General features: G+C 45.5%; 3 protein-coding genes across 7 annotated transcripts; 1 reads left to right on the plus strand and 2 right to left on the minus strand.

Moving 5' to 3' along the window:
* Nucleotides 1-942: 942 nt before the first annotated feature.
* On the plus strand, nucleotides 943-25,434 carry ITPRIP (inositol 1,4,5-trisphosphate receptor interacting protein). Its single transcript, XM_055249931.2, is given in 3 exon segments — nucleotides 943-5,366; nucleotides 22,952-24,587; nucleotides 24,590-25,434. Coding segments are annotated over 2 exon segments (1,647 nt in total). The 5' UTR covers nucleotides 943-5,366; nucleotides 22,952-22,964; the 3' UTR covers nucleotides 24,614-25,434.
* Nucleotides 25,435-39,773: 14,339 nt separating this feature from the next.
* GSTO2 (glutathione S-transferase omega 2) lies at nucleotides 39,774-70,435 on the minus strand. Of its 4 annotated transcripts, none has more exons than XM_055249967.2 (7): nucleotides 70,289-70,435; nucleotides 64,545-64,809; nucleotides 64,160-64,268; nucleotides 61,342-61,564; nucleotides 59,993-60,094; nucleotides 41,523-41,629; nucleotides 39,774-40,064 (listed from the first exon to the last, which is right to left on the minus strand). In XM_055249967.2, the coding sequence occupies exons 2-7, from the start codon at nucleotides 64,576-64,578 to the stop codon at nucleotides 39,908-39,910; spliced, it is 732 nt and encodes a 243-aa protein (XP_055105942.2). In that variant the 5' UTR covers nucleotides 64,579-64,809; nucleotides 70,289-70,435; the 3' UTR covers nucleotides 39,774-39,907. The 4 variants fall into 4 exon arrangements, with proteins under 4 accessions (XP_055105942.2, XP_055105933.2, XP_055105953.2 ...); XM_055249958.2 differs by having other exon boundaries at nucleotides 70,159-70,369; XM_055249978.2 differs by having other exon boundaries at nucleotides 70,155-70,369.
* A 1,544-nt stretch (nucleotides 70,436-71,979) lies between these two features.
* On the minus strand, nucleotides 71,980-84,938 carry GSTO1 (glutathione S-transferase omega 1). 2 transcript variants are annotated; one of them, XM_055250001.2, is made up of 6 exons: nucleotides 84,564-84,938; nucleotides 84,256-84,364; nucleotides 79,426-79,648; nucleotides 76,139-76,237; nucleotides 73,241-73,347; nucleotides 71,980-72,179 (listed from the first exon to the last, which is right to left on the minus strand). In XM_055250001.2, the coding sequence occupies exons 1-6, from the start codon at nucleotides 84,595-84,597 to the stop codon at nucleotides 72,026-72,028; spliced, it is 726 nt and encodes a 241-aa protein (XP_055105976.1). In that variant the 5' UTR covers nucleotides 84,598-84,938; the 3' UTR covers nucleotides 71,980-72,025. The 2 variants fall into 2 exon arrangements, with proteins under 2 accessions (XP_055105976.1, XP_055105966.1); XM_055249991.2 differs by lacking the exon at nucleotides 76,139-76,237 and having other exon boundaries at nucleotides 84,564-84,712.
* Nucleotides 84,939-106,361: the final 21,423 nt, after the last annotated feature.

A 106,361-nucleotide genomic window follows, 5' to 3' on the forward strand; every position in this document is an offset into this window, starting at 1 on the left:
AGGCTGCGTTTTGTCTACAGTTAAATTTTTCTCCAAGAGACTAAATAGGTGGCCCCAGGAATTCCGCCACTTGTAAAACGCGCCGCAGAAAACACTCCCAGACTTGTAAGGACTTAACCCCTTCCGCTCCGCGGCTTAGAATGACTTTTAAGGGCGTCCTCCCCGCGCCCCTGTCCACTCGCTCCAGTTTACTCCAGTGGCCTGATGCCTCTCTCCCAGTCACTCTCCAGTTCTGCCGTGTCGGGGGAGTTTCTGCGGGCTCACTGGGCAGATCTTCCCGGCGGATCCTGGGCCCAACCACCGACACCCACACGGTCCTCCTTAAGGAACTTCCGCAGCCGCGAGTAGAGGCGGGTGTTTTGTTCTTATAAGGAGGAAAAAGTTTTTGTGACATCCAGGAAATGAGTAACTCTGAAGTCCAGTAGAGCCGGCCGCTGCAGGCCAGAAGGTGGGAGCCAGCGGAGGCATCGCCGCCCGCGACCCTCTAAGTGCCGGGCCGCACGCTCCGCCGCAGCCGCCTGCAAGCAGCGGCGCCCCGGCCTTCGACCCGCGCGTAAACTCTGTGCGGGAGCCGTCCTCCCGCGGCGGGGACCCAAGCCAATCGTAAGTCCCAGGGCAGCGTAGTGTGCTGAACGAAGAAGGGCGCGATGGAGACCGCGAGCTCGGAGGAGCTGTGCCGGAGATGGCTGCCGGCAGAGGGGGCGCAGGAGGGTGTGGGGAGCGCGGGCGCCTGCTCGGCCCCCGGGTGGGGGCTGACTTTGGAGATCCCCTTAAAGCGCGCGTGCCCAGGTGGGCGTATTGTCTCCTCGCGGTCACGCGTCCTGTTCCCGCCGCGTAGGGGGATGCGTCCCGGGCGCTCGCTCCAGCCACGGCTGCGGGCAGCTCCTCCTCGAGGCGGGCGCAGCCTCGGAGCCCAGAGCGGGACCACGTTTTTGTTCCTAGTGCCCAGGTGACCCGTTACTTCTCACATCTGAGCAGAGCGCTACCGCAGAAAGAAAAGCCGGTTCGCCCTGCTAATTTGCTGCCCCCTTTTCCCCGTCCCCTTCCCTCTCTTCCTGTAAGGGAGGAATAGGCGTGAAGTTTGTTTTTTCTCGGTTCATGGTAGTGAAGTTATGGGGCTGCTTCAGGCCGGATAAAGTCCTCGCCGCTTCCTCTTTCGGGACTATTAGTGGATCAGACTTCACGCTGTGCAGACTTGCTCTTGGGCTGCAAATAACTCTCTGCCCCTTCACCCCTAACCCCACCCTCAATCCCATCCCTGTGGGGGGAACCAGGCAGGGGCCTCATTTTGCCTTTTGCCCCTCTGCTGGTGTGAGAAAAGCACCCTTTCACAACTAGTAGAGTACCAGATACTGGTCTCATTTCACAAATAGTAGAGTACCAGATATTGGTCGCAGTCTGGACTCTGGTCTTTTGGATCTAAATCGGGGTCGCGGTCTATTTTTTTGTTCTTTTTTTGGATATAACCCAGGGCTCTTGCCTTTTACAAACCGAGTCTATCTGACTGCCAGCTAAAGTTCATCTGTGGTTGGTGCAGTTTTAGGCCCAGGTTAGCCCTGAAAATAGAGTATCAGAAAAGTGGATTACTGCCTTTCCTTCTTATGAAAACAGAATAGGCTGTGTTTTTGAGTCCTCCCTCCAGCCCACGTGCCTAAGTGGCTTTCATTGCTAATTCCCTGTATGTTCTGCTGCTCCAGGCCATTCTGCCTTCAGATTTTCTCCACTTGTGGGTAACCATGAAGTAGTTATACTGACTCTCTGCTCTCCGTGGGTGCATTCTTCTCATGCTCAGTAAATCTACATTTTACATAAGATAACGTAAGCATGTGAAATTATAGCTATCTGTTTGGCAACAAAAGGAATGCAGTTTTGTTTTCGGTTTTGTTTTTTGCATGACTGAGTTCCCAAGCTTAACTTTTACCCTTGGCATCCTGAGCTTGGGGTCCTTAGGTTGTATTTTCCTTTCACAGCTGTCAGCAGAGACAGGTGGCCATCAACAGTTAGGAAAGAGGCTCCTTGAGTGGCTGGTGCCTGTCTTCCCAGCGCTTTGGGAGGCTGAGGTGGGAGGATTGCTTGAGCCCAGGAGTTCGAGGCTTAGAGCTGGGATCATTTGGTTGGAGCTAGGATGGTGCCACTGCACTCCATCCGGGTGACAAAGTTGAGACCCTGTCTTTAACCTACCCCCCAATGCCCTGCTGCCCCCCCCCCCAAAAAAAAATAACTGGGCAGGAGAAAGTGCTTTCAGAGTCCAAGACTCAGGTTCCATGTTTGGAGTTGAGAGTCCGCCCCAGTAGGGTTGAGGTGGCATGGCAGCCTGTGGGGCTTTAATGGAGAATCTGCTTGGAAGGGGCGGGTGCTCCAAGTGTTCTGGGAGCTGAGAAGCAGGACTTTATTATGGATGACACCAGGCCATCCTGGACCCTTCTTTCATCCAGTCTTGCTGGGGAGGGGTACAGAGCCACGAGGATGCTGAGAACTGTTCATGATAACCTCCAGGGCTGCTGCTAGCCTATTCAGTCCTTCGCATGAATTGGAATAAGATACTCCATCTTGGCAAGAGGATGGGACTTGATGCCTCTTAGAAATACTGGCCTTACTTGAGTGGACATAGCCAAGCCATGTAGCTGGGCAAGTGGCATGTGAGCTGGATTTATCCTCACCCCTTAGCCAGGTGCCTTGAGCAGTACACTGCCTGGTCCACCATTCACAGCAGCCCTGATAAACAACCACTATTGAGGGCTTAACATTCACCAGGCTTTTTTTTTTTTTTTTTTCCTAAAAGTACTTAGCCTGTATTAACTCATTTAATCCTCACAGTAGCCATATGAGTTAGGTATTGTTAACTCCATTTTACAGATGAGGAAACTGAGGCACAGGGATATTAAGTGTTCCGGAGCCTAGAAGGTGAGTCTTAATCACTGGGCATTCATAGACCAAGAAACAACTTAAGCTTAAAAAGCTAGTTTAATTGGGAACCCTCGTGGGAAAGGCGGAAGAACAGTTGCCTTTTTCTTGCTTTGTCAAAGGAGGAAATACCCATTCTCAGTCCAGGTGGAGGAAGGAGGGAAATTCATCTGGCAGGAGGAAGAGGAGGAAAGAAAGAGGCAAGCCGGGCCTTGATGGCTGATGGGGAGCCTGGCCCAAGAATCAAGTGACTTTCCTTAATCTCTGGGCGGTGTGAGGTGGCAGATCCAGTTTGGGGCCTGGCATGAGGGTGATGAGTAAGTGCCCCCAGGTGTGGCTCAGAGGAAAACGGCGGTGGCTGCATGCAGGTCCTGACCTAGGCAGAGAGCGAGTGGAAGGAGGTGAGACAACTGTCCTGACCTTCCAAACCACTAATCCCCATCTGTGGTCTCTTGCTTCCTTGTTGAAGTCCTGTTCACCCACAAATGCCCTTCTCAAGTTCCTCCAAGAACCCGTCCTGAAACTCCATTTCACAGTTCCATATACACGATCACTTAGTTTCCACACCGTACAGCTGAGCACTTAATTAGCTGGAACCGAGCATTTCACTATGTACTGTCGAGAGGCACTTTAAACAAAATAGGCTTCTCATCAGTGAGGAAGTCAAGATGCCTCCTGGGAGGGGCCAGCTGGTGCCCAGCAGATTGCTCAGAGGGTGGTGTTTACCTGGATCATGTCACTTGTCCCAGGGGATGGCTCTTAGCTGTGCCCGCGCTCAGAAACCCGACTTCCATAATTTTCAGAGTGGTTTGGACTCAAGCTACTGATTGACCCTGAGAAAGCTCCCAGAAGAGGGTGTACGAATCAGAATGCTGGTTTATTAATTTGCAAGGAGACTTTGCAAACATCACACAGACTGAATGTCGTCTCTTCCCTGCATCCTAGACAAGCCATACGGGAAACCAAAGACCAGAAGGTGGACTGCGCTTATCAAAGCTGGAGTCAGAACCAGGCAGGAGGAGCATGGGGTGGGGGTGGGGGACAGTGATGTCCAATAGTGCAGGGCTTTGTCTACCTCTGCGGCCCTCTCACCAGCAGAAAGATAGCTGCCAGGTAGACTGGATACTCAGGTCAGCCTGGCTGTGGGCATCTCCTTGGCCAGTGCCTCAAGGGCAGTATTTCCCTGAGAAATCCTGGTAGCATTTCTCCCTTTCCTCTCTCATAGTGTATACTTTTTTATTTTATTTACCTATTTGTTTAGTGCTTTGCAAGCATTAGCTCCCAGAGACATAGATTTGCGTTTGCGTAAATTCGGTAACTACTGTACAATCTCGGGGTTGTAAGGCTAGGCCATGAGAGTAAGTGCTATATGCAAATCAAGAGGATGATCCGGTAACCTGGATGGATCAATAGAAAGCCAAGCATAGAGCAAAGATACATGGTCCCTAATCAGCATGGAGGCTGGGCCAAGGCTGGCCAGTTATTGCGTCCCCTGTGTAGGCCAGGGGGTGAAGCATTCCTAAAGCAGTGCCTGCTTTGGCTGCCTCAGGCAACCTGCCCTCCTCAGCTGGCCTCTTTGGATTTAAAGGGCTCTTTCTGGTCTCTGTCCAGGCCCTTCATGGCTCATCTTTAGTGAGGTGCATCTCCAGGTGCCCAGAGCCAAGGAGGTGTGACTGCATGGGCTTTGAAGTGGGGCAGACTTGAGTTGAGTCCTGGCTCCACCACTCAGTGGTTGGGCGTTCTCAGTAGTTGGGCAGGTGCCTTGATTCTTCAAGTCTCGGTAACATCATCAGTAAAATGGGGATGACCCTCAGGGCTGTGGGGAGGGTTGACCCAGATGATGCACAGAAGGCACTGAGCACCGTGCCTGGCGCAGACTGGAAACCTGGCCAGTGTGCGCTCTTCAGGACAGCAGAGGTCAGTTGGAGGTCTGCATTCTCTGCCGACTTGGGCCCCAACTTCCCCATCAGGTCGCTGCTCCCTCCTCTGAGGTCTGGACAAAGGACAAGGCTGTAGGGACCTAGACTGTCCTAGACGGGGAGGACATCTATCCTCGGTGCTCTTTACAGCAGTTTGTTTGGAGCTGCTCTTCCTGATCTTTTGGCTGACTCTGGCAGAGGGAAAGTCAGATTTGAGGCCTGAGCTCTAACACGCATCCAGAGAGGAAGGAAGGGTGAAGAGCTCTTCTGGGAGAGGAAAGGGGTCATTTGGGAGTGCCCCAGAGGCCTGTAGACCCCTCCTCAACAGTTTAGGACTTGTGATGTTTTCCCACAGAGCGCACATTCCCCCTCTATCCGTTAGGCCCACCCCGTGACATCAGTGAAACGGAAGCACCCTGCAGGTGACATCACTGTTGCTCAGGGCAACACCTCCACACTAAGGCGGACGGGGAGGTGAAAAATCGGCCTCAAGTGTGAGACACACGTTGAAGGGAAGGGACATAGAAGGTGTAACGTTCACAGGTGTGTTTCTCAGAGGCTGGGGAGAGGATGGGCCCAGTTAGCGGCAGGGTGAAGAGAAGAGGGAGGTGCTGCAGTTTCAGATCTGGGCTGTGTCAGTTGGTGGTGGGTCTTTAGGCCTTGGGTCAGAGAGCCCAGTGCTGACAGCTACAGTCTCCTTCAGTTCTCTGAACGGGACTCCTTAGGGGGCCTCCTGCAGCCTGGATCTGTAAGGAGGATTAGGGGAAGGGCAGGCTGGAGCAGTGTTGGGGCCATGAGAAAAGTGACTTTCTATTCTTCAGCCTCCCCACAAAATAAAGTGAGAAATAGGATGCTCACATCCTTATTATGGGGGCTTCATTGATCAAGCAGCCATTGTGCATCTATGTTATGCACGGCCTGTGCCAGGGTTTCAGTGGCCTCGTGGAGCCTTATGATGAAATGCACATGGAGAGGAAGAGTGTATGGAATCTACTGCCCCAAGAGGCAGGACCAACTGGAGATAGGAATCCTGTCTCACAGTTCACCTCACTCAGCTGAGCATTCCCTGTGGAATTCTAGATGGGTTAAACTAAATTCATGGAATGCTTTCAGTTGGATGTGCTTGAGATACACTTGCTAATTTGGGAGTGGAGTCAGAGGGGGTAGCCATGGATGTCCACCTTGTCCCTGGGATGGCACTGTTTACAAGGCTGAGGTCACTCAGCAGTTCTGATGCTCTTAACTTGGTGACCTGTGGTTTCCACCACATCTTACCAGGTGATGCCTGCTGCTCCTCCTAAGTAAGGACTGCCAAATGTCAGCACAGGAGATGAAAGAGGCAGGAAAGGGAGGACTACCTGCCCCGAAGAAAGATGAAAAACTACATGATATTGTAGGTCTCTCTATAGAGGTTTCAGGAATCGCCTTGTCCTTCCACTTGAAGGCGCCTGATTAAAATTTTTGTTTTGTGTAACTAGGCATAACTTCAGGTGCTTTTCTGATGTCCAGCATATCAGTGGCTAAAGTCATTGCCCTAATTCTTGTATGCACCTAGCTTTTTTAGGTTTATAAATGAAAATTAGAGTATCATTAATCTGCAGAATCTACCGTTATGGATATGACATTGTTCATATAAGTAGAATGGCCTTATAAAAAAAAATAGTGGCTTCATTTACTGAGCAAAGCCCCATTCTAGGGGTTTACACATATTTATTTCTCCTCCTCACAACAGCCCTTCAAGGTGGGTGTTATCCTAGGTTTACCGGTGAAAGAACAGACTCAGAGGGACTTGCCCCAAACGGAAAACAACAGAGAAGAGATTCGAATTTAGATTTGCTCTCTCCCAGGGCCTTAGACTCTTTCTGCCACCTCAGGCGTCTGCCTGGACACCGTAGCCCAGAACACATACAGATGGCATAAAGAATCCCACAAAGTTTTAAGTGTTAATACTGAGAAAACAGCAAGCAGACCACCATCTCCAGGCCTGAGACTTCTGGTCCCTTCCTGCTGTGACTCACTCTGATATTAGCAGACCTAGTGAACTTTAGAGACTCCTGCCAAGAGATTCTGTGAGTGTGGCCTGAGCTATCTGAGGATGAAAGGAAGGAAAGGCTTTCCCTTCCAGCACTGTTTTCTTTTCTGTTTAATGGGCACAGTAACAACCAGTTCCTGATAATATTCAGAGCACTTTGCAGTCCTCTGCTGGAAGTCCCTAGGAAAAATACAAAGCCCCACAATTATCAGATGACTCACTTCCAGGTGCATAACACAGTGGGACGCTCGCTGCCTGGGAAGAGGAGCTCAGCTTGGAAGCAACCCTGGGCTGCTACTGCTTTCTCTCCCTTCTAGGTCATTTCCCTGAAGCTGATGCAGGAGTTCCCCCAACTCTCGCCCCCTCCTCCTGTATCAAAGCAGCAGGGAAGGTGTTGTCATTTTTTTGGCCCTGCCCACTGGTGCAAAACCACGTGCTCATAACATACTGTTCTCATGGGAGCCGGCTTCAATAGCCTTTTAGCAGCAGTCAGGGGACCCGTCTGAAGTTTATGAATGTGTCCTTTGTTTGCTGAGACTTTGTTCCAAAGTTCCCAAGAAGGCAGGGGTGCAGCATGCCTGGGCTGGAGGGTAGGAGAGCAGGGACTGCCTGGGTCTACCCCTGTGTGCTGCCCCAAAATGTCCCTAATGTACCCATGCCACTTCCTGACATTTCACCCCAACACATGCCTACCTGCCAGTGTCAAGAGAGCCCTCACTCCCTTTTTCGCAGAGAAGGCTTTCCATTCCTTTTACCTCAGATAGCCCAGGCCACACTCACAGAATCTTGGTAGAAGGAGTCTCATAAGTTCATTAGGTTTTACTCCCTGCTTCATGCCCACATTTTATCTAGATTGTCACCTACCCTTCCCTAAACAGTCCAGGCGAGGAAAGTCCATAGGTACGTGTCTAATGTTTCACAGATACCAGGTCACTGAGCAGCACAGCTTGTGGCTTCATGGGAAGATTATAGGCTTGAAAGTCAGATAGGTTTGGATTCAGATCCTGGCTCTATGATGTTGGTGGGTGGCCTCACCTCTATGCCTCAGTTGCCTTATCTGTAAAATGGAGATAAGCGCCTGCCTCAGAGGTTTGATGTGAGAATGATACATGTAAAGCTTTATTGCACAATGCTTAAGCCTCAATACATGGGATGCAGTAGTTGTAATTTATTAAACCCTCCTATGATGTGTCAGGGCCCTGAGGCTTGTCCAGTTTTTTCCTGAAAGAAGAATTACTTCTCTGCTCCTTCTCTTACCCTGTAATCCTCTGTTCATCGTCCATTTTTACAAGAAGCTTTAGCAGGAAGGGAGGTGTCCACGGCAAGGCAGCTGAGGGTCAGACAAACGTGTCAGGGTTCATTCCTGGGCCATTTTCTAAACGTTGGCAGTGAGTCTACCTGCAGTTAGATGAAGGCCAGTCCAGACCAAACGGGGCTGCAACCATCTCCGTCTCCAGGGCTACGTCTGGAAGGGATTTTGCTGGAAGGGATTTTCCAAGGCACTTACCCTGTTAGCACTTTGCTTTTCTGACTGCAGCGTGCCTCCCAGGAAGAAAGAACATAGAAGTTACTTTATCCAGAGCTTCCCACTTCACTCCAGGAATTTCAAATTCCTGCTCCTGGGAGTAAAGGCAGTGAGGTTCTTTTCCCAATCCTAACTCCATTCATGTATTCAGCAAGCATTCATTATAGCATCTACCCTCTTCCAATGCTGGGTACTCAGAACCTAATAGAAGAGCTGTCAGTGTCAATGATGCCAGATTGGAGGGAGCGAGGGAGGGTGCTGCTGACCTTCCTAGGTCTCCAAACTTCCTCCTCTTCCTCTCTGTCAGCTCCTGGGGCCTTTAGAAGAAGACAAGGAGGTGGAGGAGACAACTTAGTCATGCTCCCCAGGCTTTTTCTGGAGCAGCTGCAGGGATGTTGTTCAGCCACTTCTTCCCAGAGGACTCCTTAACATGCAACCATGACGACTTAACAAATCAAAAAGGAGACCTGACCATAGCACCAATACCAGTGCCAACAGCAGTATCATTTACCAAGCACTGCCAAGTGACTGTGAGATGGTCCACAAGGCCATACATTGGACACTATTGCCATAGCAAGTGGTAGAGCCAGGATTCAAACCCAGGCCATCTGATTCCAGAGTTTGACTCCTTAGCAATGGTTCTCTAAGCCTCTGCAAACTGTTAAGCTCTTCTTAGCTGATGAGCTTTGGGCTGTTTCTTTCTCGGTGACCGTAGGAGTGGAAATGAGCCCACATGAACTTGACACTATCAGTGGCTGCTTGCTGCCCACCTCAGTCTGACTGACACACATATGAGTCATGGGTCCATGCATTCAGCAGGCATTATTTGGACACCTACTGGGTGCCAGCACAGCCTCGGTGGAGCACCCACATCACACCTTACTGCTCCGTCCCTGTGACTAGAAAATGATGTCATAGTAGGGTTGTTTTGTGCAATCCATAGAGAGTGCGACTCTGAGTAGTCATAGGCAATTCTGGGAGCAATTTTGCGAACTGTTCCTAGCCTTACCATGTGGGCCCTCTGCTCTCCAGAGAGGAGGAGGACTGGTTTGCTCTGACTAACTGGTGTGGGAGGGCTGGCAGAGGCCCGGCTCTATTGTTCAGCCCAGATCCTTGCAGCAGAGCACACGCAAAGGCGCTCTTAATTTTTTTACAGCTGGGTTGGCCTCCCCTTTGTCTTTGTGTCTGTTAATGTTCCCCTTTATTGAGATGAAAGGGGTTTTTAGATCTTTGCAGGGAGTGTGTGTGCGTGCGTGTGTGTGTGTGTGTGCGTGCGTGTGTGTGTGTGTGTGTGTGTGTGTGTGTGTGTGTATGCATGCAGGAGGCCCACAGCACTTCCCTTCCTCTCCCCTCCCCGCTCTCCCCAGCCCAGCTGGGGCCCAGGCTTTGTGTCAGGTACCGCCTAAGCCGCAGGGGACTCGGGTAGAAGAACAGTCTGGGATTTCTTTCGCTGTGTGGGGCCCAGAATCTCAGGAAGCCAGGACGTGGGTAAGAGACCAGTGGGGTGGGGAGGCTGAGGTGGGGAACAAGCCTTTCCGAGGTCGTGGACAAGGCCTTGAGGGGTTCATCCTCCCCCATCTCCTAGAGGCAGGATGTCTTTCTAAGCTGGGCTCTCTTTGTTCCCATCCAGGGGTCAAAAGGAAGGTGGCTGCTGGGTGCTGGCTCTTTATCTAATTCCATCCATCCTAGTTTCTCAGTGAAAGGGGGAAAGTGGAAGGGGGCGGGGAGTGGCCAAGGGAGGGCTTTGTTCCCTCCTCGTTTTCCTTTGTGTTTACTCCGGGTTCTGTTCCAGTCCCTTCCCCTTTCCATTGAGTCAAGTGTGTCTGCTGTTGTGCGGAGCTGCGCGCAGCCTCCCCTCCCTGCCCCACTGAGAAAGTGTGGTTTTGCTTGAAAGTTTGTGGCTCTGCTTGGAGGCAGGGGGTGTGTAGATCATGGGGTGGAGAGAGAGAAAGGGGACGACTCTTGGGAACTCTGGCATGTCCTGCCCCAAGGTGGGTGTTCATGTTCTCTCCAAACCAGCACCCCTGTGGGTGAGATGCGGCCACAGGGCTAGGGGAAATTCGGAGGCATACGAGCCCAGACCAAGCCAGTGTAGGACAACGGGAAGTGGTGAGGGCGCATTGCTGTGACTGTGATACACGCATAGAAACCGGAGGTGGGAATCCTGGAGGCCGAGGGAGACCTTCCCCCGCAGGCTGGCTGTGGGAGATGCATCCTTCCTGCAAGTGGTGGGCATTTGTGGGGAACTTTCTTGTGAAAGTGGTGGGCATTTGTGGGGAACTTTCTTGTGAAGGTGGTGCCTCCAGTGCGTGCTGTGAGCTGTGGGCCCCCAGGATAGTGTGTGTCCTTAGCAGGGAGCGCAGGTCTATGCCAGTTGCTCTGGGGAATGCAAAGACAAACAGGACCCTGCCCTTGCCCTGGAGGAGCTCACAGTGAGAAAGGTGATGGGGCAAGACAAAGACAGAGGCAGCTGTGGCGCACACCAGGGTGACATGGGGCCTGGAGCCAGGCTGTTGTGTGACCTTGGGCACATTGCCTCACCTCTCAGCACCTTGGGCTCCTGCCAGGGACGTGAGGCTGATGGCCCCCTACCCCGGGGTTGCTGCATGGGTTAAATGCAATAACTCAAGGATAGAGACACATGGGACCAGCCTCGGTTGGGTGCCTGCTGTGTGCCAGTGCATCTACAGAGCCACCTGACCTACATGAGGTGCCTGGTGCACTCAGTGGGGCCTAATTCATATGTCCCTCTCCCTCCCCTGTTCTTCTGTCCCTTGGAAGAAAGAGGGATTTGTCTTGGGATCCTGGAAGGCTCCTTGGAAGTGGAGTCTGAGATGGGCTTGCTGTGAGGTCAGTAGGGTAGGGTTTTGGCCAGCAGAGAGGTGAAGCATGAATGTTTCCAGGAATTGTGGGGAGGTGCAGGAGGTATCTGGGGGACAGGAGATGATCTGAAGTGCCCGGTCCAGGCAGAGAGAGAACCAAGAGGTCCTCTGAGGCTGGTTGGGCCAGGCCTTGAACATTCTTAAAGTGCTGACTTGTGTCCCATGGAAACAGGACTCCCTTGAAACAGGGAGGAGAGACATGCAGGGCTGGGGAGCTAACTGGGGGTTTTGGGGTGTTAGAGCTCAGATGAGCTGACCAAAGGCCTATGCTGGCCAGCATGTGAGAGAGAGTCCATCTCATGTGGAATCCCCGGGCTTTGGTGCAGAGCAAAGGCCAGGTCAGAGGTGGCTGGGGAGACTGGAGATACCCCAGCAAAGAGGAAGGTCAGCGAGGGGAGCTGGCTGGGAGAGAGGAGGGTGCATCGCGCTTTGAGACTGCAGTAGTCTCCTGGGGTGGCCATAACAAGTTGCCACACACCGGGAGGGCTTAAGACAGCAGGCATTTATTTTCACAGTTCTGGAGACCAGGATCAAGGTATCAGGGCCACACTCCCTCCGGATGCTCTAGAGGAGAGTCCCTCTTTGCCTCTTCCAGCTCCTGTTGGCTCAGATGACCCTCAGCTGTGGCAGCGTCACTCCCATCCCAGCCTCCGTCTCCCATCACCTCTCCTCTGTCTCTCTCTTCTCTGTCACTTCATAAGGATACTTGTCATTGGATTTAAGGCCCACCCGGGTAATCCAGGATGATCTCATCTCAAGTTCTTTAATTTAATCACATCCGCAAAGACCCTTTTAGGTCACATTCATAGGGGCTGGGGATTAGCACGGGGACGTATATTTTGAGGGCTGCCATTCAACCCACACAGTTGAATGGATCTGAGATGCCCTGGAGGGAACGGGTGGGAGACAAGGAGGTGTGGGCCAGAGCCCAGGGGTTGCAGGGGAGCCCCCTCCTCGTCTCTGCTACTGTTTTACTCCTTGTAGTCTCTTCTCACTGTCCTCTCCACAACCCAGCCATAGAGATCAGGCCTTTGTCTGTCTGTCCCAAGATGCTGTGATTTCTGTGATGTCCTGCTGGAGGAGGCGGGCAGAGTGGCTGGACGGAGGGACACTCTGTCCTTCCTGGGAGAGGATGGCTTCCCTGCCTTCTCCATCTGCTCACTGAGGGATGTGCATCAGCCAGTGGAGGAGCAGGAACAGGAAGGATGTGGCTCACCCACCCAGAGTTGGCAGAGTCCAGCTCTGTCCTTCCTGTGCCTCTGCTGGCTGGCAGACCACCCCCATGACCAGTCCTGAGGACAGAATTGGCATTCTGGTGACTTTTTGAAACCGCTCCCTCTTCCAAGAGTGGCCTTGAGAGCACTTAATGCTTTGGACGGGTGTGAGCAGCACCTCCTGTGAGTCCGGCCAGCGTGTCCACGTGCAGACAACAGAGGCTCACTGGGGCAAAAAAGGCAGCTCCTGCCCCGTGTGTACTTCTCCACCGGCTCATGGTAGGGCCACCTCAGGTGGGCACTGGGGTGGAGCTTTCCCCTCTCTGCTGTCTGTCCCGCTGCCCCACCTCACCAGAGTCCAGACTGACCCCTGGGTGCTTCTGAGCCCAGCATCCCACTCAGTCAGTCTGGGCTCTCTCCTGGGTTAGGGAGGGACAATTGGGGCTCCTGGGGCCCATAGGCCTTACTCTAATACCGAGCGCTTCTTAGTGCGGCACCATTAGGCCTTTTTGCTTAGGCGAGCCTCTGCTGTCCTCATGTGCACACGCTGGCTGGACTCAGGGGGTGCCCGGTTCCACCCACCCAAAGCATTAAGCGTCCTCAAGGCCCACTCTAGAAAGAGAGAGGGACTTAAAAAAAGTCACTAGGATGCCAACCCAACAAAGCCTCTTCTCTCTTTTCTTCTAGTCCTTGCAGAGGCCGTGGGGAAGGAAGAAAATCTGCTCTGGCATTTACACTAAGCTCCTACAAGGCCTGGCACAGAGTCAGCCCTCATAAGTGCTGGTTAGGATTATTCCGAGTGTGGCTGCTGGGGCCAACGAGGAGACAAGGGAGTAATCAGGCCTAGGTTTGGGGAGAAAGGTGGAGCCGGTATTTCAGGGAGTCATGGACTCAGAGGAAATAGTGGGTTTGCCGAGTAGTTGCTGATGGGGTAGGAGTAAGGAGAGTCCCGGGTTAGGGGTTACCTTGAGGAACGCATCATGGGGGATTGCAGACCAGAGCCTACGGGCTCTGGGTGTCCACTAACATATTGTATTTCATTTTCTTTTCTTTTCAAGACGGGGTCTCGCTGCATCACCCAAGTTGGAGTGCAGTGGCGCCATTTCAGCTCACTGTGACCTCCGCCCCCCAGGCTCAAGCGATCCTCTCACCTAAGCCTCCTGAGTAGCTGGGACCACAGGCGTGTGCCACCACACCCAGGTGATTTTTATATATTTTTGGTAGAGACGGGGCTTCGCCATGTTGCCAAGGCTGGTCTTGAACTCCTGAGCTCAGGCGATCCATCTGCCTCAGCCTTCCAAAGTGCTGGGAATTACAGGTGTGAGCCACTGCACCCAGTGTTGCTCACATGGTTTTTAAAGAATTTTTGAAATAGCAGCTAACATTTAAAAATGGGGGGATTTTGATAAAGTCCAGATTAGTGGCTTTTCTTTGGGAAAAAAAGATCTTGGCCGGGCGCGGTGGCTCACGCTTGTAATCCCAGCACTTTGGGAGGCCGAGGCGGGCGGATCACGAGGTCAGGAGATCGAGACCACGGTGAAACCCCGTCTCTACTAAAAATACAAAAAAATTAGCCGGGCGTGGTGGCGGGTGCCTGTAGTCCCAGCTACTCGGAGAGGCTGAGGCAGGAGAATGGCGTGAACCCGGGAGGCGGAGCTTGCAGTGAGCCGAGATCGCGCCACTGCACTCCAGCCTGGGCGACAGAGCGAGACTCCATCTCAAAAAAAAAAAAAAAAAAAAAAAAAAAAAAGATCTTGCCATTCCAGGTGCACAGAATGTGTGGTGTGGGGACTCGCCTCTTCAGACGAAGCATGTGCCATCCAGTTGACCAGTGTCCCCTCCTCTCAGCTGTCCACTGCAGCCCCGCTTATTTTCCCTGCGGGCTGGCCCTCCCAGACACTTGATTTGACAACCCGGGTCCTCGAGATAGGTGTCTGGAGAGAGGAAGGGAAGGAGCCCAGTGGCCACGGGGTGGCAGGTCTGGGGAAGGTGGGCTGGCCAACGTGATGGTCCTGCCCAGTGGGAGAGGGGGCAGGTGACTGGACGGGGTCAGGGCTGCAAGGATGCCGAGAAGAAGAGGAAGTACGGCAAGCCCAGAGCCGCAAACGCACCCTTTCCACCCACTTTCTCAATGATCTTTTTGTTGGTCCTCTTCCTTCCTCTTTCCTCACCTGTCCCTCCCTCCCCTTCCAGGGCCCAGCCTCTGGCCCCAGTCTGCTCAGCTGCCCCCCATATTCCCTCTCCTGTCCCCATTTGGAGTGCAAGTGAAGAGGGACCCAGCCAGAGATGCCCTGGTGGGAGGAGCTCTGAGGCCTTGCACTTGCTGGGGCAAGGCCCTTCTCCTCTCTCACTGTCCCGGAAGGATGGGAGCCAATCATGCTGAGCAGTTACACACTCAGAGCCAGTGTTACTGAGCCATTTGTGCTGTGTCCTCTGTCCTGAGTTAGGAAACAAGGAGGCAGTTGGTGGAGACATGTCACTCCCACAGTTCTATCTGCCTCCAGCCACCTCCTCCCAATGTGTGATAAGTCAACTCCTACTTACATGTTGGGAGCCTGCAGTGTGCCCAGCCCCGTGCGTGGTACACCAGGGGCTGCAGGAGAACATTCAGCTTCTTGACCATGCTGGAACTGTAGGTAGGAAGGCAGGGACCGGTGGATGACACAGTAAAGAGCAGGAAGGTGGCCTGACCTGCAGGAGTTCCAGGAAGGGCAAGATAGGCCAGATCTAGGGGCAGGCGCCTGGAGAAGGGCCCTGAGCTGGCCTTGTGCTATGGGAAGCTGGTGTCACTGCAGCATGGGGCGTGAGCTCTGCTAGAGAGAAGCATGGAGTCGAGGGTGAGACGAGTAGGCTGGGCCATGGGAGGAGGGTTTCACGATGGCTGAGACCGCCCGCCCATGGGTTCCAAACTCTAAAACCAAGACTCAGGATAGAACTCATGCTCCTTTCTCATAGTCCTGTTTTTCTAAGGCCTGGGAAGCTCGGGAGACAGCCAACCTGGATAATTTTGGTGGTCACCACTGACAATGATGCTGCAGAGGTGCCCCCAGGCAGGGGAAGAGGCAGGACCCACTCAGTTTTCTATCAGTCCCTTGAGGGGATGGAAGGAGACCAGAGGTAGGGGCAGACTCAGGCTAGGTGCTGCTCACATTCAGTTATGCACTGCAGACTCAGGAATCCTAGAGGCCACCCAGTGACCTTCCCAGAACATCAGTCTCTTCATCTGTAAGAGAATTTTAATGCAACTACCTAAATGAGGTTGTGACAATTAAATGACAAAACATGTGCAGAGTACTTAGCATCCTGCCTGGTATCGGGTACCTGCTTCCTAAATGGCTGGTCATGTAAACATCTTCACCTTTCACCACCCTTCCCCTGTTCTGTGCTGGAATCACTGCCAGGTGCTCCCTGGGAGAGTCCACAGGATGATGCCCAGCCTGCCTCTTCCACTCCACCCACCCTCCAGGCCTAGCATGTCTCCTCTTGAGGCCTCGGTTTCTACCTCTGTAAAATAAAGAAACCTAAATTCAACTCTATATTCTGACTTTCTTAAATGTTTGGCTTGATTTCCCCCCAACAACTGTGTACCTCATAAGCTGGGGCTGAGAAACTGCAGCACAAGGCCAGGATACAGAAGGAGTTCAGCCCAAACTCATGGCAGTTTGGGCCTCCCTTGGCTCCTTCTTTCTTGGAGGACCTAGAACCTAGAGAGTAAAAGGGACCCAAGTCACCCCCAAGCCCTGGGCTAAAAGCGCCCTCCCCTGCCATCAGCCAGTCCTTTATTCCATTTCGTAAAGGAAACCTATCAGCTACTCCTTTTGGCTCTGAACGTGATGCCAGGGCCAGGCCTTCTTTTGCTGTTGTAATTAGCAGAGCTAATTGCATCTGTCAGGCTGTGTGCTGGGCAAGCCCTTGGCAATTTCCAGGATGTGGGCTGCTGTGACACTGCAGGAGCCCCACCCTCCTACCCAGAGGACGCCTGGTTTGGGAAGGGTTGGTTCTCCGACATGAACGGGCATTAGAATGACCTAGAGGGCTTGTTAAGACACAGATACTGGGCCCAGCCCTGGAATTTCTGATCAGTGGGTTTCAGGTTGCCTGTGAAAATTTGCATTTCTAACAAGTTGCCAGGTGGCACTGTTGCTGCTAAGCACATTGAGAACCACTGTCCCAGAGGGAATACCAGGTGGCCAAGAAATGGGTCCTGGGCACCCCTGCTGCCTAAGGCTGTGGTCAGTCAACCCTCAGTGGGAGTAGATGGGCAGTGGGGCAAAAGCGGTGTGATGAACAGGTTGTGGGGCCGGACACAGGCTCCTACTGTTCCTGGTTGGTTGTAGGAATTCTGTCTGGAAGGAGAGGAGGAGGTGAAGATGGAGCCAAGGGGTTGCACACTGACATCTCCCCAACAGGTGAGGGCAGGGAGAGCTCCAGACAAGGAGAGGCCCTCAGAGAACAGGAAGGAAGCTCCCTCCCTCCTCTGCACTTTGCAGCCTGTAGCTCACGTGCCTTTTATGCCCCACATCTCATTCTGTCTGGGGACTCCATACATAGTGGCTGTCTACCTTCCCACGTGGATTGTAATGCTTTTGCTACCAGGGGTCAGGCCATACTCATCACTGCAGGCCCTGAAGCATCCAACATGTTCCTCGAGCTCAGTATGTGCTCCGTACATGTAGCACAGTGGAAAAACTTGAGCTTTGCTGGCAAAGACAGACAGAATGAGCTTGAATCTCAGCCCAGCTATGGCTTTTCTAGTCCTGTGGCTAGAAAATGACTTAGTCTCTTGGGCTTTGGTTAACCCATCTGCAAAACAGGGATGGCACCCACCTCTTAGAAAGTTACAGTGGTCAGTGTGTGCAGTGCCCAGCACATCCTAGTGAGGGCTTGAGAAATGGGAGAGCTATGGGTGTTAGGCAATGCTTTGTGGTGTTTATTGGATTAAGCTATAGTGGGGAGTGCCGCAGGCTCTGGGGGACCCAGGAGTGAGGGACCCCAGTGAAGGAAGGAAGCCTTGGATTTCCCCCAGGGTCTTGGCTTCTGGCCAGCCTCAGAGTAAGGGTCTGAGTAAACCACTGGTCCTGGCCAGCCACCTGCAGCCCTCTGTCCGGGCCACCCAGAAGCTTCCGTCTTCCCTCAGCCCCTATCGCCCCATGACTCCAGCATTGCCAGGCTAAGTTTAGCTGTGAACTGCATGGGCTGCCCCTCTCTGTGGACAAGGGCGGAGGTGGAGAGGAATTCAGCAGGCTTCCTGCCGGCTTCCTGGCAAGCAGACAGAAAAAAGCCCGCCAAGTGACCCAGGTTTATTCTCAAAGCCAAACCCACCAGCTGATGTCTCAGACCACAGGTGTGGGAGAGCCTGGTAGAGGTAGAACTTTGGGCCAAGGCAGAGGTGGACACCCTTGGAACTGGGAGCAGGGGACTCTTTGGGGAGGCATGTGCTGGTATGTGCAAGTACATGCACACATATACACATATCCATGGTTTGTGAGAGGCTCCTCACTACCTGTCCTGTCTCAGAATGTCAGAATGCCCTGCTTCCTTCCCTTTTGTGGACAAGTCAACTCTATACAATATTTGAAGGGATTTATTCTGAACCCATCTGAATGACCAAGGCCTAAGGCATAGTCCCAAGAGATCCTAAAAACATGTGCCGCAGACAGTTGGGTTACAGCTTGATGTTACACATTTTAGGGGGACAGAAGTTACAGGCAGGCCAGGTGCTCACACCTGTAATCCCAGCACTTGTGATCCCAAGCAGATCACTTGAGGTCAGGAGTTCGAGACCAGCCTGGCCAACATGGGGAAAACCTGTCTCTACTGGAAATATAAAAATTAGCCGGGCATGGTGGGGCATGCCTGTAGTCCCAGCTACTCAGGAGGCTGAGGCAGGAGAATTGCTTGAACCTGGGAGGCAGAGGTTGCAGTAAGCTGAGATCCCTCCACTGCACTGTAGCCCAGGCGACAGAGTGAGACTTAGTCTCAAAAAATAAAATAAAATAAAATAAAACAGAAGTTACAGGCAGATATCCATCAATGCATATGTAAGGAATATGTTAGTTTGGTATGGCAAGATGGGACAACTTGAAGTGAGGGCAAGGAGTGGCTTCCTGGTCATAGGTGGATTCAAAGATTTTCTGACTGGCAGTTGGTTTAATGAGTTATCATCTAAAGACCCGGAATCAGTAGAAAGGAGTGTCTGGGATAAGGGGTATGGAGACCACGGTTCTGACTACGTAGATGAAGTCCCAGGAAGCGGGTTTCAGAGAGAGGAGATGGTAAATGTCTGTCAAACCTAAAAAGGTGCCAGACTCTTAGTTCATCTCTCCTGGATCAGGAAGAGGCCTGGAAAGGGAAGGAAATTCTGTACAGAATGTAGATCAGACTCTTAGTTCATCTCTCCTGGATGAGGAGAGAACTGGAAAAGGAAGGAGATTCTGTACAGAATGTAGATTTTCCCAACAATAGGCAGCTTTGCAGGGCCATTTCAAAATATGTCAAGGAATATATTTTGGGGTAAAATACTTTGATTTCTTTCAGGGCCTGCTATCTCATGTGATGCTATATTGGGTTGAAATTCAGTATCTTATTGCTACAGAGTCTGTTTTGTCACTCTTAGGATCCCTGTGCTAATGTTAATGCTGGTCAATTGTGTCTGAATTCCAGAGGGAGGAGGGTATAATAGGGTTTGTCAGCTCCTCCTTCCCATCATTTCATGAACTAGTTTTTAAGGTTTGTTTTGGAATCCCCTTGGCCTGCGGGAGGTTCTTCTGACCCCTGGGGTCCCCAGGGCAGTGTCTCCTATGACTGGGTTTGGGAAGGGGAAGTACCAGAGGCTTCAAACTGAGCCCCATCTAGTGGGCCCTGAGTGGTCACAGCCCTATTATCTGCCTCGGCCTGTCCTATCCCATAGGGTGCTGCACACAGAGCCAGCCTGTGCAGAGTTTAACAAGGAGCCAAATGACAGCTGGGATCCGATCCAGGGAAGCGAGGAGATGGTTTACGTGAGAAAGTGAGTCAGAGGGAACCCCTGACCTGCAGGAGGATCCCAGGCTCTGAAGCCTTCTCCCCTTTGCTGGGGGCCAGGGCGGACTCAGGGGTGTGCCAAGGAAGAGAAATAGCAGCAGAACATCTTGTGCTTTCAGAGCACTTTCGAGTGTGTGTTTACTCCCCATGCCTGGGGCTCAGGCAGGGCTGCTGTGCTCAGCAGGTGAGAAAGCAGAAGCCTGTGGATGCTGAGGAGAAGGAACCTGCCCTGTGCCAGGCACGGTGCTAAGCACCCAAGGTGTATGATCTCACTCGCCCGTCCCAACATCCCTGTGAAGGAGGGAGTGTTATTAATTCCTCCTCACAGGAAAAGCGTGGGAGCGCAGAAGCTGCGCAATCCACCCACAGTCACTCAAGGTTAGAACACAGGTCTGCTGGGTCTACAGCCCAGGCCCCCTTTCCTTGCAGTCCTTCCCCCGGCTGGTGCCCTGTTTCCCTGGTGCTTCTGTTGAGTCTTGTCTGTAATCCTACAATTATCAGTGCTACTATGTGCTGCCTACATCCTGCCGGAGTGCCTTGTAGGGGCGTCTGCGGCGCACTCCACCCTGAACCCCCGCAGGCAGGGTCATCTGCGTATTTCCATCCCGTCACAGTTCCTTTTATAAGAAAACTTGCTCAGGAGCAAGCATGTTGCTGAGTGCTTTACATGCATTATCTTGTTCCAGCTTTATAACAGCAGATATGGTTATTCTCATTTTACAGATGAAGAAACTGAGGTTCTGAGAAGTGATTTGTCCAAAGTCACCTCCAGTAGGTGCGCATCCTGGGTTCTGACCCAGTCTGTCTCCTCTCGAGTCTATCCTCTTTTCCCCTTGCACACAGAGTTGATCCCTTCAGTTGGTTTGCAGTTCTGAACCTTGCTTGTGCCAGTACAAGGACGCTCTTACAAGCTCTTCCTCTGGCAGGAATGAGGATGTACAAGTAGCACCGTGAAGTATGGCGCAGACACAGGGAGGGTTCCCAGCCATAGGGCTTGGCCATGGCCCCACTCCTCTGTTCGTGGCATCCTGCACTGAGTTGACAAGGAACCTGGGTAGGTGGTTGTCTGGGCTATTACTGTGACTGGTCAAGGCCCACTGTGTCCAAAGGCGGCTGCCTGTGATCCAGGAGCCTTGAAGGACCCTAAACCACCCCCCAAATTATCTCCTAACTGGCTGCTGCCTGATACTCTGCTGTGAGTACTCTCCACCTTTAAGTTAACATTCTCAACCATGTTAATCACCCAGCCTCGCAGTTAGTTATGCCTTGGACCCTCCCTGGCAAAACTTTCTGTTGATGTTTCTCTAATGTAGAAACCAGGCTGACCTGTTTCTGCCATTATCCAGCAAGCTGCTCCTTGGCTTGGGGAAGGAAAGCTGGCTCGCTGCCCCCTGCACTTTTTCCTTACCCCACCCACCTTGCAGTGTGACTTCCTCCACTTTATCCTGTCCCCGCTTTCCTCCTCCAGTGGAAACCTGTAAGCGCTTCAGAGCTCACCTCTGAGGCCCACACTGAGAATCCTCAGGGTGGAGGACGGACCTTCTTCACTCCCCAACCCTTTTGGTTCCTGCAGACCTGTCCAGCTGTGTATGGGGTAGAACTGTCTGAGTCACATCTGAGCAGCAAGTTTGTCTAGGCGTGACCAGCAGCCAACTCAGTCCATCTCCATCCTGCCGCTTGCCAGGGACAACCTGCAGAGGTGTCCTTACCTAGGGACAAATCCCTGTTCCTAGGCACCATTAGGACAAGAATTTCATTGTGCAAATTCCAGGTCAGGGGCTCAAGCCAAAGGGAATGGGGCTCAGGCTGGCACAGTAGCTCCTATCAGCTAGTGTTGGCGGGCACTAGGGGATGGTAGGAGAAGCCCTGTGCTCTCAACAATCTCAGGACCTCAACTGATTTGCATTTGGCCATTTGCTTCCTTCATCGAGGTCCCAAGCAAGGAGGGGGGCAGCTCAAGCGTGGGAATAGCAGATTGTTAAGTCCCAGGGTTCCTGCTGAGGAGAGGAGAGGGTGTAACTAAGGCTTGCAGCACAAGACAGTGCCTCTCAGATTTTTATATGGATAGTATTAAAATGTGGATTCCGATTCAGTAGGTGTGGGTGGGGCCGAGATTCTGCATTTCTAACAAGCTCCCAGGAGATACTGCAGCTGCTGGTCCATGAATCACACTTCGAATTGCAAAGATTGTAGGGATTAGCCTTTCTCCAAAAGTCACTTGAGGCTTAAAAATCCACTTATCCTAGGGGAACAGAGTGCCTCCTTTCACAATTAAGTCAGATTTAAAGTTCAGATGCCTGGTGAGAAGAAACTAGTGACTCTTTGCTCTCTGGTCATCATCAAGATTGTCCTAGGGAAAGACAGAAGCCAGGAGAGTGTGTCTGAATTTGGGGTACGGTCTTCCAGGTCAGAAGGAGATGTTTACAGAAGAGGAGGATAAGGGCTCAAATCTATTTCTGAAACAGTTATTGTTCAGTGAATATGTGCTGTGCACTGGTCACTGGGCCATGCAGTTTGCAGGGATCATTGCATCTATCAATGCCATGACCCTGTGAGATACTGTTGCTTTCTCCTTGTGCAGTAAGGAAACCAGGGCTCAGAGAGGTGTGTTAACATGGCCAGGGTCACACAGCTTTTCAGTTGAGAGTGCTGGTTTGGAACCTAGCCCTTTCTCCCTTAACCACTAGGCTTCACTGTATTGCAGGAAGATGACATTCACTTGGGAGAGAAGGGGATATTTTATTCAGGACTATTTTGATTTCAAGTGGTGGAAAGGCCACTCAAACTGACTTAAAAAGGGTTTCTTTATTGACTTGTATGACTAAAGAGCTCAGACAGCAATGCCTTCAAGCAGAGCTGAGTGTGGGGAGGGGGGTTCTGCTTTCCTCTATGTTGGTGTCTTTCTCAGGCGGGCTTCCTTCCCGAGAGCCCACTGCAGGTATAATCCTGTTCCCTCAGCAACCTAGCAACCAAACTAGCAACAGGATGAGCCTTTCTTCCCATTGGGCCCAACACACCCTACATCTGTCTCTCATTGGCCCAAATTGGATCAAATGCTTATCCCAGAACCAATAGCTCTAGCTGTAGCTGGGTGGCAGAATGTCTGATTGTCTTGGGCCTGGGTTTTGAGCCCACCCCAGGAGCTTGGAGGTGGGTATATCCTCGCCCTGGCCACAGGGACTGGTAGGAGAAAAGGGTTAGGGACAGTGGGGTGCTGCTGCCATCCAGGAATGTCTGGGTAGGACAGAAACAGATGTCCATCCCAGGGTAGGCCTTTGGGGCACTTCCATGGCTAGACTGAAGCTCCTGAGGCAGCCGCAGGGAGCTCTCGATGGGTTGGGTGGGAGAACTAAGACCTTAACCAGCCCTGAGGGGCTGAGGTTGGTGCGGGGTCCAGGGACGAAGTGGCATTGAGGGAAGCTTGGTGTGACCATCTGTCTCTCTGTCCCCAGGAGAGCTCCAGCCATGGCCATGGGGCTCTTTCGCGTGTGTCTGGTGGTGGTGACGGCCATCATCAACCACCCGCTGCTGTTCCCGCGGGACAACGCCACGGTCCCCGAGAATGAGGAGGAGATCATCCGCAAGATGCAGGCGCACCAGGAGAAGCTGCAGCTGGAGCAGCTGCGCCTGGAGGAGGAGGTGGCTCGGCTGGCGGCCGAGAAGGAGGCACTGGAGCAGGTGGCAGAGGAGGGCAGGCAGCAGAACGAGACACGCGTGGCCTGGGACCTCTGGAGCACCCTCTGCATGATCCTCTTCCTGATGATCGAGGTGTGGCGGCAGGACCACCAGGAGGGGCCCTCACCTGAGTGCCTGGGCGGTGAGGAGGATGAGCTGCCTGGGCTGGGAGGCGCCGCCTTGCAGGGCCTCACCCTGCCCAACAAGGCCACGCTTGGCCACTTTTATGAGCGCTGCATCCGGGGGGCCACGGCCGATGCAGCCCGTACCCGGGAGTTCCTGGAAGGCTTCGTGGATGACTTGCTGGAAGCCCTGAGGAGCCTCTGCAACCGGGACACCGACATGGAGGTGGAGGACTTCATTGGCGTGGACAGCATGTACGAGAACTGGCAGGTGGACAGGCCACTGCTGTGCCACCTTTTCGTGCCCTTCACACCCCCCGAACCCTACCGCTTCCACCCAGAGCTCTGGTGCTCCGGCCGCTCAGTGCCCCTGGATCGCCAGGGCTACGGCCAGATCAAGGTGGTCCGCGCCGATGGGGACACACTGAGCTGCATCTGCGGCAAGACCAAGCTCGGGGAAGACATGCTGTGTCTCCTGCACGGCAGGAACAGCATGGCGCCTCCCTGCAGCGACATGGAGAACCTGCTGTGTGCCACAGATTCCCTGTACCTGGACAAGATGCAGGTCATGAAGTGGTTCCAGACGGCCCTCACCAGAGCCTGGCACGGCATCGCCCACAAGTACGAGTTCGACCTGGCCTTTGGCCAGCTGGACAGCCCGGGCTCCCTGAAGATCAAGTTCCGTTCAGGGAAGTTCATGCCCTTCAACCTGATTCCTGTGATCCAGTGTGATGACTCGGACCTGTACTTTGTCTCCCACCTTCCCAGGGAGCCCTCTGAGGGCACCCCAACCTCCAGCACAGACTGGCTCCTGTCCTTTGCTGTCTACGAGCGACACTTCCTCAGGACGACACTAAAGGCGCTGCCCGAGGGCGCCTGCCACCTCAGCTGCCTGCAGATAGCCTCCTTCCTGCTCTCCAAGCAGAGCCGCCTGACCGGCCCCAGCGGGCTCAGCAGCTACCACCTGAAGACGGCCCTACTGCACCTCCTACTCCTCCGGCAGGCTGCTGACTGGAAGGCGGGGCAGCTGGATGCTCGTCTGCACGAGTTGCTGTGCTTCCTGGAGAAGAGCTTGCTCGAGAAGAAGCTCCACCACTTCTTCATTGGCAACCGCAAGGTGCCTGAGGCCATGGGACTCCCAGAGGCCGTGCTCAGGGCCGAGCCCCTCAACCTCTTCCGGCCCTTCGTCCTGCAGCGAAGCCTTTACCGTAAGACACTGGACTCCTTCTATGAGATGCTCAAGAATGCCCCAGCGCTCATTAGCGAGTATTCCCTACATGTCCCCTCAGACCACGCCAGCCTACCCCAAAAAGCTGACATCTTGTAGAGCATGTGGGATCCTCGAGCTAGGATGAGGGCATCCCTCACGTTCACACCCCTGGTGGCATCTGCCAGCCCTGTTCTGGGGACAAGGAGGGCTTTCGTGGGAGCTGTGCTCAGCCTGCCAGGAAGCCAAGCCCTACAGTGCAGAGGAAACAGAATTTCAACGGGAGGCTGGTTTGCTTCATACCATTGGGATCTGTTGGCAAAGCTGTTATTTGGGTTTAGGGACTGATCCCTTGCAGTTTACTTCTGGATCACCATGAATGGCCAAGATGGTGGCAGAACACGCTGTGGACCCTGAGTTAGAGACAATGCAACTGTTGGATTGGGTGTAATTCTTTTTGAATCCCAGATCCAGTCTGTACTTGAATATGAGCAGAGGATCTACAAGAATGCTGACAGGCAACCGTGTTAAGACCCAGCACCCCTATTCCCAGGAGCTCCTGGCCTGACCATCTGCAGCCAAAGCACTAACAGGGACAGATGTGGGAATGTCCAACTTTGATCCACATCCTGCACAATAGTGGTCCCACCATGGCTGCCATTTTTTTATACTATTTGGAGAAAAGACCTTGTATAAATTCGAGGCCCGAGTGACTAACGTCTCTGTCACACGGAAATGGGTACTTGGTGGCATACAGAAACACAGCCACTTTTTCAACTACACTTCTCACTCAGGTGCACCTACACTTCTCACTCAGGTGCACCCCCTTCTGCTGTCCTTTCCCCAACGTACTGGGTCCCGAGCGTGGTGGGTGTCATTTGCCACACTGGGTGCCAGCTCAGCGGCCCCCCACATCCCTTCATTCTCTCCAAAGCTGGTCTTTCTGACTATCATTGTGGTAGGGGGAGGACAGATGCTAAAGCTGGAAGCTGACCTGGAGAAAGAGACACACAGGGTGACTGTGGCAAAGGACAGCTGGAAAAGAAACTCTATCACTTCTTCACTGGCAACCGCAAGGTGCCCGAGGCCATGGCACTCCCAGAGGCTGTGCGCAGGGCCAAGCCTCTCAACCTCTTCTGGCCCTGCGTCCTGCAGCAAAGTCTCTACTGTAAGACAGTAGACTCCTTCGATGAGGTGCTCAAAAATGCTACCCGGGGTGGTGGGGTCTGGCTTGCAGTCTGGCCCAGTTCAGAGAAAGTTGCAGAGATCAGGGGCCAAGGATGTCTTAGCCCCAGGTTGTCCTCAGAGTCCCAGTCCTAGGGCAGGGTGTGCATGGAAGCAAGAACTATAGAAACCTAGCTCCAATCTGCAGGCTCTGAGCCCCTAGTTCCTCACTCCAGTGGGGCTCCCTCACTGCACAGAACCCACCCCTTCTGTGTGGGCACTGCTGACCACACAGATGACCCAGACCCAAAGAGCCTGGCAGAAGCTCTGTAGTTGGAGCTGGGCTCCGTCTCCAGGTCTGGTTCAGGGGGATCAGGAAGCCTCTTTTCCACCTGTGGCTTCACTGGCCCTTTGAGATTTCCTATCTCATCATCACTTCAGTTACCCTTGCAGGGGGCCAGGGAGTCAAGAATATACCTGTGTTCTCCCTCCAGGGTTTAAGCCGGCCATACCTTCCAGAGAGCATAACCAACTCGACAGGGGGGCCCAGTTCCCCCACAAACTGAAGGAAGGAGATCCTTCCCCCATCCCCAGGGGTGCTGTCAACCAGCCTCAGAAAGCTTGAGAAGATGGACCCTTTGCCCACTAGGGTTAATTCCTGGTGGGGCAGCTCGGCTGTGATCAGGGCACCCAAACCTATAGGAAGCCTTCCAGTGTGAGCTGGAATTAGACTGAACATGTGCTTGGGCCTGCCTCTCCCTAGACCCAGCTGTGGGGCACTCCAGGGAATGAACCAGCTCAAGTGTGTTCCTAACAGCAGCCTGGAGCTACCCCCAACCCCTCACAGCCCGACCCTCCTCATTCCGTCAGATGCATTTGTAGAATCGGGGCAAATTTCCTTATTTATTTATGGCCCATGCCTTTCCCCCTCTTCATCCTGATCCCGTTTTGCTTTGAAGAGACCCCAGTAACCAAAAAACAGCCTCCAGAAGCCAAAACCATGCCTGGATCTCCCATAGCTTCTCCTTTGCTTCCAGGAGAAAGTTCACTGAAAAAAAAATATCTTCTGGCTTCTTGTGTGTACAGAGACAACAGAACTCAGTGGGGAAACGGGAATCTTTTCTGCACCAAAGCTGCTTCTAAAGCAGAAAGCAGTGGGGCTCTTGGTGTTTCATGCTGCCTTATTTATATTAAAGGAAGAATTAAATCTTGCAAGGAGTAGAAATGGTCACAGTGTTTGTTTTTAACTTCAGGAAATCTGTGAGGCTCCCAGGGCAGAGTTGGGGACAGGGGGGTGGATTTCCTATTGACGAAGCAGAAGCTTTCACTCCCTTTTTATTCTTACACTTTCAGGAAACTTTAAAAAATAACAAAACAGAACATTTCTACCCTGTCTTTGAGGCAACTTGTGTGCTGCCTGCAGAGTTCCAGAAGGGGCGTTTGAAAGCTGGCTGTAGGGTGGATTCCAGCCTAAGACCTTATTTTACAGAGCTGATGTGAGCTGAGAAATATAGGAGCTGGAACTAACAGGAAGCTTTTGGGTTTTACAGAAAGAGATTGTATTTTAAATAGAGGATTTTGAGTCCTCTAGGGCACTTCGGCCTTTCCACTAAGGACAACCCTGCCCTCTTTCCCCAAAGTCTCTTTCCCAAGGATGCTTCACTTTCCCCAGCAACTGCTCACTTGCTTTGCAGAATAACAAGGGTGAAATGAATAGAGCTGGCCCCTAGGCCAAGAGGCTGGTTATGTTGGGGAAGGGCCTTATGTCCTCAAAAGCTCTAGCCCCTCTGCATGCCTGGCTGAAGCACAGCCCCCGTTGAGAACCTGGGGTGGAGCAATGGTTCATCATCAAGGGTGTCATCCGAATCACCCAGAGAACCTGGTCCATTGCCCAGACCCCGCCTTGAACCTACATGGTACTCAGAATCCAGTCTGGAGTGGTCAGGCTCGGCTCGATTTTTAAAGATTTCCCTCAAGTGACTGATGGTACCCCTAGCTGAGGAAAGCTTCTCACTTTCTTTCTTAATGGAAAGTTAAAGAAAACCCAAGCAGACTACTTTCCCTACAGATCTATTGGAAGATAGATAGACCTGGGAAAAGCTAGTGAGCCTGCTTGGAATCTGTGGTCTAAGTGGCATCAGCTACACCACAAGCTTCTCATGAGGGCACCCACATTCACGCAAGTGCCATAAGCCTGAGAGAGAGGGCGGGAAGGCATAAGATGGTGAGCCCTTCTCCCAAGCAGGGCATGAATAGTCCACAAGCATTTGTCAGGAGCCTAACGTGCATGAGACATTGTGGAAGATGGGAAAATGACGAGGACCAAGCCTATTCCCTAGGAGGGGCAGCAGAAGGTGGCCTTCCAAGTACTGACCTATTCCAAGTGTGACCCTGCACTACACATATGGGTATCACCTGGGTGCAGCTTCCTGGGCCGTGTGACAGACTCCAGTGGGATCCTGAGAAGTTAAGTAGAAGAATCTGCACTTCACCAAGTTCCCCACGTAATTCTGGATTTCCAAGAACCACTGGTACCTGGGGTGATTAGGGAAGGCCTCATGGTGGGGCGCTGCCAGATAGAGCCTCTGAAAAATGACCAGGACTGTGGCCAGGAAAGGCATTCCAGCCAGAACCATGGAGTGAGGGTGGGAAGCACCTACTGTATGGCAGGCACCATTCCGCACACACATTTGTTAATGCACACAGTTCCATGTCAGTCCTATGATGCGGGTGCTATTCTTATCCTCCCTACTTTCCAGATAAGGAAACAGGCACTGAAGGGGCAAGTGACTTACCTACTGTCAGAGTGGTAAGTAGCACAGCCCAGATTCCAACCCAGGCATCCTGGTGTATGTGTTGGCATATACTGAGAAGTCATAGCAAATGAGGTTGGAAAGATAAGAGTGGGGCTGAACCATGCAAAGCCTTGAATGCTATTACAAGGTAAATTTGGACCTCACAACAAGCAGAGGTGGGCCATTGGTGGGTTTTGAGTGAGACAGTAACTTGATTCACCCCCAAATTATGGAGTCCTTATCTATGTGATCAGTGCTATCCATGTCCTGTGCTGTAGGGTACATGGCCAGCTTCCAGAGCAGGGTTGGTGGCCGCTGGCAGTGGTTGGTGAATGTCCAGGAAGTCCTAACTCAAGCCTCCCCAAGGCCGTGATTCAGAACATTTTCGTGGTCTGTCTCATCTCCACCTCATGGGACAAAGCTGGAAGGCTGTTTGGTTTGGCCAGCGACCGAAAGCAGAGGGAGCCAAGAGTCACAGAGTGAAGGGCAATGTGTGCCTTCAACAGGGCCCTCCCTCTCCACCCCACTCTGCCTTGCCCCACCCCTGCCCCGGGAGGGGCATCTTTTAGAGTTAACTTTTCTCATTGCCATCCAAAAATAGCTTACTTGTTTTAGTTTGTTGTTTAAAAAATAAATATAAAAGCAATAATACAGTCATAATTTTAAAATTCAAATACTAACAGGAAAATTAAGTAACTAACGGTCCCACTTCTGACTTCTTAGTCCACTCCCCAAAGATACCAATATGAAGTTTTCTGTGTATCTTTCCAAAATTTTTCTGTGTTATGTGTCACGTGTATGTATATATGTATGCATCCTTTTCATCCTTTTTTACATAAATGGCATCATACCAACTAATTCTTCTTGGTTATCTTTTTGAACATTTGGCTCTACCTTATTCTTTAAACTAGCTGCTTACTGGCAGAGTGCAGTAGCTCACGCTTGTAATCCCAGCACTTTGGGAGGCCAAGGCAGGAAAATCGCTTGAGCCCAGGAGTTTGAGAACAGCCTGGGCAACATGGCAAACCTTGTCTCTACAAAAAATACGTAAATTAGCCAGACATGGTGGCGTGTACCTGTAGTCCCAGCTACTCAGAAGGCTGGGGTGGGAGGATCGCTTGTGCCTGGGAGGCAGAGGCTGCAGTGAGCCGTGATCACTCCACTGCACTCCAGCCTGGGTGACAGAGTAAGAACTTGTTTAAAAATATATATATATATATATATATCTGCTTACTATCTCACTGTCTGTATGCACGTACCATAATTTATCCAACTTTCCCTACTGAGGAACACTTAGGTTGTCTCCACTTTTTGCTGTTATAAACAACACTCAAGTGAACGTCTCTGTGCACAAATCCTGTTTTGAAATGATCCTTCCTCTCCCAGTAATCTCCATATTCTGTACTTGCTGTATATGGATTCACCACCAGCATCTTATTGTAAAAATAACCATTGCCTGGGATTTATTCAATCATCAGTGAATAAATTTTGAATCAACAGTGAGGAAAAGGTGTTTGACCAAGTACTGAGCAACAGCATGTGCTCCGCCTGGGTCCGGCTCTATGTGGGGAACAAAAGTATAAGATGGGGGCTCTGTCCCCAAGGAACTGGGTCTCATAGGAAGACTACCAATGGCTGCAAAGTAAGTCAGAGATCAATGAAGTGTGGTAAGTAATTGAAAGTGAAATTGTGTGGCTCTGAAGCCCGCATGAGCGGAATGTGAAAACAGATCAGCTTTGAGTTTCAGCTGTAACCTCTCTTGCTCCCTTACAGATGGGAAACTGTGAAGAACCTCCCCAAAGAAAATCAAATCCACATAATTGTTCTGTCTCTCAAATGCTTGTACTCACTCCATTCATCTGAGCCCAGGTCTGGTTTATTTCCTCCGGCACAGTGTGGGGCCCTACTTTACAGGTGAAAATGGCATTTTCCGCCCTTTGATGTTTCTCTACAGCCCCACAAAGAAACCAGAAAATAAAACTATCAACAACAAATTATCTCTCAGAAAGAGGGAACCACATAAACCTCAGAGATGTTCAAAGACATTTCTTCTTGATGGGAAAAGGTGGGCCTTAAAAGTGTGAAGTGAGAATTGTAGCACAGCGGTGGGTTAGGGAGTTTGGAAGAGTTTCGTCCCATCTGTTTCTTTCAAACCCACAGGTCAGTGATATTTTAGGTTTCTTTTGGAGCAACTTTATTTAAAGTAGAAATAGCAAAGACCCACACCCTGTTTCTTCCCATTAGCTGCCCTTGGCTATCTTCCCAACTGGCCAGAGATGATGCTCATAGCCCCCACAGCCTTGCTGCCACGAAGAAGGCTTTCTTCCTGAAGAAAGGACTGGGCTTTGTTAGACCAAAGGTCTCCTGGGACGATGGCCTTGCATCTCTTCCAAAAGGCATGGCTAGTGCTGAATCAGCCCCACAAGGGTCTGGAAGCTGTAGGTCAGCCCCCAGTTCTCCCAGCCAAGGACAGTGAGTCAGCCCATACATACCCCACGTACTCCCACCCCAGGAATCCGAGCCAAGTGAGACTAGAGCAGGTGCTGTAGGTAGAGCCAGATTCAGGGCCAGGGAGAAGGTCAGTGGTGCTCATCCCTCTGGATATCCACAGCTTTGCCCGGTGCAGTTTCTAAGAAGCCCTCTCCATAGGGACAAAATGCTACAAAGAGGAAACAAATCTATGGAGAGGGCTTCTGGCCAGGCAGGGAAGCTGCACAAGCTCCATACATCCAGAGCAACACAAGATGCCACACTAAGCTGCAAGGTTGCTCAGCCTGAACGTTTAAATCCAGAGAGAAACAAGAGCAGGTCCCCTGCCCTCTCTCCATATACCCTCTCAATATGGAGGCCTATGCAAGGTCCTGCCCACGAGGTTCCAGCCTTCATGACAAAGCTGGTGCTAAGGCCAAAGAGACTGAGAGCCTCACTATAAACAGCACAGGGACTGAGTGTGGGCTCTGTGTTCAATCTCTGCTACGCCATGTCCTAGCTCAGCAAGTCTCACCATTTCTAAGAGCATTGGGTGTGCCTCAGTTTCTTCAACTGTAAAATAGGAATAATACTGCCCACCTCGTAGAGCCATTGAGAAGGTTAAATGAAGGGGCATATGTGATGCAGTTAGCTTCGGGCCTGACAAATAAACTCAACAACAAAAACTGCAGATTCTTCCCCTTGCTCTGAGGAGGGCTCCTTACAGCCCAACTCCTAGTGCCTGGTTCCCCCAGCAGTGTGAGCTGTCCCTCCACATGGGAGTGCCTCCTCCCACATGGGGGTCTGTCTTCCCTGGGGGTACCCTCACACACCTCCCTTAGGGCCAGACGCTGGCCAGGTGCTCAGAAAATGTTTGTGCACCTCACAGGAGGGATCTGGGGCATGCCCCCTGTTTAGGGGAACAGAAAGGGTCTCTCGCCTCTGCCCTTCTGACCCCTCTGTTCTCCTCGTCCCTCTGCAGGACAGCCAGAGCCTAGACCTGCAGTTGCCATAGCAACAACAGAGCCAGAGAGAGTACAAGGCAGGGCATCCCTGTGGCTCCAGAGAAGCAGCTACCTCTTCTAGACAGCAAAGTGGGAAAACAGCTATAATAGCGGCCTCATGATGAGCTCCTGGAAGTGGCCTGGGTTTCTACATTATCCATCCATCCATCCATCCATCCATCCAACCATCCTTCCATTTGCTCAGTCATTCATCACCACTATACACAAGGCACTGTGTCAAGCACCAGGAAAACAAAGTCAAGTGGGACACTATTCCCGCCTTGAGAGAGCTCCCAGTCCAGGAGGGAAAGCAGAAGAGGAAGGCAGCAAGGGCAGGAGGTGAGGTAGTGCTGGTAGTGGGGAGGCCAAGCAGGGCAGAGGTTAAGCGCACAGGCTCCAGAGTCAGCCTCCCGCAAGCAAACCTCAGCTCTGCTCATCACTAGCTATGTAACACCTGGGCAAGCGACTCCACCTCTCAATCTTGGTTTACTGATCTATAAAATGGGAATAATTGGCACTTACCTCATAAGGTTTGGAGGTATTAGTAGTATATGTAAGGCACCTAGCATATAGTAAGTGCTCAATAAACAGAAGATTTACTATTGTTCTGAATCTACCCTGCATTCCCTCCTCCAAAACCCAAGTGTGAAGCCCAAGCTTCTGGTTAGGGCTTCCTGCAGTTTCCTCAGCTAACTCTTCCCCTAGCTTCCAGGATAAGCAGCCCTTGCTGCCACTGTACCTGGGATGTCTGTGTGTCCCCATCTCTCCACCTCCCTGCTGCTATGAGATCACCTGGGACAGTGTCTCAGATAAAGTCCCCAAAGAGGGTCCTTCTATTTAGCAAATAAATGGCCAAAAACCATTAAGTGAAATACTTAAAATACCTCCCGCCCTTACCTTTACACAGCTCCTCATTATTCATCCTGATACCCTCCTCTTATGGCAGAAAGGCACAAAAACATGTAAACACATGCGTGCGTGTGCTGCACGTGCGCACGCGCACGCGCTCACACACACACACACACACACACACACACACACACACACACCCTTTGAGAGATATTCTTCACCTGTGAGCATAACCTGACTGTGCCCAGATTTAGCAACAGCTGTTCCTGCTAACAGTCATCCTCCCACTTCCCTGCCCCAGTTCTGTGATGCTGGAACAGAGGCTGCCCCTCCTCATGGTTCCCTGGGGGGCAGCGCCATCACTAAGCAACCACTACCTCCATTGCTTTGTCCATTTCAGCCCCAGGACAGGACTGGAAATGGCTCTTCATATTGGCTCCTATAGCAGGGAGCTGACTGTTGCTGCTCTACTGCTCCCTCTGGAGGGGGCTGTCTGCTAATGACAAAGTAGGCCGGAGACCCTTGCTGTCCGCAAGGGGATTCGTGGGCATGGTAGGAATCCTTGGGAGGAAATGGCAGGGCAGAGTATTGCACAGTTCTTGTCCCTGGAGCACATGTGTAGCCATCCTGTCTATGCGCAGCATGGTACTGGTGCGCTTTAGTTTTCCATTCAGCATCCAAGCTGCTTGGTAACTGGGCAGGCTTGCAGGCATTTCAAATCCCTCACATTTTAACCCTCAGAAAGAGATAACCTGCTCCAAGGGGAGACAAAGATTCTCTGCTTGACCAAACTTTAGTCAGGCTCTTGAACCTCCTCATAGGTTCATCTGTGTGTGTCCTTGTAAAATTGTTTTAGCAAAGAACCCTGCTAAGTTAGTTTGGCAAAAGAACTCCCCCACCTCAATATCAGATCATCCTTGATATCTGATCAAGTTCCTTGTCCTCCGCCAGCCCTCTGGTGATGTCTGATCATCCTGGCCTGTCTTCAGCAAGAATCCTGTTAGGTCAGTTTAGCTAGAATCCTCCTTATCCCTGACGTTTCCTCTGAGTGATTTTCAATCCACTGACCTCCGCTCTACTCCTGGGCTATAAATACCCACTTGTTCATCCTGTACTCAGAGTTGAGCCCAAACTCCCTCCCCAACTGCAAAAGTCTCATTGCAGCGGCCCCTATACCTATCGTGATGGTTATGAGTAAGTCTTCCTTCACATGCTTTAAACAAGTGTCAGTGAATGATTTTTTTCTTTAACAGAGAGTAGTGAGATTCTGAGTATTCTTCAGAAACACGGAAGAGAATATTTATTTTACATCATCAACAACATTGCAAGATTTCAGAATGCACAGTATTAAACTTGGCCTTGGGGTGAGAGGGAGGAGGAGGGGGAGGGATAAAATCGCAGATTTCAAGGGATCACAGGTTGAGATTAAACCTGCACACAGGAAACAACCAGAAAACAACTCCAAACCGTGAATCAAGCCATGTGCAACGTAGGACATCTAGTTCCACAAAGTGATGGGGGGATGAGCACAGGGTTCAAGTCTGATCATTGGCAGAAGCCTAGTCATAATAGGGTTGCTTGCCATTCACTGAGTTTCACCCAGCTGGTACTAAGCCCTTGCATAGATGAGACCATCATTATTCAACAGCCCTATGAAATAGGTACTTAGCAGTCCCATTTTACAGATAAGAAACTGAGGCTAATAGAGGTGAAGCAACTTACTCAAGAAAGTTAAGTTGCAAAGCCAGAATTTGATCCCAGTGCTAACCTTGAAGCCCTGTTTGTAACCCCTATGGCACACCACTTCTCTTTACATAAAGAATTTTGATCTGAACTTTGCAAGAGAAAAGACTGGTTGGAAAAAAAAAAAAACAGAGGGCTGCTCTGAGGAAGAATAGTGTGTAGAGGAAATGGCATTTTCAAAGGCTCAAGAGCACTAACAGGCCAGATGAGAGCAAAATGTTTGAAAAGATCAAATGTTCAGCCTTCCAGGCACTCAAAGAAGAAGATAAATGGGAAATGGGTCTCCCAGGTGGGCACAGTGTTCGGTGTGTGTGTATGGTGGGGGATGGGAACTGGAGACTACTCATTGAGAACTGCATTGGGCTGGATATTTGGTTATTTGTGAAGACTTCAGACAACAAACTAAGCTAGGCTGATATAAACCACAGGGCAGTCAAGCTTGGTTCTCAACTCAGAGTAACCCAGTCGCCCCTGCATCAAGGCCAATGACTCTGACAAAGGAAATATGGGTAAGGAGACCTGAAGGTGAGAAACCAAGAAACATAACACCTGCCCCCACCACCCCCACCCCCACCAAAGCTCCAAGGAACAATGTGGGAGCCACATGCAAGCAGTTTCTGCAGCACTGGAGGGACTGCTCTGGCTCATACTTTATGATTTAGATTAAATCTACTTTAATACTCAGAGTCATTCTGTCCTCCTAGGCCTCTGAGTCTGTGATGGGAGGGGCTGCCACAAAGGTCTCTGAAATGCCTTCAAGGCCTTTTCCCCATTTTCTTGGCTATTAGCACTTGGCTCCTTTTTACTTATGCAAATTTCTGCAGCCTGCTTGAATTCTTCCCCTGAAAATGGGCTCTTCTTTTCTACCACATAGCTGGCTGCAAATTCTCCAAACTTCTATGCTCTGCTTCCCCTGTAAATATAAGTTCCAACTTAACATCATTTCTTTGCTCACAAATATGAGCATAGGTTGTTGAAAGCAGCCAGGGCACATCTTGAATGCTTTGCCGCTTAGAAATCTTTTCTGCCAAATACCCTAAAATCATCACTTTCAAGTTCAAAGTTCCACAGGTCCCTAGGCCAGGGGCACAATGCACCCAAGTTCTTTGCTAAAGCATAACAAAAGTGACCTTTGCTCCACTTCCCAGTAAGTTCCTCATTTCCATCACCTCCTCAGCCTGGCCTTCACTGTCCATATCACTACTGGCATTTTGGTCACAACCATACAACCAGTCTGTAGGAAATTCTAAACTTTCCCTCATCTTCCTATCTTCTTTGGAGCCCTCTACACTCTTCCAACCTCTGCCCATTACCCAGTTCCAAAGTAACTTCCATATTTTCAGGCATCTTTACGGCAATGCCCCACTCCTCAGTACCAATTTTCTGTATTAGTCTGTTCTCACACTGCTAAAAAGAAACACCTGAGACTAGGTAATTGATAAAACAGGTTTACAAAAACTGCATGTTCTCACTTATAAGTGGGAGCTAAATGATGAGAACACATGGACATGTGGAGGGTAACAACACACACTGAGGCCTATCAGAGGGTGCAGAGTGGGGGGAGGGAGAGGATCAGGAAAAATAACTAATGGATACTAGACTTAATATCTGGGTGATGAAATAATCTGTATAACAAACCCCATGACGCATGTTTACCTATGGAACGAACCTGCACATCCTGCACATGCACCCCTGAACTTAAAATAAAAGTGTTTTTAAAAAGAGGTTTAATTGGCTCATGGTTCTACAGGCTGTATGAGAAGTGTAGTAGATTCTGCTTCTGGAGAGCCCTCAGGAAGCTTCCTCTCATAGCAAAAGGCAAAGGGGGAGTGAGGCATCTCTCGTGGTGGAGCTGGAGCAAGAGGGGTCAGGGAGATGCTGCACACTTTTAAACAACCAGAACTCATGAGAACTCACTCACTATCACGAGAACAGCACCAAGAGAATGGTGCTAAACCATTCATGAGAAATCCACCCCCATGATCCAATCACCTCCCACCAGCATTGGGGATTACATTTCAACACGAAATTTGGTGGGGTCACCGATCCAAACCATATCACAGAATTTTAGATCTAAAAGAAATTTCAAGTACCATTTAGTCACCAGCACCACGACCATAGCCAGCTGTCCCAGCCACACAAGCCCCACCCCACCATGCTCCCTCCTCCCCCTATGTTAGATTGTAACTGGACTCAGTCCAGGTTAGGCTGTAGCTCAGAACCTCCAGGGAGGGGAACTCCACACAACCTCCATTCTGATGTTAACATCATCTATGACAATGACTTCTTTTAAATGCTGTGGTTTAAACTAATTTTTTATTTTTCCAATCTGCAAAAGATAGAGGATGGCTCTGATATGGTTTGGCTGTGCTCCACCTAAAATCTCATCTTGAATTTTAATCTGAATTATAATCACCACATGTTGGGGGAGGGACCTCAAGGGAGGTGATTAGATTGTAGGAGTGTTTTCCCTATGCTTTTCTCATGACAGTGAGTGAGTTTTCACGAGATCTAATGGTTTTATAAGGAGTTTTTCCCTCTTTGGCTCTGTACTTCTCTCTTCTGCCACCTTGTGCAGAAGGACATGTTTGCTTCCCCTTCCACCATGATTGAAAGTTTCCTGAGGCTTCCCCAGCAATGTGGAATTGTGAGTCAATTAAACCTCTTTCCTTTATAAATTACCCAGCCTTGGGCAGTTCTTTATAGCACCATGAGAATGGCCTAATACAGGCTCTCACCTTTAAATCCTTAAGTTTCGTGCTTTTTAGAGGATAGACACGTACCAGGCATGACGACTCAGACTTATAATCCCAGCACTTTGGGAGACCAAGATGGGAGGATCACTTGAAGCCAGGAGTTCAAGACCAGCCTGGTCAACACAGCGAGACCCCATCTCTATTAGTCGAAAGAAAAGGGAGAAAAAAGGTAGACACCAATTACTAAAAGTGGTTATCTCTAGGACATAAGATAATGGAAGATTTTCTATTCTTTTACATTATTGTATTTTTAACCCATATGCATTATCTTTCCACATGTATTACTTAAGAAGCATATTTTAAAAGTTCATCATGGAGCATTATTTAATTACCTCCTTCCTTCTTTTCTCCAGGCCACATCCTTCTAGTTTTATTCAAAGATTGACAACTCAGTTTTCTCTGTGGGTCAGACGAGTGACAAAGAAGTGAGATGGAGGAAGTGTAAGGACGTGCAGGTGACCAGGACCCTGGTAAACTGCAGGGAGCATGCCTGGTCAAGAGGCATTCAAATCCCAAACTGGGCTATAGGCCGCCAGGCTGCAAACCTCCCCCATGAGTGCTTTTCTCCATTCTATAATTCCTGGTTCTTCGAGCTTTCTAAATTAGTATGTGGAGCCCCAAAAGAGAACACCTTCATTTTGGTGAGCCAGAGGCATGCCATTTTGTGTTGCATCAGTAGTAACTTTGGTCTTATGCCAAGCACTCACTAGCATGCAGGATTTGCACCAGCAAAAGGCTGATCAATCTCCTAAGTCCTATGAGAGGCCACAGGAAAAGATTCCCCTTTTCTTGAGCAAAGATCCCAGGAAAACGGTGATTCACAGACCTCACTCAGCATTAACTAGGGTGCCATGGCAACAGGGCTCCACATCCGGAGCAGATGGTGCGGCAGACTGCCCCTGTCATGTGGTGCCTCTTCTGGAAGTTCTGGCCATCTCACCAAGCAGGCTTGCTTCTGTCCAGCTGGCACAGAATAACACCTGGTAACTATTTACATGGGTCAAAATACATCCGGAGCCAGCAGATGGCAGGGCCAGGCTGAGACATAGGGAGAGAGGAGAGCTGGTTTAGGCTGTCTCAGAGGCAGAGGCGGCAGACAGCTCCTTAGGGGGCACAGACAAGGCAAAACATCGCTCCTGTTGCTGCCTGGTGTCTCAGCACAGCTAGGAGGATGGGAAAGGATCCAGCATGAGCAAAGCTGAAATGATCACAGGCTGATCCTCAGACACTGAGATGAAACGGCTTTGGACAAACTTCATCCCCCTCCCACAGTGCAGGCAGTAGATGCTCCCAGCCGAAGGGACCTGTTGGCACCAGCCATCCTCAGCTCTTTGAGGTCTTCAGTGGGGTGGTACTGCCTGGCAAAGCTGGCAGAGGGGCCACATTGGAGACAAGCATCCCCACACCAGACAAGCAGCTCCAAAGTGCTAGGTTTAAAACCTCAACCAATATAAGTGGAGAGATGGGGGCTCCCAGGGACAGAGCCAGTGTCTTTTTCAACTTTATCCCCAGTGTGCCCCTGGGCTTGGTACACAAAGGCAACCAGAGGCATTTGTTGAGATGAATTGGAAGAGAGTGTGACGCAAATCCAATGGAATGACCTTTGCTTGTGGCTGAGTTTGGGGCGTGTGTATTTTTTTAAGGCAGGATGCCGGCTATAGAACATTTTGTGAGACATCCTGAGCCCTGACAGCACCAGTGAAATTCTGACGTAGTTAGTCCTGGGTGATAAACCGGTGTTTCATTTCCTGCCTTGGAATTATTTCCAGTCACAAGACCCTCGGTGTCTCCAGGCCCATGGCCAAAGTTTGGAGAATTACACTCATACTCGCCCACGTGGACAGCGACATTCATTTGCCAAATGGAAGGTATTTGGGCTTGGAGTGTTTTCTTCTTCCTTCTCCCTCTTCTTAAGCTTTCACCAGGGAGGTCTTTGTAGGGTGCCAATCCGTAGTGACAAGCATCAATCATAGGTTGACCCTGAACCTCAGCATCAGCATCTGCACCAATAATCTGGAGATCAAACTAGGCTGAAGGCCAAGGAGTTAGGAGGCACACAGGCTCCCAAAATGTGTTCTGACATTAGCACCAGGCACTTTCTAGAAAATAGTTAGAAGCTACAGGCTAGGCAGGCCAGGTGGCTCATGCCTGTAATCTCAACACTTTGGAGACCAAGTTGGGTGGATGGCTTGTGGCCAGGAGTTGGAGACCAGCCTGAGCAACATAGTGAAACCCTGTCTCAACAATATTTTTTTTTTAATTAGCTGGGCGTGGTGACACGTACCTGCAGTCCTAGCTTCTCAGGAGGTTGAGGCAGGAGAATCAACTGAGCCCAGGAGTTCGAGGCTGCAGTGAGCCGTGACTGTCCCACTGCATTCCAGCCTGGGTAACGAAGCAAGATCTTATCTCAAAAAAAAAAAAAAAAAAAAAAAAAGCAGCAGCAGCAGCAGCTACGGGCTAGAGGAGTCAGACAAATGATTATCGGAAGAATACATTTCCTGTTTTCATTTTATTGGGAACTTCAAAGAAAAGAAAGAGAGACGGATTGATTCCCAAGACAATCCGTGATGTAGACTCCCAACAGGCTGGGGAATTCTGGACGGTTAAGGGGTGGACAGTGAGACTCAGCACAGCCCAAAGTCAAAGGCATTAGGGTTGCTCTGAAAATAGAGATTCAAGAAGCCCCGGAAAATGCTCTTATCCATGAGAAGAGCACAGACTGTGGGGTCCCACTTCATGGCTGATATCCAGAGCCGCAGGGCTGGCGTGTGGCTCACACAGCTGCAAGACAGGAAAGAAGCGTCAGCAGAGTGCAGGGGGAGGCATCAGGAAAGGGGATGCACGTTGCTTTTTAGATTTGCAAGATATTAATAATGAGTTTATTTGGGGAGTTATCTTAGTTATCTTATTATCAAGTGAGAATGATAACTTACTGGAGGAAAATCTTATTTTTGGAATAGTTGAATGTTTAGAAGTTGTTCCTTCTAATAATACAGTGAAATACTTTGGACTGATGGCTCTGGAAAATAACATGTCTGTGCTTCATTTTTTTTTTGTTTTGTTTTTTAATATGTATATATTTTAAAGCTTGAGAAACTTACATGTGCTTCACTGTTTGCCAACAAAAAGACAACCCTCTGAAACAAATATTCTTGGGTCATTCTCAGATTTTACTTTAGGAGATACAAAAAAAAAAAGACAAATAATTTCCAAAACATTTTTTAAATGAATAAAACAATGATGAAACCTTGAAATCATGGAGCCGACAGGGCTCTTTCAAACCTCGACCAGGATATTTAGTTCTGGGGTTTATAAAGCAATAAGCTGAAGACAATATGAGTGCGTTGCCGGAAATCCAGGACTAGAAGTGAGGTTTCCTAACCTGTGATTCCATGCTCTGTCTTCAGAGGATACAGCCTTTTGTAAATTTTATGTTTGAGTTTTAAATATCCTGACATGTCATATCTAATCTCCTTCAAAGAGAGCTGAAGTCGGAAGTGCAGGAGACAGTGGCTGGTTGGGCTCCAGCCCACGGGTTATGAAGGTGCAGACACAGTTCTGCTTCAGCAGGGCCGGATTTCCAAGTGCCAGAAATGTCCAGCACCCACCATGAGGGTGGCTTGGAAAAGGGTGGACGTCCGCACACGTCCAACTTCACTGAGCTTTGAAGTAACACAGCACTGTTCTGCCCAGGAGCCTACACAGCTATTTCTTCTCCTTTAATGTCCCTGCACTTCCACACTTCCATAGTGTGTCACTGCCATTTTGTTTGTATGTTCCAATATCAAGCATATATTACTACACAAATCTTTTTTATAAGGTTATTCCTATCTGGTGGAAGATTCCTCCAGGCAATGAGACATGAGTAAGGTATATGGTGTCCACTGGGGACCCGGCAGGACCAGGTGGAGGCGTTGGGCACTGTGACTGTGACTGTGACTCTCCACCTGCTCTCAGACCGGCCATGTGGGGGCGCTGGTGAGGACAGCAGGCTCTGAAGTCTGTGGGAGGCTCCTGGACTAGGGGTCTTATTTGCAGAAATGCGGGCAAAGTGTGGGTCTGAAGTTAACAGTGGAAAAGCACATGTGTTTTTAACAAGGAAGCACACACTGCGGTTTAGAAACCTGATTCGCCTCACAGACATCCCGAAACATGTCTACAGGGGGCATGCAGACCATCTTAACCATTGTTACTCAGTGTGACTCCGGGAATTTACCACTACGAGGTCAAATGTCTTACTCCAGTATCCCATACACATCCAGCCGCTCAAACCAGGGCCAGAGGAGGTAATCAATCATGGATATACAGGTTCCACCAAAGAAGGTGGTGTTCTGATACTCAAGAATCTAAAAATGGAAACAAAACCAAAGCAAATAAGTTTATATATCTGCTGACATGTTTATAGACACCAAATGTAAATCTCAAATTAATTCCCAGAGAGGGAACTGAGGCCTCTATCCTTCTCCCTCTGGTTAGGAGAATGCTTCTTCTCTTTCTCTGAGGTCTCCTCTGCCTCTTTTAGGGTCACACTCCTGGCCACCTCTGTCCCTTCCCTCCTTTCAACACTAGAGTGACAGTGTTGCTCATCTGATTGAAGAAACTGGAAGAACAACCCCTACAGAGTAGCCCAGCCCCTCCCTCTTAGCCTGGAGCAGCTCCTCCATGTGCTAAGCCTTCCAAGGATAAGCTGAGCCCTGGCCAGAGGAGGCTCCCCCTCAGGCCAGCACTGCCCATTGCTTGAGGACAAGGCGAGCCTCAGCCTGATGTTGAAGGCTAGCATTAGGAACCCCACTCAGGATCTCCCATTCTCCAAGATCTGCTTTATCAATAAGAAAGGGGATGCTGCCGGGCCTGGTGGCTCATGCTTGTATTCCCAGCACTTTGGGAGGCCGAGGTGGGTGGATTACCTGAGGTGGGGAGTTTGAGACCAGCCTGACTAACATGGAGAAACCCTGTCTCTACTTAAAATACAAAATTAGCCGGGCATGGTGGCGCATGCCTGCAACCCCAGCTACTGGGGAGGGTGAGGTAGGAGAATTGCTTGAACCCGCGAGGCGGAGGTTGTGCTGGGCCAAGACTGCGCCATTGCACTCCAGCCTGGGCAACAAGAGCAAAAAGTAAAAAAGAAAAAAAAGAAAAAAGAAAAGAAAAAGAAAAAAAGAAAGGGGATGCTCTAATCTCCATGCCTTATTATTTTATCTTCTCAACTAAGGCAGGAAAGAGCATCCTATTTAATAGACCCCCTCAAATTCCAACGTGTGTTCTTCTTCTTCTTCTTTTTTTTTTTTTTTTAGATAGGGTCTTGCTCTGTCACCCAGGCTGGAGTCCAGTAGATCACTCACAGCTCACTGCAGCCTCAACCTCCCAGGCTCAAGCAATCCTCCCACCTCAGCCTCCCAAGTAGCTGGGATTACAAGTGCAGGCCATCATACCTGGCTGATTTTTACATTTTTTTTGCAGAGATGGGGTCTTGGGGTCTTGCCATGTTGCCCAGGGGTCTCAAATTCCTGAGCTCAAGGGATCCTCCTGTCTTGGCCTCCCACAGTGCTGGAAATACAGGTGTGAACCACTGCACCTGGCCCCCAACCCTGTGTTTCTATCACACTTTTTTTTTCATTTGAGCTTTTCAAACTTCACATTTGTTGGCCACTCAACACTATTACTTAATGCATTAAAATAAAATTTCTCATTCCCAAATGAGACAAATCAACCCAGGTAGATGGACTGTAAAGAAAACAAACTCTCAACAGACAGGTAGCCAAAGACGGCCCCCAAAAAGTACCTGCAAATTAAAAAAAGCAAAAGTGTTTAGCAGAGGTTATTGTTGGTACAGGTCTTCCTAAAGAGAAAAGTATGGCACGAATTACCTGGTTCAATCAAGCAAGCTACTCATTTTGACCTATATAACTCATAATCAACTCAATACTTCCCTGTAGCTATAGATCTTGATTGCTGGGCCCAGGTGAGTTGTAGAAATAAGCTATACTTGTGTTTTCATCTGGAAATATCAGGGTTCTGGTGAGGGACAGAGGGCAAAAGGACCAGAATCAAACTGTGGATTAGGGTCCCGGGGCAGAGATGGCACTGGCAGCCAGGAGACACTCAGGCTTGCTTCTTCACATGTCAGGCCAGCTTGTTGACTCTGCTGTGGGGTGATTCAGAGTTGTAGGTAAGGACATGAGCTCGGGAGCCAGCAGACTTGGTCCTGTGCTGTGTGCTGAGCTTGACCTCTGATTCAGCATGGAACCCAGGGCAACTTACCTCCCCTGCAAGCCTCCATGTTCTCATCTGCAAAATGGTGGTCATGTTAGTGCGCACCCCGGAGGTTATGGTGAGGAGTAACATCACCGTGTATGAAGAACACTCTGGCCCCACTGAGTAAATGTGAGCTCCTGTGATGAGTGGGAACACAGGCCCCTGAAGGTGACACCCACAGAAAGCAAATCCATCCCTGATAGAAAGGATCAATGGGCTCCTCCACCTGCCACCCCTTCTCAGAGGGGTTGCCCTAAAGCCTACGCCTTCACACCTCCCAGTGTGGCATGGAGGAGTCCCCCTGATCATTGTCCTGGAAGTCTGAAAAAACATGTTAGGTGGCATTACCTTGTTCAAGGAAGCTAACAGAATGGCACTAAAACAGCAGAGTCTGACCAGTGAAAACTCAAAACAGAAGCTATTTATAGCCAGGTATGAATAAAATCTGATTAGAGGGGAAAGGAACAAATCATTCCATTTTTATGGATTCCAGAAGGCTCCAGACTTTATGTTCAGGAATCGATGATCATAACTCAAACTCTTATCACTGGCTTTGAAATGTGTGCCTCCAGTTTGTTATTGGACTTCATGGCACAAATCAGAACCAAATCTACACCAAGCAACTCTGGAACATCTACATAGCTCTTCTGCTTTACAGAACAGAGGTGTTCTTGGAAAAGTCTTTGTCAAAACAAACCATAAATAGACATTTAATGGAACCCATGGTGGGTCCTTTGGTAAAGTGATGAGGGAATTTTTAATTAGTAACTGATGTTTATTTAGTGTATATCTCTAAAGCTTTCCGTTTACTCAAAGTAGGAGCATGACTCTAAATATACATGATCTGATGGACACTATCAATTTATATATAAACACTCATAAAATAACCCAAGCCTTATCAAGGTACTCAGCACAATAAAAAGCTGAGATGAGCATTAGGAATAAACGGATCAGTGATCCTTCACCAGTCCCCCGCTCAGCAAACGCACATACACATTTCCCTCACATTTTCCAGATGTGTCTTGAAACCACCCACTACTTGCATTTCCTAATACAGCTGCAGATTATTGAGCCCCATCCCAGACAGGTATTTCTCCACCAACTTCAAGCAGGGTAAGTCTACAATCCCAATAGAAAAGCTGTCTTTCCCTAGACTAGCACAAAGTGCTCACTCCTTTACAGATGTAGGAGAACATCCTGGACAGGCCTCCCTGGAGGTTTGCTGAAGTCCTCAGGACTCTCGATAGGAGAGTTCCCTTCTGTGCAAACCTGGAACCTTCCAGACATGTAAAATTACTTTTTCCCCTTAAGAATCCTGGAAAATTGGGACTGGAAGGACCCCTGAAACTCATCTAAGTGTGACCTCCTCATTTCACCATTTATTTCTACCATGATCATTACACAAAGGATTAGAAGTGTAGTGTAAAAATGTGCACTACATACTAAATATGAAAAATAATAAAACGCTATAATCAGGGAAAATGCAAGATAGAACAGAAGGGCAAAAACCAGGAAGGAAAACAGTATCAAGATATCATGTCCTGGGTCCTGCAGAGTTCCTTCAATAAAGCCTTGAATTTGACTCTTGAGTTTCCTGGCAGCCAAAGGGGAGAGGAAAACATGCTGGTGATGTGATTCTTGTCTCCCGTGGGGAAGTACAGGGGAGCCTTGCTGTGCAGAGGAGGAAACCCAGTCCCAGGGAGGTTAACAGGCTCTCTGGTTTGCACCAGAACTAACACACATATCACATTTTCCTAATTCTCAGACTAGTGTCAACCCGATGTCATTCAATTTCAAATATGTATTTTTAGACTCTAATGAAAAGCTTCCTCAAATTGCTTGAGCCAAGGAGTGTGAGACCAGCCTGAGAAACATGGTGAAACCCCATCTCTACAAACAATACGAAAATTAGCTGGACGTGGTGGTGACGCCTGTAGTCCTAGTGATGCCTGTAGTCCTAGTTGCTAAGGAGGCTGAGGTGGAAGGATCGCTTGAGGCTGGGAGGTCAAGGCTGCAGTAAGCTGTGAGCATGCCACTGCACTCCAGAGCAAGACCTTGTAGAAAAAAAAAAAAAAAAATTGGCCAGGCGCAGTGGCTCATGCTTGTAATCACGGCAATTTGGGAGGCCGAAGTGGGCAGATTACTTGAGCCCAGAAGTTTGAGACCGGCCTGGGCAACAGTGTGAGATTCCATCTTAAAATAAATAAATAAACAAAACAAAATAAAAATATAGAAGCTTCCTCAAGTCTCTTGTGAATTCTTTTCTGTAAGAATGAAAAAGAATACCATGACTTGATATCTTGATATGGTTTTCCTTCCTGTTTTTTGACCTTCTGTTCCAGCTTTAAATTTAAGTAACAGAAAAAAGCTTGGAACCAGCAAAGTCTGAAAGCTCCTCCTTCTCTACAGCCAAGGATTGGTTCGGCTCTGAGCTTCTCTGTGAAAAGAATTTCCTCCTTAGTCTCACCCTTTCATGCTCTCTGAATCAGAAGCTCAAGCCAAAGCAACTGACAGAGGGATGAGACATTCCAACATAGTCATGATGAAAGAGCTTATCAGAATTCTCTCCTTCCTGTTTTATTCCACTGATGAGCAGATCTTCAGGCAACTTTACTAAAATAGTTCTTTCTTGTACTCAATTTAAAACAAGTCCCTTGCATTTACCCCTCTGAAAAAATTTTAGGATAGAGGCAGAGGCAAAATAAACTGACAGACTTAACATCCAGTGTCTTGTCTTTCTTAAGTGTTTTATCATCAGAAATGGAATGAGAAATGGGTGTTAGATCTAGATCCACTTAACAGTAGTTATGTTAATATCCAATCCGTCCTTTTAAAGAATTCTATGTTGAGTTCTCCCACCTGATTATATATCATATATAAAGATACAGCCAGGCATGGTGGCTCATGCCTGTAATCCCAGCACTTTGGGAGGCTGAGGTGGACAGATTGCTTGAGCCCAGGAGTTCGAAACCAGCCTGGGCAACATAGCAAAACCCCGTCTCTACAAAAAAACTAACTGGGCATCATGGTGTGTGCCTGCAGTCCCAGCTACTTGGGAGGCTGAGCCTGGGAGGTGGAGGCTGAAGTAGGCAGTGATCACGCCACTGCACTCCAGCCTAGGTGACAGAGTGAGACTCTGTCTCAAAAAAAAAAAAAAAAAAAAGATATTGGTGGTCAGACGCTGTGGCTTACACCTGTAATCCTAGTGCTTTGGAAGGTCAAAGTGGAAGGATCTCTTGAGGCCAGGAGTTCAAGACCAGCCTGGGGCACATAGTGAGGCCTTGTGTCTACAAAAAATTTAAAAGTTAGCCGGGTGTAGTGGTGCCCAGGAGTTTGAGGCTGCAGTGAGCTATGATCACATCACTGCCCTCCAGCCTGGGCAACATACACAGCAAGACCCCGTCTCAAAAGACAAAAAAAAAAAAGATATTGGCCATTCTTAATGTTGAATAGCTTCCCTCACAATGGCATCCCTCACTTTCAGAACCACTGTCTTTTGTATGAACAAGCAAAGCAAAATAGCCTACTTAGAAAGTATTTTTCTTCAAAGACCCCAGATATCCCCTATAAGGCTTCTACAAATGGCAGGGGAGGGAACTGAGGCTCTAGCTTCTAGGCCTCAGATTTTCTGAAAACATTGACACATTTTCAATTCAGGCTTAAGAGTTCAAGAGGTTTGTTGGAGTCTTTAGTACAATAGAAGAGCTCCTTTCTAATGCAAACATGGTACCTTCCAGACATGTAAAATTACTTCCCCTTTAGTATGCTAGATATTTTGCAGAAAGGTGTTTGACCTTCTGGAATATTAGAAAAATCTATTTTAAAATGTTCTGTTCTCCAGTTCACTGAAAAATAAGACTACGGACGCGATGCAAATGAAGAGGAAGGGACTGCTTGGTAGGACGGTGGTGCACTGTTCCCACGCCCTGCATGCGAGAAGCCTGGCTGGAAAGGCACCTCATCTTCTGCGAGGGCCTCTCGGGCGCCCCCAGAGGGACGAAGGAGAACGTCAGCGTTTTGAGGTGCGCCCTGGAACACAAGGGGAAGGAGGAAGCGTGCGGGGCTCCCCCTGCTGGCCATCAGTGCGAGGCGCGTCGGCCACGGCTCCCCAAGATCTTTCAACTGGAGGATGAAGAAATCTGCAAAGTTTTCGCGAGAGAAGCAAGATCATTAGGAGAAGCGAATCCCAGACATCTCCAAACCAGGCATTCGAGAGAGCTCCAGTCTTCAACTCTTTGGTTCAGCCTCAATAACTGAGCTTCAAACCTTGAAGCGGCCACCTCACCTTCACCACCATCTACACCATTGCCAAGAAATCCCAGGCCCCCAATCTCGAAACAGTGTGGTGGCTCCCAGTGGGGGCTGCTGTACTTGCTGGAGGAGGAAGAAAGAGTTTTTCCTCATGAAAATCGTTCTGAAAATGCAGAAGTCATCCCCTGCTCTCTGCCCCCCAAAAAAGCAGAAGCCATCCTCCACCCTCTGTGGCCCCTAAAAAGACACAAAGCAACACGCCAGTACATCAGCAATACTGGCCCTTTTCCAGAAGCAGCGGAAAAGTACTCAACTCCAGGGCAGAAATATTTCATTAATTTTATTTTTTGTCGGCACATAGTAGGTGTATATATTTATGGGGTACATGAGATATTTTGGTCCAGGCGTGCAGTGTGAAATAAGCACACTATAAAGAATGGGGTATCCACTCCCCCAAGCATTTATCCTTTCAATTACAAACAACCCAATTACACTCTTTAAGTTATTTTTAAACGTGCAATTAAGTTATTATTGACAATAGTCACCATGTGGTGCTATCAGATAGTAGGTCTTATTCATTCTTTCCATGTTTTTTGTACCCATTAACCATCCCCACCTCCCTGCCAGCTCACGCTACCCTTCCTAGTCTCTGCTAACTATCCTTCTACTCTCTATGTTCATGAGTTCAATTGTTTCGATTTTTAGATTCCACAAATAAGTGAGAACATGTGATGTTTGTCTTTCTGTTCCTGGCTTGTTTCACTTAACATGATCTCCAGTTCCATCCATGTTGTTGCAAATGACAGGATCTCATTCTTTTCATGGCCAAATGGGTACTCCATTGTGTATATGTACTACATTTTCTTTTTTCTTTTCTTTTCTTTTTTTTTTGAGACAGAGTGTCACTCTGTCACCCAAGTTGGAGTGCAGTGGTGTGATCTCAGCTCACTGCAACCTCTGCCTCCCAGGTTCAAGCAATTCTCCTGCCTCAGCCTCCTGAGTGGCTGGGATTCCAGGCATGCACTACCATGCCAGCTAATTTTTGTATTTTCAGTAGAGACGGGGTTTCACCATGTTGGCCAGGCTGGTCTCGAACTCCTGACCTTAAGTGATCTGCTAGCCTTGGCCTCCCAAAGTACTGGGATTACAGGAGTGAGCCACCACACCCGGCCTGTATCACATTTTCTTTATCCATTCCTCTATTCATGGACACTTAGGTTGCTTTCAAATCTTAGCTATTGTAAACAGTGCTGCAACAAACATAAGGGTCCAGGTATCTCTTTGATATACTGATTTCCTTTCTTTTGGGTGTGTACCCAGCAGTGGGATTGCTGGATCATATGGTAGCTCAATTTTTAGTGTTTTGAGGAACCTCCAAACTGTTCTCCGTAGTGGTTATACTAATTTACATTCCCGCCCCAGTGTACAAGGGTTCCCTTTTCTCCACATCCTCACCAGTATTTGTTATTGCCTGTCTTTTGGATGTAAGCCATTTTAACTGGGGTGAGATGATATCTCATTGTAGTTTTGATTTGCCTTTCTCTGATGATCAGTGATGCTGAGCACCTTTTCATATGTCTGTTTGCCATTTGTGTGTCTTCTTTTGAGAAATGTCTGTTCAAATCTTTTGCAGGGCAGAAATGTTTTGAGTTCATAAAAGATAAATGGAGGTTCTTAAGATTTCAAATCTCAGATCTCTGCTAAAATGATATAGCTGAGGCTGAGCTAACCGTGTGATGACCCAGTTCCCTGTAAAACAAACCTAGGGTGTGGAACAAACCTAGGGCATATTTAAGACCATTTTCTCCTCTGGGAAGGAGCCTTACAGGGAGGACCTGCAGCAGAACATGCCCCTCCTGCTGCCCATCAGTTATGACCTAGATTCCCCATGAAGGTGCAGAATACAACTTGTCAAAATTTGGGGATTAAAGAACCACTCTGAAAATTCTATGCTGGCATCCTTTTAATGAGCTTAATTCTTATCTTCAAAATATATTTGTGGGGCCGGGTGTGGTGGCTCACACCTTTTATCCTAGTACTTTGGGAGACCAAGGTGGAAGGATCGCTTGAGCCCAGAAGTTCGAGACCAGTCTGGGCAACATGGCAAAATCCTGTCTCTACAAAAAATACACAGAATTAGCCAGGCATGGTGGTGCCTGTAGTCCTAGACACTCAGGAGGCTAAGGTAGGAAGATCACCTGAGCCCGAGAGGTCGAGGCTGCAGTGAGCCATGATCATGCCACTGCACTCCAGCCTCAGTGACAGAGTGAGACCCTGTCTCAAAAACAAAAAACAAAAACTAAAACAAATCACAATATATTTGTAAGATAGTGTGGGGGAAAACCTAGGAGGGTAAAGCTTGACCAGTCAAATGTCTCTAAAGTGATTGGTGGTAGATGAAAATATAAATGAATATTTATCAAGTCTCTGAAGTGGGGAGAGGACTTCCTACACATAAAACAGTGGAGGAAATCATAGCAGGAAAGCCTTATAGCACAATACTTTCAAATGCTGTACTTCCACATGTAAAAATATATAAGCCAAATTAAAAGTCAAAAGAAAACGAAAATGTGTTTTAAAACCAGTCAAATATCTTTTCTATACAAGGAACGCTTTAAAAGGAACTTTTACAAATCAACAAAGAAAATTAGTAAGACTCTGATGGCCAGATAGGCAAAGCCCCTGAACTGAACAGACAAATTTTACAAGACCAGGAGCAAGAGATGACATACTTCGGGGAAAACCTTCCACTTCCCTGGCAATCAAAGAAATATGCATTAAGTCAATAATGAGGAACTATAGTGTATCTCCACAGCAAATATTATTCAACAAACAAATATCTTTTTGAATGAACTCTGCCACCAATGAAAAGGAGATAGGGCAAAGAGCATTTTCACATACTGCTGGTGAGGGGCAAACAACACAAGTCTTTTGGGAAGCAATTTAGTGAAACACAGTCCAAGCCTCCAATGTGCTCATTATACCCTTTGATCTGATAATTCCATTCCTGAGAGTCCAGCTTAAGAACATATTCTAAAATAGAGAAAATGCTTTTTATGCAAAGAAGCTGATGTTCCCTGCAGCACCGTTCAAAACGGTAAAGGACTGAAAACCATCTAAACACTCCTAATTAGTGTGCTGGATGAATAACTTTATGGTTTTAAACATGGCAAAGTATGCAGACATTAAAAGTGTTTTTGGCCGGGCATGGTGGCTCACGCCTGTAATCCCAGCACTTTGGGAGGCCGAGGCAGACGGATCACGAGGTCGGGAGATGGAGACCATCCTGGCTAACATGGTGAAACCCCACCTCTACTAAAAATACAAAAAGAAATTAGCCGGGCGTGGTGGCGGGTGCCTGTAGTCCCAGCTACTCGGGAGGCTGAGGCAGGAGAATGGCATGAACCTGGGAGGTGGAGCTTGCCGTGAGCCGAGATAGCGCCACTGTACTCCAGCCTGGGCGACAGAGTGAGACTCTGTCCCCCAAAAGAAAAAAAAAAGTGTTTTTTCTACTTTTAAAAATTACATATTTAATATAGAAATACATTCCCATCATTAAAAAAAATCAAACACAGAAAATAGTGTAAAAGGCAAAATCTTCCCTCCCCATCCCTGCCCTTAACCACTTTTCTTACCCACCCCAATTCTAATCAGTCCCCTTCCCAGTGTGAGACACTAACAGGTGGTGGATGTGTTTCTCTCTAGATACTTTTCTAGCCACTTATTTACATGTATGTGCACACCTGCATGGCTCAGTTTTGTTTTCTTCTACTAAAGTGGGATCATACCACCTGTATTACTGTGTGATTCATTTAATATTTCTAGGCAATCTTTTAATGTCAGTACACATAGATTCACCTCATTCATTTTCAGCCGTTCCACAGAATTCCACAAGACAGACATGATTTGCTTAACCACTCACCATCTAATGAATATTGTTTCCTAATTTGTCGTCATCACAAATAATGCTGCTGCTCTAAGAAACACTCTTATACATGTAAATAAGCATTTACAGAGTTTATAAAAATTGGCCAGGTGTGGTGGCTCACACCTGTAATCCCAACATTTGGGAGGCCAAGACAGGTGGGTCACTTGAGCCCAGGAGTTCGACACCAGCCTGGGCAACAGAAGCAGACCCTGTCTCTACAAAAGTTAAAAAGAAAACTAGCTAGGCATGGCGGCACATGCCTGTAGTCCCGGCTATACAGGAGACCGAGTTGGGAGGCTCCCTTGAGCTCAGGAGTTGGAGGCTGCAGTGAGCCGTGATTGCACCCTGCATTCCAGCCTGGGCAACAGAGTAAAACCCTGTCTCAAAATAAAATGGCAGGGGGTATGGGGAATATTTACATCATAATAGTAACCAAGTTTCAACTACATAAAATATACATAGCAGAAAAGCACAGAAAACAAAAACAAAAAAGTCCCCAAGATAATAACAATGGTTGTTTCTGTGTGGTGGGATTATAATTTTTTTCCTTAGTTTCTATGTTCTCCTGTATTTTCCAAATTCTCTCTAATGAACAAGTATTACTTTATAATTGGAGAAGAGTAAAATTAATTTTTAAATAATAAGAATAATTATTATTCTATTATTTATGTGACAGGAAAGGGTATATTAGAAGGCTATTGAAAGAAGTACAGCAAATATTAGTTTACCTAGAAAGCAGCTGTCAGAATTGGATGATGAATGAAGTAACCGAACTAGCAACAGCACTAATACACTTAACGAGGAATCCTGAGTCAGGGATAACCAGTTCCCAAGTGTGAAAGAATGGTGGTTACAACTAAAATGGCATGTTAGTAAACATGCTAAATCAGCTAGCAAATCCAAGAGAAATAACAACGTATATTCATGCAAAAACCTGCACAGTGTTCACAGCAACATTATCCATATTAGTTCCAAGAGTGGAATCTTCCCAGATGTGGATAAACAAAATGTGCATATTCACACATGGAATATTATTTAGCCATAAAAAAGAATGAAGGATGAACCTTAAGAACATTATGGTATGTGAAAACAGCTCATGAAACGCTACATGTTGTATGATTCCACTTATATGAAGTGTCTAGAATAAGTCAATCCATAGAGACTGAAAGCAGATTAGTGGCTGCATACAGCCACGGGGATTGAGAAGAAATGGAAAATGACAGCTTATGAGTGAGCAGTTTCTCTGGGGGATGATAAAAAACACTCTGAAATTAAATACTGGTGATAGTTGCACAACTCATTTAATATACTAAAAGCCGGTGAATTGTACACTTGAAACGGGTGAATTTTGTGGCATATGAATTATATCTCAATAACTCTGTTATTAAAAATAGCTGGTAAAAATGAATTTAGTTTGTAGACATGTTAACTTAGATGATAAAAAATTTAGCTTGTAGTCTACTATATATAAAAGGATACAGAAAATTGTTTTCAGTGATGAATTAACCAGGTATAAACTTTCTTTCTTTCCTATCCTGGTGATATCAAAGGAGAAACAATTAAACAATATATAAATAATTTCATCACTGGAAATTAATAAAAATTAAGAAAGAGCAAAAGCAATACTAAACCAAGACAATATAATCTAACTTGAATAAATGTTTTTTTTGATGGGAAGAAAGAATAGATTAAAAATTAAGATTACCAGGTGCACTGGCTCATGCCTGTAATCATAGCACTTTGGGAGGCTGAAATGGGAGGATCACTTGAGCCTAGGAGTTCAAGACCACCCTGAGCAACATAGTGAGACCTCGTCTTTACAAAACATTAAAACAAATAAAAACAAAAACAAAACAGTTGGGCATGGTGGCCTGAACCTGTGGTCCCAGCTACTCGGGAGGTTGGGGTGAGAGAATCACTTGAGCCCAGGAGGTTGAGGCTGCAGTGAGCCGTGACTGTGTCACTGCACTCCAACGTGGGTGACAGAGTGTGACCCTGACTCAAAAAAATAATTATAGTAACAATTAAGATAATGGAGGCAGACTCGGTGGCTTGAGCCTGTAATCCCAGCTACTCGGGAGGCTGAGGTGGAAGTACTGCTTGAGCGCAGGAGCTCAAGACGACAGTGAGCCATGACTGTGCCACTGCACTCCAACCTGGGCAATAGAGAGAGACCCCCAGCTCTAAAAGAGGAAAAGAAAAGAAAATAATTAAACAATTAAGATTATGGGCGAAATTTAGAATCAATAAAGTATTAACTACAGATGCTCCTGGGTGACGCACACATAATTTATGCAAATTCCACCTCATGCAAACTGCTACACATAACGCACATGATCAAATTTGGCAACGCGGGAAACTCTGCATGGAAACGCAAAGTGAAGTACTTCAAGGCAGGTGGTTGAATGACAAGAAGCAAAATCATAAAGTGCCCTGTGGCCGCAGGCAGACGAAGTCTTCAGTTGCTGGGCCAGGTCTCATCCCTCAGGGCTATTTCAGCATTATTTATGTTATCCCCTCCCCACTCTCCTTTATGGAGCTCTGATGATGAGGAAGAAAGGACGAAGCAATAGTCAGAGCGCAGAACCAATTCATAAGCCACGAACACTTTCTAGATTTAAAGCAAAACTCCAAAGCCTCAAGGAAATCTGACCAAATCCTACCTTTCACTGCACTTGGACTTGATTTGACTACTTCCATAATGAAAATATTTTTGGAAAGCACAGATAAAAAGTGACACCAAGAGGTCCTGCCACATTTAAATCCACAAAGATCAAATGAAGCCTGGCTCAAGTCCCATTCTGAAATGGGAAAGTCAATACCTGAAAAAGAATAAAACTAAAAAATGTGTGCTGCTTAGAGTAATGATTCAGTAAGGGCTAGAAAATCTGCTTGAAGACATAAAGTGCAGCAAGACAAGACAAGTGTCATAGTTTTAAAACTCATGCCAATGTTCAGAACAGGAAAGCCAGTGAGCAGGCTGCTAGTTTGATAATAAAAGCGGCAGTAATATATCTCAAAGAATTGTAAAAGATATTAGAGAAAAATGTGATTATATAACAAGCACAATAAATCTTTGATTTTGATGGAACTTAATTTTTTTTTCTTGGAGACAAAGTCTCACTCTGTCACCCAGGCTGGAGTGCAGCAGCATGATCATAGCTCACTGCAGCCTTGACCTCCTGGACTCAAGTGATCCTCCCACCTCAGCCTCCCAAGTAGCAGGGACCATAGGTGTGCATGACCACATCCAACTAATTTTTGTATTTTTTGTAGAGATAAGGTTTTGCCACATTGTCCAGTCTTGTCTCAGACTCCTGGGCTCAAATGATCTGCCCGCCTCGGCCTCCCAAAGTGCTGGGATTACAGGCATGAGCCACTGAACCCACCTGAAACTAGATTTAAAAAACAAACAAGCAAACAAAAAAAACAAGCAAAAAAAAAACCCAAAACTTGGAAAGTTAGACAAGGCAGTTATTTCAAAAGAAGAAAGTGTCAGAGTTTAAGGCCACAAAAGGTTAACTGAGCCTTCTGTTTAAGGATAACATAGCAGAAGATTATGCATGAAATCTTGGCTTGCTTATCACTCAGAGAGACAAAGAGTATTTAATATATTTTTAGCTCACAAAAAATCCTGATTGTGCAAAACCATGTGAAAGAGTTGCATAAATCAGGGGATCCTCTCTATAAGAATTATTCTGGGCCGGGCGCAGTGGCTCACGCCTGTAATCCCAGCACTTTGGGAGGCCGAGGCGGGTGGATCACGAAGTCAGGAGATCGAGACCACGGTGAAACCCCGTCTCTACTAAAAATACAAAAAATTAGCCGGGCGCAGTGGCGGGCGCCTGTAGTCCCAGCTACTCCGGAGGCTGAGGCAGGAGAATGGCCTGAACCCGGGAGGCGGAGCTTGCAGTGAGCCGAGATTGCGCCACTGCACTCCAGCCTGGGCGACAGAGCGAGACTCCGTCTCAAAAAAAAAAAAAAAAAAAAAGAATTATTCTGATAAATTTCAATTTCACTAGAATCTCCTGGAATAAATATTTTGGCATTTAAAGGAATGGATCGCATAATTCAAGTTCATTGGTCATGTTTTCAGATTTTAATATTTCCTACATTGTAGTTATAATTCTTTGTTTGTTTGTTTGTTTCTGAAACAGAGTCTTGCTGTGTCACCCAGGCTGGAGTGCAGTGGCATGATCATAGCTCATTGCAAGCTCAAACTCCTGAGTTCAAGAGATGCTCCCACCTCAGCCTCTAGAGAAGCTGGGACTACAGACCCGCACCACCATGACTAGTTCATTTTTTTATTTTTAGTAGAGACATGGTCTTACTGTGTTGCCCAGGCTGGTCTTGAACTCCTGGCCTCAAGTGATCCTCCCTCCTTGGCCTCCCAAAGTGCCTGGATTACAAGTGTGAGCCACCATACCCAGCCACAGTTACAATTCTTGCTAACATTCTATGGGACTAAACCACATTCAAACCTGTTAGGACAATGTGGAATACTCAGTGGTCCTTAAATAGCATCAGTGAAAGCTACCTACACCAAGGCTGGTTAGTGAAAGCTACCTATATAGAGGCTGGTTAACAACAGTGTTTCTGGGGCTCAGTTATTGAAGATAAAGTGAAATTTGTTATTCAGTGACATGCTGGAGCTGCCCACATCTTTTGCCAGCTCTTGAGTTTAGAAATAGCACATTGGTAGCTCAAAATTAGCCTTGACGAAGTATTTACACCACCCAAATCAGCAAATGCTATAAATCAGTGCTTTTTCTTTTTCTTTCTCTTTTAAGAGAAAATCGATTGTTAAACATTTATCACCACACCACTAACGACATTCCTAAACTCTCTGGTTAAAGCTCCTAGCCCATAAAACCATTCCAAAGGTCCAGTAGAGACCATACATTGCTCTTCTAAGCTCTGCTCACATATGAAGATCCCATCAACACCTCAAATTTGACAAAATGTGTCTTCCCTCAAACTCTTAGTGAAAAGCATCACATTTACTGGCCACAAACTTGGAAACCATCCTTGGTAACTCCTACTCCTTCCTCAGATTTCATCTCATCTTAGTTCCTCAAAATCTCTCTAATTAAACCTCCCTCTCCAACCCTCTTTAGTGGGGTCCTCTTTGTCCCTTCCCAGTCCCTCCTCTTGGACACTCTAATCCATCCTCTACACTCTTGCTGGGCTAAACTTCTTCTTTTTTTTTTTGAGATAGGGTTTCACTGTGCTGTCCAGGCTGGAGTGCAGTGGTGCAATTATAGCTCACTGCAGCTTCAGCCTCCTAGGCTCTGGTGATCCTCTCACCTCAGCCTCCCAAGTACCTAGGACAACAGGCATAAGCCACCATGCCAAGCTAACATTTTGTATTTTTTAAAGAGACGGAGTTTTGCCACGTTGACCAGGGTGGTCTCAAACTTCTGGGCTCAAGCGATTCTTCTGCCTTGGCTTCTCAAAGTGCTGGGATTACAGGCATGAGCCACTGTGCTCAGCTGGGCTGAATACTTTTTCTTTTCTTTTTTTTTTCTTTGAAACAGAGTCTCACTCTGTTGCCCAGGCTGGAGTGCAGTGGCGCAGTCTTGGCTCACGGCAACCTCCCCATCCTGGGTTCAAGTGATGGGCTGAATACTTTTGAAAGCAGGAAGGAGTACACCACTCTCCTGCTTGACAGGCTTCAATTACTCACCATCAACTCTGAAATAAAGTGCAAATCCCTGGGCAGAGTGGAAAAGGCCTTTTAGCATTTGACTCTGGTCCACCCTCCACATTCACCTCTTACCAATCACTCCCTTGCTGCCAACCCCTCACTGATTATTGTTGCTGAACACACCAGGCTCTCACCCTTGTGCCTCTAATTCATCCTAAAAGTCAACAGAGGCATTATCTACCCCCACAGACCAGCCTTCTTGTATGCATGTCTCCAGCCTAGCACTCAACACACCCAGGTTTTAAATGGGCTTAACAGCCTATCTCCCTGTCCAGGCTTTGAGCCCCTTGAGGGTCTTTAATTTTTTTTATTCCTAGTACCTAGTTCTGAGTCTTTACAGACAGGCCACTCCAATTTGCAAAACAGGACTAGTACCATTTGTAGCTGAGAAGATTGTCGCAAAGACTGAATAAGATGATGTATGCAAAGTATCTGCAGAATGATTCATGGCACAAAATACTGGTTCATTTGCCCTGGAAAAGACCCCTGATTGAAGAACTGTATCTCCATCATAACCCTATGCTTTCATCTAGCAATCTGTAATTTAAAAAGTTCATCCATCATCCAAATGGAGGTAGAGGGGAAACTGAGGAAAATGTTTCAATTACTGTATCGTAGAATTCAAAGGTTTTTTTTTTTTTTTTTCCCAGCTCCTTTCCCTGGTCCCGTATTTGTTTATCTGTGAGAAGGTAACCAGGCATGATGGGGTCCATTCAGCTGATCTTTAAAATGGACTATAAATTCTCTATTCGCAAGATTTTCGAACTTCTTTTTTAAAGCAGCAGCTCTCCTCTCTCCCCAAATGCCATCTTCTTAGATGTCAGGTTGAACATGGTGGTTAAAGGCAGTGCTGACCTGAGTGAAGCAGTGTCTGGAACAATCTACCAGGCCTCCACTCGCTGGGCAGTCCCCTGCAGAACCCAGAGGCTCTGAGGAACACACATTTCAAAATAATCCCTCATTTTACACATGGGAAAACCAAGGCCCAGAGAGGTACAGAACATTGCCCAAGGTTCTGGAATTCAGTGAAGCCAAGCCTAAGATCCAAGATTCTTTCCACCACATCATACGGCCTCCTTAGGGTCAAGGCCACAGTTGGTGACCTCAGGCCAAAAGGCTGACATTTCCTACACATGACCATTCTTCATCCATAAATACTTAATTGTACAAATTTGAGATGGGCAACTGGAAATATCAATACATTTAATCTGTTTCCACTTGATAAAGGTCAAATGGAAGAGTATTAATAACCAGTCTTCCCTTAAGGGGAAAAATATTGTATTCTCTGGCTGCCAATAGAGGAACCACCTACCCATAAGGTGAATTTATCAGTTTCTGGAGCAAAAATAAAGGAAGTAAAAGAACTGCCTTCCTGATTATTCTAAAAGTACGGGATAAGTAGCTCCATTACTGCCAGGTTAATGAAGGATCTACTGGCAAAGAGTGTTCCTGCCACCGCACCCATTTTCCCCTTCTTCCTTAATTACAGACCCCTGATTTTATTCAGGGTATCCCAGCTAAAAGACTGTATTTCCCAGCTTTCTCTAAGATAGTTATGACACCACAACTAAGTTCTGGCCAATGAAATGTAAATTGCCATTGAGTAGAATTTCTGGTAGGATTTAAAGCCCTTTAAAGGGGCATGGCCATTTGCCATTTTTTCTTTATATTCTCCTTTTCAGAGCCTGGAACTTGGATGTGATGGCTGCAGTGACAGCAGCTATCTTGTTATTTTGAGGATGATACCCTTGTACTAAGTCATGCTAAGGATGACAGAGCCCATCAAGAGAAAAAGCTTCAGTTCCTGATAACGTCATGAAGAAGCCATCAAGATAGGCCTGAACTGACTACCTCTGGCTTTTCTTTTTTTTTTTTGTCAGTCCTACTTACTCTGTTGCCCAGGCTAGAGTGCAGTGGTGCAATCACGGCTCACTGCAGCTTTGACCTCCCAGACTCAAGCAATCCTCCTGCCTCAGCCTCCTAAGTAGCTGGGACTACAGGTATACATCATTATGCCTGGCTAATTTTTAAAATTATTTTTGTAGAGGAGGGGTCTTGCTATGTTGCCTAGGCTGGTCTTAAACTCCTGGGCTCAAGTGATCCTCCCGCTTCAGCCTCCCCAAGTGCTAGGATCACAGGTGTGAGCCACCGTATGTGTGAGAATAAACCCTTATAATATGTGAGAAAGAATGTTATGTGAGAGAGTAAACCCTTACAACATGAATTTACAGTAGTTAGACTTCAGCAGCCAAACACAACCCCTAATCTTTACAGACCTTGACCTCACTGGCAGAAGCTACAGAAGCCATGCAGAACTACTCAGGGAGATGGGGTGACTCTGGGAAAGGAAGCAATTCATGGCATGTCCTCCCCAACTCCTCATCAGATTTTCCAGAATAATTCCAGACCAGGTTAGAGGAGGGCAAACATGCAATCAGATGATCAGAAGTCTGACTTATCAAAGGCAGAAAGAATAAGCCTGTGAAAGCCGGTGTCAGAGTGACCAGGTTAGCGACCCTGCCTAGCTTCCTCCATTGTAGCTGACCAGGAGAGGGACCCCTTTTTTACCTCTTCCAGGTTGCTGAATTCTTGACGCAGGGCTGCCTTCAGATCAGTGCATTTTCTCCCACATCTCAACGCTACCAGGCACTCCTTGGTCAAATGTGGGACCTAATCAGAGGACACAGGTTCTCAGTGGAGAAGTTTGTGGAAACTTCCAGTTCCTGCTCTGCCTGAAAAGGCAGCAAAGCTTTGTAACTCCAGCCTAACAGGGGAACACGCACATCAGACCCCCCAGCTCCCTGTGAGGGGCACTAGGTTATCTCTGTGGTTCCGGTTCTCAGTAGGGATCTACTTCTTATAGTACCCTGGGAAAACAGGGTGCTTTAGGAGGGTTTCTCTAGTGCTCCTTACTTGATCAGCTGCTTCCATGCTATATATTCTTAGATGGGACACTCAACCTCTCTAAGCCTCAGTGTTCTCATCCGAAAAATGGATACAATAGCAGTACCCACTTCAAAGGGCAGTTGGATTAAATGAGTTAGCTCCTACAAAGTAATTAGGACAGTGCTTGGCACATCATAAGTGCTCGATATATGTCAGCTGTTAATATCATTGAGGTTTTTAAAAATTCCTTTTCAAAGACATCATCTTAAAATTTCTCCATTCTTTTTTCTTTCATTGTCAAAGCTGCCACCATTTATCTATTCTTCACATTTCCTGGACAGCAGGCACTCTTATGCCTCTAAAGAGCATCACTGGCCAGGCTCAGTGGCTCGCGTCTGTAATCCTAGCACTTTGGGAGGCCAAGGCAGGCAGATCACTTGAGGTCAGGAGTTCAAGACCAGCCTGGCCAATATGGTGAAACCCCATCTCTACTAAAAATACAACAATTAGCTGGATGTGGTGGCATGTGCCTGTAATCCCAGGTACTCAGGAGGCTGAGGCAGGAGAATTGCTTAAACCCAGGTGGCGGAGGTTGCAGTGAGCCGAGATGGTGCCACTGCACTCCAGCCTGGGTGACAGAGCGAGACTCCGTCTCAAAAAATAAAAAAGCATCACCTTCTATGCATAATCTTCACACTCCATTACTTTTTACCTGAAGCCGGAGAAATACTCCCTTTAAGGATCACCAGTTTTCAGTTCTTTCAGTATTCCTGCTTCAAGTCACATGGTCATTGCCATGTCATAACCATACCTCCTGAGCCTGCCAGTTGAAATGGAGAAGCACCTAGCAGTTAAGCCTTTAATATCAGTGGCCATGCTCTACCCTAATTCCATGCTAGCTAATCTCCTGAGGATCACATGGTATCGAAAGAAAACAGTTTCACCAATGATTTGGCTTTAAAATGGGTTGAGGTTTGGGAAAGACACACAAAGTAAAATACAGTGTGAGTGGCTTTTTAAATTGAATATACCTTACAAAATAGCTCCAATAACATCTTTTGGCGAGCTCGTTCATAAGGGTCATATGGAAACAGCTTCCTTCCTGGATAAGCGTCATCCAGGTACTCACAAGCGATAACAGATTCATAGATCAGTTGACACTGGCTGGTCTCCAGGACAGGAATGTGGCCAAAAGGGTGCTTTGTATAGTACCATTCAGGCTTGTTTCTCAGGTTAATGTTGACCACTTCATGTCTTAAAAAGCAAAAGGAAAACAAGACAAAACAAAAATGAGAGGCATCTGCAGGCAGGCACTCTTCTTGAAAGCAGAAGCAATCAGCTTAAAAGTTAAAATTTGCAATTAGTTTTTTAAGGTTTAAGTTTTGTATAAAATACATAACATCATCATCTTCCTTCCTGCAGTAAGATGTGTTGGATGTTTTCTATGCCTTATCTCAGTTGTTCCTCATAATTCCCCATGAAGTAGGCTCACCTCACAGGAAAGAAGACTCAGGGGGTTGAATCTCACACCCAATACCACCCACTAAGAAGTAGTAGAGCTGGCTGGGCACAGTGCCTCACACCTGTAATCCCAGCACTTTGGGAGGCTGGGGCGGGCAGATCATCCGAGGTCAGGAGTTCAAGACCTGCCTGGCCAACATGGCAAAACCCCATCTCTACTAAAAAATACAAAAAATTAGCCAGGCATGGTGGCGGGCACCTGTAACCCCAGCTACTCGGGAGACTGAGGCAGGAGAATTGCTTGAACCCGGGAGGTGGAGGTTGCAGTGAGCTGAGATCACACCACTGCACTCCAGCCTGGGCAAGAAACACCATCTCAAAAAAAAAAAAAAGAAAAAGAAAAAGAAAAAAAAATGTAGTAGAGCCAAGATCACAGCCAGGCAGACAGACTCAGAGCTCACACACTTAACCATGGCATGAGAGAGTTTAGTACATTTTAGAGCTTGAAAATACAAATCTGGTATTAACAGGTCACAACAGAATATGGTAAATGTTAACAATTAAGAGTATAAGTTTTGGCATCAGAATAAACAGTCTAGTTTGGGACCTTAACCAAATTCCTAACCTCTCTGTGCTCAGTGTTGTTAATTATAAAATGGGACTGATAATTACATCCATCTCTTGGTTCTGTGGTGATGATCAAGTAAGGGAATATGTATAAAGTGTTTAGGACAGTGTCTGGCACATAAGCATGCAATAACTTTTTAATCTTCTAATTATTAAATGTTCAAATAATACTATTATTATTTAATGTTCACATAATAATACAATTATTATTTAGATAACTATAAAGTTACCAGAAGCATGAACATACGTTTAAAAAGATGAAAGGAAACAAATGGGAACATTCATTGCTTAGTCTAGGAGATTGTCTTAAACCTACAGCAGAGGCTGGATGAGGTGGCTCACACCTGTAATCTCAGCACTTTGAGAGGCCAGGGTGGGAGGACTGCTTGAGCCCAAGAGTTCGAGACCAGCATAGGCCACATAGCAAGACCTAAAGCAGTGGGTCTCAACCTAGAGCAATGGGTCTCAACTAGAAGTGATTTTTGGCCTCCTTCCCAAGGGACATATCACAGTGTCTGGAGACATTGTTTTGTTGTCACAACTGAAGGTAGGGGGCAGGGAAGGGGGACTCTATTGTCATTGAATGGGTAGAGACCAAGGATACTGCTAAACATCCAGCAATGGACAGGACAGCTTCTATCCCACCTCTCCAACAAAGAATTATCTGGCCCAAATTGTCAACAGTGCCAAGTTTGAGAAACCCTGACCTAAGGAAATACATCAGCTCCTAAGCTGATAATTTATCACCAAATGCGCAAAACATCCAGTTGTTACTTTCCTCAAAAAACAGGTAACCTTAAGGTCAACTTAATTTGAGCAAAAGGGAAGAATCTGGAAATACAGGCCCTATATACTCAACAAGGTGGATTTACATAATTTCATTTAAAACATCTCTATATTAGTCTCTGTATCTCTCTGACATGAGTCTGAAACTCTGAAGTCACCCCCTTGTGATGGACTCTCCAAGACAAGAGTCGGGAGCCTGGAGTGACACATTCTCAACACTCTAGCTTGGAGCCCAGCTGCATTATGCAGTCCACATCCCAGCAAAGCTGCTCTGCCCTCCAAATCCAGACCTGCAGGAGCTGGTTTTGCAAACTTCCTTCTGGAAGAATCTGTATCCATTTCTCAAGTTTTCAAGGTGTCTTGAAAACTTCCAGACACACCTCTTGATAGCAATTCCTTCTATTTCATTGTTTGGAAAGATTTGTTCATTCATTTAACAGACGTTTTTTGAGCATCCACTATGTGACAGGCTCTCTCCTAGCTCATGAATAAAAGAGACAGAGTTCCTACACTCGAGAACGCACATGGGTGAAGGGGACTGGGGAGGGGAGATGGATGAACAAATAAGAAAATGCTGGATGCAGTAAGTTCAATAAAGAAAGGAAACAGAGGTGACCTAAGATGCCTGGGGTGTGGTGGGGGAACTACCTCTGTGGAGCAGTCAGGGGAGGCCTCAGTAGCCTTGGCTGTGCCCTTAAACATTCTGGGAGGGAACCAGTTCACCAGCCCCATCATTCAGATTACTCTGCGCTGGCCTAGAAGTTTCATGCATAGGCGTGACTCAGAAAAGGGCTCCGTATTTCAGTAAGGTCCGCTGAAAAAAAGCTCGCCCTTTGCTATTTGTTGACTTTGCCTCCGAAAAAAGGGACAGGGAGCCCCTTGTAAAATCTGAGCAGGGCGCCCCAGATGTTAAACATTCCCGGGCTCCTGTGAGGCGCTGGGTTTGCTCGGGGGCTCTGGGTTCCCACTTCTCACCTGATGTCTTTGGCCTTGAGGACGAGGCGGGTCCTGTGAGAATAGGGGCAGAACCTCATGCTGTAGATGCGGATCAGCCCCTCCGGGACTGGCCCTGGGGGCTGGCTTCCTGCAGAGCAGCGATGGAGGGGGACAGGGAAAGGAGAGGCTAGTCAGCCTGGTGAGGAAGGAGCTCACTCCCTTGCCCGGATCCCAAGATGGCTGTGGGCGCTCCAACTCCCAAGTCCCAGAGAGGACAGTGCTGCATGTGGCTTTTCTTCAGGAGAGCCCTCCAAGTCCCTTCCTGCCCCGCCGGTCTGCAGGCCAAGGCCAGGCAGCTCCGCCGAAGCCAACATTTTCTGTCACGCGGCGCCCCCAGATCGCGGACCCCATGGAGAGCACTCACCTTTCCCCAGGGTCCTGGTCGCATCCTCAGACATGGTCTCCAGGTGTTTGCGCAGCTCCCGGAGCTCACGGTCGCCGCCCTGTGGCTCGCCACCGCTGCCGCAGGCTCCAGAAACAGCTGCGCTCTGGCGCGCACCTCTTGCCCCAAATTTAATTTTTGAACTACTGGGCTCCGGCGGGGCAGAGGGGAAGCGATCTGGAGCAGGAGCTAGGGTAATTTAACCTGGGGAGACATCGCCCCAGATTTGGAAGCCCGAGAGTAGGAGCTGGCAAAAAACAAAACAAGACAAAATAACACCTGAAAAGCTCCCCCTTGCTCTGGACATGTGCTTAAAGCTTTGGAGGGGCCTCCTCTACATCAAGAATCCCTCAAGAATGAGCATTTAAACTCCAACATGGATTTCAAAGGAGTTTAATCAAAACTGACTAGGGTAACGCTGACTTTTTCTTTCCCATTCTGAATCTCTTGCATCACTAAGACAACTGGCCACTCTTCGGTAAATAAGTACAGCTTTAAAAAATAATAAGGCCAAACATTCTCATGATACAGCAACTAGGAAAGAAAAAGTCATTGGTGTTGAAATCTCACATACCCCAGAGAGTGAGTGCCTCCTAGCCACCTCTGGTGTCTAGACAACTCACATTTTGCATCCTAGACGCCTCAGTTGCCTCATCCCAGTCCTGGCCCTACTTGTGAGATTTTACCCAAGCTCTGAAAAACTGGCAATGAATAAAATTAAGATATCTGGAGGCAAGAACAATTTGTGAGCTCCCCTCTTCCCCAGCATTAATTTTTGAGAACACTCTTACTAGTTGCTAAGGATACACTGCCAACAGCCCAGCCATATAGGGGCCACTTGCACAGCTTTTCTGTTTACGTGAGATAATAGACGTGGTTTTGGCTCTGATGCTGATAAGCTGAGATCCTGAACTTCAGCAGGTAAAAAAACAATTCCTTAAATTTTCCAGAATTGAGCTGATGTGGGAATTGCTTGTAAATGCATTTTGTAGGATTAACAGATCATGAAGGAAAGAAAAATATTTTCTGTGTCTCACTCATACTGACTAAATTATTTCCATAGATTACCTTGATTCCTACAATTGCTCAGTCAGGCAACTCATATTATTCCTACTTTTCAAAACAGAAAACAGCTTCAGAAAAATGAAATTATTTGCCAAAAGTGACCAGCTAGTAGGGTTGAAGAACTTTAAAAGTCCAAAGCTTGACTCGTCTTGACCTTTAAAACTGGTAACAGTGTTGGGAGGAAAGGATTTTAAGTCCAGGAAAAGATATAGCACATAATGGCTGCTCAACAAATAATAGTTCAATCTAAATATCTTTTATTAAAATGACAGAGCCTAATTATGTAGCTTATAATTGGGTACTGTTTGGCCTTTGGAGTTCCAGTCTATATAGAACTTCTTGGTTAATACTAGTGTTAACATTTTTTGCTAGTGAATAAGAATCTTTGCAAATCTTCAGAATAGTGACTCAACTACATTTTTTGCTCTCATTCAATGATTTCATGTGAAATAAGCTTAGATAATAATATGGAAAGTATTAACATTTTATAAGAATTAGGGAATGGCAAAACTGTTTGAATAAATGTTCTCTGAAAATAAAATGCATGTATGTTAGCAAGAAATCTGGTGTTGGAGAAGACATATTGGTTCCTGGCTTGCTACGCTGACAGCTTTTCATTTAAGAAGACAGAGAAAATAACAAGGTAACTTCTACTACTTTGGAGCTAATTCTGATCAAGAAGGACAAACTGGATGGTAAAATAGAAGCAAGAAACACAACCATGTCATCTTAGAGCTCCTGGTAGATAAGATGACTTCCGGGCATACACATGTATCCCTCATACAAACAAAGCAGATTTCAAGATAGTTGAGAGAAATATATCCATAGCCTAAAAAAGGCCATAAGAGGGTTGCAAAATCTCAAAATCAAAATAACTTATTACTAATATATATTTGGTGCTTCATGTGTATTGACCCAGTTAATTCTTAAAATAGTCCCATAACTGGGCCGGGTGCGGTGGCTCATGCCTGTAATCCCAGCACTTTGGGAGGCCGAGGCGGGCGGATCACGAGGTCAGGAGATTGAGGCCATCCTGGCTAACATGGAGAAACCCCGTCTCTACTAAAAACACAAAAATTAGCCGGGCGTGGCAGCGGGCGCCTGTAGTCTCAGCTACTCAGGAGGCTGAGGCAGGAGAATGGCGTGAACCCGGGAGGCGGAGCTTGCAGTGAGCCGAGACTGGGCCACCGCACTCCAGCCTGGGCGACAGAACGAGACTCCGTCTCAAAAAAAAAAAAAAAAAAGTCCCATAACTATTCTATTTTGATTCACTTTAAAAGATGAGTAAACTGAGACTAGCACGGTTAAGCACTTCTCAACTAGTAAGTGGAAGAGGGAGGACTAGGAACCCTGGAAATTTGACTCCAGCGGCAACAATCTCAACCAGTATCTTAGTCTTTATCAGATGCCATGAACTGAATGATTGGCAAATGTTTTTACATATATTAACTATTTTAGGCTTTTCAGGCCATCTGGTCTCAACTATTTAGTTCTACACTTGTCATGTAAAAACAGCCATCGATGATAAACAAATGGGTGTGGCTGTATTTATGGACACACTGAATTTGAACTTCATATATATATTTTAATAGCCTTTTTAAAAAAAAGTTTTAGATTCACAGCAAAATTGAGCAGAAAATACACATTTCCCATATACCTTGTGCCCCCGCACATGCACAGTCTCTTCCACTATCAGTGTTCCAATCAGAGAGGTACATTTAGTACAATCAATGAACCCACAATGACATATTAGCACCCAACATCCACAGTTAATATATTAGGGTTCACTCTTGGTGAATTTCATATAATTTTCACATATCACATTGTGACTGGTTGTTTTTTTCAACCCTTTAAAAATGTAAAAAATCATTCTTAGATATTGAGCTATAAAAAAACCAACAATTGGTTGGATTTAGCCCAATGGCCTTAGTTTGCCCATCCATGGCCTCTGGACAACGGCCAAACTGGGAATTCCATTTGTAAATTAAAAGGTTTCTCGATCCACCTTTCTACTTTGCCAGAAGAGAAAGATTTTCCCAGTTTTGTTTTTTCATTCCCACCTTTTAAAAGAAACTAACTCTGAGAGTTGGGAAATGTTCACGAAAAGTATATCTGTATGTGGGAAATCAAGTTCTGAAACGCCAAGTTAATTTGATAGAGTTAGAAGACAGGCATGGAAGCTGTTCTCCTCTAAAGGGAAGCAATCTAGTGTCAAGGTTCTCAGAACAGGCCCTGGAGCCCAATGGGCTGACTTTTTGAGACCCAGCTTTGGCACTTAGGCAAGCTATCTAACATTTTTGGATTTCACTTTCCTCACCTGCAAAATGAGAATGCCAATAATACCTACTTTATGAGTTGTGAGTATCGAATCAAATAGTCCAGGGCATCATAGTATAGTAAGAGCTCAGTATACGTCCAAGTTAATGACAAATGCTAGTGAGTAAGAACACACTTTAAATAGCAGAGTGCATTCCAATTTTGTATCCATAAAGATAAAGCACACTGTGATTCAGCTTTGCCAAGCATATTAGAATTAAAGTTCAACTCACAATACTTATTTTACCAGTTACCAGTTTAATGCCAATTGAATGGGCTGAATGCTGCAGAGTCCATTTCAGTAATGTGGTGTTTAATCTTACCTCTGAACACTATATTTTCCCTAGAAAGATTTTAACCTTAAGCTTATCCCTACTTTCTTTTGAATACCCAACAGGTACTTCTTTGAAATCCTCTTTGCAAACTTTCCTTCTATGTTGTTTCATGTTTATACCTTTATTATACTGACCCACTCAATCATGAAACAATTTGTAAGTAGACCATATTAAATCTACTCCAAATCCATTCTCAGCCACCTGAAATATAATCGGATCTGCTTTGAAAATGTTTGGATCTTTGGTCATGGGTGATTAATGACTTAAGCCTTCTAGGAAAATAATGCCACCAAAGAAATAGCTTACACTCTATTTACATGCATTTGTTTTGAGAAGAGGAACTGTGGTTTGCATTCGGCAACTTTTCAAAATTTTTTGTCATGCCATCTCTTGATAGTAGCAGAAACTGGAGTACATTCCTCTTAATATGTTAGAAGCCTAATTTATATGAAATGTTATATTACTGGGTGTTCCCTTATTGTCCAATGAGTTCAAAAAGTGAGATAAATTAGGTAAAAGGTTCTATTCTCAAATGTGCCTATATTCAGGAAAAATTTCATATTCCCAATTGGGAAATCAGGGTCAAATGAGGCTATCTTTTTAAGTACTTGATTCTGCTTGCCTATCCCTATTTCTCTCTACAACTTGAGGAATCAAACAAAAAAAACTTTTTAAATAAATATTTGGTATAACATTTGAATAAGTAAAGGCAAATTGTCAAGATCCTGAAATCAGGAAAAGTCAAATAATTTGTAAAATCAAAATCATTGAGTTTGGAAAAGGAACATTAACTCATTAACTCCTGTTAAATCCCAGGAATAATGGTGTGGTCAAAAAGGTGGATACAGGCCGGCGCGGTGGCTCACTCCTGTAATCCCAGCACTTTGGGAGGCTGGGGCGGGCGGATCACGAGGTCAGGAGATCGGGACCATCTTGGCTAAAACGGTGAAACCCTGTCTCTACTAAAAATACAAAAAATTAGCCGGGCACAGTGGCGGGCGCCTGTAGTCCCAGCTACTTGAGAGGCTGAGGGAGGAGAATGGCATGAACCCAGGAGGCGGAGCTCGCAGTGAGCCGAGATCACGCCAGTGCAATCCAGCCTGGGCAAAAGAGCGAGACTCCGTCTCAAAAAAACGGTAGATACTATCCTCTCTGAGAGCTGTTGGATAAAGCGACTGGAAAAATAGCACATATAAATTCATCTCAAGAACGGTCTTACTGTAAGAGTTCAGGCTAGATTCGAATCTCTTCAATATTTATTAGCTGGGTGACCTTGGGGAAATGACAACTTTCTGGTGTTCTTACATGTAATTCGTAGCTAATAGTACCAGTACATTATATTGTTTGCGAAGGTTTCATTCAGAAACTGGATGAGAAACAATGAATGCTTAGCATGTGTCTGATACCTAGTAAGTGTTCAACATTAGCTACTATTATTTTTATGATTATTTCAATGCAGCAGGGAAGACTTTTCATAGTTTTCACGAAGACAGCACATTCCCAGAAACCAAATTCCCCTGTTTGCCAGTGCCTTAAAGACGTAAACACATGGGACTCGTGGTGTCCCATGCAAGGCTGAGAATTGATTATCTGGGGTGGTCTCTGCCTGTTTCCAGCCAAATCAGAAAAAATGAGAACACCTTAATTAAAGGTATGCGGTTTAAAGACCTGTTCTTTATTCTTAGGCTGCACTTTTTTGGATGGGAAATTCTTTGATGCAACAGTGGCCAAGGTTAAATAGGAGTTCTCGTAAAGTGTTAGGCAAAAGTTAAAAGCTGGCAAGTCTACTGTGGGCCCCGAAATTCGTGAAAACCCCCGGAAACAGAATTGACCTCAAACCCCTTTTCCCTTCAAATACAACGCAAGCCGAACGGACCCACCCGGTGGCGGTGAGAGACGTCCCGCGAGGGACCTCCGGGAACTCAGAAAACCGGACCAGAATTGGCGGCGGCGCAGCAGCAGCAAGGAGGCGGGGCCTAGACCGGGCCTGCCCCTCGCACGTGATCCTACCCGCCAACTAGCCCCGGCGCTCGGAGCGTCAGCCAATCCTCAAAGCTTTGAAAGTGCCTGCCCTGCAGTGCGGCTGAGCCAATGGGCGGCCGCCTTACAGGCTCCTGGAGATCGGGATTCGCGAGTCCTGCCGGCGCCGGTGGCTGACGAAAGAGGAAGCGGTAGTGGTTGGCTGTGGGACCCCGGCACCCGGCTCCGCACCGGAGGGGAAATCCGCTGGAAAGCACTAGGGCCGAGCGGCTCCGGTAGGCGCGCGGTGGCCTGCCGCCGCCGCAGCCGGGGCTTTGGTGGCCGCTGAAGGTGCGCGGCAGGAGGCCTTTGTGAAGTCAGTCGGCTCCAGGTCGCCCTCCGGGTGCGGTCCCCACACCGCCTGCGTCACCTCGGTTGAGGGGCTCATTTCAAATACAGACTTCGCTGCCCACCCCAGCCTGCTGAATCGGAAATGCAGCGGTGAGCCATAGGTGATTATTATGCACCCTTAAATTTAAGAATTAGTCATTCGGAGGTTTCTCTCAATGGCGAACTTGAAAAATAAGTTCAAGAAACCGGACAATTGGAGGGGACCGACAGCCCTGATTTCCAATGCTAAGAGCAGTGCGCTGGATGTGATCTTTCTGCCAGCACTTTAAGGCCTCACTTAACCTCGGGACCTTAGTTGCATCATGTGTAGAATGAAATGATGCTCTCTGACCTACCTTCTCGTGGTGGTGATGTGATGATAAAAATTGAATAGTGAGAAACCCAGTGGGCTATGGAAATGTGTGGAAGATGGCATTACTATTTCTCAGTGGGGTTCTTACCTACTACTCATCAACCTTATAGGCGGAATTGACTGATGCAGCCTACACAGTATTTAATTACATAAATGGTACACCACCTATGTGCCCAGCATGGGATTTGATAGGAAGGATTTGAAGGGGTTAAAGATAGGGAGACCAAATAGGAGTCTGCCCAGCCACCCAGCTTTGGGGTAATGTGTGTCTGGTCTTCAGTGCCAACAATAGAGAGAATGTGAAATTAAGTTGATGATGGATATGGAAGAAGGAGGAATTGAAAGCTTCTAAACTAAGAAACCAGAAGACAAGCAACAAGAGAGCATCTCATGAAATCACACAACAGGGTAACTGAGTGAATATTTCCTGTGAGCAGTTATAAAGTTAGATTGTGGACGGTTGCGGTGGCTCATGCCACTTTGGGAAGCCGAGGCGCGCGGATCACCTGAGGTCGGGAGTTCGAGACCAGCCTGATCAACATGGAGAAACTCCTTCTCTACTAAAAATACAAAAAAATTAGCCAGGCGTGGTGGTGCATGCCTGTAATCTCAGCTACTCAGGAGGCTGAGGCATGAGAATCGCTTGAACTCAGGAGGCGGAGGTTGTGGTGAGCTGAGATCAGGCCATTGCACTCCAGCCTGGTCAACAAGAGTGAAACTCCATCTCAAAAAAAAAAAAAAAAAAAAAAAGATTCAAGTCCAGATTTTGCTAAAGATGATAATTTGGAGGTTTTCAGCATGGACTATGATAGAACCCTCAAGAGTCGTTTCAGCATCCTGAGACAGGAAATGCATTTTCATTTCTGTAGGGGGGCCTTAAGGAGACCCCACCATTAGGCTGTTGATGTCAAATCAGTCAGAGAAGATGATCCCATGCAACCTGAACCCTTGGTAAAATAAAAGCATGCTATTATTCATATTAGTGAAGGAAAACATCATAGCTTTATTGCTGACTCCTGCCCCCTTCAGAGCCCATAGTCACAGGCCTCAGGGCTGTTCTGTAAGTAGAGCTCTAGGAAACCTTGCCAGTCCTTCTCACTAGTAAGCAGGGCTGAGACTGTGGGATCTTCCTTCATGGCTGCCATCCACAGTTTCAGTTTTGGAGTGTGGTCTACACACCTGTGGGAAGAGGAAAAAATGAAAGGTGTGAGCTAGGTCAACTAGGATGACATCACAGAGTCTCCCATATGTCATTATTACTCTACAGTTTCATTTTTTCCCTTAAATATTTCATTAAAAATATTTAAAAATGCATGTCATAGAACATTCAATTTGAAAGACATTATAGAGGTCCCTTTTTTACACAAAAGGAATGAGACTAGAGTGAAACGATTTGTTCAGTTAATGTGAGAACTTGCCCAAAGACAGAAACTGACATTTATTAAAATAAGAACAGGGAATACAATCAGGAATGTTCATGTTAATTATTCTACACCCAGATTATGACCAAAAGTAACCCCAAATAGCTCTAACGTCCAAGAAGCCGGAGTAAGGCAAGATGGCTGCCAAAGTCAAAACAGAATTTGGAAAATAATGTGGAAATCTTATGGTAAATGGGAGGTAACACTGGTCATACAATCCTGCAACAACATCCTTAGAAAAATTTACAACCTTATGGAATTTTTTTTTTTTTTTTTTGATACAGTGTCTTGCTCTTGCCCAGGCTGGAGTCCAGTGACATGATCTCGGCTCACTGCAACCACCTCCCAGGTTCAAGTGATTCTCCTGCCTCAGCCTCCCGAGTAGCTGAGATTACAGGTATGTACCACCATGCCCAGCTAATTTTTGTATTTTTAGTAGAGATGGGGTTTCACCACATTGGCCAGGCTGGTCTCTAAGCTCGTGACCTCAGATGATCCACCCGTCTCGGCCTCCCAAAGTGCTGGGCTTACAGACGTAAGCCACCATACCCTTCCCCTTATGGATTTTTAATCAGGAAGGAAGGAGTAAATTTTAAAGCACTTTACTACATGTCTCAGAAATCCCCTGCCCCATCCCAGTGATGGAGAGTAGTTAGTGTAGGTATATGACATGCCCAGGATAGTCCAAGATTCCCCTGTCTGCTTGTTCTCATTCAGACCAGTTGTATTAAATATTTCAACTTCTGTTAAAAAGAAAGGTCAATATATACTATTCCAACTGTCACCCTAAATTATGCACAAAATATTCAAATATCTTACTCATTTAACTTCATTGCTTCCAGCCGTTCAAACCAGGGCCAGATGAGGTAATCAATCATAGAGATAGAATTGCCACCAAAGAAGGTCGTCTTCTTATTAGTCAGAACCTGAACATTAAACAGCATAAAAGTATTTCTTACTTGTGCATGTAGTAAGACTGACTAGAAATGCTGAAGGGAAATAAGTAGAGCAGGTGAAAAAAGCAGTTTTTACTCCAATGTATCCAAGTTGGGTTTTTGTCTGATCAAAAAGCTTAATTAAGCTTTAGAATCTGTTGGTCTGGGATGAAGCAAAACAATCAACAACATAAACTGGACAATTGAAAAATAAAACAAGTCACAGATTACAACATATTTGTAATACAAAGGACTGGTATTCAGAATATAGAAAGGGTTCCTGGGAATCAGTAAGAAAAATAGCAAACGACCCATTGGAAAAATGAGCAAGACTTGATCTTCACAAAAGATGATGCCCAAATGGCCAATTATCATTTGGAAAGGTGTTCAACTGCATTAATCATGAGGGAAATGCAAATTAAAACCAAAATGCAATAACACTATACATCCATGAGAATGCCTATAATGAACAAGATGAAGTTGGCAAGGGTATGGAACCACTGTCACAGAGGTGTAAATTGGTACAACCATGTTTTAAGAGTATGCATACTCTTTTATCACCCAGCAATTCTACTTGGAAATGTGACACATGTTCACCAAAAGATATGTATGTGAATGTTCACTGCAGCACTATTTGTAATAGCCCAAATGTGAAGACGTTTACTATCAAGAGTAGAATGGGTAAACTGTAATATACTATACTTTGGAACACTGTATAAAGAACAGGAAAGAACTACACACAGCAGAGATGAACCCACAAACCTAATATTGAATAAAAACAGGCAGACCCAAAAGATGAGCATTATATGAGTCCATTTGTATAAAGTACAAAAAAGCCCAAACTAGTATTTTGTTAGTTGATATGGGTGCTGGTTCCATGGCTGTGTTCACTTTGTGAAAATGCATTATGTTCTTATGCTTTGGGTACTTGTCTGCATTAAAAATTAAAAATATTAACTTTTCAATATAAAATGCACAGTCTGCAGCTTATGATGGTTCAATTTAAATTCTTTTCAACTTTACGATGGTGCAAAAGCAAGCATTCAGTAGAAACTGTACTTTGAACTTTGAATTTTGCTCTTTTCCTGGGCTGTCGATTTGCAGTATGATACTCTTGATGCTAGGCAGCCACACCATCAAGAGAGTAAACAACCAATGCTCTAAAGTGTGCTGTTTATTAAATGCATTTTCCACTTACAGTATTTTCAATTTATGATGGGTTTATTGGATGTAACCCCACTGTAAGTGCAAAAGCATTTGTACTCAAAATATAGTGGAAATAGACTGGATTAACTGCTAAACAGATGACAATCATTTGAAAACGAAACACAAATTGTACGTTTCTGAAATTTTCAGAAGGCGAATTGGTTACAGGGTTTGCCAAAGGGGATGATTGAGAATATTATCTGGCTATTTAAACCACCAAACTAATTTGCCCTTTATAAATAACCTCCATAGTTTTTTTCAATGCATAATATGCATTTTAGATTGCTTATATCTACCTATTGTGTTCTGTCTACTACTAAACTAATTATCTGAAGAATATGGACTGCATCTTACTTTCCAGATCCCACACTGTTCAGCAGAAAAATATAAAGTACCAATACTGATTCAAGAAGAAATGCAGTTACCATTAAAGAAATCAAACTGTAATAAAAAATCTATCCCTGTTAAAGACACCAGGCTCAAATGTTTTAAAGAAACCACGAGTCCCTACCAAATGGTTTCAGAGATTAGAAAAACAGGTTAGTTACCCAAGCCATTTTATGAAGTCAGAATATCCTTGATACCAAAAGCCAATAATGATACTATATAGGCCAATCTCATTTATGAACACACATACAAAAATCATTTATTAGCTAATTCTACAGTACATATAAAAATCCATAGAGAACAAGTAGGTTTTATCTTAGGAATGCTAGGATGGTTAAACATTAAAAAAAAAAAATCTGTCAATAGCACCATATTCACCAGATTAAGAGGACAAAATTCTATGAACATTTCAATAGATGTAACAGATGCAGAAAAAGCATTCAATAAAATTCAACATTTATGACTTTTTTAAAAATTAGCAAACTAGTAATAGAAGAGAACTTTACAACGAAAAAAGGTTTCTGAAAAACCTACAGGAAACGTCATACTGATAAAATGTTAAAATGCATTCCCATAAAAGACAGGAACGACATCTTCTGTCAGTAAAAACTTCAGGCTTAGCATGAATGAAATATCTCAAGGCCAAGAGACAGACTCCAAGGCCCAAATGTCCGCTTTCCCCAAAAGAAGGTAAAATACATCTGGGCTTCCCTCAAGTGTCTGTACTGTTCATTGTAAACTTTTTCTGGTGGGAAATATTTAGTATGTAATACTAAGCGGACACAGGACACAGGAAAAAAAGCAGGACACAGAATGATATCTATGCTCTGATTAGAGCTACATTAATTTTTAAATATATGGACAAGGACTGCAAACAAGCATGGAAAACTGGATACATAAAAACTTGTGGAAATGTGGGTACAATTTCCTTTTTCCTTGTTATTTTAATGTTAGAATATGTTAAAAGCAAGCTCATGACAAAGTATTTTTAGGTGTTTTGATTTATATCTTAAGCAGAACAGCTTTCTGCTTTATAATGGCAGTCTGCTGTAAACAAAAATGTTTAGGGGAATTTTCCTAATTACCTTAAAGTGACTTGGAAAGTGGGAATATGAAGAAAAGAATAGGAGGAAAAGGAGGGTAGATACAGTTACTGTTTACTCTGATGATAGCTAGGAGAAATGATTACCTCCTCTAGCTTGGTAAATTCTTTACGAAATTCTTCTTTTAGGCCAGCATAGTCTTCTTTATTTTGGCTTCTAATAAAGCTTCCTACCAAGGATGGCACCTAGACAGAGAATACTTTCTTAGTTTATCAGTTTACAGCTAACTATATCGCCCCCCTCGCGTAAAAACATGATAGAACCCTTATAGTCCTGGTGTCAAGGTGTTCTGGAAACATCAAGGGCGCACCAAGTTCCTGTGCTCACAGAGGTAATGGACTGGTCTTAGGAACAGTTTTGTGGCCTAAAATGCTGGGTTGGTCAGGATTTTATAAATTATAAATAACAGAACCTACTTTGGCACATTTAAGAAACAACTTTCCTTCCTTTTTTTTTTTTTTTTTGAAATGGAGTCATGCTCTATCACCCAGGCTGGAATGCAGTGGTGCGATCTCAGCTCACTGCAACCTCCACCGCCCAGGCTCAAGCAATTCTCCTGTCTCCACCTCCTTAGTAGCTGAGATTATGGGCGTGCGCCATCACGCCTGGCTAATTTTTGTATTTTTAGTAGAGATGGGGATTCACCATATTGGCCAGGCTGGTCTCAAACTCCTGACCTCAGGTGATCCATCTGCCTCAGCCTCCCAAAGTGCTGGGATTACAGGCTTGAGCCACCACGCCCAGCCAACACAACTTTCTTTAAGGGAGACTGAGTGGCTCATAGAATTATTGGGAGGCTGAACAAACAGGCTTGGAATTAAGACAGAACATCCCAAATTCATGCTGAGAAATGGCCTAATGGGAAGCACCCACTGCTGCCAGTGCAAGCTGAGCACCAGATGCTTCAGTTTGTGCGGCTGCCAGAAAGTAGAGTCTGAGATAACTGCTAACGCCACTGGCACTGATGCCATTTCTACTCTGGAATTTTATCTTGTAACCCACACTGCTGAAGCCCAGAAGCTCCACCACCGCTCTCACCAGCAGAACCAGTGGAGAGCTGAATATCTTAAGCAGATATCCCACCAAGCCTGTTTCCTCACCTTGCTCGTTTCTGAATTGAACTCTATTGTGTGTGTCTGACAGGAAGAGCCTAGGTCAGAAAACTTGGCCCCAACTGCAAAGAGCCAGGGAAGAGAATTTTTCTGATTTCTTTGTTGGGGAGGACGCCAGGAGACTGTTCAAAAGGGACCGACTACCTAAAGACTTGATGGGTGTAGCATCAGATGCTTTAATGCTCGTGATGGTGTTTATGTGTTTTAATACTTTGGTCTTTGGTATCATTTTATGGCAAGACACAGAAGTCCACTCATCCTAGTTTAAGTAAACAGGCACTTGTAAAAATACAGAATCCCGTGAAATCCCATCCACATCAGTTCAGCCTGCCTTCACTGGGACTGAAGGCTTTCAGGCAGCCCTTTGGTCCACATTTCCATCTGGGTCTGCCTGGTCTTTCATCTGTTTTTCCTTACATTTTTGCTCCATATTACTTTCCATACTTCAGTCCCTTTGCAATGCTTTTAATTCTTTAAGACTCTAAAAATTTATTTCTTAAGTGGCTTTGGTTTTTCTAGCCTCTAATGTTATATTTGAGCCCCAACGCTTAGTTGTCTTTGCTGTCCTAACCTTTACTGTCTTAGTTCTGTGTCTCATTTCCAAGTTCCCAGGAGAGAAGATAACTGGCCCAGGTGTGGGGGTGGGGTACATTTCTGTTCTGATGGGCTGTGGCCAGGAGAGCAGGGTCATATGTACATAAAGCCACCTCTCCTTTAAAAGCAAGCAGGGAAGTAAAGGTGGGCATCTTCAGCATTACTTTTAAATCTCATATTCTTTCTAGATAGTACAATGAATCTCTTGTGACTACTTTTTAAAGTAGTAGCTTTATACATGAAAGTAAAGCTTCATGTCTAAAAGCTTTACTTTTAAAGCTGATTTTCTCTGACGTGTCCTACAAGTCCTTTCACGATCCAGCTCCTGTTTACCTCTCCAAAGTTACCCCTTTTATCTCTTCTCCTGACACCTTATATTCCAGCCATACTAAAAAAAGTTTTCCAGAACTGGCACCAGACCAAAGAGATTTTTCTTAAAGAACCACTTAGGCTTATGTTTTTTGGTTGATATTGATGCCTTTGTGTCTTGAAGCTGCATGCCTTTAACTTGTTACTACTTTGTAAAACTCTCCAACATTGTTCTTGAAAATGTCATGTTCCCTTTACATTATCTTTCACAGGAGCCACCTCTACTATTCTTTCACCCTCATCTTACTAACCAGGTGACTCACTCTTCCTTTCCCATTGGCTTCCCTTTATAATGTCTCCTAAAACAGATTGTTTTCCCTATAACTCTCTCTTAGGGCATTTCTTTAACCATCTTTTTCTCTAAAGATAATCCTTTATACACTGACCGTACTACCAAGGTGACAATGTTATAGGCATATAACCAGACATGCTATTCTTGGTGTCTAAACACGCATCCGTTAGTTATTTCTTTGTTAATACTAATGGTTTGAACTAATCCACAATGTTGATGGTAAGTAAGGTACAAACAGTTCTTCTACAGGAATGCCATTTATTCAGTCATCTGAGTTATTGCCAACACAAAGTAGATGCTCACTGCTTGACGCTATGGCTATAAGGACAAGAACTAAGTAGTTACCATGTGTCAGACTCCGCTCTAGGTGTTTTATATTAACTGATTTTTATCTTATGAGGTGGGAACAATTACTATATCCATTTTACCAATGATGAACAGAGAGGCAAAGTAATAAGTAACTTGCTCAGAGTCCCAAGAAAGTAGCACAGCCAGTCACAAAACTAGGCAGTGAACTAACAGTGATCAAAACACAGCCCTCACCCTCAAGGAGCTCACAGCCCCAGTGCAGTACAGGCAAGAAGGCAGGCAAAAGTTCACATGGATGGGAACTCAGAAGCTAGAGCACTAACCAGCCTGCCAAGCTCCTGAAAAGGCAGCAGTGTCTGAGCAGACATGTGAAAAATGACGTGGAGATAACCAGGCACGGTGAGAAGTGGGAAGAATCTGACAGCAAGAATTGAGAGAGAAAGGGGCAAATTTGGGAATTCTGAGAAAAGTTTAGTATGGCTGGCATATATAAAGTGTCAGGAGACGAGTGAAAAGGGATAATTTTGGAGGTAAATAGGAACTGGATCGTGAAAGGACTTGCAGGACACTCAGAGCTGACAAGCATATTCCTGTTTTGTTTTTCTCTCCCAAATCACTGAACCATAAATGGCAGCACTGATTTCGCTTTAAAAAAATAGATTTTTCAAATAGGAGCTGAAAGTTCTTACGTACAAACCTTAGAAAACAACTCTAAGATCATCTTCTGGCAAGCTCTCTCATAGGGGTCATCCGGCAACAGCTTCTTCCCTGGGTATGCTTCATCCAGGTACTCACAGGTGATGGCAGACTCGTAGATCAGCTGACCCTGACTGTTTTCCAGAACTGGCACCAGACCAAAGGGATTTTTCTTAAAGAACCACTCAGGCTTATTTTTCAGGTTGATATTGATGACTTCATGCCTGAAAGACACATAGGAGACTATGAAGAGAGGAAAACAACTTTTGTGCGTTTGGATAAATTCTCACTGGCTTTGCCATCTACTTAGCTGATCAGACCCCAAATTTAGGAGTCTGCCTAGATTCCTTCCATTCTAGTTTTTGATTTTATGAATTTGACTACTTTCGATACACCTTTTAAGTACAATTATGCAGTATTTGTCTTTCTGTATCTGGCTTATTTTACTTAGCATAATGTCTGCAAGGTCCATCCATGTTGTCACATATTGCAGAATTTCCTTCTTTTTTAGGTGGAATAGCATTACCACATTTTCTTTATCCATTCATCTGCTGATGGACATTGACATTATGCTGTTGTGAACAGTGCTGCAGTCTACATGAGAGTGCTAATATCTCTTTGAGAACTTGATTTCATTTAATTTGGATATATACCCAGTAGTGAGATTGCCGAATCATATGGTAGTTCTATTTTTAATTTTTTGAAGAACATCTGTACTGTTTTCCATAGCAGCTGTACCATTTTACATTCCCACCAACAGTGTGCAAGGGTTGATTTCTACACATCCTTGCTAACACTTGTCTTTTTTAATTATAGTCATCTTGACAAGTGTGAGGTTATTGTGTGATTTTGATTTGCATTTTCCTGATGATTAGTGACAAGTACTTTTTCATATATGTGTTGCCCATTTTTATGTCCTCTTTGAAGAAATGTCTATTTTTTTAATTTTTAATTTTTTTTGACACTCTGTCTCCCAGGCCGGAGTACAGTGGCTTGATCGCAGCTCACTGCAGCCTCGACCTCCTGGGCTAAAGCGATCCTCCTACCTCCCGAGTAGTTGGGACCACAGGCATGCACCACCACGCCCAGCTAGTTTTTTTGTAGAGACAGGATTCTGCCATGTTGCCAAGGCTGGTCTTGAACTCCTGGGCTCAGGTGATCTCCCCGTCTCGGGGTTACAGGCGTGAGCTACCATGCCCAGCCTGAGAAGTGTCTATTTAAGATCTTAGCCCATGTTAAAATCAGGTTTTTTTGTTGTTGAGTTGTAGAGATTCCTTATGTATTTTGGAGATTAACCCCTTACCAGGTATGTCGTTTGCAAGTACTTTCTCCTATTCCATAGGTTGCCTTTTTGCTCTGTTAATCGTTTCCTTTGCTGTGTGGAAGCTTGTTTGATGTAGTCCCATGTGTTTATTCTTGGTCCTGTTGCCTGGTCTTTGGTGTCATGTCCAGGAAATCATTGCCAAGGCCAGTGTCATGAAGCTTTTCCCCTATGTTTTCTTTTACACGTTGGCATTTTTTATATTCCTTGAATTTGCCAAATGTGTTTCCACCTTAGAGTCTTTGCACCTGATAGTCCTCTGCCTCCTCTGCCTGCCTTTTCCCAGGTCTTCCTAGGTCAAACACACATCCCCAGGCCCTCCCTGACCATAGCTCTGAAGTTGCTGAGCAGCTTCTATTACATGATTATCATGTTTTACTTTCTTCATTGAACTGATAATATGTATCTGAAATTACCTTGCTCACTTATTTACAAGTTTGTTATCTTCCTAGAATGTAAGCTCCACGAAAGGTGGGATCTTGTGTATCTGTTCATAGTAATAAACAAACATGTAAATGAGCAAAATGCTATATAGATATAAATGCTCTGAAGAAAATAAAAAGTTTCAGATAAGGACTCAGTAAATATTTTTGTTTTGAAATATTTCATATAAATGAATGAATAAATCTGTGGAAATGCTTCAAAATTGTCAGTAAGATACTCCATTTATGGCTAAGAGGTATCTTAGTTATAAATCATATGAGGCAACTAATTGAATTGTGTCCACTATCCACTATAGGAGAACCAACATAAAATTCAACTTATTTTGCTAATTTGAGTAAAAAGTTTCTTGGTGTTTATGAAGATATTAAGGAATCCTTAAAATTCACCCACAAGGCCAGGCTTGGTAGCTCACATCTGTAATCCCAGAACTTTGGGAGGCTGCAGTGGGCGGATTGCTTAAACCCAGGAGTTCAAGACCAGCCTGGGCAACATGATGAAACCCTATATCTACAAAAAATATAAAAATTAGCCAAGTGTGGTGGTACTCACCTGTAGTCTCAGCTACTCAGGATGCTGAGGTGAGAAGATCGCTTGAGCCCTGGAGGCAGAGGTTGTAGTGAGCCATGATTGCACCACTGCATTCCAGCCTGGGTGACAGGGCAAGACCCTATCTCGAAAAAAAAAAAAAAAAAAAATCCACCCACAAAATAAGCTTTCAGATTAAATCTCCATGTACTGATTTTTAAAAAAATGTCTGAGTAAATCATACAAAGTAAACCAAAAAGGAAGAAAACAGGTGAAGTCCAGGCTATAGTCAGATTGTATTTAGGTCTATCTTGTATGTTGCCCGAGACTGTAGAGGAACTAAGAGAAAGGAGCTAGGTCCATATGATTGTCAAGGCTGAATAAATGTTCAATAGAACAGATTACTAAAAAAAAATAGACACCAATACGTTTTGTTTTCTATTTTCCCATCCACAGCTGTAGCTAGAACAGCATTTCATTTGAGGATTTAAATACATAATCCCCCATGGAAACAAAGGAACATCCGATTTGAACATGAGCACAGGTGTGTGTGTAATTTAAAAGGTTCATGTGCTGACAGAATACTGGACACTTAGGTACCAGCCATTGCAAAAAAAAAAAAAAATTATTTGGCTCCTTGCCAAAGAATTATCAACATTTTTGAACCATGAAACAAAAACTTTTGTTACTATGAAAACAAAAAGATCCTGGGCTTTTGTTATTTAGAAAAAAAAAAAGTATCTCAGAACACACATGAATTTTGGTAACCTGGCATTGTGAGCCAACAAGTCTACACACCTGCCACAGCAAGTTAGAAGATGCATCTTTTAGAGAAAACCATGCTTTGTTAAGTCACGTCGGCCGGGCGCAGTGGCTCACGCTTGTAATCCCAGCACTTTGGGAGGCCGAGGCGGGCGGATCACGAGGTCAGGAGATCCAGACCACGGTGAAACCCCGTCTCTACTAAAAATACAAAAAATTAGCCGGGCGTGGTGGCAGGCGCCTGTAGTCCCAGCTACTCGGAGAGGCTGAGGCAGGAGAATGGCATGAACCCGGGAGGCGGAGTTTGCAGTAAGCCGAGATCGCGCCACTGCACTCCAGCCTGGGTGAAAGAGCTAGACTCCGTCTCAAAAAAAAAAAAAAAAAAAAAAAAAAGTCATGTCATGTGGTTAGAATCTAGTACTTTCCCAGTAAAAGCCTCCTGGGGCTCAAGCTTAAAACTGGTCTATTAATGTAGTAGACCTTTGTTGTTTGCACTGTCTGGAAGCTGTTACCACTCTCTTCCTCCCCTCTACCCCACACTATTAGGGGAAGATAGTTTCAATGTTCCTTTGGAAAACTGCCCCAGTAAATAAGGTAGGGTTGTTTTCAAACTAAAGGTCCAGGGTGAAGCACATAACCCAGGACTTTGTGTCTCTGAATCCAGCTGTGTCATGCTCTTGGACTTTTCAAATAAATGAGTACCAAAAAATGTCTTTTTTCAATTTCGGTTAAATTAGATTTCTCTTAGTACAATAAAAGAGTTCTATTACAGCAAATATGACAGTGTTTTTGAGAAACATTACTAAATAGTAAGTATTCTATGTGTTCAGAATCATAATCTCATCCAAATGAAATGCATTTCTTAGGGAAGTAATGACGAATCCCCTTCAAATGTATTTTTTAAATGCATTTTACCTTTCTTTTAGGGAAAATAATTGCCTACCCCTAAAGATTCTCCCCTTAGAAGACTAAAATTAGTTCACAAACACTAAGCACACAGACAGAAAATTCCTTAAGAATGGGGGTTTTGTTTTCAACTTCCACAGAGCCTTCCACACCACAGGTATCTAATAAATGTCTAAACAGACATCCAAAGGTCATGGGAAGGGAAGTGGTTCCAATGGATACTTGGTATCAGAGAAAAGCCAAGTGACTATTGCACATGTCCTGTGAATAGGCCGTAAGTCAAAAACTATGCTAGTTTCAAAACAGGCTCTGCAGAAGGGTGAGCTAGACAGACACTTCCCTTTATTTGACTCAACCAACAGCCCAATCCACAGGAATATGTGCAGTAAACTCAGCACTACCCTAGGAGGGTCAGGGTCTAAACTCTGCTGTACTGGGGTAAATTACTGTTCTAGGAGGGAACAATACATTCAGAATAACAACTAACAGTTAAGCTGGAATAAGAATGGGGAATCACAGCAGGGCGAAAGCCAAAGGACTCTGGACCAGGAATTCGCGACCTACCAAAGCTGAAAGAACTGCTGCCGGTTATTACCCGGGCAAATCACTAACATCACTGGAGCCTCAGCTTTTCTAATCCATTAAATGGTTGGTTAATCTAAATGAGGTGTCCTAGATCGTTGGAATCTGTGGCCTATTTTTCCTAGGGGAATGGTCTATACTTGCTATCTTCCAAAGGGCCGAGAATAGTTTAATGTGCAGTAAAGGAAGCTGGCGGGAAGGGGGTGGAAGGGGGCTGAGACCCCACCCCACCCCGCCGCCTGCAGCAAGCTCCCGGACGGCTCGCGGAGCGTCCCCCGCCTGGGTGCCCACCTGATTCCCTTGGCCTTCAGGACCAGACGCGTCCTCTCAGCAAACGGGCAGAATCTCATGCTGTAGACGCGGATCGAGCCCTCCGGGACCGGCCCCGGGGGCGCGCTTCCTGCCCGGCAGAAGCGAAGGCGATTACGGCCCAGGGAGGTGTCGAGACCTCCGTATCCCACCGCCCCCTCGTCCCATTGCAGCTCCGACCCGTTCCCCGCCGGTGGGGCGCTCCCGGGCAGCTGGGCTCCCGGAGCAGCCTCGAACATGCCGCCGGGGGTCGCCGAGATCACCCCCTCTTCGCGGCGGGCAGGCCTCACCCTTTCCCAAGCTCCTGGCTGACTCCCCGGACATCGTGGCGCAGCGCAGGCCGAGCTCCTCTGAGGTTTGCAGGCGATTCCGGAAGTAGATCGCGCGTCCTTCCCACCCCCCGCTTCCTCCCTAGCTCAAAAGTGCCTGCCCCCGGCGGCCGCCAGCTCCACCCGTTGTGCCTTCCCGGCTTTATGGGATAGCCCTTAAAACATCTTAAGGGGCTGTGTCAAAGCATATCGCTGGCCAAGGGATACACCCACGGGGAGACGCACAAAAGTTCTAAATGCTCAGTCATCCGCCCCAGAACGAAGGGGTCACCACTCCGCCCTCCACGGGGCTCCACGTCTGACCCTGGCCTTGACCTCCCTCCCGTAATACTGACCTTGAAGCACCACCTGCTCCGTCCCAAGGCTTCACTACTTCAGAGTCTGTGGCCCGAGCTCATGGCTCACTGACCGGTCCAGAGCGTTCTCACCAAAGGCTCCTGTTCAGCTTATGAAGGGAAAATAAAAATCTCTGGACTCCAAATTCACTATGCCAAAGGGAAGAGTCAAGCTTGGAAACTGAGTCAGGCAACACTGCCTCCCATTTTGTTCCTAAATAGATAGCTACAAAGATCAAAGGCCACACACCTCCCCAAGGAAATTCCTTGTTGGCCCCCAAGATCTTTAAAACAGATCAGTTGAATTTCATCTTGGCAATGTAAACTAACAGCTTATCTTCCCAAGTACGGAACAAAGTACAGGTCTAGGAGTCATCCTTCCTTTCGCTGGAGAAAAATGCATATTTGACTGTTTCCTCTACCCTATATTTAATCTTGTAAAAATGCAGATTCACCAAGCACTAGACGAATGCATAACTGACTATTCCTCTAGGACCTCCTTTCACGAATGTAACATGTGCATTCAGTGAATGCTGATCAAAGGCCCCAAAGAATGCAACTACTCGCCTCTTTTATCTACCTTCCCTTTTTACTTTCCACTTTCCCCTACTGCCTGCTCTTTCCCCTTTAAATATTGAAGTCCTCAAGCCCTCTTTGGAAAGAGCACAGATCACAGATGTTGCTGTGATTTTGTGTTCCTTTTTCTCAGATATGTCCTCAACCTTGGCAAAATAAACCTCTAAAAGGATTGAGACTCACCTTGGTCATTTCCTTTGATTTATAAGCTCATCTATGCCTCGCTGCAGGGTTGCCCAGCCACCTGGACAGGCTTTTCCTTTTTCTGTCAGTACTAGCTTAACGTGACTACTGGGAGGGCCTCTGTCCCTACTGTCAATTGTAGGATACATCCCTTTCATTTTAACCCATAGGAGACAGCACAAACCTGGATATTATCAACTTCAGAATAATGGTGCTGCTTTCAAAACTCTCCCACTTATTAAACATTTGTGTTTTGAAGCCCTGGTAATATAACTGAGTACTCCCATTTTTCTAAGAGATAGAGGATGAGTTATTTTTTACATTATTTCTCCCATCTTTTCTCTTTCCTCCTTTCTCCTTGTTCCCCACTTCCTACTTAGCTCTTTAGAAATGCAATTATCATCTTTTACTTTCCCTTCACCTGACACTCCCTACTGGGCAAGCTTATCTAACTGGGTGTTTACTTAAAAGCTCCAGGGCAGGACTCTCACCCACCAGGAGACTGCCTCCAGAGATAAAAGTCAATTTACATCCAAAAGTATGCCTGAGACAAGGCCACTTTACAAATGACTTCTGCCTGTGATGGCACCACCCAGTAGATAGAGCACCAAAGTGAGTCATGCGAACCCCCACCCACTCGCTCCCTCCCCAGCATGCAGTTCATACCAACTGCCCCCTTTAAAAGCCCCTGCTTTCTGCCCCAGAAGCGAAGTGGTACCCGTAAGGCAGGAAGCCTGGTTTTCTTCCCCTAAGCTAGCTTTGGAATAAAAAATCACTTTCTTTATACCAGACTTTGCTCTTCTTATTAATAATTGGACTCTGAAAGTGGCAAGCAACTGAACCTGCATTTCAGTTACAATAAGGGCACAGGCTCAGAATCAAGCAGGTGGGATGAGTGAATTTAGTCTTGGGTCTGGGAATAAAGGTCTGGCCAGAGAGCCCTCTCAAACAGCTCTTTTAACTTAGGGGTCAGGAAAGAGGGGTTCCAGGGCCACCATACAGATGAGGAAAAAGACTATTCAGTGATTTCCTTGTTTGCCTAGATTTGAAAGCTGGTAACTCCTGTGCCATTTATTGGGGTGGGATGGGGGTAGATGTCTATTTTTATTTTGATTAGCCCTATTATGGGAGGAGCAGAGAATGAGGTGAAAAGCACCAAGTCTTGGAGCACCCTGCCTGTTTGGATCCTGGCTCCACCCCTGTATTCAGTTGCTAGGACTAGGGTAACAGAGTACTGCAGAGTGGCTTAAATAACAGAAGTGTGTTGCCTCACAGTTCTAGAGGCTACAAGTCCAAGATGAAGGTGTCAGCAGGGTTGCTGCCTTCTGAGGAGGGAGTCTGTGAGGGAGTCTGTTCCATGCCTCTCTCCCAGCTTCTGGTGGTTTGAGGGAATCTTTGGTGTCCCTTGGAGCACAGAAGCACCACCCACCCCATCTGTGCCTTCATCTTCATTCACATTCCTCATGTGAACATGACCTCATTTTAATTTAGTTACATCTGCAACAACCCTATTTCCAAATAAGGTCACATACTGGGGCACTGGGAATTAGGACATCAATGTGTGAAGTTGGGGGGAGCACAATTCAACCCATAACAACCACTTACTAACTGTGAACAAGGGCAAATCACTAACCTCAGTGTGTTTCAGTTCCCTCACCTGTAAAATAAGGTGGAAAACATGTTATTCCTCCTGCATAGATGTTACGGGAAAGGGGTCCTGATCCAGACCCAAGAGAAGGTTCTTGGATCTCGCATAAGAAAGAATTCAGAGCAAGTCCACCGTGCAAAACAAAAGCAAGTTTATTAAGAAAATAAAGTGGTGAAAAAAAAGCTACTCCATAGACGGAGTAGGGTGTTCCCGAAAGTAAGAGGACCAAGGCATCCACCCCAGGTTCAATGCCTGTATATACAGGATGAAAAAAAGATCATGGGGAGAAGTGCTGTGCTACAAGCCTTTGTGATAAAGGATTAATTTTCATAATTACTATGTTTTGCAAGAATCAATATTACCATCTTTAAAGCAAAATTAGGAATGCCTTTGTTCTCAAGATATCGGGGTATCTGGACACTCCCAAGTCTGGGTCCGTTTAGTAAACATTATCAATCTGTTCCCTTAACCATAAACACCTAGAGGCTAGGAATACCTAACTTTCTGAGAATGCGGCCCAGCAAGTCCCAGCCTCATCTTCCTAGCCCTCACTCAAGATGGAGTCGCTCTGGTTCAAACATCTCTGACATAGAGTTTGTGGCAGGATTAAATTAGTTACTATACAGAAAACACTTAGAGCAGCGCTTGGCATAGAACATGTTAAATAAATGTGATCACTACATATTTTTATTTAATTTAGTAAATAGGCAAGAAATAGATATAAATTTTTAAAAATTGACCACATTTTTGCTAAAATATGGGCAATGCTTAACTCTTTTTAAGGATATTGACTTTTTAGCACATTAATGACTTCGTGCTAATAACCTTGTAATTGAAACTTGGCAAGGTAAAACTTCTGAATGGCCACACACAAAAATTTCACATCAAGGTATTACTTTAAAAGTTTTACTTGGAATGACCTGTCCCCTAATTTAGTATGAATAATGTAATATTTTATTGCAATGATTTGAAAGATCCACCTCATCAATAAATAAAGTAAAAGGTTAATTCCTCGAAGAAAGAAATTGAAAATACACTCTCCCAGTGAACTACCATACTATATTACTGGTGTGCACTACAATAGATCCTCTCCAAGTCCTTTGTGGTTGTGTAAACATCTGAATATACACCTGAGGAAAGAAAAGAACTTTCATCTGAGGAATGTGAGCCATATCAAATTATTAGGCCCAGAGAGACATTAAAATGAGACAGCAATCATGCCCCACTCCCCGCTTTGAGCTATGTATTCACATCTTGAAACTGCTTGTTATAGCCACAGGTCGCTATAAATCAATCTAATAATGCCACAGCAAACACTATAACCCACAGTCTATAGCTTAACAATGTGTAGCCAGCTACTAATCAGTGTTATTTCTGTAAACCAATGAGAATTCCTGACAGACAACTTTGTGTCAGCCCACTCCCTGAAGCCCCTTTTTGCCTTTAGAAATCCACTTGTAACTGCTGCTAATGAGAGTGTCTATTCAGAGCAACTTAAACCTATACTCCTGGGTTACAACCCTCAACCTTGGCTCAAATTACCTAATTGCATTAATTTTGGTTCACCCTCTTCCTTTTATGTTGACACGCTGCCCATAGCCAGAGTTAAAAGGAAACAATACGTGCATTTTTACAACTATAATTCTTAACAATCAACCTAAGAGACCAATCTGAGAGGATTCTGCTGGTTAAAGGTCAAGAGTTCATGCCATTGCACTCCAGCCTGGGCAACAGAGTGAGTGAGACTTTGTCTCAAAAAAAAAAAAAAAAAAAAAAAAGAAGCTTGAATAGAAAAAAAATTGAGGGGATATTAAAAGTCCATTGAAAGAAGAATGGATAAATAAATTGTGTTGTATTCATATAATGGACATCTACCCAACAATGAAAACAAATAGTCTACAGCTATAGTTATCAATTTAAATCCCTCTCAAAAACATGATATTGAGCCAGAAAAGCAAGTCACAATAATATATATGGTATGACTCTACATGTGTTAACTTTAAAAACAGGCAAAGTGAAACAGCACATTAGTTACGGCTCATGCATACATGGTAGAATTGAAAAGCAGGGAACAATAATCACAGAATTCAGGATAGTAGTTACATCCAGGGGAAAGGAAGGGAATGGAAAAGGGTGGGTGCATGATGTAGGGAGGTGCTTCCAGGGTATTGGTTCCCTTCTGTTTCTTCAGCTGGAAGGTGGCTTCTAGAGAATGGCATTGAGATGGTAAAGGATCAGGTGGGGAGAAATGAGGTGGCGACTGTTGTCATTTGAAAAGCTTTCTATTCACTTTGATTTTTTACTCTTAATATACGCTATATTGGGAAAAATTAAGATTTAAGAAATATTTTTTAAAGAACAGGAAAAAAACCTACTGTTAAAAGACAACTGTTAAAAGTAATGAAGTAGATTCATATATACTGATGCAGAAACATGCCAGAGATACACTGTTAAATAAAAATGTTGTAAAACCACATGCAGGAGGTAATCTCATCTGTTGAATGTACACGTCCTGCGAGGTATCTCCTAAATGTTCTATCTGAAAAGTCTTTAATCCTCACAACAATCCTAAGATTTAAGTACTGTTAATATTACCATCTCAGGGATAGGGAAACTGGGGGGCACAGGTTAAGTGATTTTCTCAAAATCAATACATTTCGTATGGCGGAGATGGGTTGTCAACTCTGGTCTTGTGTCCGGAATTTATTCCTTCCAGTGGCTTCTTGGTCTCGCTGACTTCAAGAATGAAGCTGCGGCCCCTCGCAGTAAGTGTTACAGTTCTCAAAGATGGTGTGTCCAGAGTTTATTCCTTCAGATGTTCAGATATGTCTGGAGTTTCTTCCTTCCGGTGGGTTCTTGGCCTCGCTGACTTCAGGAGTGAAGCTGCAGACCTTTGCAGTGAGTCTTATAGCTCTTAAAGTTGGTGCGTCCAGAGTTGTTTGTTCCTCCCAGTGGGTTTGTGGTCTTGCTGACTTCAGGAATGAAGCCACAGACCCTCACAGTGAGTGTTATAGCTCATAAACGTAGTGCGGACCCAAAGAGTGAGCAGCAGCAAGATTTATTGTGAAGAGCAAAAGAACAAAGCTCCCACGGCATGGAAGGGGACTCCAGCGGGTTGCCCCTGCTGGTTCGGGTGGCCAGCTTTTATTCCCTTATTTGGCCCAACCCACGTCCTACTGATTGGTCCATTTTACAGAGTGCTGATTGATCCATTTTTAACAGAGCGCTGATTGATGCATTTACAAACCTTTAGCGAGATGCAGATTGCTGATTGGTGTGTTTACAATCCTCTAGCTAGACAGAAAAGTACACCAAGTCCCTACCCAATCCAGAAGCTCAGCTGGCTTCACCTCTCAGTCTGACACCTAAGTCTGATCAAGAGATCAGGTAGCAGTTAAGACTGCTACCATGTCTCATGGATTCTAAGATTCACATTTCTTCATATTTAAATACCTCTAAAAGTGGAAGTGTATCTAAAATTACAGCAGGCTGTGTAGCAGTTTTGACACTGATGTTACTGCTCTTGCTTGGACTTGCAGGGTAGCTGTCAATGGCTTTGGAAGAAAATCCCAGAGATAATAGAACATTCTTGCTGCATTATGGAATTCAATGTTCTTCTTGGCACAGAGGACAATGCTGTGGGATGAATGAGTTGGGGAAATGAATGCCTATGATGCTGATTTTGAAAATTATTCAAAAGAGCTGGATTCTAAAAGTTGAATGAATACTTTATATAACTTATATTTTCCTTTTTATACTTGCACAAGAGTAAGATAGGATAAAAATCATTTCTAAATAAGCTTAAGAGTTCTTTTATCATAAAAATTGGGGCTTAAAAGAGCTCTTTCAATAAGTGTAAAATAAAAATTTTAGGATTCTGTTGTAATTTAATTGGTTATTCAATTATTTAATTATTCCCTCCTTGTCAGTTGATCTTAGAGCTAAATACAGTTTATCTCCCTCATAGTCCCCCTAAAGTACTTACTGACATTTTTAAAGAAAAAAATGTATTTTATTTAATATCCAATAAAAAAATAGATACACACACACACCTAAAACAGAATTTATACTTACCATTGGAATGCATTGTGAAGTTTTTTGTTCTGTTCATTTTAAAGACATGTTGATTACAACTTAGTAAGTTGATCTTACCAACCACTAATACGTTCCAACACAGAACTGCTCTAGAGCACAAATGTGTGTTATAAATGCTAATGAACAATTTAAGGGAAATTTATAGTCTTCCTTCTTAGAATTAGCTCACAATAGTATTCTATGAACTCAGAAAAAAAATTAAAAAACCAACATAGTCTTGTTACCATGTATCCTGCCTAGACAGGGCATATTGTTTCAGTGTGCCTGTAAACCACTTTCCTTCCCAGACTCAATAGCTAAGGGGAAATGACTTGCAACTATGTATGTATGTACATTTTGTATGAAAGTCCTTTTTTATGTACATGATATTATCTGATCTTCACAACAATCCTGTGAGGGTAGACAGGGAAATATCAGATTCACTTTACAGATGAAGTCAAGATTCAGAGAGGTTAAGTGGCTTTTCTAGTTACAACATACCTAGTAAAAAGCAGAGATAGAATAAGAACCATGAACTTTAAGGTCAAGGGCTTTTTTCTCCATGCCACATAGCCTCTGAGAGTATAATCTGAACTCAAATATTTTCACCACTTCATCCTCACTTCTTATGTTGACTCAAATTTTTGTCATAGAATACAACAAAACACCAACTTCTAAACTTACTGTAATCACCTAATGGGTTCATCTTGCCTGCTGCACAGATAAAGCCATTCTCTGAGCAGTGGTGTTGCAGTAGAGAAGGAGTTTAATTATCACAGGGCCAGGTAAGTGGTAGGACAGGAGATAATTCTCAAATCTGCCTCTACAAGAGCTCAGAAGCTAGGGCTTTTAAGGATAATTTGGTGTGTAGCGGGCTAAGAGAGTGGGTGCTGCTGATTGGTTGGGGATGAAATCATAGGAGTGTCCAAACTTCTTCAAGTGCTGAATCAATCCTGGGTGGGGACCACCAGTTGAGTCTGTTCCTTGATACGAATCATGGGTCTGTGTGGAGTTAGTCAGTTACCAGAATGCAGATGTCTGAAAAGTATTTCAAAAACCAGTCTTAGGTTTTGACAATAGTGATGTCATCTGTAGAAGCAATTACAAATCTTATGACCTCTGACTTCATGACTCCTGAACTAAGAAATTATAGAAAAGCAAGCTAGGAAATAGTAACTGCTGGTTACTGCTTAACTACACCTACATTTTAATAGTCAGGGATTATAGAAAACAATAGTTGGTTATCATTTCACCATGCCTACATTTTAGCAGAATTCAGGCCCCTCCCACAAGCCTAATCTTGTGGCTTTTCTAGTCTTACAAAGGTGGTTTCACTCCCCAGATAAGGAGGGGATCAGTTTTAGGGACAGACTATTACCATCCTTGCTTCAAAGTTAAACTATAAATTAAATTCCTCCCATGGTTAGCTTGGCCTACACCCGGGAATGAGCGAGGACAGGCAGCCTGTGAGGCTAGAAGCAAGATGCAGTCAGCCATGCTGGAATTCTTTCACTGACATAATCTTTGCAAAGGCAGTTTTATTGTTATGCCAGGTTTTTACCAGTGAAAAAGGCCACAGAACATGTATTTTTTTGAAAAGTATTGTTTCTTTGTCGCTAGTCTAAGGGAACACAAGCAATATGAAAAACCCTAAAAGCCAAAGAAATTGAAGGGAAGTCCAATTGTGTATGGAATTGGCAGGTTCTTGGTCTCACTGACTTCAAGAATGAAGCTGCAGACGCTTGCAGTGAGTGTTACAGTTCTTAAAGGCGGTGTGTCCAGAGTTTGTTCCTTCTAATGTTCCAATGTGTTCGGAGTTTCTTCCTTCTGGTGGGTTCGTGGTCTCGCTGGCTTCAGGAGTAAAGCTGCAGACCTCCACAGTGAGTGTTACAGCTCTTAAGGCGGCGTATGTGGAGTTGTTCGTTCCTCCCGGTGGGTTCATGGTCTCCCTGGCTTCAGGAGTGAAGCTGCAGACCTTTGTGGTAAGTGTTACAGCTCATAAAGGCAGTGTGGACCCAAACAGTGAGCAGCAGCGAGATTTATTGCAAAGAGCAAAAGAACAAAGCTTCCACACTGCAGAAGGGGACCTGAGCAGGTTGCCACTGCTAGCTTGAGCAGCCTGCTTTTACTCCCTTATCTGGCCCCACCCATATCCTGCTGATTGGTCCATTTTACAAAGAGCCGATTGGTCTGTTTTACAGAGAGCTGATTGGTCCATTTTGACAGGGTGCTGATTGGTGCGTTTACAATCCCTAAGCTAGACACAAAAGTTCTCCAAGTCCCCACTAGATTAGCTAGACACAGAGCACTGATTGGTGCATTTACAAACCTTGAGCTAGATACAGAGTGCTGATTGGTGTATTTACAATCCTTTAGCTAGACATAAAGGTTATCCAAGTCCCTACCAGATCAGCTAGACAGAGTGCTGATTGGTGCATTTACAAACCTTGAGCTAGATACAGAGTGCTGATCAGTGTATTTACAATCCCTTAGCTAGACATAAAGGTTATCCAAGTCCCCACCAGATCAGCTAGACAGAGTGCTGATTGGTGCATCTAGATACAGAGTGCTGATTGGTGTCTTTACCATCCCTTAGCTAGACATAAAGATTCTCCAAGTCCCCACCAGACTCAGGAGCCCAGCTGGCTTCACCCAGTGGATCCCGTGCGGGGCTGCAGGTGGAGCTGCCTGCCAGTCCTGCACTGTGCGCCTGCAGGCCTCAGCCCTTGGGTGGTGATGGGACCGGGAGCTGTGGAGCAGGGGGCAGTGCTGGTCAGGGAGGCTCAGGTGGCACAGGAGCCCACGGCGGAGTGGGGAGGCTCAGGCATGGCAGGCTGCAGGTCCGGAGCCCTGCCCCGTGGGGAGGCAGCTAAGGCCCAGCGAAAAATCGAGCGCAGCGCTGGTGGGCTGGCACTGCTGGGGGACCCTGTGCACCCTCCACAGCTGCTGGCCCAGGTGCTAAGCCCCTTACTGCCTGGGGCAGTAGGGCCGGCCAAGCCCATGCCCACCAGGAACTCGAGCTGGCCTGCAAGTACCATGGGCAGCCCTGGTTCCTGCCTGTGCCTCTCCCTCCACACCTCCCCGCAAGCTGAGGGAGCTGGCTCCAGCCTTGGCCAGCCCAGAAAGGGGTTCCCACAGTGCAGCGGCGAGCTGAAGGGCTCCTCAAGCACCGCCAGAGTGGGCGTCCAGGCAGAGGAGGCGCCAAGAGCGAGCGAGGGCTGTGAGGGCTGCCAGCACGCTGTCACCTCTCACGATGAGATGACACAAAATAGAATATATTGATACATTAGTGGTTTTAAGTTTATACTTTTGGGAGGAGGTTTACTTTTGTGAGAAAATAATAAAGATGAGCTTTGAAGCTTTTGAAGAGGATCTTAAGTCTTCATGATATTATTCAATGTGAAATGTGGAATGATGGTCTTCAGACACTTCTTCAGACCATGTCTTCACACACTTGGTACTTGGTGCTTTCCTAACATGCTATTTTAGGTGATATTTAGGCAACAGGGCAAATTGATTTGTGTTTTTGTTTATTAATCATCCTTGGAGTTCTTTAAATGGAGTCCATGTTAGAGTCCATAGATGTCGGTGTTCTGCAAAACTGGTAATTACCTGGCATCCAAGGCTCCAAGACATATCAGAAGTCCCATGCCCACCACAAACCAAGTACTTCCAGGGAGTAAATTCCTTACTTTTTATTACTCTGCAATGTATTTTGTCATTCTTATAAATTCCACTGTCTTCCCCTTTTGTTGTCTCCTACAAAGTCTTCCTCCTATGTTATTTTATCTTTCACTAAGTACTAGTTTCTCAAACATGTACCATAGTGTTACAGGTAGTTAGGCATGAGCAGGGCAGGAGACAGCTCTCCCCCACCCACTAGGAATGTCAGGTGATGGTTCGGCAATTATCACATTGCCTTTCTAAAAGTGATAAATTGGCAGCTGGAGCCAGGGAGAGGCCATTTTCTGATGGTCCACAATTATTGCACTAAAGTGTTAATTGAATACAGGCACCAGAGAGAAGCAACTTTCTGGGCATATGCATTAACAGACAAAATGGGCTGGGTGAAGTGGTTCATGTCTGTAATCCCAGCACTTTGGGAGGCCAAGGCGGGCAGATCACCTGAGGTCGGGAGTTCGAGACCAGCCTGACTAACATGGAGAAACCCCATCTCTACTAAAAATACAAAATTAGCTGGGCGTGGTGGCACATGCCTGTAATTCCAGCTACTTGGGAGGCTGAGGCAGGAGAAGAATCTCTTGAACCTGGGAGGCAGAGGTTGCAGTGAGCCAAGATTGCGCCATTGCATTCCAGCCTGGGCAACAAGTGCAAAACTGTCTCAAAAAAAAAAAAAAAAAAAAACAACAAAGAGACAAAGTGGCAGAGTATGACCTTCTGGGGCACTCCCCCAGAAAAGGGCAGAAAGCCTCAGATGGCCATGTGTCCAACTTCCTAAACACACTGCACGTGCTTAGTTCCCAAAGATAACAAGGCATTGTGCATGTGGGCAGCCCACCCTAAGGGAAGAATTATGGGAAAGGGGCTAGCCTATAAAGTCCTAGGATCAAGGTTAAACATTGCGTTTATTCTTCAAGTCGCATGCTTGGGTCTCTTCCAAGTGTACTTTCCTATCTTTCCTGTTCTAAAGTCTTTTAAAATAAACTTCCACTCCTGCTCTGAAACTTGCCTCTGTCTCTTTTTCTGCTTTATGCCCCTCAATCAAATTCTTTCTTCTGAGGAGGCAAGAGTTGAGTTGCACACCTGTTCTGATTTGCCCCCCATAACTCAAATACCTTCCACCAGTAAAAATAATGCCACCCATAGACCCCACAAAGTGTGCCCCTGCCATGGGCCCCACCCTTTAGAGGGCCCACACCACTGTCATGTGGGGTCCGCCTCTCAACACTCCCCCAGCATGATGTGACTCTAAAGATCTGCCACATGACTTCACATTTGCCCCATGTCCTTGAAACAAAAGGCTACTGTGTTTGGACACTGTGAGGTTTGTGTGTTGTGCTTCTTTCAACATCAGAGATGGAAACTACTTAAGGAGTATGGGGAGGATCTGACTGGTGGGGATGCTTGGATAAGATAAAAGATATTGGCTGGGTGCTGTGGCTCATGCCTGTAATCCCAACACTTTGAGAGGCCAAGGCGGGCAGATCACCTGAGGTCAGGAGTTACAGACCAGCCTGGCCAACATGGTGAAATCCCATCTCTACTAAAAATACAAAAAATTAGCCAGGCGTGGTGGCACGTGCCTGTCATCTGAGCTACTCGGGAGGCTGAGGCAGGAGAATAGGGTGAACCTGGGAGACAGAGGTTGCAGTGAGCTAAAATCGTGCCACTGCACTCCAAGGGACAGAGCAAGACTCCATCTCAGAAAAATATATTAAGGAATTTGTTGACTCCCTTTTTCAGAGAGTATGAATGTATTCATTCATTCAGTATTGCTTCTTTTTTTTTTTATACTTTAGGTTTTAGGGTACATGTGCACAATGTGCAGGTTTGTTACATATGTATCCATGTGCCATGTCAGTATTGCTTTGTGAATTAAGTATTGTTTCCCAGTACAATCAAGTGACTATTTTCTTGCGTCTCTTTGATTCCAACTCCATTTGGTTCCAGGGGTTGTCGTGAGTTAGTGTGGTATTGGCAATAGCTGCACATGCATGCCGAAGAATGTTTTGCAATATAGAAAAAAAGTATTAGTCTTACATTTCTGTAGGTATGTAGGTCTAGATATAACATGTATGAAGCTTGATACCAATTCTTTGACAACTAGATGAATAATAAATATTAGAATTGCAAATTTTATATAAAATATGTAATAAAATTTCATTTAAATTAAAAATATTTGCTTTAAAAATTTTTGATTTGAATTTTTAATTTTCAATCTTATAATTTGTATTGGACTTTAAAATTTTAAGAACTAATTTGAAAATAAATGAACAAATGACTTATGAGTCTCCATTAATATTCTTGCCTTAGAATTCTAAGTGGGCGTGATGTGACAATCCCCTCTGTCTTGCAAAATAACCTCATTCTTCTTCATTAAAACATTATTTAAAACCACATATTCAGTGTGTTATTTTCTTGAATGTTGACCTACAAACCCTTTCTGTATTTAACCTAGTGTAGTTATTTCAGCATCAAGAGTAAAGGAAGCATCTTGGGACACAAAATTTAGTCATAAAGCTATACTCCACAGATACCTCCAAAATATTTGAAGCTTGAAAATGAAGTCTGAATTTGTAGATTAAATGCACTAAACAATAACATTCAGCCATTTTCACTAAGTGGCCCAGGATCTACATAACAATGTAGCCTCTTCCCATATTATTTATTCTAAAACTTTTGGAAATTATGAAGGATTTTCTATTTTTTCTCTCTTTTTCCAGAAAAATGCAAAATTTAAACTAAACGTCCAATTTACTTTGAAATTTACAAGTCTGCTGGAAAGAAGAGTTCTTTTAAGACAATTAACTACCTGAATTCAAGTTCATTTGAAACTTGTGAGATGTTGGGCAAAAAATCTTCTTAACTTTCTGAGACTCATTTTTCCTGTCTCTACAATAAGGATTAAATAATATGTGTTTTATAAGGATGTACAATGCCAGGCACAGAGGAGTGGCTTAATATAAGTTAGCTATTATTATACAAACATGCGTGGATGCGGCAGCAGAGCAGAGAGAAAACCTGTGCAGAAGACATAGACTTTAGGCCAGACGCAGTGGCTCACACTCGTAATCCCAGCACTTCGGGTGGCCAGGGTGAGAATATCGCTTGAGACCAGGAGTTCAAGACCAGCCTGGGCAACATAGCAAGACCCCATCTCTAAAAAAAATAAATAAAAAGAAATGCATAGACTTCAGGGGCAGGTGAACCCATGATTGAATCCAACTCTGCCTACTAACTAAATGTGTAATCTTGAGTATCACTCATCTCTCTGAGCCACAGGTACCTATGTAGCATAGTTGGTGGGAGGAGTCAGACTCTATGGAGCACCAAACACATAATAGCTGCTTAGTAAATTGTGGTCATCGCTGCTATAAAAGGGGCCAATTGCCATAGAATAACTAGATACTCTCTATCATAGCAGATCATTCCTTTATTTTGAAAACATTCATTATTTACATTTCTTTTTACACAGAGAAACAATGCCAACTTCTTTTTTTGACTTTTCGCATAAACAAGGTGCATTTCACAAAAAGCAAATAATTAGCTGATAAACGGGAAACCACTTACTCATCTACTTAATAAAATAAGTTCTAGTATGCTGTATGATCTTTTCCCATGTTTAAATGGTCATAGAAAACTTAATTAATAGGTGAAAAACTTAGTGAAATTTCATCTTGCAGATTATCTTGGAATTTGGCTGGAACCCTACAGAAGCCAGGACTGAAATGATCCCTTAGTGGGAAATAAGGATTTTTTTTGTTCTGTGACTGGCTGTGCACTAGTTTGGTTTTAGGGCTTGCTCAAGGAACTTGAATTAACCACTGCTCTTTTAGCCTTTAATACAAGCTGAGTTCTACAAAGGTATAAAACCTCACAGTGAGGATTAGGCGTATTCTGTCAAGGACTAGGCTGTTGGTGGCAAGGTGGAGATTTGCCAGGGAAGAGAAGATTGGGAGGGGCAGGGCCAGTTTAGGGGAGTTGAGCCCTTCCTAAAAATGGTGGAACACACTGGTTATTACTTTAGGAAGCCCAGGACTGCTCACTGGGTCACTGATTAGAGAAAAACTTGTGTGTCTTAGATTTTGTTTCTAATACCCATAAATCTTTCAATGTGAGAACTGGAACTGATTTTCCTAACTTATCCTTCCCAGTCCATTCTCCGGGATGATCCGCATTTCCCCTTCCAGACTAAGAAAGAAAGACCACTCATCCTTCTGTAATCTGGCACGGCGTAGGGGTCAGGTAATCTCTTGCATATCAGAACATTCTGGTATCCCCAGAAACCCAGCTAGAGACTTCCCTTTCCATCTAAACCATAACACCAAGATTTCAAGAGTAAGATACATAGAAGACTGCCTTTTCAATTTGATTCCGTTCAGTTCCCCTTTTGCTGTAACACAGGGTAAGTTCAGCTTCCCAGGGTCACTGCTGATTCTAGGCCAGCATCTCTTTCCCGAAGTCTGTATTTCCTGCCTACCTTTCATCCTCTGCCAGTCACTTACTTTGGGAGCAGGGCAAGACTGGCCTCCTCACATTCTGCTGTAGGGTTGGCTTTAAAATTAAGGGAGGTCTCTAGCTGGATTTCTGGGGATACCCATAGCTGATATTCAGGAGATTCCCTAACCCCCACACCAGGCCTGGTTGCAGAAGGATGAGTGGCCTTTCTTTCTTAGTTGTGGTTAAAGGTATGACGGTGGGGTGGAGAGGGCTTGGTCAAAACACAAATAAACAAAATCATCAGGGGTGGCAACAGAAAGTTTGACTTTTCCTTCTTGCCACTTCTCCCTGGGACTCTGCAACATGAGATTTTGTCAGTCAGTTTTATGAGTTTTTAAGAACTAAGCATGGTGTGTGTCTGCCACTCACATTTCTGCATAGAAACACGTGTTTCCTCACCCCGTCTCAGTGAAGAGCACCACCATCTCTGTGGTAATTAGAAATCTAGGAATATCCTTGACTCTCCTTTCTCCCTTGCCTCTTTTTATCAATCCATCACCAAATCCTATAGATTTTTTACCTTTTAAAATAACTTTTTAATACACTGACTTACCAGTGGTTTTCAACTGGGGGGTGATTGTGCCATCCAGGGTACATTTGACAATGTGCATAGGCATTTTTGGTTGTCACAACTGCAGAGGTGCTACATTGCTAAACACCCTACAATGCATAGGACTGTACCCACAATCGCCAAATCTAGCCCAGAATACCGATAGTGCTGAATTTGAGAAAACCTGCATTGGCTCCACTTGTTAGGAGAATGGAATAGACTCCTGACTGATCTGCCTATTTCAATTCTCCCTGTTCTCCCACCCCAACCAATTAATAATCCTGCAGCCAAATGATCTTTTAAAAGCATAGACCTGATCCTGTCACTCCCCTGCTGAAAACCACTTAATGTCTTATAGGGGAGAAGAAGGTGTGATACCTTTCCTCATCTATCATAAGGGTTATAGCTGATACTCCTATAACAAAAGACAGATTAACGAGAGAAAAGCATGACAAATGTGTCAAATCAAAGTTTTACACGACACAGGAGGCTTCAGAAATAAAGACTCAAAGACCCAGGGAAAAGTATTTTTATGTTTAGGCTCCATGAAGAACGGTCAGCTGTGTAGAAATGTGATTGGACAAAAAGGGTATGATGTAATGGTAACAGACTGAAAGGGGAACCCAGCAAGGCCCGTCTATTTACATTCTTCTTGGTCTCTCGAGTAGGATTCCTTCCTGCTGGATACAGAGCAGGACCCCTCTGGAATAAGATGCTTATGATCTACATTAGACAGGTAGGCTAGAGAATTTTTTTATGGCCAGTTCCTACAAATAAAGGCAGGGGAAGGTTAGAGTAATATTTCCAGGTTTTTATGCCTTGCTTTGAGGGAGAGGGGTTCTATAATACATATAATATATATATTAATAGTTTCTATGACCTACCTTGGGGAAGAGGAATTCTGGTGTCTATGACTTGCTTTGGGGGAGAAACAGGGACAGGAGACAGGAGAACAGAAAAAGGTCAGAGAGAAACTTTGGTTCCGAGGCCTTCCAATCTTCTTTAATTCAAAGTATTCAGCATGCCAAAGCATCATACTATTTATTTATTTATTTATTTATTTATTTATTTATTCTTTTGAGACAGGGTTTTACTCTGTCACCTAGGCTGGAGTGCAGTGGTGAGATCATGGCTTACTGCAGCCTCGACCTCCCAAGGCTCAAGTGATCCTCTTGCCTCAGCCTCCCGAATAGCTGGGACTACATGCATATGCCACCATGCCCAGCTAATTTTTGTGTTTTTAGTAGAAATGAGGTCTCACTATGTTGCCTACGCTGGTCTTGAACTCCTGGGCTCTAAGCCCCAATAGTCTTTTCATGGCTTTTAGGATAAAGGCCAGAACTTTCAACTTGTCCTTCACCTGGGGCATTGGTTCCTTCACCAGCCTCATCTTAAGTATTTTCTTCTTATCTCCCTCTGTGCCAATCACACTGCCCTTCCCAGTTCATCCAATCTGTGGCCCTGCCTTAGTGTCTTTATAAAAATTATCCTCAGCCCATCCCACCCCCATCCAGCAATCACTCCTCGTTGTTTGACCCTCAGTGAAAGCGGTGCACGCACACAGAGACCATCCCTAACACTGCCCATTCAGCTCCTGTTAAAGAACAAATTATTCAACGATACTTGTTAAAGCATGGTAAGGCCACCTTTACTCAGGACCATCATGAAAAGTATAGGAACCATGACAATGGAAGTTTGAGTACAGAGCTCAACTCTAAATACAGCATGGGCAAGTGGGAATTTATAGCCAAGGAGCAGGGTGGGGGTCAGTGGATGGAAAATTACTAAAAGAAACCATCAGGGATGATGGAGGATTCTGGCTAAATTGACCTAATGGGCTTTTTGCTGAAAACAGGTATGAAAGGAAAATAAATCTTGGGGCCCTCAAATCACTAAGCCAAAGGGAGAGTCAAGCTGGGAATTGTGTCAGGCAAATCTGCCTCCCATTTTATTCCTGCATAAGATAGCTACAAATATAAAAAGGCTACATACCCCCGTCATAATTTTCCCACAAGGAAATTCCTTGTGGAGAAAAGACAGACAGAACTCAAAGTCATCCCTCTGGTCACAAGAGACAACTGTACGTCTGATGGCTTTCTCTGTCCTATTGTTTCACTAAGCCAGACTTAGGCATGGGTGACTATTCCTCTACCGTCCTCTCATATGTAAATTGTTGTATTCAGGAAAAGCTAATCAGAGACTCAAAGGAATGCAATCTTTTGTCTCTTATCTCCCTATGACCTGAGTGAACCAATGTACATCTTAAACATTGTGTAGGATGTCTCATGTCTCCCTAAAATGTATACAACCAAGCTGTGCCCCGACCACCTTGGGCACATGTCAGGACCTCCTGAGGCTGTGTCATGGGCATGTTCTTAATCTTAGCAAAATAAACTTTCTAAATTGATTGAGACCTGCCTCAGATATTTTGGGTTCACATAGGCTAAGGTAATCAGACATCACCCTGGGGACGGTAGAGAATGAGGAACCTAATCAGATATGGAGGGTGATCAGACATTGAGGACACTGACTGACTGACTTAGCAGTGTTGCCAAACTGACTTAGCAGCGTTCTTTGCTAAAACTGGATCTTACAAGGAAGGGCACAAACAAGCCTAGGGAAAGACTCAGGCAGAGAATCTTTGTCACTAGGTGAGGATCCTAACATAAGCATTCATACTATCATGTTTTTTTTCTTATTTCAATCTATAATTCTATTTGCGTAATGATGTTGTTACAGGAAAGGGGTCCTGATCCAGACCCCAAGAGAGGGTTCTTGGATCTCACTCAAGAACGAATTCAGGGCAACTCCGCAGTGCAAAGTGAAAGCAAGTTTATTAAGAAAGTTAAGGAATAAAAGATGATATACTAAACAAGGAGTGGATTATTCATGCCTCCCCTTTTTAGACCATCTAGGGTAACTTCCTGATGTTGCCATGGCATTTGTAAACTGTCATGGAGCTGGTGAGACTGTAGCAGTGAGGATGACCAGAGGTCACTCTCGTCACCATTTTGGTTTTGGTGGGTTTTGGCCGGCTCCTTTACTGCAAACTATTTTATCAGCAAGGTCTTCATGACCTGTATTTTGTGCTGACCTCCTATCTCATTCTGTGACCTAGAATGCCTAACCATCTGGAAATGCAGCCCAGTAGGTTTCAGCCTCATTTTACCCAGCTCCTATTTAAGATGGAGTTGCTCTTGTTCACATGCCTCTGACATTCCCCAACTCTTTTATAACAGAACCCTTAATCCTAAGGGTTGCAGAGGGATGAAGATCCATCTTTTGTAACTTCTTCAGGCTGAATAGGGGCGATGATATTCATGCCTAACTATGAGGGTCTCTTGCATTCATGGTAGAGAGGAGCTCAGTCAGAGAGCATCAGTATGGTAAGGTCCACTCATAACTCTTGAGTTTTGACAAAAGATGATATCTGGAAGATTAATACATGTTTAAGAAAACATTTAGTAAGCTTGTCCTGTATTCCTACACAAAGAGTATAACAGCAATATATTCCATAAGTGTAAAGCAAAATAAGTAAAGCTATTCCAAGTAAGCTAAATTAGAAGGCTTTTCATGAACTGGGCAGCTGTTGGAACTAAGCTGATATGGGATTATTAGCTGAATGTGATGTTCCCAGAATTAGAATACTGATCCAGATTTTTACATTACCCATCCCTTTTGTTTCTTCTGAGCAGCAGTCAGAGATCATTGGTTGGTTTACAGGAATAAGCAGGGTTAGCCTAAGTTGCAGAAACAAACTTAAAAACAACTAATGAGACTAGAATTTAATAAAAAGTGTACCATAGTTCTTGAAACATAATATTTCTCTCTCCAGTTTCTCATTTTTACTAAAGACAAATCATGGTAAGACTGATTTGCTTTGTTATACTCAGCCTGATTATTTGTATAAAGTCCAAAAAAAATAATTATTTTTCACATAGGCTCTTTTTAAATTGGCTTTGATGGAACTCTGCCCTGTAGAAGTAATCTTAGATAAGACTTTGTAAAGCCAAGCTCGGCCATGTGTTTGCACCCTCAAATACCTATGAGTTGAGTAAATTCCTGTTCTCTTGGGGTCCCAAGATAACTTGGGACTCCTGGACCTGTCAGAAAGTGACATTCTTTACTTACCATAGGTCATTCTTTACTTACCTTTACAGGGACTGTTGCAGACAAGATCTGAGGCCAATTCTCCAAGGGGCTTTTATTGGCTTTACAAGTCAAGTTTGATTCCTTAAAGGAAAGCACACCATTCCAGTTAAAGCCTTGGTGAAATAACCAATTTCTCCAATTGTGTTCTGATACAAAAGAAAACAGATACTTATTGCACGTATACAAATAACTATATTGCCATAAATTAAGAATACTCACAAATAGTTTCCAAATTTTGGAAAAATCAGGTAGAGAGAAACAAATACACTCCAAATTTTGTTCACAGAAGTATACTCAATTGCTAAAAGCTGTAAATAGCTCAAAAGAAAAGTTTCCTTGACTCTGATATTCACGAACATTCCAGCTCTTCACAAGGCTTCTGAAAGTTGTTTCCTCTACTCTAATGTTACAATTTCCAAAGTTATTAGAAACCTGCATTTGGGAACACCTGCTAGAGTTCTATAGTTGATTATAAACCACCTTCTAAAGAGGATTAGAACAAGAAAACAATTGTGGATGATAAAAAGTTTTAGGACAGCCACTATTAAAGCCACAATTGATAAGGAAACTTGGTTACTTCTGTGGCACACAAAATTTTACATAACAATTATAATTATTAATAACTACACTAAGTCATATTAGAATTATATGTTTCTCATAACTTTGTAACATATACCAATAACACATTTATGCAAATATAGTCCAAAAAAAGCAAAACACCATTTCACATTTGGGAATGCTTCCTGTATGATTTTTATACCAAATAAGCCAAATTTTAACTTTACATTAATGTGCTATTAATGTTAAACCCAATTTTTAATAAAACCTTATAGACATATTTACCCAATTTTAATGTTTAACCATAAGGTAAGAGTCTTATAAACCTTGTATAACCCTTTACAATTGTGTGTGTGTGTGTGTGTGTGTGTGTGTGTGTGTGAGAGAGAGAGAAAGAGCAGATCAATTCTCTAAGAAAAAACTGTTGTGCTTTTATTCCAATGTTTAATTTATGGAAAAACTGAATAATACCCCTGTAACTTTAGCCAATATGTTCACACACAGAATCTCTTACAATTAATTTTTATAAACCTTCCACAGCTTATTTAAACCTTTAGTTTTTTTTTACTTAAAGCAATCCTTTAACACTTAAATGTAGGCAGAAAAAAATCCACATTCCCATGACTTCTTATAATCTTTCACCAAAAACACATTTTACTTTATTTACACACCTTGCATGTAAAATTGTTGCTTTAGTAGTTTTAATTACATGTTATAATGTTAACTCTTAGCAACTTTTATTTTTGGTGAAAACCTTGGTAAGTAAGAGATTTTAATTGTGTACTAGGTGTGGAGCCTAGCCTAGGACACACCAGGCAGAAGTGCAGATAAGAGCTGACTCTCCAGCATAGCTAGAGGGCATGGCTAACTCCACATGTCCACAGGGCTCACCCTTACTTAAGCAGGCAAGTTGTACAGTGAGAGTCATAGGGCATTGTATGAAGCATTTAGGAGGCCTAACAATCTGTGAATTGTACAACATTTCTTGCATAAAATCACTTTCATAAATCCTTTCACAACTTACACAGACCATCTGAGACAACGTGGATATCTAGCCCAACTCCCTGGATCCCACCAGTCTCTAAGTTCCAAGAAGGAAGAAATTTTATTAGTTTTTCTATTTTTTCCAAGTGACTAGCACATGCACGAATGCATGCGGGATGCTCTGTAAATATTTGTGAAAGAAATGGAGAGAAGAAAGCAAGACAGGAAGGAAAGACCTAAAGAAAGGAAGGGAAGAGTTAGAGAAGGGAAGACGACTGAAGGGAAAGGAAGGAGAAGAGTAAGGGAGGGAGTCTAAGGGAAGGTACGGGAGAGAAGAAGGAATGACAAGCTGCCGACCATTTAATCAGGTTACTTCCAGAGCTGTCTGCTTCCCTGAGGAAGCAAAAGGATACATTTCAAAGTGTTATGTGGTACTTAAGGGCTTGGAGCTCTAAATTAGGCTAGATCTGCATTTAAGTCCCACACAGGGCCGGGCAAGGTGGCTCACGCCTGTAATC

This window comes from Symphalangus syndactylus, chromosome 2 (genome assembly GCF_028878055.3).
Source record: "Symphalangus syndactylus isolate Jambi chromosome 2, NHGRI_mSymSyn1-v2.1_pri, whole genome shotgun sequence".
NCBI lineage: Eukaryota > Metazoa > Chordata > Mammalia > Primates > Hylobatidae > Symphalangus > Symphalangus syndactylus.

Bases quoted from the DNA above. Each gene is read 5' to 3' on its own strand.
- GSTO2 (XM_055249967.2), bottom strand. From the start codon at position 64,578: ATGTCTGAGGATGCGACCAGGACCCTGGGGAAAG. The intron at 60,095-61,341 runs GTATATTCAATT...TCCTCTGATTAG, and splicing joins TATTGGAGCTATTTTGTAAG to GTCCCACATTTGACCAAGGA. The intron at 40,065-41,522 runs GTAAGACATTTG...CCTGTCTTGCAG, and splicing joins GATGTGTATGGGATACTGGA to CTGTGTGAGCCACACGCCAG.
- GSTO1 (XM_055250001.2), bottom strand. From the start codon at position 84,597: ATGTCCGGGGAGTCAGCCAGGAGCTTGGGAAAGG. The intron at 84,365-84,563 runs GTGAGGCCTGCC...TCTGCCGGGCAG, and splicing joins AGCCAGGAGCTTGGGAAAGG to GAAGCGCGCCCCCGGGGCCG. The intron at 72,180-73,240 runs GTAAGATATTTG...CTCTTCCCACAG, and splicing joins GAAGCAATGAAGTTAAATGA to GTGTGTAGACCACACTCCAA.